At 38.4% G+C, this 144,179-nt stretch overlaps 1 protein-coding gene across 3 annotated transcripts; it reads right to left on the reverse strand.

The window, feature by feature from the left end:
* Positions 1-29,806: 29,806 nt before the first annotated feature.
* AGTR1 (angiotensin II receptor type 1) lies at positions 29,807-82,697 on the reverse strand. 3 transcript variants are annotated; one of them, XM_060411544.1, is made up of 5 exons: positions 82,504-82,697; positions 71,941-72,022; positions 48,495-50,377; positions 42,801-47,162; positions 29,807-31,829 (listed from the first exon to the last, which is right to left on the reverse strand). In XM_060411544.1, the coding sequence occupies exon 5, from the start codon at positions 31,781-31,783 to the stop codon at positions 30,704-30,706; it is 1,080 nt and encodes a 359-aa protein (XP_060267527.1). In that variant the 5' UTR covers positions 31,784-31,829; positions 42,801-47,162; positions 48,495-50,377; positions 71,941-72,022; positions 82,504-82,697; the 3' UTR covers positions 29,807-30,703.
* Positions 82,698-144,179: the final 61,482 nt, after the last annotated feature.

A 144,179-nucleotide genomic window follows, 5' to 3' on the forward strand; every position in this document is an offset into this window, starting at 1 on the left:
TTAAAAGGACTTATATAGTCAAGAAATAACACAGAAGAAAAAAGACCTGTAAAATCAACCCCAAACAATTAAGAAAATGGCAATAGGGACATATGTATCAATAATTACTTTAAATTTAAATGGTTTTAAATGCTCCAACCAAAAGACACAGACTGGCTGAATGGATACAAAAACAAGACCTGTATATATGCTGTCTACAAGAAACCCACTTCAGACCTAAAGATACAAATAGACTGAAAGTTAGAGGATGGAAAAGTATATTCCATGCAAATGGGAAGCAAAAGAAAGCTGGAGTAGCAATCCTCACATCAGACAAAACAGACATGAAAATAAAGAAGATTACAAGAGATAAGGAAGAAAACTACATAACAATCAAGGGATCAAACCAAGAAGAAGTCACAACAATTGTAAATATCTATACATCCAACATAGGAGCACCACAATACACAAGCCAAACACTAACAGACATAAAAGGAGAAATTGACAGTAACACAATAAGAGTGGAAGAATTTAACACCACACTCACACCAAAGGACAGATCATCAAAACAGAAAATTAATAAGGAAACACAAGTCTTAAATGATACATTAGATGAGATGGATCTCATTGATAACTTCAGGACATTCCATCCAAAGGCAGAAGAATACACCTTCTTCTCAAGTGCACATGGAACATTCTCCAGGACAGACCACATCTAGGGTCACAAATCAACCCTCAGTAAATTTAAGAAAACTGAAATCATATCAAGCATCTTCTCCCACCGCAATGCTATGAGACTAGATATCAATTACAAGAAAAAACCTGTAAGAAACACAAACACATGGAGATTAAACAACACGTTTCCAAATAACCAACAGGTTACTGAAGAAACCAAAAGGGAAATAAAAAAATTTCTAGAAACAAATGACAATGAAAACACGACAACTCAAAACCTATGGGATGCAGCAAAAGCAGTTCTAAGAGGGAAATTTATAGCAATGCAATCCTACCCATGAAACAAGAAAAACATCTAATAGACAAAACCTAACTTTACACCTTACACAACTGGAAAAAGAAGAACAAAAAAACACCAAAATGAGTAGAAGGAAAGATATCACAAAGAGCTGAGCAGAAATAAATAAAAAAGAAATGAAACAAACAATAGTAAAGATTAATAAATCTAAAAGCTGGTTCTTTGAGAAGATAAACAAAATTGACAAACCTTTAGCCAGACTCACAAAGAAAAAAAAGAGAAGAATCAAATCAACAAAATTAGAAATGAAAAAGGAGAGGTTACAAAAGACAATGCAGAAATACAAAAGATTATGAGACTATTATGAACAACTATATGGCAATAAAGTGGACAACCTGGTAGAAATGGACAGATCCTTAGTAAAGCTCAATCTCCCAAGACTGAACCAGGAAGAAACAGAAATTATGAACAACCAGATTACAAGCACTGAAACTGAAGCTGTGATCAAAAGTCTCCCAGAAAACAAAATCCCAGGACCAGATAGCTTCACAGAAGAATTCTATCAAACATTTAAAGAGGAGCTAATGCCTATCCTTCTAAAACTCTCGAAAAATTGCAGAGGAAGGAATACTTCCAAACTCATTCTATGATGCCACCTCACCCTGATACCAAAACCAGACAAAGACAACACACAAAAAGAAAACTAAAGGCCAGTATCACTTACGAACATAGATGCAAAAATCCTCAACAAAATTTTAGCAAACAGAATTCAGCAACACATCAAAAAGCTCATACACCACGATGAAGTTGGGTTTATTCCAGGGATGCAAGGATTCTTCAATATATGCAAATCAATCAATGGGATACACCATATTAACAAACTGAAAGATAAAAACCACATGATCATCTCAGTAGATGCAGAAAAAGCCTCTGACAAAATTCAGCACCCATTTATGATTAAAACTCTTCAAAAACTGGGCATGGAAGGAACCTACCTCAACATAGTAGAGGCCATATTGATAAGTCTACAGCAAACATTATTCTTAATGGTGAAAAACTGAAAGCATTCCCCCTAAGATCAGGAGCAAGACAAGGGTGTCCACTTTCACCACTATTAGTCAACATAGTTCTGGAAGTCCTAGCTACAGCAATCAGAGAAGGAAAAGAAATAAAAGGAATCCAGATTGGAAAAGAAGACGTAAAGTTCTCACTGTTTGCAGGTGACATGATACAGTACATAAAAAGCCCTTAAGGTATTATCAGAAAATTACTAGAGCTAATCAGTGAATTTAGCAAAGTTGCAGGATGCTAAATCAATACACAAAAATCACTTGCATTTCTATATACTAACAATGAAAAATCAGAAAGAGAAATTAAGGAATCAATCCCATTCACCGTTGCAGCAAAACAAATTAATTATCTAGGAATAAAGCATCTGCCTGCAATGCAGGAGATCCGGGTTTGATCCCTGGGTCAGGAAGAGCCACTGGAGAAGGAAATGGCAACCCACTCCAGTAGTCTTGCCTGGAAAATCCCATGGATGGAGAAGCCTCATGGGCTACAGTCCATGGTGTAGCAAAGAGTCGGACACGACTGAGCAACTTCACTTAAACTTACCTAAGGAGACAAAAAAACTGTACACAGAAAATTATGAGAGACTAATGAAAGAAATCAAATATGGTATAAACAAATGGGGAGATATTCCATGATTTGGGTAGGAAGAATCAATATTGTGAAAATGACTATACTACCAAACGCAATCTACAGATTTAATATGATCGCTATCAAATTCCCAGTGGCATTTTTCACAGAACTAGAACAAAAAATGTCACAATTCATATGGAAACACAATAGACCTCGAATAGCCAAAGCAATCTTGAGAAAGAAGAATGGAGTTGTAGGGATCAACCTTCCTGACTTCACATTATACTACAAAGCTACAGTCATCAGGACAGTATGGTACTTGCACAAAAACAGAAATATAGACCAATGGAATAAGATAGAGCACCCAGAAATAAACCCATGCACCTATGGGTACCCAATTTTTGACAAAGGAGGCAAGAATATACAATGAGGCAAAGGCAGCCTCTTCAATAAATGGTACTTGGAAAACTGGACAGCTACATGTAAAAGAATGAAATTAGAACACATCCTAACACCATACACAAAGGTAAAGTCAAAATGGATTAAAGACCTAAATGTAAGACCAGAAACTATAAAAATCTTAGAGGAAAACATAGGCAGAGCAGCCAATGACATGAATCAAATCAAGATCATCTATAACCCACCTCCTAGAATAATGGAAATAAAAACAAAAGTAAACAAGTGGGACCTGATTAAACTTAAAAGCTTTTGCACAGCAAAGGAAACTATAAGCAAAGTGAAAAGACAACCCTTAGAATGGGAGAAAATAATAGCAAATGAAACATCTGACAAAGGATTAATTTCCAAAATATATAAGCAGCTCATACAACACACTACCAGAAAAACAACCCAATCAAAAAGTGGGAAAAAGACCTAAACCTACAGTTCTCCAAAGAAGGCATACAGATGGCCAACAAATGCATGAAAAGATGCTCAACATTGCTCATTTTTAGAGAAATGCAAATCAAAACTACAATGAGATATCACTTCACACTGGTCAGAATGGCCATTATCAAAAGGTATACAAACAATAAATGCTGGAGAGGGTATGGTGAAAGGGAACCCTCTTGCACTGTTGGTGGAAATGTAAATTGATACAGCCACTATGGATGACAATATGGAGATTCCTTAAAAAACTAGGAATAAAAATCACCATATGACCCAGCAATCCCACCCCTAAGCGTATACCCTGTGGAAACCAAAATTGAAAGAGACACATGTATCCCATTGTTCACGGCAGCACTGTTTACAATAGCTAGAACATGGAAGCGATGTAGATGTCCATCGACAGATGAATGGATACAGAGGTTGTGATACATATACACAATGGAATATTACTCAGCCATAAGAAGGAACCCATTTTGAGTCAGTTCTAATGAGATGGATAAACCTAGAACCTATTACACAGAGTGAAGTAAGTCAGAAAGAAAAAGATAAATATCATATTCTAATGCATATATATGGAATCTAGAAAAATGGTACTGAAAATTTATTTACAGAGCAGGAGTGGAGAAACAGACATAGAGAATAGACTTATGGGCATGGGGAGAGGGGAGCAGAGGGTAAGATATATGGAAAGAGCAACATAGAAACTTACATTACCATGTGTAAAATAGATAGCCAATGGGAATTTACTGTACATCTCAGGAAACTCAAACAAGGGCTCTGTTTCAACCTAGAGGGGTGTGATGGGAAGGGAGATGGGAGGCTGGTTCAAAAGGGAGGGCATAGATGTATACCTATGGGTGATTCATGTTGAGGTTTGACAGAAACCAACAAAATTCTGTGAAGCAATTATCCTTCATTAAAAAAAAAAAAAGATAGCTTGGTGAGCCTCCCAAACTCACTGATGTTGCTAGTATCCTATGAAGGTAAGAGACATAGAAACTTATGTCGTGTCCATGAGTCAGTTCAGTTGCTCAGTCATGTTCAACTCTTTGTGACCCTGTGGACTTCAGCATACCAGACTTCCCTGTCCATCACCAACACCTGGAGCTTGCTCAAACTCATGTCCGTAGAGTCAGTGATGCCATACAACCATCTCATCCTCGCTCATTCCCTTCTCCTCCTGCCTTCAATCTTTCCCAGCATCAGGGTCTTTTCAAACGAGTCAGTTCTTTGCATTAGGAGGTCAAAGTATTGTTGCTTTAGCTTTAGCATCAGTCCTTGCAATGAACATTCAGGACTGGTTTCCTTTAGGATTGACTGGTCTGATCTTCTTGAAGTCCAAGGGACTCTCAAGAATCTTCCCCAACACCACAGTTCAAAAGCCTCCTTGGCACTCATCTTTCTTTATGGTCCAACTCTCACATCGATACATGACTACTGGAAAAACCATAGTTTTGACTAGATGGACCTCTTTTGGCAAAGTAGTGTCTCTGCTTTTTAATATGCTGTCTAGGTTGGTCATAGCTTTTCTTCAAGGAGCAAGTGTCTTTTAATTTCATGGCTGCAGCCACCATCTGCAGCAATTTTGGAGCCCCAGAAAATAATGTCTCTCACTGTTTCATTGGAAACAGTGAGACATGTCATGATCTTAGTTTTTTGAATGTTGAGTTTTAACTTTTTCATTCTCCTCTTTCACTTTCATCGAGAGGCTCTTTAGTTCCTCTTTGCTTTCTGTCATAAGGGTGGTGTCATCTGCATATCTGAGGTTATTGATATTTCTCCTGGTAATCTTGATTCCAGCCTGTGCTACATCTAGCCCGGCATTTCACATGATGTACTCTGCATATAAATTAAATAACTGGGATGACAATATACAGCCTTGATATACTCCTTTCCCAATTTGGAACCAGTCCATTGTTCCATGTCCAATTCTAACTTTTGTACTGTTTATCGGATTTTTCACATTTGTGTAGAAGCACAAATCTTTTCTTTGAATCTAGAAAAGTGGAAATCTTGTCTCTGAGTCAGTTTCCTTAGCATATTTAGGAGGTCAGTTTTATTTGTTCACTATCTGTTCATCTCATTCATTATGTTAACAAAGTCTTGCATGCTAAGTGGCTTCAGTTTTGTCCATCTCTTTGAGATGCTATGGAATGTAGCCCGCCAGGCTCCTCTGTCCATCGGATTCTCCAGGCATGAATACTGGAGTGGATTACCATGCCCTCCTCCAGGGGATCTTCCTGACCCAGGGATGGAACCAGTGTCTCTTACGTCACCTGCATTGGCAGGTGGGTTCTTTACCACTAGCGCCATTAGTGAAATCCAACGAAGCCTTATAATAACCTATAATAATTACTGCAGAGTCTGCAATTACTGCCCACTTTTGTGTTTGCCATATCCTCTGCTTGTAATGCTTTTCTCCTAGATATTACTGTGGCTGACTTCTCTTTAACTTGTTGAAGGTCACCATCACAACAAGGTCTTCTCTGATTTTACCTGATTTTCAACTGAATCCCTGTCCCCTTCTCTAAACCTGAAAATCATTGTCCTTTCCCTGTTTTATTTTTATCTTCAGTTCAGTTCAGTTCAGTCGCTCAGTCGTGTCCGACTCTTTGCAACCCCATGAATTGCAGCACGCCAGGCCTCCCTGTCCATCACCAACTCCTGGAGTTCACTCAGACTCAAGTCTATCGAGTCTGTGGTGCCATCCAGCCATCTCATCCTGGGTCATCCCCTTCTAGTCCTGCCCTCAATCCCTCCCAGCATCAGAGTCTTTTTCAATGAGTCAACTCTTCGTATGAGGTGGCCAAAGTACTGGAGCTTCATCTTCAGCATCATTCCCTCCAAAGAAATCCCAGGGTTGATCTCCTTTAGGATGGACTGGTTGGATCTCCTTGCAGTCCAAGGAACTCTCAAGAGTCTTCCCCAACACCACAATACAAAAGCATGAATTCTTTGATGCTCACTTTCTTCACAGTCCAACTCTCACATCCATACATGACCACAGGAAAAACCATAGCCTTGACTACATGGACCTTTGTTGGCAAAGTAATGTCTCTGCTTTTTAATATGCTATCTAGGTTGGTCATAACTTTCCTTCCAAGGAGTAAGCGTCTTTTAATGTCATGGCTGCAGTCACCATCTGCAGTGATTTTGGAGCCCCCCAAAATAAAGTCTGACACTGTTTCCCCATCTATTTGCCATGAAGTGATGGGACCGGATGCCATGATCTTCGTTTTCTGAATGTTGAGCTTTAAGCCAACTTTTTCACTCTCAACTTTCACTTTCATCAAGAGGCTCTTTAGTTCCTCTTCACTTTCTGCCATAAGGGTGGTGTCATCTGCATATCTGAGATTATTGATATTTCTCCCAGCAATCTTGATTCCAGCTTATGATTCATCCAGCCCAGCGTTTCTCTTACACACTCACTTACCATCTTTATTTTCTATGTATTTTGTTTCCCTTAACTATCCCATTTATTACATTTTTCCTTCTTCTAGAATGTAATTTCTATAACTGCAGAGGTTAATTTTTTGGCATTTCTTAATTGCTATATATCCAAAAATTTTAAGAGTGCCAAGTTGCTCAAAAATATTCGTCAAATGAATCTTAAATTTGTGTCTAATTGTGAATCTAACTTCACTTTGTCATTGACATTAGCAAAGAGAGAGGAACGGTTAAAGTCCTTTTCGCTAAGTCACTTCAGTCGTGTCTGACTCTATGCAACCCCATAGACGGCAGCCCACCAGACTCCCCTATCCCTGGGATTCTCCAGGCAAGAACACTGGAGTGGGTTGCCATTTCCTTCTCCAATGCATGAAAGTGAAAGGTGAAAGTGAAGTCGCTCAGTTATGTCCGACTTAGCAACCCCATGGACTGCAGCCTACCAGGCTCCTCCATCCATGGGATTTTCCAGGCAAGAGTACTGGAGTGGGGTGCCACTGATCCTTCTTTTCATCATCCTTGAGCTTTGTTTGCATATATCAGTCACCCAGCACATTGAACTAGGCTTCTGAAGATGTTTTTATTGTTTTTAACTTCAGTATCAAATTAACTTGAAGAATCAAATTGAAGTAGCACTTGGAACACAGGAGAACAATATTTAGGCTAACAAAATGCACAAATTCACAATATTAGAACTGTCTACAGAACTTTCCAAGATTTTATATGTTGTGGTATGATGTCATGCAAAATGAAAGCACTGATTCACGCACCACCCAGTTTTGTTATCAAGAGCAGCTCATCTTTATGACTCTTTCAGCCCTAGACTACTTTGCTAAGTGTTGATGCTGAGCTATGGCTGGAGATGCAGGTGGCTATGCAAGGTCTTTCTTAGCATGTATTTCACACATGCGTTTTTATGGACCCAGACAACTTAGCTGATGTCCTATCTGCTCATTTGCATCTTCCCTTAGCAATGAATTGCTGATCTATGAGCCAGAAATGACTCAGATAATAGCTGGAACTATTATCTTCTTAATTTGCTTGGAAGAGGGATTAGTCCTATTGTTAATAATTCTGAAACACCAATTAGAAAGCAACATTTTGTTTGAAGACATAAATGTTCAAAGTTTCAGTCTGGCCACCGACTTTGAGTCCACTGAACATCTGGCTTAAGAGTGTAAGGAAAAAGACGACTTTAAAAAATAATTAATCTTCATTTCTTTTATTTCAGTTTTTCTCATGAGCTTGAGTCTTACTTAGCAGAGCCAAGTCAAATCCTAGGTCTTACTATGAGACATGAGAATAAATGATAAAGAAGCAGAAACTTGAAAGCGAATCTTTAGTTTATGGCGCCTGTGCCTTTGGCTTCCCTCCAATTAGTTGGGGTCTTTGTAGGTTTCTGCTGAATTTTCTGTAATAAGTGGGGCCTGACATTTCCTTAGCCTATCTAGGAGGTCAGTTTTATTTCTTGCACAGACTATTTATCTCATTTATTATATTAACAAACCATCAGGATGAGAAACAAACTGGTTTGGACAGAGGCAGCTTTCCTAATTCATGTTAGCATATGAGGCAAGATTGCAACATCAACCCTCTTTACAAAAAACAAAAAGCAAAACACAGAAGGTCCAAACCAACCACCCAAGCGAACAAAAAGTCCACTTTTATGAATTTTGCAGACTCTCTAGGTTGTCAGAAGGATTTTTGCTCATCATGCATTATAGACATTCAAGTTTCAGTAGGATTTACCTTCTTGTTCTTTTATTTTATGGAGAACCAGATCTTGTAGAAATGGCTGTACATTATTTGAAAGAAAACAGATTGGAAATAGAGGCCAGCACTGAGCCCTGAAACATGAAATCCTGAGCCTGAATGGTGACTTAAAAATTCATCCTCTCAGATAACCTTACTTGATAAAATAGGCTGGTGAGAATCTCATGTATGATATGCCATGTTTCTAATATTAAAGGTCTTTTCCTTTACTTTCCTAAACATGTTTTTCAAATTGGTTTCAAGTTGATTCAGCTGCCTCAAGTGGAGAACAGCAAAAGCATAACTGCCCTGAATATGACAGATAGCTAGCAGCTGTTGTTGAAAAACTGACACTGCATTGGAACTGTCTCAACAGAAAAGTTGTGCTTTGCAAAGGCAACATGCTCTGAAATATTTGTGTCTGTGATCAGCTTTTGCATGAGGTCTCTCCTGATGGTAACCCTGAGAAGGTGCATTTGCCACCTTCAGTTTTTGAATCACGAATCTTTCCAAGAAAGCAAAGTAAACCAAGAGATGTTACGTAAGTTTATCAATTCAGGCTCAACATTTTCTACAGGAATTTCATAGATATTTTTGTTTCCTATACCGTCGTTTTCCTATATCACAACAGACTCTATCTACGTACATTTGAATTCACTTTATGATTTTTGGCCCGATGAATGTGTCATTTTCATGTAGGTAGATAATATGGCAATATCTAATGTTAAGTGGGTCTTTGGGAAGGAAATGGAATTTACAAAAATAATCTAATCCATTTAGATATTTTTCAGCTCATCTTGGTGATCTTTTAATCCAAGCTTTTTCTTAAATACTGTATTTGCAATTTAAGCACTGCCACACGCTGCCACCGCTGTTACAAAGATACATTAGATTGATAGAATGATGCTGCATTCCTTATGACTGGAGAAAATAATGACTTCCTCTGTTCTCGCTAATCATGTTTTTATGGTTTGTTTTCCAAAATACTGCATACTTGACCTTAAAAGGGGATAAAGACTGCACATTTCATTTAACGAGTAATAAAAAGTTGGGTTCTCATTTTACATTTAAACCTATGGGGAATACATTTTACTATAAGATATTTTCATTATGATCCCCAGGTCTCAGACAATTCTGGCTGACTCTGGCTGCTTAAGGACTGTGTATCTCAATAATTGAAAATAGATGCAGTGGACTTTGACCTATTTTACTTTCTGTGTCTCCAAGTTGAAAACTACTTTTTAGTCTTCCATGAGATTTTAAGAAGCCACTATTTCAAGTAAAAGGAAAAAACAAAAGAAAACTCATGCTTCATTTTTTTTTCCAGTTCTTCACTGTTACCTTTTCATGGTCCTACCTAGAAATTTAGATTTCATTCTAAATCCTAGAATGAAAGGTGAAAATGTTACTGTCTGTTGCACTTTGTTTAAAAGGCAGAGCATATCAAATATACTCTCTAAGAAAATTATATTATTTGAACAGTTTTTTGCTTTAATATTTAGATTTAAGAAAACTGGTTTTCTCCAGACCTTCAGATTTTACATGAGGTAATTTGTTTGTCCAACATTATTCATGTAAATGAGAACAGCCTCAAACAGAACACTGACAATAGTTAAAATAAAACTGTTTTGAACATAATAAAAAGCTGAAATACTCCATTCCTTTGGAAATGAAATGACATTGTAGATATGAAAAAAAAATAGTTTGAAAGGTTTCCTTTATTTGGTTAGGAACCTGACCTCCCCTGAATTTGGCTATCTTAGACTTTACTCCTAAGTTGTGAGGTTAAGGGATAGAATAGATTAAAAGAAAAAATAAAATAGATTTTCAGAATTTCTACCTGTCAATTTGGGCCAGAGATTTTTAAATAAAAGTGAATTATTATTTGTGTACTGAAATGTCTAAAGCACTTCAGTAATGTTCGTTAACTCAATAGACTGCAAAATTTATATTGTGGTAGTGGTAGTTTAGTTACTAAGCTGTGTCTGACTCCAGGGACTGTGGCCACTCAGGATGCTCTGTCCATGGCATTTCTTAGGCAAGAATACTTGAGTGGGTTGTCATTTCCTTCTCCAGGGGATCCTCCAAACCCAGGGATCAAGCCCAGGTCTCCTGCACTGCAAGTGGTTTCTTTACCAGTTGAGCCATCAGGGAAACCTGGAAAATTTAGATATGGCTATGATAACCCATATGGGCTTCCCAGATGGTTCAGTGGTAAAGAATCTGCCTGCCACTGCAAGAGGCGGAGGACACACTGGTTTGATACCTAGGTCAGGAAGATCCCCTGGAGGAGGAAATGGCAACCCACTCTAGTATTCCTGCCTGGATAATCTCATGGACAGAGGAGCCTGGCAGGCTACAGTCCATAGGGTTGCAAAGGGTTGGACACAGCTGGGTGACTGAGCCACACACACTTGAAAACCCATACAATTTTTGCCTTAGTTATTGAAGATGGTACAATATTCATCTTTAGAAGTCTTTGGAAATTTCAAGTAATATATTTTAGAAAACGTTTCAGGGAATCTGTATGCTTTATTTTATTCTGACTAGCAACAAATGAGAAGTAATTTGACAAGTATATTTATTTTCTTCCTGGACTGATTGTAGAGAAATGCTGAAAGTTTCTGTTATTCTCATTATGCTTCTCTTAGCTTTAGTAGAGTATTGAATCCATGTTCTGTTGTCTCTTTTCAGAATAAATTATTAGCTTTAATGAAACAAAATATTCATAATTCACCTAATTCATTTAATGATCATTCACAAATTTGATGTTTCTATTGCTTTCTAACACAATATAGAAGACATGCTTCATTTATCATTGATTTGATGAATGTCAACTTATTTTCAAAATATCTAAGTATATCAGCCTTAAAAATTTAATCAGAAGTTAGTGACTAAATTATGACTCAGCCTATACATAATTCAGGAAATATGCTGTCACTTTCTAAGAAAGTTTTCAGATTTATTTTTTTCAGTCTTCACAGTCGACACTCATGACTTCCCAGGTGGTCCAGCAGTTAAATTTCAGCACTACCACTTGAAGGGGCGCAAGTTAGATCGTTGGTTAGGGAACTACGATCCCACAGGCAGCACAGGGTGGCACTCCCCAGAGAAGCTCACAGATGACACTCATAACCACAGAAGCCTCATTCCATAAAGGAGGGCGAGCCACAAAGTCTGTCTAGATGTTTGTGTGTGTATAGGAGGGACAGCCTTGGTGGATGGGGAGTTGTTGCAGGGTGTCCACTATGTGCTGAGCATGCTAAGTAATTGCACAAGTCTCATTTTTGTGATGTGAACTTGTATGTTGGGAAAGTACATCACACCTTGACTAGCTCACGCCGAGTTTCTCAGCTCTAACTGTTGGTTTCCTTATTGTTGCTTATAGTGAAATGACAGAGTAGGAAAGCCATGCAGCAGATTTAGGTATAGGGTCTTGGAGATGTTATGGATTTTAGAGCTCATATAATCCAATTCTCTAATTTTACGGAGAAGGAAACTGGGACTCAGGAAGGTTAAGCAACTTTCTCAAAATACCACAGTCACCAAGTTATGGGCTTGTCAGTCTTCTGGATCATTTTCATGCATTCCAAGTGTTAATTTGGTGACGTGTGGATAGACTTTCTTAGGCCGAGGATCTTTGGATTAAATGGATTCCTTTATTTAATTTTTATCCATCTTTGCTTCCTTTGCCATCTTGTTTCATTTCCTCTGGTGACATGTAGATCTTACAAATATCCTGCGGTAGCTTTGTTGGGATTGGGGATTCTGAGAAACCAAACCAGAAATTTGACACTATGGGGCTCGAGTAAAAGTAAATCATGACTTACCATGTATACCAGGGAGCTCAGCCACAAAACTGATGCAAAAATAGCCTAAACCTGCACTTCCCATGTATTTCAAAATGCATTCTTTTGTGCCTTCATTTCCTGTTAAACTTTTATCAACATTTATTTTATTCAAGCCAGAGCTTGAAGAATCAAAACCATAGGAAAGGATCAGAGCATGTGTTCCTCAATTTCCTTGAGCTGTGGTATGAATCCTTTGACACTGGTGAATCTATTCATAGAAACATGTAACCTTCTGAAAAAAAGAAATCACCCAGTATCCAATCCGGTCAGTGAAACATTCATTCCTTGTGTGTGTGTGATAAGATATTATTTCCATAAGCTGATACTTTCTTTGTACTGGCATTGGGATACTATTACTCAACAAGTTACCTTGAATTCGTTGTGAAAATAATCTCCTCCAGACAATTTAACAACTATTTTGTAATTTTTTACTTAATAACTGTAAATATTGAAATATCTTAAGATAGCACCATATTTATTATAATAAATGAAAGCACCTTCCTGACTCCCAGCTTTCATCTTCATGAAGTTCTTTTCTCAGTGATTGTTTCTGGCATGTTTGTGCCATTATGGGTTAATGTGTTTCCACCTTTATATTACATAAGAAGTGGGCTGCTTTTTAAAGTGTGTATGGGTATACTTAGAGCTGGTTTTGGTTGACACAACTTAATTAGAAGTATAAATTATTACATGACTTCCATTCTTCACTGGGAGCTACAGTTAAAATGCTGGCACAGGCTAATTAATAGGCTCGATCCTGCCTTGTCAGTGAGGCTAGTCCATGAAGGATTTGATGCTTTCTTTTCTGAAACAAACAAAAACAGCTTTGGAACTGTCAGGAGATAACAGCAGCTCTTGAAGGCTAATCATTACCAGCTTTTGTCATGTGGTTGTAATTGTTGCATGAATTCTGCTTCAATCAGGAAAAAATATGCTTAAGTGCCAGTAAAAGTTTTTATGCTGCTATGAAATTTTGCAATTTATGGCTTTGTACAGATCAGCTTGGGTTACTAGGCAACACCGAATGTATCATTCACTCAAATTATTCCTTAACCCCCTGCATTGCTACAAACTCTAGCAAAAAAAAAAAAAAAAAAAGAACCACCAATAACTGTTATAAACTATGATAACAGGGTTAAATCTGATGACAAATGTGAAATGGAAGTTGTGATACTAAAAGAAAAAAGCAGTATTTAAAAACTACATTGGATGGAAAGCAATCTGAATATTTAGAGTTGTTTACCTCAGGAAAGAAAAAAAAAAGTAGTTTCAAATGAATTTAATGATCATGTAGTTCTCTGATTGGCCATTAAGCAGGCCAGGTTTTTGGCACTTAAGCAATCATATTTGTGATGCTGGTTTTAATTAAGAAGTACACTGTAGGATATTCAATGACCAGGGAAGTGTGGTATTGCTGCTTGCTTGCTGTGCACCCATATGCATCTGAGAGAATATAAAACCCCGAGATATAATAACTCTTTCTCCATCTTTAAATAGACAGTCTGCCTGAGATTGTGCACTGCTGCAGAGACTGAGTCTTAGAATCTGCATGAAGTCTGAGCATTGTCATTTAATAGGCAAGAACTTGTTCCTCAAAGCAGTACCAAATTAAGAGGCAGGGACAGAGCCATAGACACTTCTGGGGTGTTTGATGACTCAGAAGGATACTAGGGAAACCCTAGAATCAGTGTGGGAGCGGCTGTAGTAACCTTGGTTTGTGGTTTGGAAGTGCTTCCTGGTTTGAATGCTTTTAGTGTTTTAAGTTTCTGTTATAATTATTCTCAAGCAGCCAAAATGATATCTCACAGTCATCATGTCAAAAGTAACAAAAAATGAGTTTTGAGCAGAAGCTCCCCAAATTTCATTTTAGCCCAATGTTTGTATGTAGGAAATGCTTCCGGGGTGAAAGCATGTGGCTTACATACCTCGGAAGCAGGAGACTGGAATTCAAACTCTGACTGAACTCTGACTCCCGTGCTGGATTGTCACTTTAAAGTTTGAGGAGCACTACTTCAGATTCCTCCCTGCTGGGAGGCGAGGCCCTTTGCTTTGCTGGTTCAGTGCTTTGCTGGTTCAGTTGCTGGGAGTCATGACCCTGGGGGCATGTGGAAGTTGTCACTATGAAGAACTAACCAGGACAAGCTGCTACTGAGCTGGGTTTGGCTTATGAGAGCTGCTTCCACATGGAACTCGGTTTCTCTTTCCAGGGTGTGTGCTAAGTCACTTCAGTCATATCCAACTCTTTGTGACCCCACGGACTGTAGACTGCTGGCTCCCATGTCCATGGGATTCTCCAGGCAAGAACACTGGAGTGGGTTGCCATGCCCTCCTCCAGGGGACCTTCTCCACCCAGGCATCAACCCAAGTCTCCTATGTCTCCTGCCTTGCAAGTGAATTCTTTACTGCTGAGCTACTAGAAAGCCCTTCTCTTTCCTGCTGCTGAAGCTGATGCTAAGTCGCTTCAGTCATGTCTGACTCTGTGCGACCCCATAGATGGCAGCCCACCAGGCTCCCCCATCCCTGGGATTCTCCAGGCAAGAACATTGGAGTGGGTTACCATTTCCTTCTCCAATGCATGAAAGTGAAAAGTGAAAGTGAAGTTGCTCAGTCTGACTCTTCGCGACCTCATGGACTGCAGCCTACCAGGCTCCTCCATCCATGGGATTTTCCAGGCAAGAGTACTGGAGTGGGGTGCCATTGCCTTCTTCTCTCTTTCCTAATTACCTGCAAACCAACCTTCTCTTGTCTCCATTCCCAGATCCGCTGGGGTTGACATATCATTTTCTTTAATTACCTTCTTCTATTATCAGAGCTGATCAATGGTACAACTTTAAGAGTCCTAGAAACGTCTTCTGCTTCAAAGTTCTCTTTCCTCAGATGATATTTAAGAGTTGGCATTCTGCTTCTGAAATTCCATTCCTTGTAAGGCATTGTCCTGTGTAAAAGCAAAAAGCCTCTGGAAGGCTAGGTTCACCTTCCAGGGCTATGGTGTCATCAGTGAGGAGGTTACAGAAAATCACTTCCAATAACTTCTCTTTTCTTATAATTGATAACAAAAGAAACTTTATTAGAGACTTTCTGATAGAACTGACTCTTAACTTGATAAGGGGCAAGGGAAGAAAAATTTATAGAAGTAAGGTATTTTTAAGTAACAGGATAACCAAGAAGGTTATGAAAAGAATGTATAATTCAAGGGAACAAAATGTAAGGTTATATTGACAACATCACTAATTTTTATGTTTTCATGTAGTAAACAGAGAAAATTATTACTTAGAATGTGTACTTATAGTTTTTAGTTACATAGTAATTTTTATTTTAAAATACAGATGATCTTTAAAATTTTTCAAATAACTGTGGAATATGGGAACTTCTTAAAAACTAATCCCAATGATATATTAAATGGAGATAAAGAGAAAAAAGTTTGAAAAGGTGGTACCACTTAAAAATTCATTGGAAGAACTCCATGAGTGTGTCTTCATGAGGGAATGCCCACATAGATCATGGGGACCCTTCTATACACAAAGAAGTGGATAGTCCCTGGTACATAGGAACAGCAGGAAGTGACATATCAGATTGTCAGAAAAGCACGAGGATTGATGGAGCATGAATCCTGAGTAAATCAATTATGGAATCCTCCATTCCATGAGAAATTTTTCTGCTTTCTACCATTAGGACTGGCACTACTACTATTTGAGGACCATTGGACTGTCAGTAACTGGGTAAACAATTCTTTATCTTAGTGGTGTGTACTGAAATTTCTCTAATGAAATATTCTGAGAGTCTGCTTTGGGGAGAAGATGGGTCCCTCAGGCATGGCTAATATTCAGCACTGGGGAGCTTGTGACATGAATGACTAGGTTGTTTTCACTCAGAAAATAAGAGAAACTGGATTTGCTTCTTCCAAGGGAATTGGTAATGAAAGAAGAAAGAGTGCAGAGAAAGAAGGGATGATGTGTGAGATGGGGTGAAGATGGTGACTGCATGGGGTCTAGGGTTAAAGGTCCAAAGTGATGGGGGCTCTTTTGATTTAAGGGTATCCCTTAGTTTTTATAGATATGTGTGTGTGTGTGTGTGTGTGTGTGTGTGTGTGTGTGTGTGTGTGTAAGTAATTGGAGCTGTTTCACCTTTGTGTCCCATAGAACAGGGATATTCTAGTTTGGAATAGTGAGATGTTGTCTAATGTGAACTAGGGGAAGCAGATGGCTATAATTATAATGAAAATTTCTAAGACTTCTGCAGAAAATTCTAGACATCTTAGACTTTCTCAGGGAATCTGAGTTGATCTCATCTAAGATTTTAATGGACCTACAGGTCCCACTGACATCACAACTATATCACTATACTATTGTATGACTCACATCACAGTACTGGATACCCTCACGTCACCACCTCCATTGAATTGTCATGCTTTCGGCTTTTATAGAACATTACAGGAACAATATAAGAATCACACCTAAGTGAAAAATGTTGTTTAGAAATGATCTGTGAGGTTGCTCTACATCTCCATCCACCAATTATTTGTGAGAAATTCCTTTAGGAATTCAGCATCAAGAAGACTCTGCTCCATTTCAGAGCCTTGTCACTTGTCACTTCAATGAAAATTGCTGGAGATGTTGTGATGTTTGTCCCCAGAAGGTCAGAACTCAATATTTTTCTCAGTCACAACTACTCTGTCAAACCTTCATTATCAGTGGGTTTTGCTTCTTCCTTTTTGCTGTCTTTGTTTCTGATTTCTAGTTTTGTCCTGTTTTAAAGTCTTCATTAGAAGCTGCTTAAATCCTCTAAGGAAATATTTAGAGTAAAAATAATTCACCCTGATTTTGTTCAATAAAAATTTTGTTAGAATCACATCAAATGCTAGAAATACTATAGAGTGTCTTGGGGGAGCCACCAACTGCACCACCCTGCCCAGTTGTTTCATTTCTGCATTTAGTGTCTTCTCTGTGGCTCAACTGCTCAGTGGAACCCACACTTTCATTTTGTTTTCCATGGCAGTAAGGATGTAACCATTTGGCTTTACATCATGCTACAAGCTGGCCTTTGGTCCTAATATTCATGAGTGAATTTAAAATATACAGCTTGGGGACTTCCTTGGTGGTACAATGAATAAGAAATTGTCTGCCAGTGCAGGGGACATGGGTTCAGTACCTGGCCCAGGAAGATCCCATATGCCTCAGAGTAACTAAGCCTGGGTGCCACAGCTACTAAGCCTGCACGCTAAAGCCCACGAGCTGCAACTACTGAAGCTCATGAACCTAGTGCCTGCTGCACAACAGAAGACACCAAAGCCCATGCACTGCAACGAAGAGTAGCGCCCTGCTCGCCGCAACTAGAGAAAACCAGCCTGCAGCAAAAGACTCAGTGAGTGCATCCAATTAAATAAATAAATTAAAAAAATAAAATATACAACTTGTTCCGCCTTAATAGATTTGCCTGTTTATCCCCCACCAAACGACACTGGTCTTTTTCATACAATTTTCCATGAAATATATTGTTTGGATGACATTCACATGCAGTGACATTTGAGAAGGTGAATAGGAGCACAGAAAAGTGGTGGAGTTATATTTCATGGATAATAAAAGTCAGGAGACCAATACTTTCAGATGGATACCATGCACAGCCGGTAATTAATTCACACTGCTGAAATGGTGCTCTTCCCTTCCTTCTGGACCCCAGGGATTCTCAGCTTTGACCCTAGTGACATTTTGAACTAGATAATTTTTTGTTTGTTTGTTTATTTTGCTATATGGGACTATCTTGTGCATTAAAGAATGGTTAGCAGCTTCCCTGGTCTCTAAACAGTGTATGGCAGTAGCACTTTCCTCCCCTAAGTTATGACATTCAAATCTGTCCCCAGACATTGCCATGTTTCTCTAGGGAGTGTATCACTCCCAGTTGAGAATCACTAATCTACCTCTTTGCTCAACTTTTCTATCATGATATGCTATATTAATACTTTCTTCATTACTACATTTTTTGGATATTTGCAAGTTCTGTCTCTTTATTTATTGAAGCACAGTTGATTGATTTACAGTTGATTTACAGTTTCAGATGCACAGCATAGAGATCAGTGTTTTTACAGATTATTCACTATTAAAAGCTATTTCAACATAATGGCTGTAATTCCCTGTGCTCAGTCACTCACTCGTGTCCGACTCTTTGTAGCCCCATGGACTGTAGCCCGCCAGGCTCCTTTGTCCATGGGATTCTCCAGGCAAGAACACTGGAATAGGTTGCCATTTCCTACTCTAAGGGTTCTTCCTGATCAGGGATTGAACCTGAGTCTCCTGCATTGGCAGGCGGCTTCTCTGGGAAGCCCATGTGTGTGTATACACACACAGTATCTTCTTTATCCATTCAACTGTTGATAGACACTTAGGTTGCTTCCATCATAAATGTTATAAATGTTGCTGCTATGAACATTGGAGTGCCTGTATCTTTTTGAATTACTGTTTTCATTTTTTTCCAGATACATTCCCAAGTGTGGAATTGCTGGGTCACATGGTAGTTCTATCTTCAGGTTTTTGAGGAACTTGCATACTATTTTTGTGTAGTGACTGCATCAATTTACATTCCCACCAATAGTGTACAAAGGTTTCCTTTTCTTTACATCAACATTTGTTATTTGTAGACTTTCTGATGGTAACCATTCTAACAAATGTGAAGTGATATCTCACTGTGGTTTTGCTGTAAATTTGTCTAATAATTAGTGATGTTGAACATATTTTAATGTTCCTGTTAGCCAACTGTATGTCTTCTTTGGAAAAATGATTATTTAGGTCTTCTGCCCACTTTTGATTGTTTTTTTTTTTAATTGAGTTTTATGAGCTGTTTATATACTTTAGATATTAACCACATGTCTTTCAATTCATTTGCAAATATTTTCTCCCATCCTGTTGGTTGTTTTTTTGTTCTTTTGATGGTTTCCTTTTCTGTGCAAAAGGTTTAATGTCTAATTAGGTCTCATTTATTTATTTCTGCTTTTATTTCTTTTGCCTTATGGGCAGATCCAAAAAATAGCACCACGATTTATGTCTGCTTGTCTTGTCTTCTAGGGGTTTAATGGTTTCAGGTCTCACATTTAGGTCATTCATCCATTTTGATCTTATTTTTGTATGTAGTGTGAGGAATGTTCTAATCTCATTATTCTACATGTAGCTGTCCAGTTTTCTCAGTACCACTTATTGAAGAAACTGTTGTTTTTCCATCATGTATTCTTGCCTCCTTTGTCATAGATTAATGACTATAAGTTACTGGATTTATTCTTGGACCCTGTTCGTTTCACTGATCTGTGTGCCTGTTTTTGTGCCAATACATTTCTATTTGATTACTGTAGCTTTGCAGTATAGTCTGAAAATAGGGAGTGTGATACTTCCAGCTTTGTTTGTTTTTCTTTTTCTCAAGATTTCTTTGGCAATTAAGTGTCTCTTGAAGGTGTATGGAAATTTTAGGATTACTTATATTAGTTCTGTGAAAAATGTTGTGGTATTTTGATAAGGATTACATTAAGTCTATAGATTGACTTGAGTAGTATGGTCATTTTAATAATATTAACTCTTCCAATCTGAGAGCCTGGGATATCTTTCCATTTCTTTGAATTGTCTTGTTTCCTTTATCAGTGTTTTATAGTTCTCAGATAGGCCTTTCACCTTCTTGGTTAGGTTTATTCCTAAGTATTTTAATTTTTTGATGTGATTTAAATGGGATTGTTTTTACCCTATTTTTATGCTATTTCATTGTTAGTGTAAAGAGAGGCAAAAATTTCTGTATGCTAGTCTTGTATCCTGTTATCTTCCTGAATTCATTTACTAGTTTTAATTGTTTTTGTGTGTAGTATTTAGGGTTTTCTATGTAGAATATCATGTTGTCTGCATATAAACACAATTTTACCTCTTTCTTTTCAATTTGGATATCTTTTATTTCTTTTTCTTGTCTGATTGTTGTGTGTAGGACTTCGATACTATGTTGAATAGAAGTCATGAGAGTGAGTATTCTTGTCTTGTTTCTGAATAAAGTGAGAAGGCTTTTAGCTTTTCATTATTCAGTATTATATTGGTTATGGGTTTGTCTACAATGACCTTAATTGTGTTGAAATATGTTAGCTATACTTTGATAAGAGTTTTTATCATGAATGGATGTTGAATTTCATCAAGTGTTTCTCGTACAGCAATAAAGATGACCATATGGGTTTTGTCTTTCCTTTTGTTAATATAATGTATCATGTTGATTGATTTGCATATATTATACAATCCTGTGACCCTGGAATGAATCCAACTTGATCATGGTCTATGATCTTTTTTGTGTATTGTTCTATTTAGTTTTATAAAGTTTTGTTGAAGATTTTTGCATCTTATATTCATCAAAGATATTGGCCTCTAATTTTCTTTTACTTTTTTTTGTTTTTGTTTGGTCTAATTTTGGTATGTGGGTAATGGTGGCCATGTAGAATGAATCTGGGAGTATTTAATCCTCTTCAGTTTTTTGAATAGCTGAAAAGGGTATTTATTAACTCTTCTTTATATCTTTAGTAGAATTTCCCTGTGAAGCCATCCAGTCCTGGACTTCCATTTGCTAGGGTTTTTTTTTTTTTTTTTTAAATTGCAAATTCGGTTTCACTACCAATGATCAGTCTATTCAGATTATCTCTTTCTCTTTGATTCAGTCTTGGCAAGTTACATGATTTTAGAAATAAGTATGTTTCTTTTAGGTTTTTATAATATCCTCATAATTTTTTTGTGTCTCTGTGGTATCATTTGTTATCTCTCCTCTTTCATTACTTATTTAAAAATTTTTTTAAATTAAAAAAATTAAACTTTTTGCTTTATACTGGAGTATAGTTGATTAACAATGTTGTGTTAGTTTCAGGTGTAAAACAGAGTGATTCATTAACACATATATATGTATATGTTCTTTTTCAAATTCTTTTCCCAGTTAAGTTGTTACAGAATATTGAGCAGAGTTCCCTGTGCTATTCAGTTTCTAGTTTTCAATGAGAGTTATTTAACATGTAGATTTATTTTTGATATGTTCATGGGGGGAGATGAGTTCCATGTCCTACTGCCCATCTTGATTCATCTCCTCTATTACTACTTTCTGATTCACATTGGCTGTTGGAATTTTCATCATGTCCCATGGTCATCCTCTGAGCCTATGGCTGAATCACCTTGTTTTTAAGTGTTTTCTGTGTGAACACTCCTTTATACCTGTTCTGCATCTCGAAGCAAAGGTGAAGGAGTGAGTATCCTTTTCCTGAACTGTTACAGCTCTCTTCTTAGCTTTCACTGTTCTAAATAGTATCCACCATGAGGTGGTTTTCAATAATACTGCTAGAACTGTCCTCAAGACTCATGGCTGTGGTCTTACTGCCTTTATTCTTCTGGTTTTTGGACACAGTTGAGATAAATTACACTTCTGTTTTCATTATTCCAGGTATATTCTTCATCTAAATTTATTGCCAAATCTAAACTGTATAACTTAAAAGGAAATCTCTCAGAATGTAATTTCTCCAGAATGTTTTCTCAAAAGAACATCATTCCATTAAGTTGTAAGAAGATAAAATTTGACATTAAAAATTAATTTAGGAATTCCCTTCCCCCTTCCATTTAGTAAATGCTGTCTGAATTCTTGGCTACAACAAGGACTAGAGCATTGAACTAATTACTGTGGCAATTAGCAATCATAGCCTGTTCATTTGCTAGACTTAATATAAGCTCATCCAAAATCAAATTACAATAAATGTAAAATCTAGTATTATGCTGTATAAGATCAATTAGTGCTTTTCATTAATGAGCCAAACTTTCAAGGACAAATATTATTGGAATTCTAACTTAAGACCTGGTAAGTATGTTTAAAGCAAAGCAAAATAATACACATGTTGATTTTGTGTAGACTTGGGCAATATTTTGGAAGGTACCCATATGATTCATATTTTTTGATGCTATTTTCTTGGAAGGAGACAACATAGTTTAACAAATAAGAACACAGATTTTGGAGTCAAAGTGACTGGGTTCAGATTTCAGCTCTGGCCTTTGCTAGTCATGTTACCTTGGATCAAATATACAAAATCTCTTAGCCTGTTTTGTCTCATTGGATAATAATAGAACTGATAAGACTCGTTGTTGTGAGGATTACACATATAATGCAGATAAGCAGAGAACTATGTCTTATATTAAGAATTTGATAAATTGTGGCTATAATGATTTTGGTGAAGATTGGATATTAGTGAATTATTTTGACAAGAAGCTCATCCCCAACCAGCTTGAGAAAAAAGGGGAAGTCTGGAGGCTAGTGCTGGCTCCTGGCACAGAAAGTCAGTTCTTGAATGATATCGTAAAGGCTTGGTTCCTCTCCAGTTCTTGGTCCATTCTTTCATGATTTTGCTCTCATACGTTGCCTTTGTTCTTATCTTCCCTGTGAAAACATCAGAAAATTTCTGCCTTGCCTTTTTAGTAATCAGATGCTACATCTGCTTCTCACATCTACTTAATAAGTTCTGTATGATGAGAAGTATCAATAACCTCAGATATGCAGATGACACCACCCTTACGGCAAAAAGTGAAGAAGAACTAAAGAGCCTCTTGAAGAAAGTGAAAGAGGAAAGTGAAAAAGTTGGCTTAAAACTCAACGTTCAGAAAACTAAGATCATGGCATCTGGTCTCATCAATTCATGACAAATAGATGGGGAAACAATGAAAAAAATCAATTCGGTTCAGTTCAGTCACTCTGTTGTCAAGACTCTTTGCGACCCCATGACTGCAGCTCACCCGGCCTCCTATCCATCGCCAGCTCCCGGAGTTTACTCAAACTCATGTGCACTGAGTGGGTGATGCCATCCAGCCGTCTCATCCTCTGTCATCCCCTTCTCCTCCTGCCTTCAACCAATCCCAGCATCAGGGTCTTTTCAAATGAGTCAGTTCTTCGCATCAAGTGGCCAAAGTATTGGAGTTTCAGCTTCAGCATCAGTCCTTCCAATGAATATTCAGGACTGATTTCCTATAGGATGAACTGGTTGGATCTCCTTGCAGTCCAAGGGACGCTCAAGAGTCTTCTCCAACACCACAGTTCAAAAGCATCAGTTCTTCAGTGCTCAGCTTTCTTTATAGTCCAACTCTCACATCCATAAATGACTACTGGAAAAACCATAGCTTTGACTAGATGGACCTTTGTTGGCAAAGCAATTTCTCTGCTTTTTAATATGCTATCTAGATTTGTCATAGCTTTTCTTCCAAGGAGTAAGCGTCTCTTACTTTCATGGTTTGTCACCATTTGCAGTGATTTTGGAGCCCCCCAAAATAAAGTCTGCCACTGTTTCCCCATCTATTTGCCATTAAGTGATGGGACCAGATGCCATGATCTTAATTTTATGAATGTTGAGCTTTAAGTCAACTTTTTCACTCTCTTCTTTCACTTTCATCAAGAGGCTTTTTAGTTCTTCTTCGCTTTCTGCCATAACGGTGGTGTCATCTGCATATCTGAGGTTATTGATATTCCTCCCGGTAATCTTGATTCCAGCTTGTGCTTCTTTCAGCCCGGTGTTTCTCATGATATACTCTGCAGGATAAATTAAATAAGCAGGATAATAATATACAGCCTTAACATGCTCCTTTCCCTATTTGAACCAGTCTGTTGTTCTATGTCCAAAACTGGAACTGGACATTGAAACAATGACAGACTTTATTTTTTTGGGCTCCAAAATCACTGCAGATGGTGACTGAAGCCATGAAATTAAAAGACACTTGCTCCTTGGAAGAAAAGCTATGACCAATCTAGACAGCATATTAAAAAGCAGAGACATTTCTTTGCCAACAAAGGTCCATCTAGTCAAGGCTATGGTTTTTCCAGTAGTCATGTATGGATGTGAGAATTGGACTATAAACAAAGCTGAGCACTGAAAAACTGATGCTTTTGAACTGTGGTGTTGCAGAAGACTCTTGAGAGTCCCTTGGACTGCAAGGAGATCCAACCAGTCCATCCTAAAGGAAATCAGTCCTGAATATTCATTGGAAGGACTGATGTTGAAGCTGAAACTCCAATACTTTGGGCACCTGGTATGAAGAACTGACTCATTTGAAAAGACCCTGATGCTGGGAATGGTTGAAGGCAGGACAAGAAGGGGACAATAGAGAATGTGATGGTTGGATGGCGTCACCAAGTCAATGGATATGAGTTTGAGTAAACTCTGGGAATTGGTGATGGACAGGGAAGCCTGGCATGCTGCTGTCCATGGGGTCACAAAGAGCTGGACAAGACTGAGTGATTGAACTGAACTGAACTGAACTGAACTGGGGTGTTCAGCCAGGATTGCTATTTCTTCTATTGGTCAGTTTTTCAAAAAAGCTTTGTAAGACATGAAAAGAATCAAGAAATAGGCCCAGGGGCATATATGGCTCATCATCATTTTGATATTTGAAGCAAAACAATCATAACAGCAAACTGGCTTTTAATAGTTTCAAAATTAACATCGTTTATTTATCAAATTTAACTCTTGGGCACATAGATAAATATTTTCCTATCATGCTATTTAAAGGGCAAATCTCAGGGTGTTTAAATCCTCAGAGAGTTATTATGCAAAGTTTCTTTATATGAATTACTTAGAATTAAATATTTTTAAACTAAATTCTCTCATTCTAAGGTTGTTTTGTTTTGTTTTGTTTTGTTTTTTTTTTGGTGGTGAGAGAAAGACAGTAATCTAATTCTGCCTCTTTCTCATAGTGAAAATTCAGTTATCTTATTTCTCAAGTAAGGTGGGTGGGCTTGTTGAATGAAGGCCTTTTCTGTTTTATTTGGACAGGGTAGGATGCAGTGTTCACAAGGTCTGTGAGATCTGGAGAACATCCAGGTCATGGAGAGAAGGCAGGGTCCAGGTAGCATGTACACCATATATTTGAGCAGGAGGTTTAAGGTGCTCATTTTCTCTTTTTACTTATATTTAATGGTTCACTTAATACTTATGATTTCTTGGGCAAGAGAAGAGGGTTTTACCAGTGTGACACCTCAGGGGAAGATTTCCATTTATAATAATTTACACTAGTAGGTACTGTAGTACCCTTGCTGCTGCTGCTGCTGCTAAGTCACTTCAGTCGTGTCTGACTCTGTGCGATCCCATAGATGGCAGCCCACCAGGCTCCCCCATCCCTGGGATTCTCCAGGCAAGAACACTGGAGTGGTTTGCCATTTCCCTCTCCAATGCATGAAAGTGGAAAGTTAAAGTGAAGTCGCTCAGTCATGTCCAACTCTCAGCGACCCTTAGTCCCAGCTAAATTTGAGTCATCTATCAGCACACCTCTTCCCCTCTAACACACTACTGGGTGTCCTGCTCCTCACCTTTTCATAAGAACACTTGTGAAAAAAAGACAATCCACATGGTCCCTTATTAAAAATAGAGATCAAGATATTTGGGGCCTAGACTGGTATCTTCTTGCTGGTCAGTGGGTGATGTATTGACCATAACAGAAAGGAGATTCGTATTGGTGAAGTAGGAAGGAACACATGTAGATCTCAGCTCCAGAATATTATATTCTGCCCTAATTAGAGACATGAATGCTGGTTCTAAGTATAAGGTGGGCAGAGAGAGAGCTGAGCATATAGCACAGATAGAATCAGGGACTCAGGTCTCTCTAGAACTTCACTCTCAGTAGAGACTAGATTTATCCAGAGTGGCAACATTGTTGCTCTTAGATCTCAAGCTTACATCACACAACTTCTCTCTCAGTAACTTTCAACCGGAGTTGGACCAACTCTTCATCAGTGTCTTTAAAAAGTCCTTAGGGAAAAGGCTGTGAATAGTTCATTTCAAGCTTTATTGATGAACTATGGCCTGGAGATAGAGTTCGGTAGGAAAATGGACATATTCTTGGGTGAGTTGGGAAATTCCCGTGATAAGGGGGGAGGGACAGATAGTTGTACAGATATTGTACAGATAGTTCCACAGTGTCCTCTACAGAACTCCATCAACAAGAGTGGCTGTAGTTATGGATGTCATATTTTAACTGATTTAGTCACATTGTTAAATTTGGAGAGTCTGGCTTTCTGATCATCGGCTCCAATATTCCACCTCTTCCATTTCCCTTTACATTCATTTTCAGTCTTATCAAAACCAACAGTGGATAATTCAGAGGACTTTTTCCTTCCCCAAATGCAGCCTGCACTATATAAAATTTGTTGAATTTTGCCCCATACCACTTTCTGCTGTTTATCACTTGCTTCCCTTCCTGATATTTAGATTCTTTCTTCCTCTGGTTGGTCTGGATCCAGTGAGTCCACCATGGTTCTAGTGACTTAAGCATCTGTATGCAGCTCTCCTGGAGGTGTGCACCCTGACTTTTGAGGCAGTTTGTGGCTGCACCCAGGCCTCCGCTGCTTTTTAATTTTTTCATATCTCATCTGCCCTTGATTTATTTTATTCACTGCTCTCAGGGAAATCATCCTTTACACCAGTGTTCAAAATCCCCTGGGACTCAATTTCTTCACTCATTTCACTTCACTTTTGTGACCTGTCTGAATCTATTTTCTCTTCTTTGGAGCCTTTCTGTGGATTGGCAGTCAAGCTACTTCTCACTTGGCCTCCTTTCATACTCCTTATAACAGCTGGTTGAAATGTTTACTGTGCATTTTAAGCTGTATGTTACATAACTCTAGTCCCCTAGTACAGAGTAGGTAACCACACAAAATTTATTGAATCTATGAATTAATCAATTATTGGCTGAAAAAATGAATTTATCATGGGGGAAACTAGGATTGAAATGTAAATAGGAATATACAAATACATATATTGCACTTGAGTTCCATTGAGCACCTAGATCCTCATGGTGAATATTCCTTTCTTATTAATTCACAAAATATCCCAAGAAATAATGAATCCACCTAACCTCTAAATATGTTAATAAATAATAAACCATGGCATACCATCTTAAGATTTAGGTAAGTCATTTCAACTTCAAAATTAAGTTGGTCTCACTGAAAAAGCAAGATTAATCATGAAGTTACCAATAGCTATTTCACAAAATGGGGTGGGGAAAATCACTGTATAATTTGATGAAATAAAAGTGAAAACAAGGCCTGAAACTTATTTACACCAGTTAATCAATACAGGAGATAGAGGATATCTGAGTACAATTATTAATATCTACCAGAAATCTTATCAGCTATGACTTATAAAATGTTCTAGCAAGTTTGAAGTACTGGTAATCATTTGACTTAAATGACTATTGAATAAAAAATGAACTGTTACATAGCAGATGTAGAGGGAGCTCAAATAGGGTAAGTTTATGCTATAATTTGGAAAAGGCAGTGGCACCCCACTCCAGTACTCTTGCCTGGAAAATCCCATGGACGGAGGAGCCTGGTGGGCTGCAGTCCATGGGGTCGTGAAGAGTCGGACACAACTGAGCGAACTTCATTTTCACTTTTCACTTTCATGCATTGGAGAAGGAAATGGCAACCCACCCCAGCGTTCTTGCCTGGAGAATCCCAGGGACGGCAGAGCCTGGTGGGCTGCCGTCTATGGGATCGCACAGAGTCGGACACAACTGAAGTGACTTAGCAGCAGCAACAGCATGCTATAATTTGAGACCAGCTAGAATTTATTTTTCAGAAGTGATTCTTTGTGAAAATAGTACAGGATGTTTGGAGGTAGCGGCTGGTATTATATATCTGTGAAATCTAAAAAATCATATAAAAGGAAAACGAGGCACATGTAACCACAGTTATTCACTAAATAACTGTATCCTTGGGAATGTGAACATAATATGATGCTTCATGAATCCTGCCCAACCCCTAAGCCCTCTCTAAATGCTCCCCCCACCACACCTCCCATCAACTCCTTTATTTATCACACTAGTCTTTGGCCACTGTGGATGGAGTCAGATGAGTATCTCCACCTGCTCTGTGCAGATTCTCCAGAATGACAATGGCCTCTAGGATGAGGCAGCTGCTAAGGGCAGGAGAAACATTACAGCACTTTCTTCAATACAGTCGCATCCCTGCTTTTGCACATGGCACTTGAATCCTTCCAGTAAAATTTTTTTTTTCTGCTGAAATCTATTAAACATTCCTTGCTGCTGAGGCTATGGTGAGATATGGTAGCATTGAAAGCAATTATGTTTTCTGGAAAATATTTGGCAAAAGGTATGTTAAGAATACAGGGGCTTCCCTGGTTGCTCAGAGGTTAAAGTGTCTGCCTCCAGTGCGGGAGACCCGGGTTCGATCCCTGGGTTGGGAAGATCCCCTGGAGAAGGCAATGGTAACCCACTCCAGTATTCTTGCCTGGAGAATCCCATGGACGGAGAAGCCTGGTAGGCTACAGTCCATGGGGTCGCAAAGAGTCGGACACGACTGCGTGACTTCACTATTCACTATGTTAAGAATATTAAAAATGTTCATATCTGTATAATCATTTATACCACTTCTAGGAGTGTATCAGAAAGGATTTATCAGATTCATGTATTTGAATGTTTATGTACAATATAATTTATGATACTGAAAAATCAGAAAAAAATAAATGCTCAAAAATTTGAATACTAGCAAACTGATGTGTCTGTATTTTGTAATGTTATACAGTTACTTATTTATTTTTACATTTGTTTGGCAGTACCCAGTCTTAGTCTTGGCACACAGGCTCTTTAGTTACAGCTTGTGGGATCTAGTTCCCTGACCAGGGGTTAAACCTAGGTCCCCTACATTGGGAGCATGGAGTCTTAGCCCTGGACCACATTGTAGGGAAGTCTCCTACAATAAAGATTCAATAACTGTTTTTCTAAATCAAGTATTAAATTGTTTTAGGAAAAAATTTTAATGGTGTAGCAAGCTTCTATGCTATGTCATTAAAGGGAAAATTTGCATACAAAATACATTATGATTTCAGTATCATGATTTAAACATGTATGTGTATATAATGAATACAAGAAAAGTATAACAAGGTACCCAAATGTTAAATTGGTAATTTTTGAGCAGGAGAACTAAATATGACTTTTTTTTTTTTTACTGCTTTCTTATATAGTCTCTATTTCTTACAATTATCATGTATGTGAATAGAAAAACCATATTAAAATTTTGTGTAAAATAATGTATTATTTTAGTGTTATAAGGAACGAGTTTTTCTTTGTTGCATGACAAACTTTGGAAAGCTCAAAATGGTGTATTTATTCCATGTTGTGCAGTGGAAGAAAGTGTGTTCTTCGTATTTTCAATAGCAGGATATTAAATTAAAACCAACAGTATTAAACTATCAGTTGTATCAAGATTTAAATGAAAATACATTTGTACTTATTCACAGTTGTCCTGTTTAAAAAAAAACATTTATTTTAAGTAATGAAGATTAAATACATTGAATAACATTATTTTATGTGAATATGACTTTGCTAAATTTTAATAAGATAACAGCAGTTTAGAGAGATACATATACAGGTTGAATATATACTTTTTAAAACAGTAAGGCATATTTTATGATATATAATCTTTTCACCACAAAATATATATACTTCTTAGATCTGAAATAAAACTAACACGACTACCTGGGACTGGAATAACACCTTTACAAGTAATTTAATTTTTATACATGACTACAGTAACATCATTACACAAATAAGCCACTCAGCTGGCATATTTTGGCAATGGGAATCTATAGGACACGGGTTGGATTTCACAAAAGCGTCTGGAACCTGACAACTACTGCTTAGCGAGTCTTTGTATGAAATGTACAGTAGCAGGTACACGTGGGCCACAGTTGCTAATAGCTAAATAAGCACGAAAGCTTTGCTGCCCTTTGGAAATTGGGCATGGCAGTCTTAAGCTCTGCTCTCCTGTTGCTCCTCTTGAGGTTTAACATATTCTAAGTACTTTCATGTGGAAATCAAATATAACAGAACAAGAGCAGACTAGGGAGAGGACATTTCTCCCAGTAAAATTTTCCAAATCAACACTTTCATCCAGTTTCTGACATCAGTTCTTTGAGTGGGCATCATCTATCTAATGCAAAACATGGCAGAATGTGGCTTTGCTTTGTTGAGTTGCAAAGGAAAAGAACTTTTGTTCAGAGCTGTAGACAAGTCAGTTCAGTCCACATAATCTATTTTATCCTTTAATGCAGCCATGCTCATTTGGTAGTGAGGTGTTGTGCAAGAATGTTTTTCTTGCTGCTTCTTTAAGGTGACTTCACAGACAGATTTCAGGTGTGTCACTCAACCTCAGTGCATGGGGCAGGCTTCTTGGTAGAGGAGTTTCCATTTTCTGAGGGGCGGTAGGAGAGTGTGCTCATTTTTGTTGACAGGTTTGAGTGGGATTTGGCCTTCGGGGGAATGTATTTCAGAAGCTGCAGAAAATATTTTTTAAATTTTTTCCCTAGAAAGCCATAAAAGAGAGGATTCAGGCAATTGTTAAAATAAGCCAAGCAAATAGTGATGGGCATGGCAGTGTCAACAATATCTTCAATTTTACAGTCACGAATGAGGCCCAACTGAATTAACACATCCATAAAAGTGAATATCTGGTGGGGAACCCAGGAGAAGAAAAAGAAAAGCACGATTGCCAAAATTATCTTGAAAATATCATCTTTCCTTGGTTTGTTCTTCTGAATTTCATAAGCCTTCTTGAGGGTCTTCCAAATAAGAGTGTAGCTTGTAAGAATGATCAGAAAAGGAAACAAGAATCCCAGTATATTCTTGGTGAGGCCCAGCCCTACCGGGAGGGTAGAATTTTGGGATTCATAATGGAAAGCGCAAACTGTGATATTGGTATTCTCGATGAAAAATACATTGCGGTGGATTATAGTTGGCAAACTGGCCAAACCTGCCAGCAGCCAAATAATGATGCAGGTGACTTTGGCCACAAGCATTGTGCGCCGGAGGCGGGACTTCATTGGGTGAACAATAGCCAGGTAGCGGTCAATGCTTAGACATGTGAGTAGAAACACACTGGCGTAGAGGTTGAAACTGACACTGCCGGAAGCTATCTTACATAGGTAATTGCCGAAGGGCCAGCGGTATTCCATAGCAGTGTAGACAGCCCACAGCGGCAAAGTCAGTAAAAAGCATAAGTCAGCCAGAGCTAAATTCAAAAGAAAAACACTGGCCACAGTCTTCAGTTTCATGTAAAAGTAAATGACAATCACCACCAAGCTGTTTCCAAATAGGCCCACCACAAAGATAATACTGTATAAAGTAGGGATCATGATAAATATGTAATTGTGCCTTCCAGCTTTGGGACAGTCATCTTGGATTCTTTTAATACCATCTTCGGTGGAAGAGTTGAGGATCATTTTGATCTCTTGGCTGAGTCAGTCTCAGACACTATGCCAAATGCACCTAGAAAAAATAAAAATGAAAAAGGTGAAAAAAAAAAAGAAATTTCCAGTTGTAAACAAATAGTTTTGTTTCTTATTCATAAATACAGTACTTCAACTTTAGTTTTAGGAAAAAAAAATCAGATCATATTTTCTGGAGAAAAGCTGTGAGCAGAAATCTTAAAATCCAAGATTGCACATTAAAATCTTTAAAATCTTAAAATCTTTAGGTTAAAACCTAAATCTTAAAAATCTAAGATTGCTCATTTAAATTAAGTTTCAGAACACATTGCTTTTCTAGGGAATGATGAATATCCCCCAGATCAGTGGAAGTGGGTTCCTAGGTGAATATTCACATAGGTCCTTTGCCTTTTTCTCTAAGAGTAAATCCTAGATTAAAAAACATAATGTAAATCTCAGAAAGTACTACTGAATTAAATTAGTTATTCAGAAAGACGAGCTTTTCCTTAGGTATGCAAGGCTAATTGTCTTAAACCTCAGAAATGTGACAAAGCTGTACCTTATTCTTTGAACCATTTCTTTCATCTCACAATCTTGGGAATAGAAATTATTAGCATCCTCTCTTAAGTGGTTGGAATTGCTGTCTCTAGGTTACTGAGGAACTGATTTAAGAGGGGATAAAAGGGAAGGCTGAAGGCTTTGGGGAACAGCATTTTTTGTATAGTTTTCCAGGTCATTACATGCAATCACCACTTATTCTTTTTTTTAATATAAATTTATTTTAATTGGAGGCTAATTACTTTACAATATTGTATTGGTTTTGCCGTACATCAACATGAATCTGCGACAGGTGTACACATGTTCCCCATCCTGAACCCCTCTTCCACCTCCCTCCCCATACCATCCCTCTGGATCATCCCAGTGCACTAGCCCCGAGCACCCTGTATCATTCTTTAACTTCCAACTCAGTGTAGCAAAAGAGCCTGAATCTCCTAACTTTTGTGCCCACAAGCCATTTCTAGAGTTTAATCTCAATTAACCATTTGCTTAATAAAGGGTGTAAAATGAATAGATTAGGTCAGGATTGCCAATAAAATGTGTTTTGTCGGGGTTCAAGGCAGCAGCAGCAGTTCTTTAGGATTTTAGGAAGAATCGGATGCTCTGAAATGAGCTCCATAATGATCTCTGCAAATATTTGCTCCAACATTTTACATAATCAACAATCAAGCTTTTCATTGATGTGATTTAGAAAAGCATCATAGTCTGCCCTAGACAAGAGTCTATCTAAAAACCCTTGGAGGGGAGCTGAAGGTGCTGTGACGGTCACAAGGCAGGATGGGGCACAGGTATGCTCTGAGGTGAAAGGCAGCCCTAGGCATCAGCAAGGTTGGCCAGGTAGGGGAGGGATGTTGGGTAAAGACCCCATTGCTCCACCAGGAGTGTGTCCCTAGATGAGCATGGGTCCCTAGATCTGCTTCCTCTTGTAGCAAAGAGTCTGGGGTAAGAAGAGGAATGGGAATAAGGCTTTTATAGTCTGCCCTGCTTATTTAACTTCTATGCAGAGTACATCATGAGAAACACTGGGCTGGAAGAAGTGCTAGCTGGAATCAAGATTGCTGGGAGAAATATCAATAACCTCAGATATGCAGATAACACCACCCTTATGACAGAAAGTGAAGAGGAACTAAAAAGCCTCTTGAAAAATAAAAATAAAAAAATTAAAAGCCTCTTGATGAAAGTGAAAGAGGAGAGTGAAAAAGTTGGCTTAAAGCTCAACATTCAGAAAATGAAGATCGTGCCATCCGGTCCCATCTCTTCATGGGAAATAGATGGGGAAACAGTGGAAACAGTGTCAGACTTCATTTTTTTGGGCTCCAAAATCACTGCAGATGGTGACTGAAGCCATGAAATTAAGATGCTTACTCCTTGGAAGGAAAGTTATGACCAACCTAGATAGCATATTCAAAAGCAGAGACATTACTTTGCCAACAAAGGTCCATCTAGTCAAGGCTATGGTTTTTCCTGTGGTCATGTATGGATGTGAGAGTTGGACTGTGAAGAAGGCTGAGTGCCGAAGAATTGATGCTTTTGAACTGTGGTGTTGGAGAAGACTCTTGACAGCTCCTTGGACTGCAAGGAGATCCAACCAGTCCATTCTGAAGGAGATCAGCTCTGGGATTTCTTTGGAAGGAATGATGCTAAAGCTGAAACTCCAGTACTATGGCCACCTCATGCGAAGAGTTGACTCATTGGAAAAGACTCTGATGCTGGGAGGGATTGGGGGCAGGAGGAGAAGGGGATGACAGAGGATGAGATGGCTGAATGGCATCACCAACTTGATGGACGTGAGTCTGAGTGAACTCCGGGAGTTGGTGATGGACAGGGAGGTCTGGCGTGCTGCAATTCATGGGGTCACAAAGAGTCAGACATGACTGAGAGACTGAACTGGACTGAACTGCGTCTGCCCAGGAGAGCTGCACGTAGTGTCTGGGAGAGCTGGCTGAACACATGCACCTAAGGTAGTAGTGAAATGGTGCTCCGAGAAGGATGAGTCTCAATTAGCCAGATTATAAAATATAACACTGGGAAAAAGAGGTTCTTAAGTCGTCTCTTTGGAGAAGGCGATGGCATCCCACTCCAGTACTCTTGCCTGGAAAATCCCAGGGATGGGGGAGCCTGATGGGCTGCCGTCTATGGGGTCGCACAGAGTCGGACATGACTGAAGCGACTTAGCAGCAGCAGCAGCAGCAGCAAGTGGTCTCTTTGCCTCCCCCAAGGGGCGCAGTTATTCTCCCTACCTGAGGTTTTTGGCTCTACACCCTCTTTATCTTCTCCTTTTGTAGTCAGAGCTGTATGAACTAAATCCCTTTCTTATCTTCTCATTCACGGGGGTCTCAGCAAATGTCACATGCTCTGTGGGGCCTTCCTAACTTGCCTGGGCAATAGGCTGTTCCATTTTTTTGTGCTCTTTTGGCACTTTGGATGTAGGTTTTGACCTATATATTATAATGGCATGTTGACTTATCTGTCTTCTCCACCAGTTTGTAAGTGATTTGAGGATAAGGCCTGTTTGGAATAATCTTGTTCACTAGTGTAAACCCTCATACCTTCCAGAAGGCAGATGATAAATGTCTGATGAATAAGAAAACAAGTGGACACATGAATGGGTGAATATTATATAACTTAAAGCTGTAAGTGGAAAGTATTGAGACTAATTTCTAGGGGGCTAATGAAATCAATTTACATTCTGCTCCCAAAGAATCTGATAGAAAATGCTCAGTGTCAACCTGAGCCTCACTTTTGATAATAAGCTAAAACCTAAACCCAACGCAATTTAAATTGACAAAATAAACCCTTGGTACTTTTAGAAATCTGTGGTTTACAAGACAAAAGAAGATGAAAAGAAGGAATAATTTAATAGAAACTAGGGCTAGGTTATGAGGGAAGTTTGACCTATTTCTTTTTCACCCAGAAGGATTTCTCTACACTTTCCTGATTTTGTTTTTAAAAAAGTCATAGTTACTAAAATTATGCCAATTTAGAAGTATATATTCATTTAGGTAAACAAATATTCTCTGTTAAAAAGTAAATGCTTCATAAATGGCTAGCAGTTATTTACACCTTAATGTGGATTAATTATTTGTTCTTCTAATATCTAGTTGAGATAAGTTGGATTTTGCCTTAGGAAAAATTGAAAATGTCAAGGTTTTAGAATCTCAAAGATTAAAAGTGTCCTGGGTTGAACTCCATAACTCTGTAACTGAAAATAGGGAGAGTTAAATATTTGTTTCAATTTGGGCATAAGGGCACTAAAAGGAAGGAATACATTTGGGTGCCCTGAGTTGGGTGCCCAAGAGCAGGGAGGAAATTCTCTTTCTTCTCTTCATCTTACTTTGAGGGCACATAACTCAGGTTGGTTCCATTAATTTTTGTCTAGGGGGGTAGCATTTTATTGAGTAGGCCTGAATTGTAACCATCATTTATGAAAGAATTCCTGTGGAAAATTTTGTATTTGAAAGCATCAGTTTATAAACATGGATTTGTAGTCCAATTCTTTCACATTTTGAGGTCAGCCTTTTCATAAATTTCCATCGATCTATATTGGCTAATATAAAAGGTTGCTCTGAACAACTAGAGAAATATCTCTGGAAATTTGAGTGAGGTATCTATTGTTTTAATGAGTATATTACTTGAGAAACTCTGAGCATAGCACTGAATATACTAATTGGAAGAACATTTTATATAAATGTTTATGTAAGTAATGACCAAGACTTCCTACCTAGTAAGGAGAGAGGGAGAGGAACTTCAGTGATGAAAACATTAGGAACAAGCATAAGGAGGCAGAAATGCAAACCGTGCATTTATCAGGCAGTTATCCATTCATCCCATATTCACTCAACACCTATTATGTGTTGGGGTAAGGAATGCAAAGCGAATAACAGCAGTCTTTCTGCTCCTCCTGATAATTTGAGTCTAGCTGGGGGATTAGGAGTCTTAAAGCCAGAATTATCTCCAATGTGTTGAATCCTTATACCATACTTAGGCATGTGAAATGTTCTGTATTTATTACTGACCCTGCCTAGTGGTGAGGATTTCCGATAATGATCAGGGATGCTTCCCAGAGATGGCCCGTAGGCTTTGGAGGATGTATGAAAATCAGAGTGGTTAGCACTTAAAGGCAGGCATCTGGCCAGCTAAGGTAGACTAGAGATTTTATCATCGCTTGAACTTCTTTACAAGCGTCTGCAGCTTCATCTATGGGAACCTGCTCCTGTAAATTTATAGATACTGCAAACCCTTCTGGGTATGGATGGTGTATGAATGTGTACTGGATGGAAGGGTGACCCAGGCCTTACAGGTGTGTAAAAAATATTGTTCTCTTAGTCTGCACTGTTGCCACTCGTACCTTCCCTAGAGGAAGCTGGTTCTGAGAAAGAGAGAAGAATGAAACTCCTATGATTGGAGTAGCCTTCAATTGATAATAATTAAATGGAAAAGACTAGGCTGCTTCTCTTATTTTATTTTATTTTATAATGACATTTAATCCACTGGCATTTTATTTTATTTTTATTTTTTAACCATTTTTCATTTATTTATTATTATTATTTTTATTTTTTAATTAATTTATTTTTAAAATTATTTTTCAATTAAATGGAAAAGACTAGGCTGCTTCTCTCTGAAGCTTGAAAGGATGCTCTTTTGGTGAGCAGCTGAAGGAGGAAGAGATGTGGTCTTCAAACTTTTGAGTCCTAGAAAGCAGCTAATTTTTTGGTTTCATTCTGCTGCTTCTCCCAGTAGGGTTACAGGCAGATAGGTTATTGAGTGAAAACATAGGAGGGGCCATCTCTCTTTATTCCTGGGTCTTGCTGTAGCTTTTACTTAGGCTCTGTGATTTACATGAACTCTACAACATCATTTCCTCTTAGGGGAAAGAAAATGGAATTCAAAGTCAAAATGCTCATAAATGAATCTTCCTTTACCACTTACAGATACGTGTAGCTCTGAGTAAGTCATCCCATTTCTCTGAATATAAGTCTCAGTTTCCTCATCTATAAGAAATGGAAGCAATGCCTTCTATTGCACTAAATTGTTGTTGTAATTAAATAAGATAACTTAAAAGTACTGGCTCTATCTCTCAAGCAGTAAGTATTTAATAAGTGTGTTTTATGTGGATCTTACTATATTATTTTGAATGCAAAGCAAGGGCTGGTTCAGCCATAAGTCGAAAAAGCATGAGAGATTAAAAAAAAAAAAAAGTTTATCACTGGTAAGCTCTTTTTCTTGCCATTCAAAGGTTAAAAACACCAAGCTGTTCTCTCAAAGTATGAGTAAAAAATAATCTTAAGCAGCTGAATACATTTTCCGTGAGTCAGGTGGGAACTCTCAGTCTGCTGCAAACACAAGGCTGGCTCACGGTGGCCACACCACATTTATCTACTGGTTGTTTAGTAGGAATTACCTTGCAGTCCTTGACAGCTTCCCTGGTTCTTAAAAACAAACCTGAGAAAGATTTTCTTTTTATCTTTTTTTTTTTTTAAATTCTAAGAATATTTCCCCCAAGACTTTCAATTAGAATATTTTTTTGACTTTTCAAGAACAGCTTTGTATTTTTTTCTTAATTTTTATTGAAGTATATTTCCTTCACAATGTTTTGTTAGTTTCTACTGTATAGCGAAGTGAATCAGCTTTACATATACATGTATCCTCTCTTTTATGGATTTTCTTCCCATTTAGGTCACCACAGAGCACTGAGTAGAGTTCCCTATATAGTAGATTTTCATTTGTTATCTATTTTCTATATAGTATCAATAGTGTATATATGTCAAGGCCAGTCTCCCAATTCTTCCCACCCCGCCCTTCCCCTTGGTATCTATAGGTCTGTTCTTTATGTCTGTGTCTCTACTTCTGCTTTGCAAACAAGACCATCATACCATTCTTCTAGATTCCACATACGTGACTTAATATATAATATTCACTTTTCTCTTTCTGACTTACTTCACTCTGTATGACAGTCTCTAGGTCCACCACATTTCTAAAAATTGATTAGAATATTAATGCCTCCTTAAGCTTTTATTCAAGCCCAAACCAATCTAATTAAATTGTCCATTAGAAGCTCCTTTTTAAATGAGTTTGCAATCTGAAGAAAAAAAAAAAACACTCTGAAGTTTCCTATGATAATAAAGAGAGAACTAAAAGACCAAGTAATTATATTTTAGGATAATCTATCAAAGTATCTTTCTTAAATATCAGAAAGAGTAGGTCAGTGTTTGCAAGTTTCTTGTCGTGATGGAGAGCTCAAGAAACCATCCTGTTCAAAAGGCATTCTCTTTATTGATCCTATCTTATAATTCAGTCATTAGAAAGCAACTGATTTTGCTCCTGTGTGTTCTTCCCCCAGTAATGAGTGAGGCATCCTACAGGGAAAAACTCTTAAGTCAGTATCTGTTTGTGAATTCATTGAATCATAGAAGCCGGCACTAAAATTCTTAGAGTTTCTACTTGTTTCTTTTTCAAATCCACTTGTTCTTATATCTTAACCTTCTGTTCTTATTTTATGGGGTCCTTACCTCCTTAAACATTTTGCATATCTGTGTTAAGAGCACCTATTCAATTGCTTTACTGTTTGTAGTTCTCCAGATGTAAATTCTATTTGTTTCATCTACAGACATGAAAGCATTTGCCTTCATTTTAGGCTTTGTAGTCTTTGACTGTGAGTCCATCTCTAGTGAAAATTAGCTTCTTTAGGAGGTCTGAGTGTCTGGATGGTGGTGGTGGGTGAAATTTCTGCTTGGACATACGACTCTCAGTTGATCTGGAAAAGTTCTTAGAGCCAGTTCTCAGCCTAGTTTTCTACCCCTTACTTTGCAGTTACTGCATATTAGGCCCTCGGTGCTGTGCTATACTTAGTCACTCAGTTGTGTTATGTCTGACTCTTTGCGACCCACAGTTTGCAGCCCATCAGGATCCTCTGTCTGTGGGGATTCTCCAGGCAAGAATACTGCAGTGGGTTGCTAGTCCTTCCTCCAGGGGATCTTCCCAACCCAGGGATTGAATCCAGGTCTCTTCTTTACCATCTGAGTCACCCCAAAATACTGGAGTGGGTAGCCTATCCCTTCTCCAGAGAATTTTTCCTACCCAGGAACCTGGGGTTTCCTGCATTGCACACAGATTCTTTACCAACTCAGCTACCAGGGAAGCCATTAGGCCCTCTACCCATTTTCAAATTTTTACTGGTCTACAAAAGTTATTTTAGTCTTAGATCATAATGGGTAGTAGTTTTCCAGTTCCTGGCTTTAACCAGGAAACCCAGTTTCAGTTGCCTTCAGTACATGAGTCTAGTGGTCTTTATTTCCATTCTGGTAAAGTCATTAGAACTTTATGTCAACTGTGTATCTGGTGTTGGTCTGTCCCTGGCCCATGTGGTCTTAATTCTTCTTCGGTGCTCTAATGTGATATTTAATGTAGAGAAAAAAGGTTAATATCCATGATTGCTTAATCCATTGTCCTCAACTTTACTGGAAGTTGCTCAATACATTATTTGGTGAAAATAGTTAAGTTGCTTGGATCCAATAAGCTTTAGACTATAGTCTTGTCCTTCTTGCTCCACCCTCTCCATTGTGCCCTTTGATGAAGCATCCAGGTATTTCTGGATGACATTCTCCTTTATGCTGGGGATCCTCGAAGCCATGTAGAAGAAAGCATGGCAGAAAGTTTATATTATAAGGCACGTGACCTACTCTCAAGTCAGACACACAGGAGAATGCCATGCTTTTGGTTGATAGTCCCAGCCTGACTCCTTCTCTGTTACTTTCCTTGGAGATGATTTCATTTGCCTCTGCAATTCCCAGATGAATCTTCTCTTAATACAAAAATATGTAGTAAAAGTATTAATGCCATATTAATTAAATACTTCAGATTTAATCTTCTCAAACTTAATGAATACAAGTGTTGTATGTCTAAGTGGTTAAGTAATGGTTTCTGACCCTCTTACTAAATCAATATCATCCACCATGGCCTGCTCTCAGAAGAAATGAAAGCAGTGCAAACTACTTTCTTATTTCTGTTCATACCAAGTGTAACCAACTCTGGTGACAGTGGTTAAATGTTCTGTCATCCTCAACCAGTCCTAACCTTTGCTTTGTCCAAAATAGTGCAAGAAGCTAGAGAACTCAGCTATGAAAGGAAATTCAGAAGTTCTTTCCAAGTTAGGGTATAAATTTCAAGGAAAATATAATGTTAATACTAAATTTTTGCTTCTTGGAAATTATTCAATACTTTAATATCTAATAATGTAACACTAGTCTACAACTAAATTTCTCTCCACTTAAGAAGCTCCTGGTTATCAGGAGCTTAAACAAGTTGGTTGTGATGAATATCCCAAGCTCCCCAAACAACTCTCTTCATTCCTATGGTATTTCCTCCCACTCTTGTCTGTCCTAAACTCTTGAGTATTTCTGTTGTATGAGGTCTTTTTTTTTCTTTTAATTTCAAAAAGAAAATATAGGGATGAAAGATATGTGATTAAGTCTAATCAGGTGCTTAATAATCTTCCTTTAACTAGTTGGTGTTAATGAAAAATATTCTTCTTATGTTAAATACAGAAGGTCATGGAAGATTTTCTAGTGAGTATAGAAAGAGTAGTACTCCAGAGACTAGGAGAAAAGGAAAATAGCACCTAATTTGGAAGAAATCTTGTACATAAATGAACTCCTGTTCTTTAATACTCCCAAATTCCTCAAACTTATGGACTCACAGAATTTCCCCCAGGGAATCATAATCACATTTCAGAAGATCAGTATCTCAGCCATCAAGGAGGAGGCAACATCATTTTAATGCTATGGCTTTTGGAGACTGTTTACAAGCCTCTTTTTCGACAGATGAAAGAGGCAGTTCCTAGGTGGGCATCTCAGTCAACAACAGCTTCTTTATCCAACTTTGTGAACAAAACCCCAGACTTTATATGTGAAGCCATTCCACATTTGCATCTTTAAGACTTTAAATCAGGAGCAGAAACTCTTTACTTCATTTCAAATTCCACTTTAAGGGGTATGAGGAAAGTTATCGGGAAGGAAAGGATGCACTAATTAATTTATATCCCTAAGAAATGATGATAATATTATAGATTTTCCATGTATTATGAGTTTTATGCTAGAGATTGTTGGCCACATGACAATTCATTGCAGATTAAAGTTTTTAATATTATACAAATCACATAGCCATAAATTTTAATGAAGCTAGGAGGATTAAATATTCAGTATATTGTATATGTTCCCCCAAAGTGCCCAATTTCCTGATTGCAGCAGGAATATTCTTTGAATGATAGTCTACAAATTGGTCCTGCACAATGTGTAAGGAGGCCTGGATTCTAATTTTGGCTTTTCAAATCATTGGCTAGGTGACCTTGAATGAGTCACTTAGCTTCTCCAGACCTCTCTATTGTCATGCTTCAAAAAACCTGAAACACTGAAATTTCATAATCTTTTTTCTGAATAGGTATGCATCTTTTGAAGACAAAGGCAATAATGGCCTGACAAGTAGAAATTACCTGATAAATCATAAAATCAGCCAACTATTTATCTGTTGATATAGGGATTATTAGTGTCACAGTGATTTAATAACATTGTATAACTAGATCTAAGAACTCTTTTTTTTTTATTAAAAATGAAATGAAAAGAATTTTGCCTTTTATTGAAGATAAATAAGCTCTACTTAAGATCACTGAGTTAAGCTGACTGACTGGAAAAGACCCTGATGCTGGGAAAGATTGAGGACAGGAGGAGAAGGGGGTGACAGAGGATGAGATGGTTGCATGGCATCACTGACTCAATGGATATGAGTTTGAGCAAACTCCAGGAGATAGTGAAGGACAAGGAAGCCTGGCGTGTTTCAGTCTTGGGGTTGCAAAGAGTTGGACATGACAGAGTGACTAAATTGCATAAGTTCATTATGTTATAGTGATAGTGTGTTCTTCCCATTTTTTTAAAAAAATTAATTATCTACCCAAAGAAATGTTTCCTCAGCAGGGCATTTGGATATCTGGTTGTGACTCTAGGTTGATGAAGTCAAGATTATAAGTTTGGACATGATCTAGACAGAGGATGAGATGGTTGGAAAGCATCACTGATTCAATGGACATAGACTTGGGCAAACACTGGGAGATGGTGAGGGACAGGGAGGCCTGGCATACTCCAGTCCATGGGGTCTCAAATAGTCAGACACGACTTAGCAACTGAACAACAACAACAACATGATCTTGACTAGTTATTTTTACTCCATTTATGATCAAAGATTGTGAACCTCTCATGCACCCCTGTGTTATTCACTGGCAGTTCCAGTTGCCAGGGTAAAGACAGATTGGTTCGTGGTTGCAAGACAAAATTAAAAGCATACTTTGCTGTTAGGGAGTCAAGATAACATCAATATGAAAAAAGTGGTACAATGTGTTATTATTAAAATAACTTATTTGAAACGAACCTACTCTCAAATTCTTTGTGAGGAAAATACAACTTTTTAAAGTTTAGCAAATGCTTACAGTAGTTTGGGCCTTCCCTGGTGGCTCGGACAGTAAAGAACATGTCTGCAGTGCAGGAGACCTGAGTTTGATCGTTGGATTGGTAAGATCCCCTGGAGAAGAGAATGGCAACCCACTCCAGTATTCTTGCTTGGAGAATTCCATGGACAGAGGACTCTGGCAGTCTGCCATCCATGGGGCTGCAAAGAGTCGGACACGACTAAGTGACTAACACTTTCACTTTCTTACAGTGGTTCAGTTGCCTAGGTAAAACAGAGGTGGGGTCAGAGTATTATAAAGGAACCTCACAGTAATATACTAAGTAGTATAATACTTCAAAGTATTATATTAGTTAATGCTTTGAAGAGTTAAATGGACTTTTGTGCTAAGAGAATGAGCTGAAGAATTGATGGTTTTGAACTGTGGTGATGGAGAAGAGTTTTGAGAGTCCCTTGGATGTAAGGAGATCAAACCAGTCAATCCTAAGGGAAATCAGTCCTGAGTATTCATTGGAAAGACTGATGCTAAGCTGAAGCTCCAATACTTTGGACACCTAATGCGAAGAGCTGACTCATTAGAAAAGACGCTGATACTTGGAGAGATTGAAGGCAGGAAGAGAAAGGGATGACAGAAGATGAGATGGCTGGATGGCATCACCAGCTCTATGGACATAAGTTTGAGCAAACTCTGGGAGATGGTGAAGGACAGGGGAGTCTGACATGCTGCAATCCATGGGGTCACAAAGTGACCCCAAAGATGTGACTGAGTGACTAAATAACAACAAAGGGTAATGTTCATTAGATTTTGATTTTATCACAGGTTTTTTTCCTCAAATACAGTTCAGTTTGCTATGCTTAATTTACTTTTTTACATTAATATGTTGTAGAGATGGAAAGACAGCAGAGTGGTTTGGCAGAGAAAGCACTGGACTAGAGTATAGTTCAAGGGCTTGTTTTGTCCCTAAAATCAGTATTCTAAGCATGAGTCACTCAGTTGTGTCTGACTCTGCAACTCCATGGACTGTAGCCCACCAGGATCTTCTGTCCATAGGATTTTTTTTTTTTTAGGCAAGAATACTGGAGTGTGTAGCCATTCTCTTCTGTAGCAGATTTCCTTGACCTAGGCATTGGACTCATGGCTCCTGCACTGCAGACAGATTCTTTACTGTTTGAACCACTACATAAGTAATTTAGTTTCTTACTTTATTATCTCTTAAATATTATAAAATATTTTGTATAAGAATACCAACACCAGTTCTCACTTCTGTTTCATAGGTTGTTAAATTTAAAAAGTTAGGTCTTTGGAAGATATGAAGGTACTTTGAAAACACAGCCTTTCTATATAATGCAAGGATAAGTGAAATGAATTTAATGAAAGAAAACTGATAACTTCAAAAGATTAATGGATTTTTTTTCATTCAGAAGTTCAACAGAAATATTTTTCATTATTATAATCTAATGCTTTTGCTTCAATGATTATAGCATGGTACTTGATTAATGCTGAGAGAAAGGTAAAATGATATTGCATAGTATCTGTGTTTATGTTGTAGTGGCAAATATCTGGGTAAAGAGTGAGGCCCTCAGGCTCAGTCTGACCAACAGATGTATTTTCTTTGGCTCCCCACAAAGGGTTTATAACTTCTGGGATTTGAATGTTCTGTGGTTCACTAATCCCCATCATTCTCTAGTTTCTGATTCTTTCGGCTAGTGCTGTTCAAAAGAAAAATGTTAGCTACATATGCAATTAAAACTTTTCTAGTAGCCACATTAAAAATAATAATATTTAACCCAGTATATCCAAAATATTGTCATTTCAACATGTATTCAATCCAGAAATTATTGAGATCTTTTACTTTATTTTTCACCAAGTTTCCAAAATCCAGTATAGTTTTTTTTTTTTTTTTTCCCCAGCATATTCTAGTTCAAATGTGGCTAGCCACACTTCAAGTCTCAGAGACTGCTTGGGCCTGGCCACCAAACTGGACAGTACAGCACAGGTGCTTCTCTCACATAAGTCACTTACCTAAGCTTTCTAGCAATGGTTCTGAAAACGCAGTCTCTGGAACAGCAGCAGCACCATCACCTGGGAATTTCTTTGGAATGCAAATCTTAGGCCCCATCTAATATCTACTGAATCAGAAACTCTGTGGGTGGTATCCAATAAGCTATTTTAATGAGCCCTCCAGGCGATTCTGGCATACACTTTTAAAAACCCTTAGAAAACTGGAAATAGAACTGCCATATGACCCAACAATCCCACTGCTGGGCATACACACCGAGGAATCCAGAATTGAAAGAGACACGGGTACCCCAAAGTTCATTGCGGCACTGTTTACAATAGCTAGGGCATGGAAGCAACCTAGATGCCCACTGGCAGGTGAATGGATAAGAAAGATTTGGTACATATACACAATGGACTATGACTCAGCTACTAAAAAGAATGCATTTGAATCAGTTCTAATGAGGTGGATGAAACTGGAGCCTATGATACAGAGTGAAGTAAGTCGGAAAGAAAAACACCAATACAGTATAATAACACATATATATGGAACTTAGAAAGATGGTAATGATGACCCTATATGTGAGACAGCAAAAGAGACAACAAAAAAGGACTCTGTGGGAGAAGGCGAGGGTGGGATGATTTGCGAGAACAGCACTGAAACATGTATATTACCATATGGGAAATAGATTGCCAGTCCAGGTTCAATGCATGAGACAGGGTGCTCAGGGCTGGTGTACTGGGACAATCCTGAGGGATGGGATGGGGAGGGAGGTGGGGGTTCAGGATGTACACCCATGGTTGATTCATGTGAATGTATGGCAAAAACAACTACAATATTGTAAAGTAATTAGCTTCCAATTAAAATAAATTAATTAATTTACAAAAAAAAAAACCAAACAACAACACAAAAACCAAAACACTGCCATACTGGCATCTTCATTTGCAGCCTTTGCTGACAGGCTCTGTGCCTTTCATGATTCACTGCTGTTGTCTGGTCTCACTAAGTTGTGCTTGACTCTTTGCGACTCTATGAGCCTGTAATCCATAGCACTCCAGGCTCCTTTGTCCATGAAATTTCCCAGGCAAGAATACCGGATTGGGTTTCCATTTCCTTCTCCAGGGGATCTTCCTGACCCGGGGATTGAACCCGTGTCTCCTGCATCTCCTGCATCGGCAGGTGGATTCTTTACCACTGAACCACCTGGGAAGCCCTTCGTGATTCATAGGCAAAATCAAATCCAACACACAATGAAAGTACCATCAGCTAAATATTTTCGTTTGACCCTTTCAAGGTGTTAAAACCTGAAGAAATAGAACAACTTCTTAAATGCAGCTTGAGAATTACTCATTAAGCTGTGTATTTCTTTTAAACATTTAAGACTAGCGTAGCTTAAGTGCAGCCCAACAGGAGGTCATCTAGTCAAATAACTCTTGTACCTACTCCTAGGAATTTCTTTAACTGGATTGAGTGATACCCATTTCTGTACTCTCATTAGAATGAAGATCTACCTGGGGGAGGAGACACACTGACTCAGGTGAGAGTCAGAGTTAAGGTAGTAGAGGATCGTGGGGCTGGGAGTCAAAAGGTCAGAATCAAGGACACAATTTCCCTCTCATGAGCTATGGAGCTTTTACTTTTGTACTTAACCTGTGACTCATCTTATTCATCTGGAAAATGATGATAATGATAATAATAAATGATAATGATAATAAATGATAATATTATAATAAATGATAAATAACAATAATGTTAATGAAGCAAAAAATACCTGTCCATTCTGGCTCACCTTACTGTTGTGAGAAACTAATGAGGTCATGTATGTGGAGTTGCTATGAGATCCTGTAGCTTTAAGACTTTCATTAGCTTTATTAAAATCACACTGTGGTGTAAGTGACTAATTTTTCCTCTGCAAGCAAATATGGTAAGAAGGATTAGAAAACTATGTGTGACTCTGAAAATAGAAGAAGCTAAGGGATCAGAAAGAGGTGGAAAGACTCAGAGAGGGAGTCTAAAAAGGCACTGCTGACAAGCTTTTGAACAGTTGTCCCAGTTCTCATCATTCTCTTGAATACCTATATAATTATTTTAATTTTAATTAAATTTATTTATTTTTTATTGAAGGATAATTGCTTTACAGTATTGTCTTGGTTTCTGCCAAACATCAACATGAATCAGCCATAGGTGAATACTATATAATTTTAAAATATAAATTACAATGATACTACACCACTGATTTCAATAGAAAAGTTTAGACCATTCCATCTCCCATTATTTACCTCTCCATTCATTTCTATGTGGGGCTACTTGTGTTTTCTCATTAATCAGCCTGTGATAAGGGGCATGGATGCTGGGCCAATAAAAGGTAAACAACACTTTGCCAACTGAAAAATACAATGAGATACCGGTGACTGCTGCTTCCTGTGAAAACTTTATTAGCAATAAATGAGTTACCAGATGTCACACATCAGATTTGAAATTAAAATATATTCCCAGTATTTGTGTGCAGTCTGAGCAGGAGGAAAAAATGAACTCTTTCCAAGAGTTGCATAAGATAATGTACTTCTTTGCCTTGGATAGTTTGTTTCTCCTATAAACATAGAATAAATGCATCCCTTGGTTTGTAAAGGGGAATAATAGCATTTTTGCACACAAAAGCTATGCAGTGAGGTTGCACATAACTCATCCAGCAGCAACTCTTTAAGGATAAGGTGAATGTTCTCAAACATTCTATGGCACACCGAGACCACCATCTTGTTTTTAACTTGGCCATAGCAATTCCTATCTTTTCTTGCCTTCACCTTCAGCAAGCAATTTCTGCTTTTATTACCAACAATAAAGCTGTTCAGCTCAGCAACTGTCAACATCAACTCCATTCTTACTGAACTTTCTGTAACAACAATCCTGTTAGTGCTTCCCTTTTTTCATAAGATATAAAACCTCTCCTCTTGTTTTTCTAGCTAGCTAAGCTGACTCTGTTCTGTTTCTCGAAGCTACAAGCCTCCAATTGGAAAGCACTCGTGGTTAAGGAGGAAACCTCACAGTAGGATATGGGGCAGCATGGTTTCACTTGAGCCAGCAGAAATTTCGTATGATAAGCCAGTGTGGTAGAAATGTCTAACACACTCTAGTTTTTATAAATAAATATTTTTGGCAGAAGAAGGCCCATGTTCCTTCACAGTTTCAAAATCTCCACAGTTATTTGGTTCCAACTGAAGACCATGACTGTTTCAAACTGTTTATTCCCTTTCTTTCCTAATTTATTTTTGTTCTTATCTCTTGTAAGACTGGTGAAGCCTATAAATCAAATTAAGAGGGTGAATGTAAATTATCATTCTCAAGCCTCCTCTTGGAGAAATATTTACATAGAATTTCTTTACACATAGAAAATTCCCAAAGCACTTAAACATTTATTTCTGGATCATTTACTACTCATCAGATGCTAGAGATGCTGAATCCACTGCCCTTTGACCTTTGCATAAAGGAAACCAGCACATGTTTGAGATACTTATATATGTCAGTGGGGAAAATATCTGTTTAAACCTTTCAACTGTGTAACTTCAGCACAAAGTGACACACAAGTGTTCAGACAAACTTACTCAACGTATAACCATTTTCTACTCTTTGTTTCCTCTGGTATCTGATTCACATAGAGGAGTTACAATACTAGTGGCTTACCATTAACAATAGTAATGTTTATGATATTGAATGCTTACTGTATTTCAAGTATTGTGCTGCTGCTGCTAGGTCGCTTCAGTCGTGTCCGACTCTCTGCGACCCCGTAGACAGCAGCCCACTGGGCTCCCCCGTCCCTGGGATTCTCCAGGCAAGAATACTGGAGTGGGTTGCCGTTTCCTTCTCCAAGTATTGGGCTACTTTCTTTCATCTCTGTAAGAGTCCTCTTTTGAATGAAATTGTGTCTCTGCCTGTTTCACAACAAATTCATGGGACTTCCCAGGTGGCTCGGTGGTAAAGAATCTGCCTGCCAGTGCAGGAGACACAAGAGATGCAGGTTTTAGTCCCTGGGTTGGGAAGATCTCCTGGAGGAGGAAATGGCAATCCAGTCTAGTATTCTTGCCTGGAGAATCCCATGGACAGAGGAGCCTGGTGGCTACAGTCCATGGGGTTGCCAAGAGTGAGACACAACTGAGCAACTGAGCACATGCTCACACCAAATTCATAGGCTGAAGTCTGAATCTCCAATGTGACTATATTTGGAGACAGGGCATTTGAAGAGGTAATTAAGGTTAAATGAGGTCATGAGGTTGGAGCCCTAATCCAGTATGACTGGTGTCCTTGTAAGGGGGAGACACACCAGACAGGAATGCGCTTGCACAGAGGAGAAGTCATGTGAACACAGTGAGAAGATGACTGTCTTCAAGTGATAAAGAAAGGTGTCACCAGAAACCAGCCCTGCTGGTACTCTGACCTTGACCTTCCCAAACTGTGAGAAAATAAATTTCTGTTGTCATTTTGTTGTGGCAGAACTGGCAAACTAATACAAGGCTTATGAGGGAAGGCACCATTATTCCCGCTCTTGAGATGAAAAAAGTGAGGCTTAGAACGCAGATCCTTATATTTTTGGCATTTTAAAGTTTCAAGGCTCAGTTCTTTTTGTTTTGGTAAAGTCATCTCTTCACACTCTGGTTTGGCGCTTCTTAATCAGGGGTAATTTTGCCCTCTGGAGACATTTCTCAATGTCTGGAAACATTTTTGGTTCTCATAACAGGGTGAGCAAGAGAAGGGGGTATTAATAGCACCTAGAGAGTAGAGACCAAAGATATTGCTCAGCATCTTACAAGGCACAGGACAGACTCCCACAGTCTGGTCGAAGATGTCAATAGTGCTGTTATTGAGAAGCTTTTCTAGTTTGGATGTTTCTTTTCCCGTTTCAATTCCTGATAACCTGTAGCTCGCATCTTTCATGGGATGAGTTAATTATACAGTATATTTTATTGGTGGTTTTGTTTCATGTATTATATTTATATCTTCCCAGGAAAACTACTTTTGAGATTCCTCAAAAGATAAAATTCTGTCAGGTGGCCTTCAAATGTTCAAGGTTATGTTGAATACTTATTCAGTTCAGTTCAGTTCAGTTCAGTTCAGTCGCTCAGTCATGTCCAACTCTTGCGACCCCATGAACTGCAGCATGCCAGGCCTCCCTGTCCATCACCAACTCCCGGAGTTCACTCAAACTCACATCCGTCGAGTCAGTGATGCCATTCAGCCATCTCATCCTCTGTCGTCCCCTTCTCCTCCTGCCCCTAGTTCCTCCCAGCATCAGAGTCTTTTCCAATGAGTCAACTCTTCTCATGAGGTGGCCAAAGTACTGGAGTTTCAGCTTTAGCATCATTCCTTCCAAAGGAATCCCAGGGCTGATCTCCTTCAGAATGGACTGGTTGGATCTCCTTGCAGTCCAAGGGACTCTCAAGAGTCTTCTTCAACACCACAGTTCAAAAGCATCAATTCTTTGGTGCTCAGCTTTCTTCACAGTCCAACTCTTATTAGAGGGTCCAAAGTTGTGAGCTGACTAAATATCTGTTATGTCAGATCTTTCTAGAAATTATCCTCTTTGAGCATTTTCCAGAATTCTAGGATTCTGTACAAGAACAACGGAAGAGAGAATTTGAACTTAGATTCATCATAGGGTCTTCAAGGGATTTGATGGTTCCTATAGTAACCCCAGTTGCCTCTAGAGGGAAGCAATTCCGGAAGTCAAGCCCTGCCCTCTGGTGGCATCACTGCCATAGGCAACTGCTGTGTCAATCTGAATCATTAGTGTCCCAACTGATTTTACAATATTTGAATGTAATTTCATCTTTGATTGGATATTAGGCTTTTTTTTTCTCTGTGGATCAATGCACTGAATGTAGCCTGTCATTAAGGCTCTCAGAATTAAATCAAGTAAAGTAAGAGAGGATAAACATACTTAGTTACAAACAATAATCTCTTGAAGTCTGTGAACCAGAGTTTCAATTACTTAGTTTGAGTCTCTGTTCTGTATCTCCTCTGCCCAACTGCTTTTTATGATCCATAAGGGCAATGAGTAGTTGTTTTTGTAGCTGAAGAACATTTCTGGAAAAAAGAGTTTCTAAATGAAACTCTATTAACAATATTAATAGAATTCTATGACCAAAATTTTAATTGTTGCATTGGTTCCTGTGGACTTTCCCTACAAATTTCTTATAGACTAGTCCTGCAAGAAAAGCACCATTATGTTTGAAATACCAGCTAAATCTGAGGAAATTATACTTCTTCTTTTCCCCATTAAGAAGTCTGTTCTCTCACTAGGAAAACACCACTGTACTTCTTATCACAGAATGCAGCCTTTTCTGTATACTGATGCCAAATGGGTAACATTTTAGTGGGGTATTTGAAGTTGTGATACGTAACTCCATGGGAGACAAGCAAGGTCATTCAGAAGGTCTTTTCATTGAGAACATCAGAGCTTTCAAAAGACGCAGGCAGCCTTTCCTGGATAATTGGGGTAAAACCGAAATAAAGCAAAACACCATAAAGAACAAAGATAGGTGATCAGATGGAAACACTTAGAACTAGGAGGTAAAAGATACAGTAAATGCTGATGCTGAATCTTATAAATATATAAAACCAATAGCATTGAGTAAAAAGTGACATAATTCAAGAAGTTGAAGAGCAGAAATCAGCTGATTGCAGGGCTTAGCAGAGGGAAAAAAGGACTGAGAACTAACACTAGCCTGGAACTGAGAGATGGAGGACTTCGTGGCTTTTTCTTTGCTGTTCTAGAAATTGAGACCTTAGGCAAATCATTAAACCGTCACTGGACTTTGCTCTGATAAATGGGAATGAGATGACAAAACTCCTACCTTCCCTTGTAGGAACGTTGTGATATTCTATATTTAAAATAGTTTCCTCAAAAGATAGTTTGTTACAACCCATTCACATGAATAGACTATATATCATAAAAACAAGTTTAATATATGGCTGAAGTGGAAAGCTAATCTTATGTCAAGCAGTAAATATTCAGCACTGAGAATCTGAAAAGGGAACATTAATGTTAGCAGTGTCTGCTGGCTGGCAGGCATCATGCAAAACAAACTATAGGCTTTGCAGTCACAAAGGTCAGTTAAGATCCTGGCTCAGGCTCTGACTAATCTTGTAACTGGTTAATTTACTCATTCTCTTTGAGCCTTAGTCTCCTCACCTTTTAAAACAGGATAAAAATTTGCTGTTAATATGAAGGTTAAATGAAACTTGGAGGGGGAGAGATTGCTAAACATTCAGTAAATGTCATCTATTATTACTGTCATTTTATATGTTTTCAATATATATTCATATGTCCCCATCAAATACTAGGTAAATTACCCCATAAAATTATACTTTATATATATAATTATACATATGTATATGTATATCCAAGAAACAGATTGGAATAATGTTAGAGTTCTGTCAGTACAGTACAGTATGGTGATACCACTTGCTATTCGGTAAAGCAATGGAAAAGATCCAGGAAGGATCCATTTCTAAAATAAGTGAAAGAATAAACATCTATAGTTCAGATAATTTTAAGTTTACTTTAAGCTGGGAGGGGAAAAATATCACACTATAGACCTTTGGTTGATGAATCATACCTAATTAAATGGCAAAAATTTCCAAGTGCAGGATTCAGACAAAAAACTTTCTTTGCCAATAGCTCCCCTAGTATTCATATAAGTCTCTTCCTTGAATTATTTGATTTAACATGTGGTAATTGTTTTTTTTTTTAAATATGACTTCACAAGATTCACTGTCTAATAATTATAAAACGTTATATTGTTTCTGGTAATAACATTTCTGATATTACTCTATTACTGTATAAAATAATGGAAAAACAAATTAGGCTGAATATTTTTGTACTCAGAATAGAGCAGGCAGATTTGTGAAGTTCATTAGAACTTTGTGAACATAACATAATATGATAATAATTTTGGATATGAAGAGGTTCTAATCCAGAGAAAATATGTTTAGAAATCAATCTATTTCAGTATGCATTGTAATATGCATGCCAACCATCAGCTTAAAGCCATTTTCTAGATAAATTACATGGTTCATGTTATACCAGCAAATTAAGATGTTCTCTACATAAAAAGTCATTCTGTAACTATGGACTTTTGATTTAGCTTTGGAGTGTAGCTTTATCTTAGTGTGGATCAGGAAGTCACAGAAATTTGTGCTATAGGAGTAAATTTAGGGGTCAAATTTATTGCTTTTCTTCTTGAGAGAAATATAGGAATATATATCTATGCCCTTAGAAACACCAGGGAAAGCAGAGACACAATAGTGGAGTAGGAGGACTTGAGCTTATCTCCTCTTATGAAAACATCAAAATCACAACGAATTGCTAAAGAACCATCCATAAAAATAATGCCAAGCAAGATATTCTACATCCAAAGACAAAGAAGAAGCCACAGTGAAAGAGTAGGAGGGGAGCATTTGTGATGCAATCAAATCCCATACCTGCCAGGTGGGCCACCCATAAACTGTATGTTTGCCCTTTATCCCTGTAAACATACACAATTACTATATTCTAAATGGGGTCTTCATTGTCAGACTTCCCAAGAAGGTCTATTTTAACCTATAATGTAGTTGAATCTATAATCTATAATGCTCTACCGTCTTGTGCTTTCATTGAAACAACTTGAATTAGAGATTTATAACATTTTATTGCTGGAATGGGCCCTGGAAATTACATGCTCTGAGGTTCACATGTTTAAATACTTACAGGCACTGGGAGTAACAGAGATGGGTGAAGCAGGCATGGTGGTGGACCTTTCCCCTTTCTCAGAGGATGTGGGGATGGGGAATCTTGATTGTGTCAGTTGTGACTGGGGGAGATACAGGCTGAGTTTTTTTTAAGGCAAGCTGGAAATTTCAAACTTTAGATGGAATGTCTTATTTTGAAATGTTTTCAACTAAAGTAAATGGAAAAAAAAGTAACACTGCATGGAACTAAACAGAACTCTTTAGCAGATCAAATTTAGTTCTAGGAGTGCCAGTTTACAATTTAGGATCCAAATTTACAAATAAGAAAACAGATTTGAAGCCCCAGCGACATGCTGCAGACCCCCATTCCAGTGTTTTTATAATAAGGGATTTCCACATGCAACAACAACCCACGACAGGATTTTCAGGTAGCAGGAAGACACCTGCTACCCATCAGAGATATGATGGGATGAGGTTATTACCCACCCCTGCTTTCATGAGAGGGCTGCCCTGGTGGCTCAATGGTAAAGAATCTGCCTGCCAATGCAGAAGACTCAGTTTTGATCCCTGGGTCGGGAAGATGCCCTAGGGAAGGGAATGGCAACCCACTCCAGATTTCTTGCCTGGAGAATCCTATGGACAAAGAAGCACTAAACAGCAACAACTCTCATGAGACTGCTCTGGTGCAGAGTCTGAGAACTTGTGCAGAATGGCAGCCAGGACTGTGTCTCCTTGATTATTTGATCTTGATAGCAATTTATCTTTCCTTTTTCCTTTTTATATTTTGGAGAATATACGGTTATGTTTTCTAGAGCTGTGTTGCATTTCACTAAAGTGATGTCTCCATGTAGGTGAATATAGCACACAGTCTGTGAAATTTGGTTACTGCATGTTATTTTAACTTTTATTCAAAAATATCATCTAGTGCCCAAAAGATGGTCAGTAGTGAAAGCACCCGATGTCATTTCATAGAGCCATAAGGACCAAATGGTCCTGGTTATATAATTGGTGATGAGGTTAAATTTTAAAATATTTTTAGTAAGTACTGAAAGATATTTATTTTTGAAAACTTCCTTGTCAAATGTTTTTGAAGTGAAATGTGATATTCCAAGCATGAAATTATCTACACATTTGTGTTTCAAGGCTGCGTTTGTGTTTCTGACACTATTTTCTAAATTCATTTACTGTGGTTTAGGAACACACACACACACAAGTACCTAGAGAGACTATATGTGCTATTGATAAGGTGAGTACATTGAGGGAGTTACACATAATTAATACTGGAGGAATATGGAGTATGTCTGATGAATAGTAACATTTGGCTAGCATATACATTTCTTGGGATCATGAAACTGAAAATGTTAGTCACTCAGTCATCTTCAACTGTTTGCAGCACCATGGACTGTAGCCCGCCAGGCTCCTCTGTCCATGGGATTCTCCAGGCAAGAATCCTGGAAGGGGTTTCCATTCCCTTCTCCAGGAGATCTTCCCAATCCAGGGTCTCATGCATCACAGGCAGATTCTGAGCCACCAGAGAAGTCTTAGCCCTAGTAAAACTTTTTAGACAAGTAAATTTGTGTTTTAGCTTGGTTGGAGAAATAGTTGAATTCTCATGAGCATATTCTGAATTCTGTAAAAAGGCAACATGCACATTTTGGTTAACTGTTTCATGATCTGGAAGAACACAGTTCATGATTTTATACACAGTGCCTTGGATGGGAAGAGTGGAGAGCTACAAAAGTACTAACTTCCATTTTAATTTCATTTTGGGTGAAGAGAACAAATTTCATGCTTTTTCAAGCTGTAGAGTTTTCTAGTGAGATAGAAAATCAAGATAAGAAATAGTGGACCAATAATGTAAACTCTTAGAATTCAGAAAATGCCATGTTGAGGACTTCTAGCTGCTACTTTGTTGAGATATCTGTGCTACAGTGGAGTGTCAGTCCATCTGACAATGGTGCCATTTGCTTCAGGAGCCAGAGACAGGCTGCAGGGAATCAGAGATGGGAAAGGGCCAACTGGAGCCCTTCAGGAAGTCTGTTGTCTTCAGATGGTAAACTCCTCTTAAAGGGAGTATTCACCTGGGAATTTCAGTATTAAGCAAGTATGAAGTATTAGGCTGCTCGGATCAAACTCATGATACAGGCAAGAATATGGTGCAGGCAGTGGAAGGAACGTGGTCAAACAAAGTTTGAGTTTTCAGCTCCAGAAATTCTATTTCAGACTTTTTAATATTGTGTATGTTGCTTCAATATGTTCAAACATTCCTCCGGCTTCTTGAACATATGGAATGTAGTTATATAGTCATCCAATGTCCTTGTAAATGAATTTTATCATCTGTGTCATTACTAGGTCTGTTTCTATTAATTGACTTTTTTTTATTTTTATGGATTTTTGTTTTCATGCTTCTTTGCATGCCTGATAACTTTTGAATGGATACTAAACACCGTGAACTTTGTTTTTACTTTGTTGGATATTGGATGTTCTTGTATTCCTACATAAATTCTCCAACTACGTTCTGGGAAGCAGTTAAATTGTAGTTTGATTCCTTCAGATCTGGCTTTTAAGCTTGTTTGTTAGATGGGACCAGAGCAACATTTCTGTATGTTAGTTGCTTTTCAGTCATGTCCTACTCTTTGCCACCCCACGGACTGTAGTCCGCCAGGCTTGTCAGTACATGGGATTCTCCAGGCAAGAATACTGTAGTGGATTTCCATGCCCTCCTCCAGGGGATCTTCCCAATCCAGGAATTGAATGTGAGTCTCCTGCATTGCAGGCAGACTCTTTACCATCTGAACCACAAGGGAAGCCTAGAGCAGCATTTAGTCTAATTTTTTCCTATTCCTGAAACAAAACCCTTCTGAGTATGCCACCTGATGCCCCATGAGTTTTGAGTTCTGCCCCTCTGGCTAGTGGGAATTTCTGGTTCTGTATCATCTCTGGGGTTGTTGCCTCTAATCCTTTCGGGAGATTACTCATTCACATGCACCGCAGCACAGAGGGGACCTTTCAGATCTCCATGCTCTTTCTTTGTAAGGCTCTCCAGTGTCTGGTACTCTGCTCTGTGAGCTCTAGCTCCTTGCCTCTCTGGACACCAGCTCCATCCCCTTAACTCTGGGGGACTTGGGAGCTCCTTCTGGAGTATCCTTTTCTGAGTTATGGCCTGGCACTTTCTCCAGGCAGTGATCTGGGGCTTACTCCATTTGTCTCCTCACCCTCAGAGAATACTGCCCTTTGACGGCTGATGTCCACTGTCTTGAAAATCATTGTTTCATATATATAAAGTATATATCTATGAAGGTGAAGGTGAAGTCGCTCCAACTCTTTGCGACCCCGTGGACTGTAACCTACTAGGCTTCTCCGTCCATGGGATTCTCTAGGCAAGAATACTGGAGTGGATTGCCATTTCCTTCTCCAGGGGATCTTCCCGACCCAGGGATTGAACCCAGGTCTCCCACATTGGAGGCAGATGCTTTAACCTCTGAGCCACCAGGGAAGCCCATATATCTATATGACTATATAATATTTCAGTAGCTGTTTTAGGTGATAAAGTAAACCCCTCTCACTCCATCTTGGCTTGAGTTTGACCTACTTTTTGTGTGTTTTATTTTGGAAGAACTATGTAGCCTCCTCTTCTTTGTCTATTTATGAAATAAGGGTAAAAATATAATGACTAATCATATAGCAGAACATATAGGGGAGAACATGTTATAGTCTATAAGATTAGGCAAAGGGGCAGCCGTACATTGAGGGTGGACTCTAGAAAAGGACCCATGCGGGGTGACCCTCACAGGATCTCCTGAGCACTCCTCTCTTGCTGGAACAGGGATATGTGCCTTTTTGGTTGCCCACATATCAACTAAAAACCCCATCCTTCAACTTGTGGACTTGTTGATGAAGGGTCTCCAGGCCAAAGGCAACTTGACTCCTCTCAGAACCAATGGGGCAAAAGCAAATTTAGCTGAAACACTTTGCCAAATCTATCCTGCCACATAACTGTAGTACCTCAATAGAGTATATGTGATTTATAGTTTAAAAAAGTAGTTTTCTTATTTACACCTTCATTTGAAATAGATCACCATATTCACCAAACTCCTGTGAAGCAGAACGCATAATACTATTAGTTGCAAATATCTGCCCCAAATTATAAGCATATAGAATTCATTCAGCTTACAGTTAATGGATAAACATTTGAAAATACACATTTTTTTAAAAGAAAGGTATCTTTCTTCTGAAATATTACAATTCCAACTTATTAAAGTAGTAACATAAGTGATTACTCAAAATTCTCCAAGCCAGGCTTCAACAGTACATGAACTGTAAACTTCCAGATGTTCAAGCTGGATTTAGAAAAGGCAGAGGAACCAGAGATCAAATTGCCAACATCTGTTGGGTCACTGAAAAAGCAAGAGAGTTCCAGAAAAACATCTACTTCTGCTTTATTGACTACACCAAAGCCTTCGACTCTGAATCACAACAAACTGGAAAATTCTTCAAGAAAGGGGAATACCAAACCACCTTATCTGCCTCCTGAGAAATCTGTATGCGGGTCAACAAGCAACAGTTAGAACTGGACATGGAATAGTAGACTGGTTCCAAATTAGGAAAGGAGTAGGTCAAGGCTATATATTGTCACCCAGCTTATATAACTTATATTCAGAGTACATCATGCAAAATCCCAGGCTGATGAAGTACAAGCTGGAATCAAGATTGTTGGGAGAAATATCAATAACCCCACATACGCAGATGACACCACCCTTACAGCAGAAAGTAAAGAACTAAAGAGCCTCTTGTTGAAAGTGAAAGAGGACAGTGAAAAAGTTGGCTTAAAACTCAACATTCAGAAAACTAAGATCATGGCATCCGGTCCCATCACTCTATGACAAATAGATGGGGAAACAATAGAAACAGTGGCAGACTTTATTTTTTTGGGCTCCAAAATCACTGCTGATGGTGACTGAAGCTATGAAATTAAAAGACGCTTGCTTCTTGGAGGAAAATCTATGGCCAACCTAGACAGCATATTAAAAAGCAGAGATATTGCTTTGCCAACAAAGGTCCATCTAGTCAAAGGTATGATTTTTCCAGTAGTCATGTGTGGATGTGAGAGTTGGACTATAAAGAAGGCTGAGCACCGAATTGATTCTTTTGAACTGTGGTGCTGGAGAAGACTCTTGAGAGTCCCTTGGACTGCAAGGAGATCCAACCAGTCAATCCTAAAGGAAATCAGTCCTGAATATTCACTGGAAGGACTGATGCTGAAGCTGAAACTCCAATACTTTGGCCACCTGATGTGAATAACTGACTCATTTGAAAAGACCCTGATGCTGGGAAAGATTGAAGGCAGGAGGAAAAGGGGTTGACAGAGGATGAGATGGTTGGATGGCATCACTGACTCAATGGACAGGAGTTTGAGCAAGCTCTGGGAGATGGTGATGGACAGGGAAGCCTGGCATGCTGCAGTCCATGGGGTCGCAAAGAGTCGGACACGATTGAGCAACTGAACTGAACTGAATGTGAGTGGAAATATAATAAAATCATATGGCTTTTTTTAACTGCATGTTTATTTAGGCCGAACCAGTATGAAGCAGCTAGATTAATTACTTTTGTACTGTTAAGTACTGTACATAGTTAATTATTTAATCTAAGTCTTGTCTGAGCCAAACCTGTAAATTACTGTTCATGCAGGGCAATGATAATTTATGTACTCCCTCTGTACTACAGCCTGTTAATATATTATTTTTGATTTGAAATTAGATGTTAAAAGTTTGCAAGAGGCCTTTCAAGACTACTCCATGACATAAGTTCTAAAATTATGGATTTCAAAATTAAGGTTGACAACATGGTATGATAGGAACTTATTTAGACGATGGATTTTATCTGGAAAATATTTTTCCCACATTTTACTCTGATCCGTTGACTCTTATGGTTTCAGCTTGTGCTTTTTATTCTGCCTGATTTTATGATGTGGATGTTGCTTTGGATGCTTAGTAGTTTTTCGGCATGTACAAAACTTGATCTCACGCACCCTCCAAGTGTGGCTAATCAGATTTTTAATGGTAGTTACAAATGCCTAATGAATTTAAGTGCTAGCAAGGTGCTCACCATCACCATGAACTCACCAAACTAAACAGATGACATTGAATCCATTCTTGATTTGGGAGAATGACATTCTAACATGTATTCTATCATGTGAAATGAATCGCCAGTCTATGTCTGATGCAGGATGCAGCATGCTTGGGGCTGGTGCATGGGGATGACCCAGAAAGATGTTATGGGGAGGGGAGGTGGGAGGGGGGTTCATGTTTGGGAAAGCATGTAAGAATTAAAGATTTTTAAAAAAAATGTAAGATCAACTTTACATTACTTGAGTAACAAGTAATATTTGTACATAGTCGAATGAAAGAGAACTTTAAAAGTCTTATAAAGTAAAAAATTAAATTTTGAGATGCTAATAAAGTAAAAAGAAGAAAAAGATGAAAAAAATCAGTAAAACACAAAGTTTAATTAAAACAAATAAGAGATAGAGTATGCTTGCTGCTCCCCATGTGGTCCTGCAATGCCAGCATTAGCATCACCTGGGAGCTTTCTAGTAAAGCAGTCTCAGGCCCCACTCCACCTACTGAGTCAGAACTTGAATTTTGCAAGATTCTCCAGGTGATTTGTATACTCATTCATGTTGGAGATGGACTGGTCTAGAGAGACATTTAGTAATCACCAAAGCCTGTGCAGGGACCCAATAGTTAGCCCCTCATATAGACAAAACCACCCCAATCACTGAGCCCCAGCCTAGTGGAGAGAACTGGGGAAAGGACAGACCAGCAGTGGCTGAGTGAGTCTCTTGCATTTTCAGAGGGAGTCCTTGGAGTTTAGAGGAAGAAGAATCTCACGGAGGCAAAACTGTGTGCCAAGGTAAATAAAATATATTTTACATAAAGCTACTATCTGCTAGCTCCATACCTATAACAAGTGAATTGGATATTAAACTTTCAGAAGAAAAACAATATAGATTCGGACTTCTTGGTGGGACTTTGATGGGAGGATCCTTACTTGTTTGGGGAGAACTAAGAGCATCTAAAAGGATGGGAAGTGCTCCATCTTTCCTTGTTACACATTATTACCTTTTTTTCAATATGTATGAAATATGTGAATTTTGCAACGTGAGTAGTTTTAACTAGCAACTGTCTTTCCTCTTAACATGCAAGCACTTGATGTACCATTTCCTTTCCTGGCAGAGGTTTTCAAGCTGTTCAACCACTAGAGGTCTGTATTACCTATTAAAAAAAAATCATACTCAACTGGTTGTCCTTCAGTTCTCAATTCCAACACCTATTTCTGCGTTTTAAGATTTAAAATCTTCTAAAAACACAACACCAGGGAATAAAAATCACAACACTTTAGGAAATGAAGGAGAAAAGCTAGTAGGAACCCTTCCATTCAGAAGGGTGCCAGGTCTTTCCCCGTCTGACCAGGAGACAACTGAGTACACCCGCATACTCAGAAACACAGAATCCACAGCCAGTTACAAATCCGGGGAACATGTTTATTTTCTGGAAAACAGGTTTTCCCCCAATATATTTTAAGATCTCTGTCTTCATTTTAAATATAAAGCATTTGTTTTCTTCTCCAAAGCAATTCAGTTCTCAGCATAGTTCAAGCTGCACCCCACCCCCTGATAGTTCTTAGAACACCAATTTTACTACTTTTATGAGGGTTTTTAAATAAGAATTTCTTTTCTTGGTGACCCAATGTTAGACTAAAATTAATGCTCTTTCACGCTTAATTTATAAGACTTTGCTGCAGTTTTATAAACAAATGCATGAGTCTTGGGCTAGCCTGGTTGGAGCTATATTAATGATATAGCGAGCGGTCTTGACTGCAAGTTGAGTCTCCCAAGTTTTCGCTGGGTTCCATGTTTGCCAGGGATTTTTCACTAGCATAGCCCATTTTGGGCCTGCCTTCTGCCAGCAGCAGCACTGACTAAGCCTTCCAGAAATCAGAAATGAGCTGTCCTGTTTACAGGACACCCAGTTAATAGTGATGAAACCTTTCCATAGCATTATAGGGTGGGCCTCCTAAAACACTACACGCTCATATATTCACACACTTAAATGGAATGGTATAAAACACTACAGAGGTAAGGAACTGTAATTTACTGAGTATGTATTGCACCAAGGGTTTGGGATTTAGAGGCTGGATTTTCATAGATTCTAATTACTCCTGCATTTCGAGTAAGTGGGTACATTTGTTGCCAGGCAAGGTGTAATGCTATAAGCCTTGCCTTCTTAAAAGGCATTATGGCATAATGTTCCTGGCCTGGAAAGCCTCCAGAAGCATAAGCGGGTCTTGTGTGGCTTCTCTCTCAGTCTGTCACTTTATTAAAACACAACAATTTGCAAGTGTTATTTAGCAGATCAGCTGGGTTCATTTCAAAGGCTAATATTTAACAGAGGGGAAAATAACTTATCCTAATCCAGTTGAAAAGTGTTTTCTATGTATTCTCAGGCAATCTGCCTAGTGTTTTCTATAGATCTCAAAGCTAGGATTCAAGGACAGTTTTGTAATGTCTTATACTGCGTATCTCGGAGAAGGCAATGGCACCCCACTCCAGTACTCTTGCCTGGAAAATCCCATGGACAGAGGAGCCTGGTAGGCTACAGTCCATGGGGTCGCTAAGAGTTGGACATGACTGAGCGACTTCACTTTCACTTTTCACTTTCATGCATTGGAGAAGGAAATGGCAACCCACTTCAGTGTTCTTGCCTGGAGCATCCCAGGGACAGGGGAGCCAGGTAGGCTGCTGTCTATGGGGTCGCACAGAGTCGGACACGACTGAAGCGACCTAGCAGCAGCAGCAGCAGCAGTAGCAGCAGCATACTGTGTAACTATGTAATCCAAATGATCAGTTCTACAGCAGAAGGAAACTAATTCACAGTGCAATAAGTTATACTACAGACCACATAATTTAAAGTGGTTAAGTTTTTCATTTCCTGTTGAATTTCTGCGTACGGCTGGTGGCATATGAATTAACAATTTTCTCACTGAAATGTGACAGGAAAATATCTGCTTTACCCAATCCTGAACATTACTTTCAGACCTCCTGACTCTTCTATTATTATTCAAAATTATGCTAGCTTATGCTTGCATCTAATAATGTATAAATATATTAATTACATATTAGCACAGTGTTTACTTGTACTAATGCTAATTTGCTTCAGTCATGCCTGACTGTTTGTGACCCTATGGACTATAACCCACCAGGCTCCTCTGTCCATGGGATTCTCCAGGCAAGAATACTGGAGTGGGTTGCCATGCCCTCCTCCTCCAGGGGATCTTCCCCACCCAGGGATCCAACCTGCATCTCCTGTGTCTTCTGCATTGGCAGGCGGGTTTTTTTGGTTGTTGTTGTTGTTTGTTTGTTTTGTTTGTTTTTTTTTTTTTTACCACTGAGCCCCCTGGAAGCCCTCACTTGTGTGTGTGTGTGTATATATACACACTTGTATACATTCACTTGTATTCACACTTGTATACACACATTTATATATATATAAATCCTAATAGTGTAGCAGTTAATTAAAAACAGAGAAAGGAAGATCTCAGGCTTCGGAGAATTTGATGAGTTACATCTGGGGGAGAAATGAAAACTAGGATGTTGGAGTTAGTCCCAGATACCAGTTCTGGTCTTGGTATTGGTTAGTGATATGATGGACCCCTTAGACTCACTGTGAAAAATTGAAGTCAATGAGAAAACCTAACTTGTAGCTTTGTTTTTGTGAATTAAGTAAGAAAATGGAGATGAAGTGACTGACCCAGTGCCTGACCAAGTAAGCATCCAGTTTTAAAGATGTTAACTAATGCATTCTTTTTGTGTCTGCATTAAAAAACCCAGTAATATAATATAACAGCAATAATCCTAGTTATTTTCAAGTGTTGTGAGAAGGCAATAAGACCCAGTATATGAAACAGTATCAGGCTCTTCCCAAAGTGATCTCCCAAAAGGTTTCACCCATGAAACTAGACTGTAGGTTGGGAGAGTTTTAAAGATGATTCATTCTTGAATTTTTAATTTTTTTTGAGTGAGAATATTGTTACCATTTTGATTACTTTATAAATCTCACTTATTTTTTTCTGCTCAGAATGATGACTTAAGTTTGCAACTCTACTAGACTAAGAAGATATAATGTTACCCCGAAATAAGATCTAACTACAGACAAACTATTTGCAGGGCAGTTAAAAAGATGAAGTTAAGGATAGGTTCTACCTCAGGGAATTGAAAGAAAAAAATGTGATGCTTCAAATACTATTTTCAACCCTTATATTGCCTTACCCCCCATGATTGAGATAAGTTTGTTTTGCCTAAAATACTGTATAGTGTCTCCTTTCAGGAGAAAAATCTGTGGGAGAGGAATTTGAAGGAAGCTGTGACCAACTAGCTTTTTATTAGGGACAGAATGCTGATTAAATTTCAGGCATTATTTTAACTCAACTTGTCTTCCCAATACTATTTGGGTTTAGTGTGAACACTGAGGTATTTTGCAACAACCGCTGGCGAGAGCAAAGACCAACTACTGACATAGAACTAAAAGGTTTTACTCAGAGGAGGACTAGACTTTGGCAGTTTGGCCTTTATGCATCAATTTCCAAGGACACACTTGAGTTTCAAAAGAGAGATGCGCTTCCTGAAATCACAGGCCCTCGCCTGGACAAGTCAGTGTCAATTCAAACCAACTTTCATGTTTTTGTGTGAGAAAAGGAAAGCTCCTCATTTAAAGTTGCATGTTGTATGTTCCCAGAATGTCCTAGTTCTTTTGCAAGGGCTGATTTTATGAGATGTCAATGATATGAGGGGTCCTGGGAAATAAATTCCTATATCATTGTAAATAATTGTTTATACCATCAGCAGCCCTGGGACCTGGAATTATGTCAGAAGTTCTTCTGGGGTTATATTTCATTTAGAGAGCCAGTCACACTTAAGGACTGAGTCCCTTATCTTTTGTCAACTCAGCACAACCTTGTTTCCAGAAGCCTCCTTCTATTACCACCACTTTGGAAATAAAATCTGCCTTTCCACTTCAAACTGCATGCCCTATAACTCCTCATGCACAGGAGAAATGTACAAAAATATTTTACTATAGCATTGTGAACTATAGCTATTGGGTATTGTTTTTCTAGAATAAAGGAAATCATATTGTTCCCCCTCATTCTGTCCATAATCGCTTCTCATTTCTCACTTGAAGGAAGTCTCTAAAGGAGGCCTGTAAGGCACAGGCCTATTTGGGGGAAGCATGACATCACAGATGATTTGGTCCTTGGCCCTATCGGCTGGAAATAGTAACTAAGTCCTTTGTCTAAGCTGGTAAGAGAGGAGCTGCAGAAAATCAAATTAGCAGGAGAGAAACTATTCGTCTTCATTTTCTTGTTTCCAGCCTGCAAATACAGATTGTTAAATATGCCTGTTCTCTAATCCTCATTAGGAAATCTTGAAGAATAGCAGGACAGGAAAAAAGGCATGAGGGTTATGAGAAAACACCACCACTAAAAAAGAATACAAAGTCAGAATCGTTCCTTCTCATTCAGACTGTCTTACGTGTTTAGAGATGGTAGAATTTGAGGTTTTCCATTAAATTATTTTATTTCAGTTATATGTGGATGGGTGCCACGTATACAATCCCAAACATATCATTTTATTTCGAATTTTCTTTTTCCTGGACTTGAAGAGAAAATAATTTAAATGGAATACCCAATGTATGAAATCATTTTGCATTCCGTGGTAGCCCCAGGAACTGTTAAATTCACCGGTATATGTCAGAAGGCAAAACCTTCACTAACAATAATCTAATGGTGATGCCATGCACCACTAAATCTCTGTTATGGGGGGTTTTATTTTCAGGCCCACAGACATGGGATTACAGGTCAGTGATAGGCAAAGTATTCTTGAGATACACCAAAGGCGCCAAACGTATCAGTGGGTGGTCCAGGAGGAACTGACATCAATTGGAGGTTTTTAATGATTAGAGTTCTAGTAGTAGTCACTGATGATGATGGCTACTGAACCAGTCACGGGATTGAATCATGTACCTGACTTCTCTTCAAAAATCTCTCCTGTGAAAATATTTCACTACATTTCAAAGCAGCTTCAGTCATGAAACCTTTTCAGTTTAAAATGTTCATTTATTCCCCTCTTCTAGCATCCATTCTAAATTATGTCTCTAGTCTATCTGTCAGTTGATACCCTTCAATTTTTGCTTTATGGATACTGGTCTGTTTGCTGTGTCTTAAATATGCCATTGCATTGCTGCCTCAGGGCCTTTGCACTTGCTCTGCTCTCTCCATAGATCCATCTTCCTCTACACAGTTCCTTTGTTCTTACTAAGGAGGCTTTCCCTAAATTCCTTTTAGAACTGCACCCTTCTCCCTCACTGCGTCTATACTCTATTTCCATTCTTCATGTCATCTAACATACTCTATACTTTAACTTTCTTTTCCTGTCCACATGCACTGGAATGTTCTGTGAGGGTCAGGACTTTTGTCTGCTTTGCTCACACTTTGTCCTTCATGTTGGGGATAGTAACTGGCATGTAGGTGTCCAAAGAAAATACTTATTGAGTAAATAACAGCAGAATCTGTTGTAAACTGCAGCCCTAAATAGGAATAACTTGTGTTTAATATAATTTTCATTCAGAAGACTTTACTCTCATGATATTTCTTTGATTTTCGTATTTTTGAAGTCAGAAGAAAGAAGCTTTAGGGTTACCCCACACCTGCTCAGCAATAAACTTCTGGGTCACAATAGTTGCAAGCTGAAATGCAATCAGGATTTAGACAGTTAAATATAGGTGTGAAGCATCATTAAGGAGTGATAGGGCCTCTGACAAATAGTTGAGTTCATGTACTATTCTCCCTAAAGGCATTCAGAGTTGAAAAAAAAAAAAATTAGGCATAGCCCTGTCAGAAGAGAACCTGTGGTTTTAAAGGTCAATAGGACCATGAAGACATTTCTAAGTCATACTGTTTTTTCTATCTCTTTCCAACTATTCACTCAGGCTTGGGTATGTGCCTGATTCCACTTTAGGACAGGAATATTCAACTGATAAAATCTAATTACATTTGCTTCCCAACTAAATTGCATGTCACCTTCCCCTCTTGTGATGGAAATGGCCCCTCTTGGGTCCTCAGCGTCTGATTATTGCAAACCTAATTGATTTGCGACATTTCATTAATAAAGTTAACTAAAACTAATTATACATATTGAAAAGAAGTTTCCTGTGAAATGAATTATTCTATTTAGCTTAAGGGTTCTTAATTGTTAGAATGAATTGTTGAGGAGGATTGAAGCATTATTTTCTCTTGAGATCTTTATATATATATAAAATACATATATATGTACATATAAATATGGATTGGTGGATGTTTATACCATAGTAAGTAAAAAAAGGAAGAAAATGGTTAAAAATGAAGGTTAAAGATAACAAAACATCCTCCTCAGAAGATAAAAATCACAAAATAGGTTGTGCATAGATCTCTTCATTTTAAGATGTTAAATTGGGATCTGTTACATTTATCATACAAAGGAAGCTAAAATCAATTTTTAAATCATTTGACATGTATTATTTTATTCATAGCATAAATTTCTCTTCACTGAACTGGTTCATATTGTATTTCTTACTCTTTAATTCAGATGCCATGTGTCTAATTCACCAATCTAATTAAATCAAAATTCTAGCATAAATCCAGAGGGAGCCTATACTATTTCAATTGCCCCAAACCAAGCAGATGCATTGTGGGTCAGTACTTTTCACAGGGTCATTTTCAACATTCCCTATTTGTTCAGTTATATGTAGATAAATATGTTCTACATAAAATGAAGATTAGCGTTCATTAATGGTTTGCTGCTAAGTCACTCCAGTCATGTCCGACTCTGTGCGACCCCATAGACGGCAGCCCACCAGGCTCCGCTGTCCCTGGGATTCTCCAGACAAGAACGTTGGAATGGGTTGCCATTTCCTTCTCCAATGCATGAAAGTGAAAAATGAAAGTGAAGTCGCTCAGTCGTGTCCAACTGTTAGCGACCCCATGGACTGTAGCCTACCAGGCTCCTCCGTCCATGGAATTTTCCAGGCAAGAGTACTGGAGTGGGTTGCCATTGCCTTCTTTGCATTAATGGTTTAGAGTTGAATAAACCATGGCTGGGCCATTACTGTTACAGAATAACCTTCTGTATCACGTAAGAAGCTGTTCTCACCAATGACTTGAATTTACATTGCTTTTACACTGCCAAAGCAGGTGCCAAAGGATTTCCTTCTTTGCATTAAGTAAGACACTGAGTTGTTTTATCCTCTTGCTCTGTATACTGACTGCGCTGGACAGACCATGAGGCAGCAAAATGGCCATCCTGTTCTTCCCCCTTAGCCTGAAGCATCACTGAGGAGTCAAGGTTCAGACACTAGGTCAAAAGATAGCCTTTATCCACTGTCTGGTTTTATCTACAGTGGCTTTGTTTGCTTTTTATGGTGGCCAGTGCTGTGTGCAGAAGTATTTTGGCTTTGCCTTGGTAAAAGGAGAAGGAAGGCTGCTTCCGATGGGACTTTGGACTTGCGATGTGACATTGTTCCTCTTGTCCCAGGGACACCCTGGGAGAGTCCAATATTTCGTTTCAAATCTGGAAAGGTGCCAAAGACCTAATTCTAGATAACTGGTTATCATCTGCCAAGTTTGTTCTGTACTATTACATTTCCGAGATATTTTAGCTGTTCCCTGAATTAAAAAAATGACTCATATATCTAAATCATTTTCAGAGTCTTAAAAGGAATGACTAGCTAGTTGAAGGGAGAGGATGACAGCACTTCTAGTACTGGTGAAAAGTGCTTCCTGCCAGCAAAACCAGACCATGAAATTAAGAGGCCAATTCTCTGAGCTCTTTTAATTATTAAAAATATTAATAGAACCAGTTTAAATTAGAATCTCCTATATAGTTGTATGCTGTGCATATCTAGCTATATTATTTAAACCTAGGATGAATATTACTGTGAATAAACTATATGGATAATAGGTTATTTACAGTAAACCTGTTATTCTATAAAGAAAAGATTTTTTTGGTTTATTTAAAAAAAAAACAAAACTCCACAGACAGCTAACATTTACTCTGCCTTTTTTTCATTGGTAAGATTTGGATTCATATTTAACAATTCAAAACTGGGCCTACACCTCTATTATTTATGCTTTCACTGAAACATGATACTATTAAATGTGTGAAGGAATATTGACTGGGTAGTTATGTCTTTTTCATAGCTAGTTATATAGCTATTTCAAATTCTTGATGCTTCAATGACTCAAAGATAAATTTGCTTTTAATTTCTTGCCTTATGTAACATATAACCATCAGGAACCAAATTTAATTGAACTACTAGATATAAGTGACTGGAAAATAATTGAAACTGATATTAAATGATGGGATCACAGTAGAGGAACAATGGTTAATAAGAAGTTTAAGTATACATTATAAAAGGGGGTGATTATATTAATTAAAATTATAAACAAGCTATTATTCTTTTTTATACAATAAGTTGGAAATCCAGAGACTATTAATATAATACACATTTCCATAAATGAAATAGAAATAAATGATCTAATAGTTATTTTGTTTGGTTCTTCAGTTGCTTAAAAAAAATAAAGCTTTAGTAAAATCGGTATGATTGAGACCCATCTATCATTGTAGGAAAAATAAAATCTTACAGAATATAAAGAACAAAGAAAAAATACTGGCCTTTAAAAATGACCCTACATCTTTTCTAGTTTTGCTTACTTGGAGACTTCAGTGATTCAGTAAAAAAGCCAACAGCCGTATATTAGGTCAACATAACTATGTGTACAATTTTTCACAATTTTTAAGGAAACAAAAACCTCTAAAAACAAAAATCTCTAAAAATTTTATAAGAATACATAAAATATTTAAATAAATATTTAAGTAAAACAGTTAATTCCACATATCTTAATATGCAATTAAATAGGAAAGAGGAAAGGGGCTTGTGAGAGCCATATACCAGATAACCTACAGCTAAGAAAATTAGCATTTAAAAAATATTTTTAAATTTCAAAAGACATATAAAAGAGCCCAAAACTTTCTTACCAAGGAGCAATGGAAGTCTACGGCATTATTAATAATTTCTTTATAATAGCACTGTCAAGTAGAACTTTCCATAATGATAGAAATGTTCTATATCTGTGCTATTCAGTACAGTAGCCGCAAACTACATGTGTCTATTGAGAACTTGAAATGTGGCTAGTATCATGGAGGAACTCAGTTTTTAATTGCATTTATAATTAATGTAAACAGCTACACGGGGCAGATAATTACCATAGATTTTAAGCTCCTGAATATTTTTATTCTTTTATATCTATTAACCATATTTTCCCATTTATCATAAGTAGGTTTCAGCCTAAGTATTTTTGTTTCTACAACATAAAACAAGCTCTGAAATGCTGTTTACACATTACTGGTTTAAATCGATAAAAGATCAAAGTTCTGTAGTTGTAAGTCGATGAAAGTTTTAAAGTGACAATACAAAGTTCAGAAGGCCCTTGGAAAACACTTTTTGTATTTCAATATAATGACCATGGGTTGGGACGGGCCTTGAAGATTCTTCCAAAGGCAAAGTTGCTAGTTAGTGGAAGAATTGTATGATGTTAGTTCTTCAGTGGAAAATAACTTCTTAGAATTAAGCATGTTTTTGCTCATTCATCTGAAACTTAAAGGTCTGAAAAAGTTTAACAGTGTATAGGATGTTTTTGTTCAGTGTTTTCTTATTTGTAAGCAAAATGTCGTAGTTATTTGGAAAGTTTTACTACAAATGTATGAATGTTAATCAGAAACTTAGGGGCTTCCAAAATACAGGAGCAGAGGCTGATCTAAGGACCATTTCCAGGAGGAACGCCCCTGTATTATTATCCTGATTCTTCTACTTTAAGCCTGAGGGGGTGAATATGTAAAGAGCTCCCTCTGTTCAGTACTCTTAGGATGTAAAAGAAAGCTTCTAGTTTTGGTGTCTTCCTAACTTGGATAAATATTTTAATATATTTTCCCAGAGCTGGATTTTTGCTGAAAATGTGCATAGCCCAGCTTCCAAAATTTCAACTACATCTCACACACACAAAAACCCCTGAAGATTTCCAGTGGCAGAACTCTGAAGAACGTTACTATTTTTGTCTTCCAAGATTAAAGTAGTCCTAAATAGTTTTCTAACACCACTGTGGACTGCCTTCCAGCAAGTGTTTCCTACTTGTCAATCAAAAAGACTAGTTACCTCCAACATATGTCTGCCCACCGACCACCTGTCTTATCTACCTTCTACTTTAATAAAATCCAGCCGTGACACATTCAGAAAGGGACAAGCTACTCTTTTCATTTTCCTTAGAGGAACTAGAGAATGTCTCCCCTGTTAATTTGGAAGCTGAGAGTTTGTTCTTTGAGCTGAGTTTATGTTAGGAGAAAAAAATCCTGCTAGCTGGGTAAATCAAGGAGTCTTTTTATGAAAAATATCATACAGTCAGTGTGATAGGAGTTGAACAGACAGAGCACCCCCCTAGTTGCTCTGTGAGGTTCTGAGTGGAATGCCCCGCTGTGTGACTCCATAGGGCTTAGGTCTACCAGGGGTTAAACTGCTGTGGCATTAAAGGCTACCTCTGTACCCAGTTTCGGAGACCTTTTTCCTATACCTTATTGGAGTAAGGGAGACTTTTCTAAGAAGGAAACCCTGAGACATTTGGGTTTTCTGAACGTGAATAGGTGGCTTCAGGGTTTATAGTCTTTAGACATATGCCTCAAGAAGTGAGATCTCAGGATCACAGAGCACCAGTTGCCCATTTGGTGGCTGATGAGAGAGCGTGATCATTTCCCTCCTGTCCCTCCTAAAGCCCTACATCGCGTAGAAAGCACTGCTCAGAACAGTCACCTATGACCACGAGGAGATCCCTGCCAAGGGGTTGCAAATCTCTCACATGGTGTATCATCAATACATGAATATCTTGGTAATTCTGACATTGTTTACACTTAAAATCATGTGAGGGGGACTTCACTGGTGGTCCAGTGTAAGATTTCACCTTCCATTGCAGAGGATATAGGCTTAATCCCTAGCTGGGGCGCAGAGATCCCAAATGCTTTGGGCCAAAAAGCCAAATGATGAAATGGAAGCAATCTTGTAACAAATTCAATAAAGACTTTAAAAATGGTCCACATAAAAAAATATTAAAAAAATAAATTCATATTATTAATAATATGTGTGTTCTTTATATATTGGAAGGAATGGGCTCAGAATGTCATTCTTTTCTACAGCTTCTGTTTCTGTCACCTGACAATAGTGTGTGTGGCTTTTTGTGCTACCTTCACGGTTGACACATTAGAGAAAATTACTAACAGATACAATGTTATAGGTGTAAGCCAGTTACCTGGATGCAGACCTTCTGGAATGGCTTCAATGACTTAGTCAGATAAAATCTGTCATTTTAGATCAGCTTATCATACATCAATCTGTAAGGAAAAAAAAACAAAAACATTAAGTGATTCACTGAAAAAGGTCAGATTTTTATTTTCTAATTTATAAAATAAGCATTAACACTACATCTTCAGAATGTTTTTGAATGGAATGAAGTCATCTGTCAACATCAATAACATATTTTTCCTTATACAGACTTAGGCTCTACTGGGTGACCGTCTGTCAAGGGACCTCATCCTCTTCCTGATTATAGTCAACATCTTCCCTCATACCCTTGTAGATGAATGCTAGAGAAAGCGAAAAAGAATTTTTGGGTCAACAATAATGCAATTTCTAAGGCATTTCTGTAGATATAACTACTAAATATAAGAAACATCCTTATAGATTAGATTTTTACTTGTAAATTAACAAACTTTGATATATGATTATTAGAGTATAACTGCTATACAACATTATGTTAGTTTCTGCTGTACAATGGAGTGAGGAATTTATATGTATACATATATCCCCCTCACTCTTGGACCTCCTGCTCACCACCCCTGCCTCCATCCGACCCATCCAGGTCACCACTGAGCAATGAGATGGGCTCCCTATGCTTTATAGCATGGTAGTGTGATTCTGTTTTACACATGGTAGGTAGTGTGATATATAATTCTTTTCATATAAAGCTTCAGTTCAGTTCAGTCACTCAGTCATGTCCAACGCTTTGCGACCCCATGAACGGCAGCACACCAGGCCTCCCTGTCCATCACCAACTCCCGGAGTCCACCCAAACCCATGCCCATTGAGTCGGTGATGCCTTCCAACCATCTCATCCTCTATCATCCCCTTCTCCTCCTGCCCTCAGTCTTTCCCAGCATCAGGGTCTTTTCAAATGAGTCAGCTCTTCACATCATGTGGCCAGAGGATTGGAGTTTCAACTTCAACATCAGTCCTTCCAATGAACACCTAGGACTGATCTCCTTTAGGAAGGACTAGTTGGATCTCCTTGCAGTCCAAGGGACTCTCAAGAGTCTTCTCCAACACTGCAGTTCAAAAGCATCCATTCTTCGGTGCTCAGCTTTCTTTACAGTCCAACTCTCACATCCATACGTGACCACTGGAAAAACCATAGCCTTGACTGGATGGACCTTTGTTGGCAAAGTAATGTCTCTGCTTTTTAATATGCTGTCTAGGTTGGTCATAACTTTTCTTCCAAGGAGTAAGTGTCTTTTAATTTCATGGCTGCAATCACCATCTGCAGTGATTTTGGAGCCCCCCCCCCCAAAAAAGTCAGCCATTGTTTCCGCTGTTTCCCCATCTATTTGCCATGAAGTGATGGGACTGGATGCCATGATGTTAGTTTTCTGAATGTTGAGCTTTAAGCCAACTTTTTCACTCTCCTCTTTCACTTTCATCAAGAGGCTTTTTAGTTCCTCTTCACTTTCTGCCATAAGGGTGGTGTCATCTGCATATCTGAGGTCATTGATATTTCTCCTGGCAATCTTGACTCCAGCTTGTGCTTCCTCCAGCCCAGCGCTTCTCATGATGTACTCTACAAGCGTTATTGTGCCATAATTTTTAAAAGAAATCGCCTTAAAAGTTTTTTTCTGTTTTAATTTTTCATAGAAGTAATATATGTATGTGGTACAAGTGCCTAGTTATGGAAATGTAGAATGTAAAAGTACACATCTCTTAATTCTCTAATTGTCTCTCCAGATCTACTTCCCAGAGATATTTACTAGTAATAGTTTTTTATGTACCCTTTACTTTAGAACTTGAAAAAAAGTGCACCCATGCATATAAATGTGTATATCCATGGCTTCTCGTTTTATGCATTATATGTTCTGTACTTTGCTTTCCTTTAAGAAAAAAAAAAAAACAGTAATATGGCTCATAGAACTTTCTACATCAGATACACAAATCTATCTCACTCATTTTGATAGCTATTTAGTATTCTATTCATTGCCCTGAAATATGATAATTGATATAATCAGCCCCTAGTGGGCTTTGGGGGCTTTCCAGGTGGCTCAGAGGTGAAGAATTTGTCTGCCAATGCAGAAGACTCAGGAGACGCAGGTTCAAGCTCTGGGTGGAGAAGGTCACCTGGAGGAGGAAATGACAACCCATTCCAATATTCTTGCCTGGGAAATCCCACGGACAGAGGAGCGTGGTAGGCTATAGTCCATGGGGTTACAGAGTCAGACTAAGTGACTCAGCACACATGATGGGCCTTAAGGGTTTTTTTTTTTTTCCTTCTATTTCCCTTTTTTTGGATGTAAAAAAGTCTCAATGATCATATTTATATATATGCATTTTTGTCCTTGTATGATTATACTGGTAGAATAAATTCCAAACATAATTGTCAATATAAATTGTTTATACACACTAGGTTTTTGGAAGATACTTACAAAATGTCCTCCATAATGGCTATATGGATTTAAGATACCAAAAAATCTGACTTGTATAAAATTTTGCATTTTTTTCTCAGTCTGATAAGTGAAAGATATATATTTGTTTTGGTTTACCTCTTTTTTGCTTATGAATGAGGTTGAGCTTCTTTCTGTTTTCTTATTTTTGCAGTTATTTTTCTACTAGTTTGCCTAGTTATGGCCTTCACTCATTTTTCCATTGGGTTCATTGTTTCTCATTTTAAAAAGCTCATGTCGAAAACTGGCATTTTACATGTAATGTGTGGCAAATAGCTTTCCTCTTTTGTGTTTGTTTCTGGTGCTTTTTACTACACAACCATTTTAAAATTTTTATGTAGCCAAATTCATCAATATTTTTCATTATGGTTTGGGGATTTTTTAATGTAAGAAATTGTTTCAAGTTAATGAATTACTCAAGAAGATTGTGTAAAGGTTTTTTTTTTTTTTTCCTAGCAACAATGTATACGAGTTTTCAAGTTTTACTATCACATTGTGGTACAGGAGCATTTTGGCATTAGAAGAATATATTTTTAACTTACTTTTTGGTGGTTTTTTGTCATAGCAAAAATTTTCCCATGAGATATTTTTTCCTATAAAATGCCACTCTGGTGTAAAATCTGTGAACTCTTATAGGGCTCTAGTGTACCTTAGGGAAAAAAATAGAGACAAGGTTGACTTGCCAGGATCATTCTCAGAGGGTTAATGGTGGTTGTTTATGATCTGAAATCTAGAGTGAGTTAGAAGGAAAGGAAAAGAAATTCCAAGATAAACAAAAAGTACGAATGGAGGCTCATGATAGGAAAGTCTGAAAGCACATGCCAAAAAAGAGGAAAGAAAAGTCACGTTTGATCTTAGCCTTGATCTTAATAATCCTCAAAAGCTTTAAAGATTTGTTATATATTTTGCCTAGTGTTTCTTATCTGTTGGTGCAAATATGCAGGCATTTAAAAAATCTCTAAGTGATTTGGCTCCCAAATCAGTGCTAGTGTAACTGAAGTGTTTTCATTAGAACACCAATGACCCAAATAAGACATTAATGGCACCTTGACAGGAATCTATCAAAGACACACGCACACACTCTCTCTCTCTCTCTCTCATTGGATTTATGTTTTATACATTGCTGTATTCACTTGTAATTATCTTTCCTTGCCACTGGATATTTGAAAATATATACATATAAAATACACAATGACTGTATAATATTCCATCATATGGCTTAATGTAATGGGAATTTAAAAGAATAGATTTGTATTTCTCGCAAAAATCCACTCTGTTAACCCAGTATATCAAATGCTAGAACAGTCAGGAAATTATTACATAGGAATCACATCAGATTATTTTCCATTCCTGATAAAGTGGCAGCAATTAACTGTGTGAAGGTTAAGTGCTGGAAGACATCATGGTACAAAGCATTTTTTGTGAGATGACATCATTTGAATGAAAGGAGAATTCGATGATTAAACCTGGGTTAATGGAACGTTCTTGTTCTAGCAGCATACCACGCTATTTACAAGCATGTAAGATGCATCTGAATTGCATAACAAGATGAGTTTGGGTCCAAAAGTGAAGAAAAGCATATATGATGATGAAATTGTAAATGGATGAAGTTTAGAAGAAATGCTGTAAGATTTTTCTTTCTTTTTTTTTTCTTCAGTTTATTTAGAAAAAAAAAAAAAAAAACCCTAGTGTTGATTAAATTCAGCCACAGGCACAACTATTTGGGGTTAGTGAGATGACCAGGACTGTTAAGAGTCACAAGAGAATCACTGGTACTTTATCATTGATCAGCACTAAGAAACTCTGCCTGCTAGTATGCAGGATGTCTCCTGGGCACAAGTTCCTTTTTGAGCATTCACCACTTGGCTTTATGGCATCCCTGGGTTGATTTTTGCCCTCATCTATAACTGACAAGGGAGACACTGTACTATTAGTGCTGCCGAAAGTTCTAGATCTAAGCAGCTGATAACATTCTGTCTCCCAAGGATGTCCCTTTATCACGGAGAAAATCGTGGCTGCTTAGTTCTGTTGACATGCCTCTCCTCTCAAACATGATCACAGGGAGCCCAGACTCACCTCGGTCTTTTGACCCACATCAATGAGCCTCTGTCAAAACAACGGACATTTGACCCAATCCAACTGACAGCTCTCAGAGAGTCTATATGCACTGGGAAAAATGTTTCAGAGACTCATCATTTGAGAAGTCACTGGCTTAAAATAAGGTACCCTTGTTTGCAGACTGACTGATTAGTATTATATTCAACTAGAGTTTTAGAAACTGTGCTTATAGATAAATGTGTTTATATTAAAACTATGCTTATAGATAAATATGTATTTATATTAAAAGGTGAAAGAGTGATGTATAATTTGAGTTGGAAAGATAAACACTTTATATATGTAGGATATGGGTTGTTCAACTCAGGAACTTTTTTAAAAAGTTCATCAGAACAGAAAGGTAAAATAGATAAATTTCAGGTAAGTTTTGGGAAACTAGAGATATCAAATTTTAAGTTTTAAATTATGAACTATCATAGTTTTCTTACTTGTTTCCCAACTAAAGAAGGAATTCCTAGAATTTCTCATTATTGAAGTTAAAGGTAAGATGATAGGAAAATGTTATAGATTTTGCTTTTTTCTATGAGGAAAACAGAACTTGATTTCCAATTATAACTTTCTAATAATTACCCAATAATTAATTGGTCCAATAATTAACTGGTCTTAAAAAGCAGGCAGCCTAATGTAGAGCAGACAGTGTGGGTAGCAACAAAGAGCACAAAATCAAATTTGTGTTCAAATCTTGACTCTAACAGTTACCAAAATTGGGTACGCTACTTATCACATTATTACTCAGTATCCCAATCTATAAAATGGGGATGAGGCAGTGACTATTATAGAGGGATGTCATGAGGATTAAATAAAACACAGTGTTGAAAGGCTGAACATTGTTTGGCGCATTCAGCCAGTCAGTTCAGTCGCTGTCGTTCAGTCCTGTCGGACTCTTTGCGAGCCCACGAATTGCAGCACGCCAGGCCTCCCTGTCCATCACCAACTCCCGGAGTTCAACCAATAAATGTTAGTTTTGTTACAAATGTTATTTTATTAAAAAGTCAAGAAAATAGCCTCTAGGTAATCATTTGAGCAAGCCGGAGGTACTGTCACTTGTGCTTTTCTAGCTTTAAAGTCCTTTCGAATCATGTGAAGATCTTGCTAAAATGCAGATTCTGATTCAGTCGGTCCAGGTGGGGTCTGAGAGTCTGAATTTCTAATAAGCTCCCAAGTGATACTCGTGATGCTAGTCTGGGGACCTTGACACCTGAGGTAAATGTGGTGGTTCTCAATAGGGAAGAAATGGGGAAAGGAGAAACAGGGGAAGTGCAGACAATACGTACGGATTTAAAACACTTCCCAGGTGATTTTCATATGCTTGCCTTACCTGCTCTGTGATGCCTGAAGAACCACTGCTTTGATATTTCAACCTTTTATTCTTTTCATAGCTCTTTTTCTTATTCTTTACCTTGCTCTTGCCTTATTTTTTAAAATTTATTTATTTTAATTGGAGCTCCCTTGCCTTAGACTTTTAAAGCTTTAGATTTAAAGCAATTGTATTAATGCTTAGTTATTCCATTAGTAAGACTAAAGCAACACTTTTAAGTCACTTTATTGTAATAGGAAAGGTTTCTAACATTTCCTCAATATAAGGATCTGAAAATATATTTAATGTTTTCCACAAATTAAGCCAAAATCAGACAAACAGGCAAGAAAGTGACTTTAATAACAGAAGACAAGGCAGTTGGGTGTGGTGCATACTATCAAAGGAGTTAAAACCGCATGGGGAAAGGAAAGTTGTGGTGGTTATTATGGAAGGGGCCAGAATCAAACATGAAACCACATTAGATATTCCACCCAGTCTGAAAGGTAGAAGGAAGAGAGGGTTGCTTTTAAATGGCTTCCTACCCCAGCGGCATTGAGATGACTGGCGAGACCTATATCTAATATGTACTTAGCTTGACCAACATCTCTCTAGGACAAAGACCATTTTTATACTTTGGTGTGTCCTCAGGACCTAAGGTCTCTCAGATCCATTGCATTCCCTCAGTAAGTATCTTCTGCAATTGTTGATATATTTCATACATGTAATTTTTCCTTTTCCAAGGCAGATAAGAGGAGCTTTGATTAAAATAAGAAATAACTAAAGAAAACTTATAGAGGAAATTAGTAATCATTAACTCTCTTTAAAAGTACAGAATTATATCCATATAACTTTTATTACAGTATATTGTTATAATTATTCTATTAAAAAAGTACAGAACCAAATGTGTATATGTCAGTATTCTTACTCTGAAGTTAACTATGTAGCCAAAGTACTTTAAGTCATTGATCTAAATGAGATTTTAACATCACCTGATGAAGAACAAAGCAGCTTTGGTTATATGAAGAGAATAAGAAATCCCATAAAACTTGACCCAAACTGAATGGTTATTAATGCTATGATTTTAAATATTAAGGGCATGTAGAATTGGTACTTAGACTATGAAAAATAAAGCATACCTATTTCTTACCCATTTTTCCAATTTGTGTTAGAAAAGTAAATGGGCAACACAGTTTAAAATATTCTTGACTATAGGAAGGAAAATCAAATGATAACTGGAAGATTCTAGACACTTACTTCTAGTGTGTGTGTGTATATATATATATATATATATATATATATATAAATATTCTTTGTTAGTAAAATATTTTGAAAGAAATTTTGGTTTTCATAGTCAAGGAAATTTTTTCCCACAGTGATCATCTGCTATGAAGAGAAAGGATCAAAATCAGAAAACTTTTAATGTTAATACAACCACAGCTAAGATTCACTTGTCATGTTATGATTGTTCTAAACATATATTTTGTTTTCTAATTGTCAAGTTTGTCATTAAAATAACCAGCAAACAAAGCATCTGGCAAATTTATAACTCTGTAGATTTTTTTTTTTGCTGTGATGTATTATAGATGTATTTTAGAGCTTTAATAGGATAATAGTAGTAATTTGCCAAATCATTTGCCTATTACCTTAAATCCATAGAGATACTTCTAGATTTAAGATGGCTTTGTATATTAAGCCATTGAAAAGCTGATTTTTCATAGCTGAAATTCCTATTGTGATTAAAAATAAAAAATGTAAAACGATACCTAAATTTAGTGTACTGTTTTAATAGACACTAATGAGAAAAGAAACAAACCGTGTTATCCAATGACTTCAGACAATTTTGAAAGAGAAAATTTATAATCATTTTGAAGAAAATAATAGTACTTTCCAGTAGTGATGGGTTAAGAAGCTGGTTTTTCCAATTTGCTAGATAACAGGGGTAAGTGTTTGGTTACATTTTTTATACTTGGACATTTTGTTGCTCTGGCTCTGTATTTTTTTATTGCCACAGTCTGTCTTCAAAACAGCTTTTAATTTTTTATAACACTTGGATGTACTTCAAACTTCTAACTAAAATTTTTAATTTTTCAGACTGCTCTGAGAGGCTCTGGCATTGCTCAGTCATGACTGAGCAGGAAGAGGACTAAGTAAACTAGTGAGCTTGGGGCAAAAGACCGGGAGCCTGCATCAGGCAGCCAAAACATCCAAGTGTGATGGGTCTGGATCTTGGTCCCTGTATCAAATTTGAAAACAAAATACAGCAACTGTCAGCTGCATTAAAAGGACACTGTGAAAGCACAGATAAAACTATAAGAGACGTGAATCATGCATTTTAACTGTGAGTTTCAAACTCCTTTTCGAATGTGTGAATGTGTAACTCAGTCGTGTCCAACTCTTTGAGACCCCATGGACCGTATGTAGCCTGCCAGGGTCCTCTGTCCATGGAATTCTCTATGCAAGAATACTGGAGTGGGTTGCCATGCCCTTCTCCAGGGGATCTTCCTGACCCAGGGATGGAACCTAGGTCCCCTGCATAGCAGGCAGATTCTTTACTATTTGAGCTATCTGAGAAGCTCTCAAGTATTTTACCTGGGCTTTGGGTAAGCAGCAAATTTTCTTTCATTATTTTTCATCTAGCTCAGGACAAGAATTAATCATAGTAACAACAACAACAGTAATCAGCAGCAGCAGCAGAATAACCCCAAATTATATACCAGCACACACACACAACTCTTACTAAAAGTAGGAAAAGAAAAAACAAAGAAGAAACCTGAACAATTCACAAAGTCACAGTTTGAGCACTAAAGCAGAGTAAGAGGGGGATAGCAGAGATTTGAGCTCAAAACTCCTGGGATGCAGAGCATTGCCAAAGCAAGAGTGACTGGGAGACCCTTTATAAAACTTGTCTCCCTTTGGCTTCAGTGGAAGAAAACCAGCTTTCTTTTGGGTTGGATGATGGGACAGTTGATTCAGTTTAAGATCAAAGAAGAATCGAGCTAGAAATTGAGGCCTCATGATGGACACAAAAAACAAAGAAATTAGGAAGAAAAAAAAGGGAGCTGTAATAGAGTAGATAATGGACTAGATACTACTAATCATGAAAACTTTAGCAAAGTGTTGAGATCCAGCAACTTGGGGCCACTCCCTGATCCTTCAGCCAGGCTGTAGAAACTTCCAACTGTAATCTAGGGGATGGACACTTGGACCCAATGATTTTCCAGAGCAGATAATTTACCAGGAGAGCTATTTAGACAGTTTTGAGGAGCACAAACATGGGCTAAAAGGGTAATTGTTTTAGACTTTATTTTTTAAAGCAATAACTAGGAAACAAAAGGAATCAAGGAATTTTATCACTAGAGGGACCTGAGGTTTGAGTTGTGAAGTAACTCTAACAGCACATGGCCAGTTATGTGGAAGTCTCCATTCCCAGCTCTCTGTGCTTCCTTGCCCCTGCACTGTCTTCCAGATGGGTGTTGGAATCCATCAGTCTCCAGAGAGATTATCCATGTGGTGGGGCCTTGAGAGCTAGGGAAACACTAGCAGGCAACAAGGGAAACAGGCAGTTTCCTTTAAAGAAGACATATAAAGGTGTTACAGCTTATGCTAAGGAGAATAAACCTTGGAGACCCAGGGTGGTATAACTACCAAGAGAATCATGTTGGGGATGACAGCAACTTGAAGAGGAGATAGAGGTTGTTCAAAAAAGTTATAAAACAGAGCGGCGGGGTGCCAGATTTCCTCCCTGCCTCACTGTTACTCTCATCTAGGAACGACACTAGAAGTAGCCAGGTGGAAAATGTGATCCCAAGGGAAAGTGAGCACCCAAACTTTCACCAAGAAGACAGGGCTCCAGAGGGCCACTCGTGGGTGTTTGATTCTTAATTAAGCCAACAGCAAAGAAAGATCAGGTAAAGAGGCCCGCAATGTGCTCAATAGCTCAGGGCAGGAGACTCTTCTGGAGACAAAGCATCTGGCGTTGTGGGTAGATCAGGCTGGACATTTAACAGAACTGGAGAATGGGGTGCTAGGTAGAGGGGTGTATGAAGGGAAGGCGTCAGCAAGAGGTTCTGCTCGGTCTTGGAAGCAGAAGAACTTCTTCTAAAATCCCCCTCAGTGACAAACATGCTCTGGCCAGGGCTGTGGGGATTGGCGTGTGCGGAAAAGCTCCGTTTTCCTTCTCCCCAGTTAATTCGATGCGGACTCAGCATCCCGGGCCAAGGACCCAGCGTTATCATTTGAAGAGGGGAGGTGGGGAGGTGAACCTTGCAGGTGCCTGGCAGAGTGTGGGGAAGATCAAGTACTCGTTTAAACTGGCACAACTTTTAAAGGTACTTCCACCTCGAGGAGTAATATGCACAGATCACAGTTTAAAGACGCGAGTTAGCTAAAAAGCCTCGGGAAGAAAGTTTCCTTGGTTGCATCCCATCTCTGCAGATGCCTCACTTGTGATCCACAGAGTTTGGTCAAATCAGAATGAAACGTCGGGGGGGCATGCGGCAAACAAGATCAGACTGCTTCTTCCCACATCTGATTTGGGGAAGGTCCTCCACCTTCCAGTGGGTGCCGGGGAACCTTAGCTCGCTCTAGCCACCGTCTCCAAGAGCCTCCCGGCACCGCGCCCGCAGCTGACACCTTGGCACGAAACTGACACCCCCGCCCCAGCCCCCAAGCTGGCGGGGCAGTCCGCGCCACTCACCCGCGCTCACTCGGGACGCTGCGCCGGCATTGGGCCGAGCTGGCGGCAACGGTTCAGGGTGCGCCCTCACTCCCGGGGCTCGCTTGGGTTCCTCCTCATGGATCGCCGTCTCGGGTAGGTAGGCAGAGCTGCTAATTGCGCGTCTGCCCGGGCGCTCAGTCGCCTCAGGCCCTTGGCTGACTGGCGCTGGAATCGTCCTCTCTGAGGCAGCTCCAAATTTATAGCGAGGGGCGTTGCTGCTTCGAGGGTTCCAGGGGCGAGGCTGTGTTTTGCACTCTCTCCTCCTCCGCCCCGCCCGGGAGACCCTCTCGGCCCAACCCCCTTTCCTCTCCAGATGCTGACGGAAGAGGGATGATGCCACAGCCATCCCCGGTGTCACTTACTAGATCTGCGAGTACCTGGCACTGAACCCGGCATCGGGGGAGGGAGTGGAGAAAGGGGGGAGAGCCGAGGGTGCAGGACCAGCCATTTACACCAAGATCCGGGTTACTCCACTTTTTTTCTTTTAAAACTTGGGAAACTTTTAAGGATGAATTAGGGAACTTCTTTTTCTTCCCTGGATGTAGCTCAAACTTTGATAATACCATTGTTGATCAAAGATCGCTGCCGTAGATTGTAATTTCAGAGTTGTTACAAAGTGAAAGGGTGGACATTCATTTCCTTCTACTGGGGTATGTTGTTGGAGTTACATTTTAAAATATGTAAAAATTTTAAAAAATGATTAAATATTTAAGGAATAACTAATATAAATTCTTTATCGATTCTTCCGAAGAAGATGATCACTTTGCAACTCACGCTATAGGTCGGTATCACCATTATACCAAAACAAGATGAGACATGAGGAGAAAATCTCCCTGATGAATGTAGATAAAAATCCTCAGCAAAATATTAGCAAATAGATCTAGTTCAGTTCAGTTCAGTCGCTCAGTCGTGTCCGACTCTTTGCAATCCCATGAATCGCAGCTCGCCAGGCCTCCCTGTCCATCACCAACTCCCAGAGTTCACTCAGACTAGCTTCCATCGAGTCAGTGATGCCATCCAGCCATCTCATCCTCAGTCGTCCCGTTCTCCTCCTGTCCCCAATCCCTCCCAGCATCAAAGTCTTTTCCAATAGATCTAGTAACATATTAAAAGGATTATACACCATGTCCAAGTGAGATTTATCCGAGGAATGCAAGGTTGCTGGTAAGTCGCTTCAGTCCTGTCGGACTCTGTGCGACCCCATAGAGGGCAGCCCTCCAGGCTCCCCCGTCCCTGGGATTCTCCAGGCAAGAGTACTGGAGTGGGTTGCCATTTCCTTCTCCAATGCATGAAAGTGAAAAGTGAAAGTGAAGTCGCTCAGTCGTGTCTGACCCTCGGCGACCCCATGGACTGCAGCCTTCCAGGCTACTCCGTCCAGGGGTTTTCCAGGCAAGAATACTGGAGTGGGGTGCCATTGCCTTCTCCGGAATGCAAGGTTAGTTTATCAAAAATCAGTTGTTATAATATACCATATCAATAGAATAAAGGATAAAAGCCACAAGATAATCCTAATAAATTAAAAAGCATTTGACAAAATCTAACACTTTTTATGATAAAATCATTCAGCAAACTAGAATAGAAAATAATTTCTTCAGACTATGAAATCTATCTGTGAAAACTCACTAACATCATACTTAATGTTGAAAATAATGTTTTTGCATCTAAGATCAGGAAAACTGCAAAGTTCTTTGCTTTCCACATATCTATCAAACATTGTTCGAGAGGTTCCAGCTAGGGCAATTAGGCAAGAAAAAGAAATGAAAGGCATCCAGATTAGAAAGGAAATGAAACAATTTTTATGTGCAGATAGCATGGTCTTGTATTTAGAAAATCTTAAGGAATCAATTAAAAAGCTGTTAGTGCTAATAAACAAGTTCAGAAAGGCTTCATGATGCAAGAGCAGTATACAAAATCAGTTGTATTTCTGTATGTCAGCAATGAGCAATCAAAGAATACAATTAAGAAAAAACTGCATTCACCATAGATCAAAAATATTAAACTTTAGGAATAAATTTAATGAAAGGATGCAAACATTATATGCTAAAAACAGAAAATAATGTTGAAAGAAATTAAATTAGACCTAAATAAATGGAATGACATTCCATGTTCATGGGTTGGAAGACAATATTGTTAAAATAGAAATAATCTCCAAGTAATATACAGAGTAAACACAACTATATAAAAATCTGAACAAGTTGTCTTTGAAGAGATTAACAGGGTGATCCTAAAATTTAGGAAAGCACAAGGGACTCAGAATAATCAAAATAATCTTGAGAATGAACCAAGTTGGAGGACTATAACTTGTCTCATAATATCACAGACATTTGGAATCATTTACCCTAAGACTTTTTGTAGAAAAGCCAAAAGTAGGTGACAAATTCCAGAGTCTGTGAGTGATATTGGGAAATGTTCCTGTGATTATTGTTTTAAGAATCAGGGGAGCTTTATGTTTTCAAATGTATTTAGTGCTATAAATCATTAGCCATAGTCACACCTGTACTAAATTCCACCTCGATTTTAGAAATTATCATAGTTTTGAGAACTGGAAGTTTGTTACAGTCAGTTGTTTTGGGTGAAACTTCTCAAAAGGGTGGGGTTGACTCACTGGAATGTTATATCATCAGACACAAGCAGATGAAAAGAAGATTCCAAGAAATTAATGGCATCATTATTACTGTGCTGAATCAGCTGAGAAATAGGATGGTTTAAACACCCAACACTTATGCTGAACCCAGCTTTGCTGCTTGTTAGCCTTGTGCACAGATTTACGCTCTGATATGGATTTTTAAAATATATAGAGTAATAATATTCTCAAAATTCTTGTTAGGATTAAGAGAAAGTGTATATATAAAAGCTTCAGATATTGTGCCTGGTACATAGTAAAGTGCTTAATAAATTGGCAGTCATTTTCAGTGAGTAACCGGCTGTTTTCCATGCCCTTCAGGGTCGTATTGACGCATTTTTGACGCTCTAAAAAAGAGAGAGAAACCTCTTGATATCCTTCTGATGATAAATTTGTTTCTGGTATTTAAAATTTGAAATTTTGCATAAGTGAAATCTTCTCATACAGTGGACGAAGGAGTAGGCTTTCCCCCCCTCTTTCTTCTCTCTGTATGCCATGTGAGGCAGAATCAGTGAACCATCAGCACGAGGCTGGAAGTGGGAACACAAAAGGAAAGGGCAGTGGGCTGTTGAAATGCTAGATGAGCAAAAGCAGAATGCAGAGCCTCACTGCTGCTGAGGCCAGAGCTAGGTTCATGTCAGATGACAGATCTTTCAAGAAAGACTCAGTTTGGAGTAAAAATGCAACAGGACATGGAAAGAACTGCCGTGCCCAATAAACATGAAAAAGTGTTTACTCTTCAAAGCAATAAAAATGAAATTTAAAGCAAAACGGTGCAGTTTTTCACCTATAAAAGCATCAGAGATTAAAGAAAAAAGATGACACCAGAATTCAACTTTTACAAGGTAGTAGGTAAGTTGGTACTCTTGGAAGGATAATGTATATTACATATATATATATATATATATATACACACACACATATATATACACACACACACGTGTGTGTGTATGTGTGTGTGTATATATATATATATATACAACAATCCTACAGCATTTATATATATACACAATGCTGTAGGATTGTTGTATAGGCTTCCCTAGTGGCTCAGACAGTAAAGAATCTGCCTGCAATGCAGGAGACCTGGGTTCGATCCCTGGGTTTGATTCCTGGGTTGGGAAGAACCTCTGGAGAAGGAAATGGCAACCCACTCCAGGATTGTTGCCTGGAGAATCCCATGGACAGAGGAGCCTGGTGGGCTACAGCCCATGGATTTGCAAAGAGTTGAGCAAAGAATTGGGCATGACTGAAGTGACTTTGCATGTCTGCATGCATCCAAATTAAGTAAAATACACACCCACACATACACACACACACACACACACATATATATATATACATGCATATTCATGGGAAAAAATCAATGTATAGTCACTAAAATATGTTCAGTGGTTTATTCCGAATGAAGAATACAGTAATTATGGATGCTTTAAAATTGTATTTTCTTTTTATGTTTGTCTATATTGCTAAAATTTTACATTGCAATTAAATTACCATAAAAAGTTAGTAGAATGAACAAGAAGCACAGGGACAGTTTGGAGATCAAGGAACATTGAGGGGCACCTCTCTTGGGGACAGTTTTTGCTGACACTAAACTTGAATGCCCTATGGCTTCAACTCTGTGAGTATGCCTATACCTGTACTGTTTATGAATATATAAATTAGCATGACTTTATGGGATGACATGTTAACTTGGAATTCAGAGACCTGGAGCCCACTCTCCATTATCTCTAGAGACATCAGTGGAGCTAGGCCAAGCCAGCTGACATCTACAGCTCTCCTTAAAATAAAGGTTTTCCAATATCCTATTTACTAGCTGTGTGAACTTGGGCAAGTTATTTAAGTTCCTATCTTTTAACTTACTTACCAACAAAATTTATTAATAGCACCTAATTCATTTAGATGAGGATTAAATTAATTAATGTGAAACAAATAGAACAGTGCATGCTCTGTTGTTAGTACTCAATACATATTAGCTTAAAAAAAAGTTAGCTCTAATAATTCTACATATGCATGTTGTCCAAATATTCAAATACAGTCACTAGTCTAAGAAATCCTTTTAATAAGACAGGGATTTATCTTACTCAATATACTTTACCAAATTGATATCCCTGCCTTAGTTTTACAGGAATATAAAAAGATGAACATGACAACCAAACAGCATTGTTAGCATTCTTGACTGGGGAATGTCAGTAGCCTCATTAAATATAACTGAATTTTACAATACCATGTATTTTAATGAGGATCTGTATCTCAGGAGTCTTATTTCAGTTGTCCATATAGTATACTGAATAAACTAATATGTAGAGTGAATGAACAACTGCTTTACCCCTCTTATTTTCTAAGTTTTATAAATCTGACTGCTTTAAAAAAATAGTTCTAAACTTCATAGATCATGTCTATGGATTCCATAGATCATAAACAGGTTTTCTGTTTTCTTACCACCCCATTTGTAAAGATGGAGAACGAATATTTTCAAGGTTCTGTAATTCACCAGAGCTTAAGGATATTATTCAATGAATATTATCCAATAATACTGGAAAATGTGATAACATTTGTAGAGGCTTGGAAGACTCTAAAAGAATAAAATATGTTTAATAAAGTTAATTTTGCTCTAACTATGAGTTAAATTTTTAAAGTTATTTAAGTGCTTATGAGGAAAGAGGAGAAAGGTAGTAGGCACAAAGCTATTCTTAATGTTAGAATTGAAGTCAGAGGTAGTAAATGAAGATGGATCAATTTTGTATAGAATTAATTTCCAAAAAAGCAAGGTTGTTATATTCACCAATTAAGTGTTGCTATATAATAGGAAAGAATGAATCATTTTATTTGCTACACAAATATAATTCCCAACTGGATAGGTGTAATATATGACTATTTCTTGTATATGAACATCATTGTTAATAAACATTGAATAAATCCATCATACTTTGTATAGAGGGACTGACATACTAAGAGTTGAATCGATTTCCTAGAATTTAACTGTAAGAGAAGGAAGTTTTATATGGCAAATGCTAAAAAATGGAGATGCTTAGAAATGAAGTATCTGGAGAAAGCGAGGTTGGTATTTATGATGGCAAAGAGGATATATTAATATTTTGACCCATATAAAAGCTCAACAGACTTTCAGATATAAAAATTCTAGAAAAATGTATGACATTTGCCAAACTGTGTTTGAATTTAACATTCTGAGGAAAGATACAGAGAGGAGGCTGTCCCAATTTAACTTTAATTCCCATTGTCTTCAAAATCCAAATATTTTCCACTATATTTCTTATTTTGTTCAATTCTGGTGAGTGGCTCCTTCTTTCCTGTCAAATAGTGTGTTCACACAATCATGTTGTCAGTTCTGTACTCACTACAGAGGTCACGATAACAAACTGTCCTCTGTGGCTGATGCTTCTCTGGCACACGGCTACCTTGAGAACACCCTGCTGGCTCACAGCACACTTCTGCCCTGTTGTTGAGCTGCATGATTCCTGGTCCAAGCAGGAGGTTCCTCCCTAATCAGTGAAAAGCCCATGTTTGACAGAGGGTGATACTTATAGGTGATCTGAGCTCCATTGATCAGAGAGACCTCCTAATGAATACAGCTTTTCCTGGCCCAGTTAGAATTTTCAGCTTGACCCTGCAGTCCAAATATTTCCTAACACATAGGCAAATTATATTCAAAAAGTAAAACTTGATACACTCACATGTAACCCCTGGATTGCTAGCTGCTGTTGTCTTGTCAGGATTCCGTCTCCACTAATTTTCATGCTGGAGTCATTCACAAAGAAGTCCATATTTAGCTGACTTGAAAACCACTTATTAGCAGGGCTTGAGCGAATTGTTTTTTGGGAGATGAAGTATGAATATTGATTGAAGTAATGCCATTGGCTTTCATATGCATTACTTGGAGTTTGGTGGTGGAGGCTTGGTTGGGTTGAAGATATCTTCTGATAGCAAGTTTTTAAAATAAGTACTGTCTTTTCTAGTATAGCAGTCAAATGTTAATTTATACTTATCCTTTTAGGTTTATTTTAATTGAAAACAATTTTTCCATCTGACTATTGGTATAATTGGTATATAAAATTGGTATAATTTTATATAGACAAATTCAGGGTTTTTTGGCTGACTCTGCTTATACTAACACTTTTTGTTTGCTTTGTATTTCATAATCTTTCTGCATGAACTCATGCTGGTAGTTGCTCATTAAATTGTTCTTGCCTAAGTACTTCCTGATCAATTCTATTATTATTTGTTCTTTTCTTTCCTTGTATTGATGTGAACTGCTTGGTAATTTCCTGGATCTCCCCTTTGGCACATCTTAAAGATGAGAGTAGTTTTAATTATTTTCTTGAATCTTTCTGCAGCTCATCCATCCTTCTCTATTTTCTGCATCGTTTATGACTTAAAGGTCTAGAGAATATAGATGTATTATTCATATAAAGCAAATATCTTATTGTAAGAATAATATTCTCAAATATTTCTTAGCAAAGATATTTGTATTTCACTAAAATATGATTTGAAGATTCTAAAATAAGGAAAAATTTAGAGATTAAAATAAGCATTAACAGCTAAATATGTCTTTATTGGCAGGTCATTTAGCTTTTCCTGAATGAACAAAATATAAAATTAAAATTTTAAAAGTTTATAACTTAAATATGCAAATAACATTATTTTGTTCATATTATTTATACATGAGCAATATATATTGTCTCTAAATATATTTTACTGTGTATTTTTTTCTGATATTGCTTGTTACAGTTAACTGTAAAACCACTTAAACCAGTTTTTAGCCTTTAGTCACAGAAGAGACAAAACTAATTAATCAAAGCACCAATAATGACTGCTGAATTAGGCATGGGGACATCAGAAAGACATAGCCCCTGAATATGAGATATACACAATCCAGCGAAGTAAGAAGCAGAGGTGTATAATACTGTGTTTAAATGACAGAGATAAGCTCAGAGAATACAAAGAAGGCCAGCATTAATTCTGATATCTACAAGTTGGAAAGTTTCCACACCAGAGGAGGTATTTTAGCCATTCCATGAAAGTTAGGGTATTCTAAAGAGAGATCACAACATGTGCAGATGGCACTATGACAGTGCGCCTTTTCTAAAATGGGTAGGGGGAGATGCAATGGTACTTAGTATAATCTTGATCTCTTCTGCTGGATTGGAATGCCTCAGCAAGCTGAGACCGTCCTGGTCTTATTCACTGCTATTCCCATAGTCTGGCACAACATTTGACACGCAGTATATGCTCAATAAATATTTGTTGATGGAATGAATGGAGGATTGTGAAAGTCCAGGTGCAAGTGTTTGGATTCATCCTGTGGTAGTAAGAGTTGAGGGGGTCATTGAGTAGGCAGTCCCTATAATTCCATTAGTTGTGTAAGAAGATGAAAAGTGACTCTGGTGGAAATGTAGAAGATAAATCCAAATGGGGCCAGCCTACAAGCTCACTGATTTTGAAATCCCAGAGAAGAAATGAAGAGGACTTAGCATGATGACTTTGTGGATGGCGGGACAAGCTTCTGAGATGCAGGGGAAAGGATTCATTGACTAGTTGAAAATGAAGGGTGAGAGAGAGGTAGAAAGGAAAGGATGAGATTTCTGGGTTGGGAGAATGAGTGGAAAGCTGTGCTATTAACTGAGATCAGGAATATGAAAAGGCAACATATTTTCAGAGGAAGGATGAGTTCAATTTTGGGTGTACCCAGCTTGCTTTCTTGAAGGGCATCCAGGTAAAGCAAGACCTGGCCCTGGATTTGTAGTTTTGGAAGTCATGAGTATGGAGAAGATGCCCAAGGGCATGGGAGGAATGAGTTTATGAGAAAGGATGTGAAGAGAAAAGAGGCACAGAATAAAGGATGCATCTTGAGGAACACACATCTAAGGGATAGATAGAGGGGGAAGAGTTAGCAGACGAGGGTGTTCACATTGATTGAACACAAATTGTAGGACAGATGCTGTTATTAGGTACCCTGAGTATGTTTTGTGTGATCTTCACAACAGCTCTGGGAGGCCCTTATTGGAGAAGGAGCTTTACCAGGAAAGGCATCTTGACATATTGTCTGGAGGGAGTTTAAGTAGGTATATGCAAACTTTTCCTCTAAAGGGCCAGATGGTAAATATTTTAGGCTTTTTGAACTATACTGCCTATGCAATAACTACCCAACTCTGCCTATGAGGCTGAAAGAAGACACTGTTGTTCCCTTGGTAAGTAGTGTCTGACTTTTTGTGACTTCATGGACTGCAGTATGCCAGGCTTCCCTGTCCTTCACTATCTCCTGAAATTTGCTCAGATTCACATCCATGGAATTGGTAATGCCATCCAACCATCTCATCCTCTGTTGCCCCCTTCTCCTCAGGCCCTCAGTCTTTCCCAGCATCAAAGTCTTTTCCCAGTGACTCGGCTCTTTGCGTCAGGTGGCCAAAATATTGGAGCTTCAGCTTCAGCATCAGTCCTTTTAATGAATATTCAAGGTTGATTTCCTTTAGGATTGACTAGTTTGATCTCCTTGCTGTTCAAGGGACTCTTAAGAGTCTTCTTCAGCACAATTTGAAACCATCAATTCTTCAGTATTTAGCCTTTTTATGGTCCAGCTCTCACATCTATACATGACTACTGGAGAAACTATAGCTTTGACTGTCTGTACCTTTGTTGGCAAAGTGATATCTCTGCTTTTTAATATGCTGTCTATGTTTGTCATAGCTTTCCTTCCAAGGAGCAAACATCTTTTAATTTCATGGCTGCATTAAAAAAAAAGTAGCTATAGAGAAGCAAATAGAGATGACTATGTGCTAATAAAACTTCATGGACACCATCATTCAAATTTCATATAGTTTTTCTGTGTCAAAAATATTCTTTTTTGACTTTTTAAACTGTTTAAAAATGTGAAAACTAATTCTAAGTTCATGGGCTTTATTAAAAACAAGAGCAGGCTGTGGTTTTCCATCCCTTGTTTTAAAGAAAAAGAGAGTGTTAAGTGTCAGATGTAGACATATGAGCCCTAAAAATATCACTGAGTGTATCAAACAGGAGGTAGTTAATGACCCAGTAGGGATGGTGTTAATAGGGTGAAGGGGAAAAATCCTACTGTAATAGGATGGGGAATAATTAGAAGGTCAGTAGAGTAAGTATAGGAATTTTTAAAAAACAAATTTGGCAAGGATGAAAAGATAGAGTTAAGGTGATTCTTTAAGGGAAAGGCAATGCCTAGAGAAGTTTTTTGTTCTGTTTCCTTATTTTAGTTTTTAGGGAATTTGATCATTTTTTGAGTATAAAGGAGCCAGATTAAAAAGAAAAGGAGATTATTGATTTAGTAGAGACAAAATTATTGGCAGAACAACATCATGTGGAAGATAGGAAGACATAAAGTTCTGTGCAGGGGGAAGATTACCTTTGGTTGAGATTTGGACTAAGTCATCATACCCTTCTCTGTGATCCCTGTTCTGAATGGTGTTTTTAAAACGGCTTTTATGATGGCTAAGCGAAATTCTATTTGATCCTTAAAGTAATCCTCCATGACAGATAAATCTGGTGTTACCCTTCACATTTTACAAGTGAAGAACCAAAGGATCAAGAGTTAAATGTATCCAGAGACATCTAGCTAACAGATGACAGATTAGAACCTAGTCAGGCCAATTCCTGTTCCAGTTCTCTTTCCATTGTATTCTGTTTCCTTTCCTACTTCTAAATAAATTTGCAACACTTAAGAGAGGTTAGTGGGCTTTCCAGATGGTGCTGGTGGTAAAGAACCCGTCTGCCAGTGCAGGAGACCAAGAGATGCAGGTTTAATCCTTGGATCAAGAAGATCCCCTGGAGGAGAGCATGGCAACTCACTCCAGTATTCTTGTCTGGAGAATCCCATGGACAGAGGAGCCATGGGCTACAGTCCATGGGGTCGCCAAGACTAGGACACTACTGAAGTGACTTAGCATGCATGAAAGAGAGTTTACTGGTGATATTTTAAGTAAGATTTGAATGAAACATTTATTTACTGGTATTTAGAGAGCTTTTGACTAGGGGCTTATGTTAAAATGCAGTGATATCCCTGTAGTTTTCTATTCTGGAACTCTGAAATAAATGAATATTGATTTCTTTTATAATTAGAGTTTAATTTTTGGATTCTAATTGTTTAGATCTTTTAGGGACTGTGAGTTATAACTCTGAGCTATATAACTGTGTTTAGGTAATTCCTATATATACACACAGGGGTCTGATCTATTGATATCCAGAGTACAGTTAACTCAGCATGGCCATCCCTCAGTTCTTTCTAGCCATGAGACAGAGAGCAGGCAAATGGATAATTACTGAGTGTTAAAAAAATTTGCCAAAAGCATAGGGATGTTTGTAAACATTTGAAAAATAATGGAGAGAGTTTGTTTAACATATCCTGAAATAATTTTAATATTCACTATATCAAAAGTACAATTTTCTTTTTACTTTCAAAATAATTGAGGAATGTTGTTGAGACATTATGAGATAATGTTGTGAGACATTATCTAAAAATAGTGAGGGAGAAGAAGCAGTCATGTTTAAAAACTAAGTTCTATCTGCAGTTTGAATTTCGCGAGGGCCTACATAGGTCCAAAGCAGTTTGGAGACTAGGCTGTCTCACTTGACAAAAAGTAACTGTTTTTCCTTTGGCTAGTCCCTTCCCCCACTCCTCACCAATGGGACAACCTTACTTCAGTTCTATCAGTCCTTTATGTATGCTAACCAGAAAGAGCAAGAAGGCTACAGGGAAAGTCATTTAAAAGGAAAGATGAACAAGCATAACAACAGTTCATGCATTTGGAAACATTTTAGGTCATGAGGATAATATGTTGGGAAAAGGAGTTTGACAGAGAGGAGTGTCTTTGTGTAGCTTCAATACACATTTTCATTTCAAAATAGAAAAAAAAAGTTAAAGAAAAATGGCAGGAAAGGCTAATACTCAAACCTACCAAGTTATTATTTAAATATTTGATATAAGTGGTATCTCTGACATGCTTATATATGAAAGAAAAATAATGCCAAGATATAATAGAACTTTTCTAAATTTCAAGAAGTAGAAATCAAATATATTATATTAAGACTGGATTATCCTTTGACTAAATTATTTACTGGCTCTAATTAGGATTCTGTGTTAAGTTACATTTACTTTCATCAGGCCCCTTCCCTCCTGTCCTAGACTTGCTCTCTTTTCACTTCTCTGGTTGCATCCCTGAGAATATCACTTTCTCATCACTAACCTTGACCCTTACCTTGATAAATCCCTGAGCCAAAAGTCACCCAGAATCCAACTTTATATATATTTTTGCACACTAACATCATTTTAATTATTATTTAAAGGTGTTTCCATACCCTAATTCTTTTCTTCTGAGATCAAATCATGCAGTTATATTTTCTATGCTCTATTGGCTTCCAAAAGCAGATGCTTGGCACATGTGTTCTAGGACAAATTGTCTTCATCAATAGAGAAACACCTAAGATGTCTTTTCCAAAGAGGTTTCATAGACAAAATGTTTTGGCTTTTCCTTCTAACTTATTATATTTGGTGAGTGTTATAATTAAAGATTAGGAACCAAAGAAAATTATTTCAGAGCTCAGAGTTCCTGGAAAGGAACGATTTAATTACCAAGAAGCTACTCATTTTAAAATTCAAAATTTTCAGGTTAAGGAAACTCAGGTAATAATTTTAAAAACTTTTTATTGTGAAATATCATGCACATATAGAAAAATACACAGAATAAATGTACACTGTGGTAAATAATTCTAAAGCAAACATCCATGTAAACACTGCCTATTATAGAAGGGATTGCATCCTCCCCAAATTCGTGTGTTGAAAGTCTAAACCCAAGTGTATTTGGAGACAGGGCCTGTAAGGAAGTGATAAAGGTTAAGAGAGCTCATGAGAGAGGACCTTAATCTTTGCTGGGCTTGCATCCTATGAGAAAGGAAGAGACACAAGAGAACTCTCTCCTACTCCTCAAGTGTGCAGAGGAAAGGTCATATGAGGACGCGATGAGAAGCCAGTCATCTGAAAGCCAGGGAACAAGGCCTCAATTACTTCCCAATGGCTCAGTGGTAAAGAATCTGCCTGCCAATGCAGGAGAGGCCGGAGATGCAATTTTGACCCCTGGGTTGGGAAGATCCCCTAAAGTAGAAATGGCAGGCCACTCCAGTATTCTTGCCTAGAGACCCCCATGGACAGAAGAGCCTGGTGAGCTATAGTCCGTGGGGTCACAAAAAGTTGGAAACAACTGAGCACGCACACACTGCACTTTGCAATGTTGAAGGTTCACTCTGTGTGTGTGTGTGCAAGGCCTCAGTTAATAATGCACCTGGATCTTGTACTTCCAGCCTCCAGAACGTGAGAAAATAAATGCTGATTAAGCCACTGAGGCTGTGGTATTTAGTTATGGCAGCCCTAGCAGACTAATATACCATCCAAAGCAAAAATTAGAACAGGGCCAGAATCTCAGAGGCCCCCATGTGTCTCTTTTTTGTCACATTCCTTTTAGAGGTCACCACTATGCCTACCTTCATGGCAATCATTTCCTTGCTTTTCTTTATACTTTTTCCACATATGGCTGTATTTATAAACAACATAGATTTTAAGCTTCGTGTAGATGGACCCTACTCTTAATGTCATATGCCTGAAGTAACTTAGCTTGCATGCACTGTTAATGTATTTGTCTATGTCTTGCTACTTTTGCTCAACATTATGTTGGTAAGAAGTTTCTGTGTTGCTATGGTTAGCCCTAGTCTGTTCATTTTCATTATGATAGAGTATTTCATTGTATAAATATACCTACCACATGAATTTTATTGTGGGTAGATATTTGGGTTGACCTTTTGGCCATCGTGGGTATTGCTGGAAAGAACACCCCTCTCCACGGTTTCACTTATATACACATTTCCCTGGAGAAGAATAGCTGGGTTACCAGAGTCTGTTAAGATAATAATTTTCAAGTGTATATTATTTTAGAAGTATAGCTTCATTCTTCTGTTCTTTACCTCAAAAGACAGGATCATTCCTTATTGCAGAGAAAAAGTCTCCATAGTAGAATCATAGGCTTTAATTGGCCATCTTGTAATAGCGTCATAGCAACCGTTGTCTTGGGAAATACATTTAAATGTTTTTGTTTAAATTTTTTAATTTTTTACTTTTCTTGCTGTTATTACTTGGTGAGCCCAAAGAGCATACTTTTTAACTGACTACTGCTCTTAAATCTAAAGGCCACTTGGCTCTTCTGGTGTGTTGATTAATCTTCATCTGTTCTCCCACACCATCTAAACCCATTCTTTCTTCTTCTCTATCCTGAGTATATCTATCCCTCAGTGTATTGACGCCTACTGAGGGCATTACTTCATGTTCTTTCTGGCTGTGGCTTTGAACTATAGAAGACTGGATTTGAATTCTGGTTCTGGGGTCTTGTTGGCTTTGGCTAATACGCAGCAGATCTGAGGGGTGAAAAGTTGGAGTATTTTTCCCTGGCTTCTTCTCAGCTTTGACATTGAGCCACTAGAACTATTTCCTCGCCTGCATGTGTCTAGTTCCTTCTGGGAGGTTCATTTTTCTGGCCTCCTGTTTTCATTGAGTTCCAGGACCACCATTTCATTCCCTGGTCTCTTTAGTGCTAGGGGTGGTAATGACTTCTCACTATTGCTTGTCTCTAAGCTCATTACTGTACTGTATTTGTTTTCTTAACCCTACCTAGCCTTCTGTAGACTTTTTGAAGATCTTTACTAATCCTCTTCGGGTAAATTCTCTTTCTTACTGGGACCCTGCCTGATACTTGGATTTTAAATTTCTATTAAGTAGAAAGAGTCCCTTGAACTGCAAGGAGATCAGATCAGTCAATCCTAAAGGAAATCAGTCCTGAATATTCACTGGAAGGACTGATGCTGAAGCTGAAGCTCCAATATTTTGGCCACCTGATGTGAAGAACTGACTCATTGGAAAGGACTCAGATACTGGGAAAGATTGAAGGTGGGAGGAGAAGGGGATGACAGGATGAGATGGTTAGATGGCATCACTGACTAAATGGACATAAGTTTGAGCAAGCTCTGGGAGTTGGTGGTGGACAGGGAAGCTTGGTGTGCTTCAGCCCATGGGGTCACAAAGAATCAGACACGACTGAGTGACTAAACTAAACTGAAGTAGAAATTTTAAGTGTTTTTCAAGTACAATGTCCGTCCAAATTTACCAAATAGTTATTACATTTTATTTTAGGTTTAAGAAGAAAATTTTTGCTAAAAATGAAAACCCCAATCCAAATATGGAAGGAGGTACTAGTGTAATTGAGTATCAAGTGATGTACCTGAAACTGAATTGAAATAAGCAGTATATGAATTAATTCAGGATCATATGTGCCTTTTCTGCAAGCTGATGGCTAGTCAAATTTTTCTTGGTTTTCTAAATCTCTAATATTCAAGGGTTTCTTATTTACCTCACTTTTTTTAAGACTAAGTTTAGGAAGCTCTTCTTTAAGATCAGCTAAGCTATTCTTCATTTTATTTGACCTCCTTTTGTTCTGGTCTCTGAAGAGAGTGCATCATACTCATAAAGTGTGGTAACATGGCTGGATCTTTGATAGAATCAGGAATTTCAGCATTTTTACTGGCTAGAGTTTATACTGGCTTTCTAATGGAACAGTAGGTAAAGAATCCACCTGCAATGCAGGAGACTCAGGAGATGCAAATTTGATACATGAGTTGGGAAGATTCCCTGAAGAAGGAAATGACAAACTACTCCAGTATTCTTGTCTGAAAAATCCTGTGGACAGAGGAGCCTGGCAGTCTATTGTCGAAAGTGTTGCAAAGAGTCAGACACAACTGAGCAATTAAGCACACAGAGGTTATACCTTTATTTTCTAACACCTGATCTTGGAAAAAGAAAATAGGTACAAACATTCCAAAATTTCTGTTCTATTGTGCTCAGTATAGTGCATAATCCTAGCTTAGATTTTAGAGGCATTGTTGGTATTCATGTCTCTAAGCTAGGCACAGATTCCTAATCTACACTAAGCAAACACCTATGCTTGCTAATCTATTTTTATCTTGGGTATTCTGATTTTATCAAACTCCAGTGCTAATGACTAAAGGAATTATTTAAAAGAAAAGTTGTTGCTTAATTTGACTATAATATGAAAAAACCATCTTTTTCTAGCACCATTTATATTATTTCTGAATATAAAAGCATGAACTGTTTAAGCACAAACACCCAAACACCCAACTGCTCCACACCTATAGAAAGAAGAAAACCAAAAATAAAAAGCTGCATATTCAGTTCAGTTCCATTCAGCTCGGTTGTGTCTGACTTTTTGTGACCCCATAGACTGCAGCACACCAGGCTTCCCTGTCTATCACCAACAGCTGGAGCTTGCTCAAACTCATGTCCATAGAATTGGTGATGCCATCCAACCATCTCATCCTCTGTTGTCCCCTTCTCCTCCTGCCTTCAATCTTGCCCAGCATCAGGGTCTTTTCTAATCAGTCAGTTCTTCACACCAGGTGGCCAAAGCTACATATTCAGTTGACACCAAATATACTATATTACTCTTGGATAGGTAAGTGGTAAAGATTTTATTTGTTGAAATATTTCAGTTGGGTCCTTGTGAATACTTGAACCTTGTCTGTATCCAAAATAGTATAAGAAATCTTGGTCTTGGTGTATTATTTCTAAAGAAAACAATGGTATAATATTGCTAATGTTCTCCCTAGCACTCAGAACAATGATTTCCACAATATAGATGCTCAATAAAGATCACATGTTGTTCTCGAGAAAGCCAAATGTCATCCATTCACTGAAGAGATTCATTCTGATTCCTCATACCTGCCAAATATTTACTATCATATGAGCCTCATTTGGTATTCTAACAGTTCTGTTGCTTATAGCTCTAGTGTTTTGCATGCAGTGTGAAACAAATTCTAAAGATGAACTCCTTTGGAAAATGCTGTGTTTGAGGCTAATTCCCAACCACCAAGATGCTATTTGTATTGCTTAATAGCCTCTGAAATCAGTGTGAGACTAATGTACAGTTAATAATTTTACAACTGTCCTCTCCTAACATAAAACATATGGCTTTTAAATAAAGAGAACAAGTTTAAATATAATTTGCATCAACACATTACAGTAACATTTGCACCTAGGGAAAAGGAAAAGAGTGTAATGGGTTTTAATGCATATTGCAGTCCAAGTAGACACTCAGCATTGCTTTGACCTTGCATTGTCTTTATAGTTTTCAAAATTAATTATTTTCCCTTTCTTTCTACTAACTTTTAATTACTTAAGGTTCTTAAATAAGTGTAATTTCTGAAGACGTAGAATGAATCTATTGTTGTTATTGTTTGTGTGCATACACACACGTGGATTCATATTAATTTTTAAAGTTTTATAGTTAATGATTCTGGCTTCTGATCCTTGGGTGTATTTTAATTGAATGGCATTCAAGACTTGGAAAAATACCAGATGAAACCAATTAATATCATGGAAAAAACCAGTGCTAAAGTAGGATGCCAAAGTGGAAATAGAGTATAAGTAACATTAATAATAGAAGGAGCAGGTTTAGCAGTACCCAACCAACTGATTAAAGTTCTTGGGTGCTTTAAAACTGTGTAACAAGAGAGTTTGCATATAAAAACATTGATCACAATCTGCAACCTAGAGAGAGCTAAATGCATTATTAGCAATATTCATCTTCACTCTCTTAGGGAAATAATATCCCACCTAGGTGATATGTTGTAATTCACCCATATATTCTTTAAAGCTTCCCTGTTGAATAAAATTTGTATAGATTTTTGTTTTTCCTCACTACAGACTCAGGAAAGCACAAGGGAAGTGTCCTCCGGTAAAGACATACCGGTTTATTATATTTTTAAAACTGTAGAGATCTGTACAGAACTCACAGTGTCCTTCCTTGTGTAAGTGAGGACATTGAAGTCTAGAGCAGTGAAGGAACTCATTTAGATTAATTTGCTACTGATAAAACCAGGACCAGAACACAAATCTCCTAACTCCCTATCCAGTGCTCTATTATTTACCACACATGAAATAATGAATTTAAACTGAAAAGAATTGTGATAACTTAGGAAAAACCCACTGTCTTAGGAGTCTTAACTCCTCAATTGATACTCATATGCATTACTACAGGACAAATGTCTTTCACACACATACAAAATTAAGCACTAAAAATAACAAATAAATTCTGAATATTTTAAAGGAAACTGTGTGATCTGATGAGAAAACAAGAATTTTTACTATTGCCATACATTTTCACAGGTTGATAATTTTGCCGTTTTATAGAAAGTAGAGGAGAGAAGAAAGAATACAGGAAAAGACTGGAGTTCCTGTCCTGGAATTTATCATGTCTCCGCCATTTGATTTTGGAAAGATTAACTTTTCTGAGTCTCACTAATTTCAGCTCGACAATGGATATATTTTTTCTTGGTTTTGGTGAGAAGATCCTGTTCTCACAGGATTTTGTAAGCTGCAAAGCATTACATAATGCAAGGTGATATCATTACATGGTAGAACTTAGTACTTAAAAATGATGAACTACAATGTCTGTTTCTGCCACTTATTGGGAATTGACCTCTCTAGGCCCCATTTTCCTCATCTGAAGAAGAAATCTAATAACAGTGCTCATCTCAAGGATTTTGTGAAGATTAAATGGATTAATTTACATGAAAGTACCATAGCACCAGGGGCGTCCCAGGTGGCACTAGTGGTAAAGAACCTGTCTGCCAATTCGGGAGACAAGAACATACAGGTTCAATCCCTGGGTCAGGAAGATCTCTTGAAGGGGGGCATGGCAACCCACTCTAGTATTCTTGCCTGGAAAATCCCATGGACAGAGGAGCCTGGTTGTCTACAATCCATAGGGTGGCAAAGAATTGGGTCAGGAAGCAACAGTAAGAACTGGCCATGGAAAACAGACTGGTTCCAGATAGGAAAAGGAAGTTGTCAAGGCTATGTATTATCACCCTGCTTATTTAACTTATATGCAGAGTACATCATGAGAAACGCTGGGCTGGAGGAAGCACAAGCTGGAATCAAGATTGCTAAGAGAAATATCAATAACCTCAGATATGCAGATGACAGCACCATTATGGCAGAAAGAGAAGAAGAACTAAAGAGCCTGCTAATGAAAGTGAAATAGGAGAGTGAAAAAGCTGGCTTAAAGCTCAACATTCAGAAAATTAAGATTATGGCATCTGGTCCCATCACTTCATGGCAAATAGATGGGGAAACAGTGGAAACAGTGGCTGACTTTATATTTTGGGGCTCCAAAATCACTGCAGGTGGTGATTACAGCCATGAAATTAAAAGATGCTTACTCCTTGAAAGGAAAGTTATGACCAACCTAGAAAGCATATTAAAAAAGCAGAGACATTACTTTGTCAACAAAGGTCCGTCTAGTCAAGGCTATGGTTTTTCCAGTAGTCATGTATGGATGTAAATGTTGGACTATAAAGAAAGCTGAGCACTGAAGAATTGATGTTTTTTAACTGTGGTGTTGGAGAAGACTCTTCAGAGTCCCTTGGACTGAAAGGAGATCCAACCAGTCCATCCTGAAGGAGATCAGTCCTGGGTGTTCATTGGAAGTACTGATGTTGAAGCTGAAGCTCCAATACTTTGGCCACATGATGTGAAGAGCTGACTCATTTGAAAAGACCCTGATGCTGACAAAGATTGAGGGCAGGAGGAGAAGGGGCCAACAGAGGATGAGATGGTTGGATGATATCACCAACTCAATGGACATGAGTCTGGGTAAATTCCAGGAGTTGATGATGGACAGGAGGCCTAGTGTGCTGTGGTTCATGGGATCGCAAAGAGTTAGACACGACTGAGTGACTCAACTGAACCAAACCGAACTGGAACACCTTAGCACAGCATAGAACAGCACACCATGGTATCAATGTGTTCAGTCTCTCAGTCATGTCTGACTCTTTAAGACCCCATGAATCACAACACACCAGGACTCCCTGTCCATCACCAACTCCCAGAGTTCACTCAAATTCATGTCCATTGAGTCGGTGATGCCATCCAGCCATCTCATCCTATGTTGGCCCCTTCTCCTCCTGACCTCAATCCCTCCCTGCATCAGGATCTTTTCCAGTGAGTCAACTCTTCGCATGAGGTGGCCAAAGTATTGGAGTTTCAGCCTCAACATCAGTCCTTCCAATGAATACGCAGGACTGATCTCCTTTAGAATGGACTGGTTGGATCTCCTTGCAGTCCAAGGGACTCTCAAGAGTCTTCTCCAACACCACAGTTCAAAAGCATCAATTCTTCGGTGCTCAGCTTTCTTCACAGTCCAACTCTCACATCCATTCTTGACCATTGGAAAAACCGTAGCCTTGACTAGATGGACCTTTGCTGGCAAAGTAATATCTCTGCTTTTCAATATACTCTCTAGGTTGGTCATAACTTTCCTTCTAAGGAGTAAGCGTCTTTTAATTCATGGCTGCAGTCACAATCTGCAGTGATTTTGGAGCCCCAAAAATAAAGTCTGATACTGTTTCTACTGTTGAGGCCAGGGGCGGCAGCTGGGAGGAGCCACCCATGCCCAAGTCCAGGGCTGGCGGCTGGGAGGAGCAACTGGAGGAGCGGTGGCTGCGCAGGCACAGGAGGGCCTAGAGGAGCTATCCCATGTTGAAGGTCAGGAACGGCAGCGGTAAGGAGATACCCCTTGTCCAAGGTAAGGAGCAGCAGCTATGCTTTGCTGGAGCAGCCGTGAAGACATACCCCACGCCCAAGGTAAGAGAAACCCAAGTAAGATGGTAGGTGTTGCAAGAGGGCATCAGAGGGCAGACACACTGAAACCATACTCACGGAAAACTAGTCAATCTAATCACACTAGGACCACAACTTTGTCTAACTCAGTGAAACCAACCATGCCTGCAGGGCAACACAAGATGGGTGGGTCATGGTGGAGGGGTCTGACAGAATGTGGTCCACTGGAGAAGGGAATGGCAAGCCACTTCAGTATTCTTGCCTTGAGAACCCCATGAACAATATGAAAAGGCAAAATGATAGGATACCGAAAGAGGAACTCCCCAGGTCATTAGGTGCCCAATATGCTACTGGAGATCAGTGGAGAAATAACTCCAGAGAGAATGAAGGGATGGAGCCAAAGCAAAAACAATACCCAGTTGTGGATGTGACTGGTGATAGAAGCAAGATCCGATGCTGTCAAGAGCAATATTGCATAGGAACCTGGAATGTCAGGTCCATGAATCAAGGCAAATTGGAAGTGGTCAAACAAGAGATGGCAAGGGTGAACGTTGACATTCTAGGAATCAGCGAACTAAAATGGACTGGAATGGGTGAATTTAACTCAGATGACCATTATATCTACTACTGTGGGTAGGAATCTCTCAGAAGAAATGGAGTAGCCATCATGGTCAACAAAAGAGTCTGAAATGCAGCACTTGGATGCAGTCTTAAAAACGACAGAATGAGCTCTGTTCATCTCCAAGGCAAACCATTTAATATCACAGTTATCCAAGTCTATGCCCCAACCAGTAACACTGAAGAAACTGAAGTTGAATGGTTCTATGAAGACCTACAAGACCTTTTAGAACTAACACCCAAAAAAGATGTTCTTTTCATTATAGGGGACTGGAATGCAAACGTAGGAAGTCAAGAAACACCTGGAGTAACAGGCAAATTTGGCCTTGGAATGCGGAATGAAGCAGGGCAAAGACTAATAGAGTTTTGCCAAGAAAATGCACTGGTCATAGCAAACAACCTCTTCCAACAACACAAGAGAAGACTCTACACATGGACATCACCAGATGGTCAACACCAAAATCAGACTGATTATATTCTTTGCAGCCAAAGATGGAGAAGCTCTATACAGTCAACAAAAACAAGACCAGGAGCTGACTGTGGCTCAGATCATGAACTCTTTATTATCAAATTCAGACTCAAATTGAAGAAAATAGGGAAAACCGCTAGACCATTCAGGTATGACCTAAATCAAATCCCTTATGATTATACAGTAGAAGTGAGAAATAGATTTAAGGGCCTAGATCTGATAGATAGAGTGCCTGATGAACTATGGAATGAGGTTTGTGACATTGTACAGGAGGCAGGGATCAAGACCATCCCCATGGAAAGAAATGCAAAAAAGCAAAATGGCTGTCTGGGAAGGCCTTACAAATAGCTGTGAAAAGAAAAGAGGTGAAAAACAAAAAAGAAAAGGAGAGATATAAGCATCTGAATGCAGAGTTCCAAAGAATAGCAAGAAGAGATAAGAAAGCCTTCTTCAGTGATCAATGCAAAGTAATAGAGGAAAAGAACAGAATGGAAAAGACTAGAGATCTCTTTAAGAAAATTAGAGATACCAAGGGAACATTTCATGCAAAGATGGGCTCGATAAAGGACAGAAATGGTCTGGACCTAACAGAAGCAGAAGATATTAAGAAGAGGTGGCAAGAATACATGGAAGAACTGTACAAAAAAGATCTTCCCCACCCAGATAATCATGATGATGTGATCACTAATCTAGAGCCAGACATCTTGGAATGTGAAGTCAAGTGGGCCTTAGAAAGCATCACTACAAACAAAGCTAGTGGAGGTGATGGAATTCCACTTGAGCTATTTCAAATCCTGAAATAAGATGCTGTGAAAGTGCTGCACTCTATATGCCAGCAAATCTGGAAAACTCAGCAGTGGCCACAGGACTAGAAAAGGTCAGTTTTCATTCCAATTCCAAAGAAAGGCAATGCCAAAGAATGCTCAAACTACCGCACAATTGCACTCATCTCACATGCTAGTAAAGTAATGCTCAAAATTCTCCAAGCCAGGCTTCAGCAATACGTGAACCGTGAACTCCCTGATGTTCAAGCTGGTTTGAGAAAAGGCAGAGGAACCAGAGATCAAATTGCCAGGATCCGCTGGATCATGGAAAAAGCAAGGGAGTTCTAGAAAAACATCTATTTCTGTTTTATTGACTATGCCAAAGCCTTTGACTGTGTGGATCACAATAAACTGTGGAAAATTCTGAAAGAGATGGGAATACAGACCACCTGACCTGCCTCTTGAGAAATCTGTATGCAGGTCAGGAAGCAACAGTGAGAACTGGACATGGAACAAACAGACTGGTTCCAAATAGAAAAAGGAGTCGGTCAAGGCTGTATATTGTCACCCTGCTTATTGAACTTCTATGCAGAGTACATCATGAGAAACGCTGGGCTGGAAGAAGTACAAGCTGGAATCAAGATTGCCGGGAGAAATATCAATAACCTCAGATATGCAGATGACACCACCCTTATGGCAGAAAGTGAAGAGGAGCTTAAAAGCCTCTTGATGAAAGTGAAAGAGGAGAGTGAAAAAGTTGGCTTAAAGATCAACATTCAGAAAACAAAGATCATGGCATCCGGTCCCATCACTTCATGGGAAATAGATGGGAAACAGTAGAAACAGTGTCAGACTTTATTTTGGGGGGGCTCCAAAATCACTGCAGATGATGAATGTAGCCGTGAAATTAAAAGATGCTTACTCCTTGGAAGAAAATTTATGACCAACCTAGATAGTATATTCAAAAGCAGAGATGTTACTTTGCCGACTAAGGTCCATCTAGTCAAGGCTATGATTTTTCCTGTGGTCATGTATGGATGTGAGAGTTGGACTGTGAAAAACGCTGAGCGCTTAAGAATTGATGCTTTTGAACTGTGGTGTTGGAGAAGACTCTTGTGAGTCCTTTGGACTGCAAGGAGATCCAACCTGTCCATTCTGAAAGAGATCAACCCTAGGATTTCTTTGGAAGGAATGATGCTAAAGCTGAAACTAGTACTTTGGCCACCTCATGCGAAGAGTTGACTCATTGGAAAAGACTCTGATGCTGGGAGGGATTGGGGGCAGGAGGAGAAGGGGACGACTGAGGATGAGATGGCTGGATGGCATCACGGACTCGATGGATGTGAGTCTGAGTGAACTCCGGGAGATGGTGATGGACAGGGAGGCCTGGTGTGCTGCGATTCATGGGATTGCAAAGTGTCGGACACGACTGAGTGACTGAACTGAACTGAACTGTTTCTATTGTTTTCCCATATATTTCCCATGAAATGATGTGGCCAGATGCCATGATCTTAGTTTTCTGAATTTTGAACTTTAAGCCAACTTTTTCACTCCCTTCTTTCCCTTTCATCAAGAGGCTTTTTAGTTCTTTTTCACTCTATTTCTAATGATATCAGTATGGTCTTATGTTATAAAATTGATATTTGTTGCATTGCACAATTCATAGTATGATACAGTAGCAATAATTATTGAGAAAGGAAAATATTATTCTAAAATATTTCATCCAGCCTGTGTGGCTGAATCCCTTCACTGTTCACCTAAAACTATTACAACATTGTTAATTGTCTCAACCTCAATATAAAATAAATAGCTAAAAAAAAATAGCTCATCCATTAAAATGTATGAAATACCGGTCAAAAATCAACAAAGAGGAAGTTCCTTGAATAGATTCACATGGAGTCATTCAAGGATGAAGATGGCTATTTAAAAATCAGTCTAGTAAGTATCCTTAGTTAGAATTCTTCTCATTTCTTGGCTCAACTGACCATTATAACCTTATTTGTCTTTATGATGATTCTTCATTATTCCCAGCTGTGGGCCATGTCTCAGAATCAAACCAAAAAAAAAAAAAAAAAAAAAACAGACAGATTTTGGCCTTAGTCTAGTCTTTAGAGAGAGCAATTAAACATGTAATGATTAGTAAAGTAGTTTGTACTTTGCATGTGAACAAGACGAAAATAAGAATCAATAAGTATCAGGTAAATGGGGTTTTAAATAGACTGGTAAGATTTTTGACACTGGGTAAATTCCTCTCCAAAGCTTAACACTGTAAGTTAGTAAAACATTTTCTCTGTATAAAACGTATTTTGAAAAGAGAAAAAGAAATTCAGTTTGCAGAAAGAAACTATCAGGAACTCAGTTTGTAAAATTTTTGAGTTGATAGGGGTATAGGTTCTTTAATTTGGAGGAAAGTACATAATTGAGTGAGATCTTTTTTAGTGAACATTAATGAAAATGTGATCTACCATATAATTTTAGAGAAATTTAAATTGCCTCATTATCATTCATTGATTTTGAAAGAACCCATTGTTGGGCAGACAAGGGGAAGTGATCCTCTGAGGCCCCATCTGGCTCTGACGAGGAGCATTTATTATAGGAAACTCATGGCAAGGGGACTCTTGCAGGGGTATTGCCCAGCACTCTGAGGGAGCACACAGAGACCTCACAGTATCATACACCACTGCTGGCCACCAAGAAAGAGAACTCGGGCTGGGGATGCATAAGTTAAACAATTAGGGAAGACTAGCCCTCACCCTGCCATGATGAGGAGTTGAATGAACATTCCTCACGGATGATGAGGGGACTTCATATCCTCTTTTCATTCATTCATAGGATAGTTTTATCATGTTAGCTAGAAGCATGACTTTGTTATCATTATTTTGGTCACTCAGTCATGTCTCATTCTTTGGCAGCCTCATGGACTGTAGCCCTCCAGGCTCCTCTGTCCATGGGATTTCCCACAGGGTACTGGAGTGGGTTTCCATTTTCTTCTCCAGGGGATCTTCTTGACCCAGGGATTGAACCCACATCTCCTGCTTGGCAGAAAGAGTCTTTACCTCTGAACCACCTGACTTCCTGATACTATTTTTATTTGGATGCTAAATGCAGTTTAAAGGCATGTATAAATGCCTCTCAATTTCTTTCACTATATGCATCCAATTGGGATAGACAAGAGATGTTTTTGAAAAATTTGGAGGATGGAAAAGAAGCAGGCCTCCATATTGTTTTTACACTCAGGTCAATGCAGGTGCTATTATACAGCTCACTCATGTTGTCAGTTTGCTGGTATGGGACAGCAATCAGCAACTGCTGCTGCTTCATCTTCCTCTGAATCCTCTTTCAGCTTCCTCCACTTCTGGGCGAGATGTGTGTTTAGTTCCATGATGCAGAGAACCAGCTTTTTTGGTAAGACACCCATGTCATCCAAGTCAGAGTTAGTGAGAATCTGACTGGGTTGCCACCTAGCTGTGAGCTTCAGTTTGATCTTGTGGGTGACAGCCCTCTCTGTAACCCATGAGAGGGTAACTCTCTCCTTGATTTTATATACATCTTCTTAATTGCTTACCCAGTAGACTTCAAGCTGCAACATCAGATGTGAAGACAAAAACTTTACAAAAAGTTTTATGCCAACTCCTAAAAATACATAAGGGAAAATTCTATAATAATTCATAATATGACTGTGCTTCTGCTTCTCTTATTGAACTCATATTAATATAGCATTTGGAACCTAGAATATGTTTTTCTTTGAAAGAACTCCGTTCTATATAAGAGTCATTGAAATGGCTTAATTGCAGGGAGGATGAGATGTGGCACAAATAATTTATTAAGAATGCTAAAGAGAATGAGAAATAAATTTGAGTGAGCACTGGAAAATACTTTTTAGAAAGAGCAATATATTCTTGCCTTCTTTGTCGAAGATAAGGTGTCCATAGGTGTGTGGATTTATCTCTGGGCTTTCTATTTTGTTCCATTGATCTATATTTCTGTCTTTGTGCCAGTACCATACTGTCTTGATGATTGTGTCTTTGTAGTAGAGCCTGAAGTCAGGTAGGTTGATTCCTCCAGTTCCATTCTTCTTTCTCAAGACTGCTTTGGCTATTCAAGGTTTTTTGTATTTCCATATAAATTGTGAAATTATTTGTTCTAGCTCTGTGAAAAATACCACTGGTAGCTTGATAGGGATTGCATTGAATCTGTAGATTGCTTTGGGTAGTATACTCATTTTTACTATATTGATTCTTCCGATCCATGAACATGGTATATTTCTCCATCTATTACTGTCCTCTTTGATTTCTTTCATCAGTGTTTTATAATTTTCTATATATAGGTCTTTAGTTTCTGTAGGTAGATATATTCCTAAGTATTTTATTCTTTTTGTTGCAATGGTGAATGGAATTGTTTCCTTAATTTCTTTTCTACTTTCTCATTATTAATGTATAGGAATGCAAGGGATTTCTGTGTGTTGATTTTATATCCTGCAACTTACATATTCATTGATTAGCTCTAGTAATTTTCTGGTGGAGTCTTTAGGGTTTTCCATGTAGAGGATCATGTCATCTGCAAACAGTGAGAGTTTTACTTCTTCTTTTCCAATTTGGATTATACTATTAGTGGGAATGCAAACTAGTACAGCCACTATGGAGAACAGTGTGGAGATTCCTTAAAAAATTGCAAAGAGAACTGCCTTATGACCCAGAAATCCCAATGCTGGGCATACACACTGAGGAAACCAGAACTGAGAGAGACACGTGTACCCCAATGTTCACCACAGCACTGTTTATAATAGCCAGGACATAGAAACAACCTAGATGTCCACCAGCAGATGAACGGATAAGAAAGCTGTGGTACATGTACACAATGGAGTATTACTCAGCCATTAAAAAGAATACATTTGAATCATTTCTAATGAGGTGGATGAAACTGGAGCCTATTATACAGAGTGAAGTAAGCCAGAAAGAAAAACACCAATACAGTATACTAACACATATATATGGAATTTAGAAAGATGGTAATGATAACCCTGTATGCGAGACAGCAAAAGAGACACAAATGTTTAGAACAGACTTTTGGACTCTGTGGGAGAGGGAGAGGGTGGGATGATTTGGGAGAATGACATTGAAACATGTATACTATCATGTAAGAAATGAATCACCAGTCTATGTTCGATACAGGATACAGGATGCTTGGGGCTGGTGCACGGGGATGATCCAGAGAGATGATATGGGGTGGGAGGTGGGAGGGGGGTTCAGGATTGGGAACTCATGTACACCTGTGGCTGATTCATGTCAATGTATGGCAAAACCAATACAGTATTGTAAAACAAAACAAAGTTAAAAAAAATAAATAAAGAAAGAAACTTAATATCAGTTAAAAAAAAAAAAGAAAGAGCAATATATAAGCTATACCTGAACATGTACTTAGACATGTAAAATCAAGGGGGTTTAACATTTTAATAGAATGAGTGTCACTAGTAAAGCCACAGATTAGTTGCCACTTTCTAACATTTTTCACTATATATCTAGTCATCAAAACCAGTGGGCATTGTCTTTGATTCCTTCTTCTCCATCAAAAATAACAAGATAGTCAAGTTTATAGTAGGAGGGGACTTAAAAAAACCCAAGTCAAAGAGAATAGGTATAGGAAGGCCAACAACGAGCCGTCAGTGCAGTCAATCACCCTCCATATCTAATAAGCCATTGAGCTCAATTGATTAAACCTTTTCAAATTCTCTTGAACCTGTATCCTGTTGGTCTTCTGTCACTATCTTCGTTTTAGCCTAGCTTCATCTTTTGACTGGGATATTGCAATAGCTCCTGTACTGGGATGAATAATGTTTTCCCCCTGCCACATTTATGCTCAGAATGTGAGAATGTCAGCTTATTTGGAAATAGGACCCTTTGTGTTAATTAGTAAGTTAATAAGTAAGTTAATTCATACTTGCTTATAATTCCAGTGGCTGGTGTTCTAATAAGAAGACGGTGATTTGGACACAGACACAGAGAGGAGAATGCCAAGTGAATGTAGGGACACACAGAAAGAATGTCAGGTGAAGATGGGCAGAGAATGAAGTGATGCATTTACAAGCCGTGAGACTTACAGGATTGCTGGCAACCTCCAGAAGCTAGGAAGAGACACGGAAAGGAGGGGTTCCCCTCTTTTAAAACATTTAAAATATTAAATTTAAAAAACAGTGTTTTTTTTTTAATCATAATGCATAGGAGTTAGTCAAGCAATGAGTGACCATTTTCCTTCCACTGGAATTTAGGCCACAAGGGAGCAGGGATTTTACTTGTTGGTTCATTGACATTTGCCCAGGACATAAGACTTTACCTGCCACACAGTGTACACTCAGTTAGTATTTGTGGAATAATATTCATGAGGCTGTTTTGACTATCTTAACGAGATTGTCAAGATTGTTAAACTGTCAAAAATTTTAAGAGAGAAATTTGATTATTTTTTGTAATATTTTAAGGATCTTAAAGACTTAGTCTGCTTCTTTCTGTTTAATAACTTTTCTGGAGTTTTAAGACGTTTCCTTGTTTTTGACTGCTTTAATTATAGGGATAAACATGAAGCATGCCATTTCATAGAGTGTCGATTGAAATGAACTCTCTTTTCATGAATGAGGTATTTAAAATCATAATAATGTTGTTTTATGTTACTTTATAAAGTGGAGTCATTGTTTTCAATCATTTTCTCTTTTATCCCCCATGTGTGGGCATATATCTATGTACATACACATCTGTGTGTGTGTGTTTGTATGTATGTGTGCATGTATATGTATGTATGCCAGGAATGGAGAGGCTATATAAAACCAATAATTATTTTATAGTTAACACAAATTTTTGCTAAGTCATTTTTTCATCTTAACTTTGCTGTATTTGATTTCAGGAACTTAATTATATGTACCTGGTTAGTGCTTAAAATTTAAAGAATAAACAATTATAAAAGCCCTTCACAGAAAAAAGTATAAAACATGGAGGGTTTCTTTCATTTAAAAAAGTTACTTAACTAATTTTTTTGTTTTGTTTTTGAGATGTTCTGTGTGAAATTAATTCATATCATTTTACTCTCCACATTAATACGTATTTATACATTTGGCAAGTAGTGTTTTCTTAGAAGTAGCATGTCACCATAAGCAAGTTATCAGTAAAACTGAGCCGCCTACACTGCTAGTCATTTACTTAATTTATTAAAAAATGCATAAGTTCCTAAAATTTGTGTATAAAATTTCAGATACTTGAATGCTGGACAGTTTCTCAGATCATTTCTTGTCCTGCAGTAATAAAAACCTGCCTTGGCCAGGCAAAATAAAGGCAGAAAATTCCAGAAATAAAGGCTAATTATCAAAAAATTCTCCCTTATTGTTTTCTTAGAATTCTCTCCTGCATTGTCATCACTCCAGTCATGTAGACCATATGTCACTTCTTAAAGCAGAGTGACTGGAGATATTCAAATGTTTTGTCTTATCTGTCCATCTGTCCATCCACCCAGCCATCCATCCATCAGTCCATCTTGCTTGCTCATTCATTAGCTGCAAATATTTACTGGGTATCTGCCATATGCCATACACTGCTTCTACCTACCTTTATTATAAATGTATCAGTTCAGTTCAGTTTAGTCGCTCAGTCGTGTCTGACTCTTTGCGACCCCATGAACCACAGCATGCCAGGCCTCCCTGTAAAGGCTAATTTTCTCCATGCTGTAAGCATGGGAGGTGAATAGTTCAGAATCTTTGGCTACACTTGCTGTCTGGCTCTGAACTATCTTACTTGTATGTACCCAGCATGACTTTTGCTCTGCACAGCATTTTCAAGTACACAATATTTTATACTGAATAAGGATAAGAAAATTCTAATAGTTTATAGATGGAAAAATAATATAAAAATAAAATATAAAAATCCTAGGTTAAAAATGTGAGATAAGCATACCATGTTGTATCACAAGTTAAAAATTGGAATAAAATAGTAATAATAAAGCTTTTTTTTTTTTTTGCCATGTGGTTGCCATGGGGAAAGAACATTAAAAGAAGTTGAGAATATTGGCAAGTGATAGTTGAAGAATAAAAATATTGAGGCTAAATTTGAGAGGAAAATGGTGAAGCATGAAGGGATTGGTGGCTTAGAATAAAGTGGAGGGTTTGTGGGACTGGAGAAACCAGAAATGTAAGGAGCAGGAAAAGGAGGAACTGCAGCAGGTAGCTGGTAGGAATGAAGTTTGTGGTTCAAAAGGAGGATGCTTTCATTTAGTTTTGGAGGTGCCTATTTCAAGTCCCAGGGTGGCTGTGAGTGAACTGGACATCTGGGTCACTGCCAGTGAGGAGACCAAGGAGAAGGGTCAAAGTATTGAGTAGTGTGTATGGATGTTGATGTCACCCAGGATGACATCAGATCTAGGGGTGGAGAAATACAACAAGAAAAGGTGCCCTAATGTCTTCCCAGAGTTATGGTGGTGCTGAGGATGTTGCCAGTGAGGGAAAGCCTCAGAGAGGCAGATGTTTGCTGCCCAAGTTGGAGAGAGGAGTAGAGGTCTAGAGGTGGCACTGGGAAGTGAGCTGACTCTGTTTCCCATTGTGAAGCCACAGAGACCATGGTGTCTCATGAGAAAAGCCAGTTTCTACACAGGGAGGTGGGAGATGTAATGTTCAGTCAAGAATCTGAGGACAGTTGACACTCTGTTTATAATTCCAGAGATGTTTCACCGGTGGAGCAGGGAGATCTGGGGGGAAGAGTGGATCTGTGGGGGTGAGAGCTCAGTGCAGGATGGGGTTCAGCAAAGGAAAGACGTGAGACATGAAAGTTTTCACTGCTCCCACCAAGTGTTCCCAGCCGTCTCCTGGTGTCTGATGAGAGGAGAGGAGGACCAGGCCTCTCAGGAGGGATCAGCTGCTTCTGAGATGAGCCACTTGTCCTGGGAACTCTGGGTACAGATGAAGCTGGTCTCAGGATCTTCACTGCTTTTATGTCTAGTAGTTAAAGTGATTTGAGTTTTACACTAATGACTTGCATGTTTTACTTAAGGGGTATTGTGGTGATAAAGCAAAGTGCATGCGAGACAGAGTAGCTAATTCCAGACCCTTTGATTTGTATGATCGAATTTCCACCACATGCTGTATTTCTTAAAAAGGCAAATTTGACTTTTCCGGTTAATGGTGGACTAGAGTTAAGTCCTGTGAATGGAAAATGACAGATAAGCACTGAGAGGGCAGTGATTCCCCTGTGTGAGCAATTTCATCCCCAGGGTAGACAAAGTGTGAGCAAGTGAAAGGTGATGTGAGAGAGAGGTAACAGTACAGGGTTGGTGTTGAAATTTAGAGGAAGAGCAAGTGCCCCAGACTGTGAGGGGGATAAGTGAAAGTGTTTGCCTGGGAGTTTCTTCCTGAGTTGTTTGAGCTGAGGATGTCTAGGCAAGGGGCTCTGCAGCCAATCCTCTTGATCAGATGTAGACTAAGTGGGAATAAAACCTTTTCTGGACACCAGTGTCTTACCGACAAATGCTACTGTAGCTCTGAGACCATAAGAGATGAGGGATGCAGGCATTCAGGCACTGTCCCACTTCCCCAGGTAGAGTAAGGGACTAGGGCATTGCCTCGGAAGTAGAATGTGTGTAGTATCATTCAGGTGAAATACCACCAGATGCCTGGGAATATTAGGAAGAGCAGAAGTCACACCAGGAATAGAAGTCAAGTAAGACGGTTGGCAGCTAGACTGTGAGTCTAGTCCTGGGGTCTGAACTTCATGTGCTTTACAAGGAAGATACCAGGTGTTACAACAGTGTTGTACCTTATATACTCATGGAGTTGACAAGACTCTGCTGGATTTCCGAAAATGGAGCAGAGCACAGAATACCTTTCCATTATTCTCAAGCAATGATGTAGTAACTTTAGTCTCCAAAAAGCCCAAAAGAGCTTCTGATGCTAGTGACTCCTTCCTATGAAATCCCTGGACATCTCAAATAGTTTTAACCCACTTCTGCTATCAAGAGAAAGAGCAGTGTTCTTATGGAGAGTTAAGAATCTGTCAAGATCTTTGCTAGGTAATTTAGCAAGTCAGTGGGTAAATAAACCACTGCTATCTCAGGGCAAGGAAGAAATTATGGATAATATAAAACTCTTTTCCAAGCTGATTTGAAATGAAAGATTGTATCATAAAATAATTTCAACTCTTTCCCAGGAAAAGCATAGAGATTATTTTTTTTTACATTATAGTAAAATCATTAAACTTTGTTTCTATTGAATTCAAAAAATAAGAAACAAAAGAATTAATGGAATATATGTGTATATGGGTGGCATCACTGAGTCAATGGACATGAGTTTGAGCAAGTTTCAGGAGGTGGTGAAAGACAGGGAACCCTGGCATGCTGCAGTCCTTGGGGTCACAAGGAATCGGATATGACTGAACAACTGAACAACAACAACAATGTATTAAAAGTACAGAAATGAGAATACTTTTAGAAATTAGGAGTGTGAAAGTTTCCCCTTGAAAATTTGAAGAAAGACTCAATATGTTCAAGTACTCTTCTCCAACACTGATTATATATTTCCAGAATAGATGGACTGTGTCTTAATTTTTGTAGCACCCAATAACAGTGATCATTAATCAATATTTATTAGTTAAATCAAATTGAATTAAAGAGAAGTATAGTGGCAAGTTCAATTAAATATAGCAGATCATATATTATTGTACCTAATATTGTGGAGATATCAAAAACACATTGTCACATTCAGAAGGAAACCTGTTAGTCAGTTCCTATGCTGAAATTATATTTCTCTGTTCTTCTGTGTTTATGATGTTATAACATACTCTTAGGGCTTGCCAAAAGAGAAGAACTCAGGCTGAAATGCTTTTGGTAGCTTTGATACCGATGGTACGATTTTCAAATTATTCCTGGTAAATGGTGAAAGTGGGGAATGAGCAGGGGAAAATGGGGGACCAAGCAGGGAGAGAGGAAAGTAGAATCTGGTTAGAGTAATAAATTGAGCTCCCTTCACAAACTTCCTGTTTAGAATACCAGAAATAGGGTTGGTCCAGACCCATAAAAACCATCTGGGATTTCGCTTTTCTTAGTCTTTTAGGTTGACTTCTCAGGAAGTACAAGAATGCTCAAATAATAAATGATGAGGAAAGAAAAACTTGAGCCCTTACCTGAATGCATTTACATAGTTTGAGACAGAATTTACTAAAAAGGACCATCTAACTACTTGTCTGTTTATTTTTAGATTTCAGATATAGAGAGCAGAGTTAATCATAGCCCTCAATTCATGTTGTAATATCCACATTAGTTGGTCCCTGCAAGCCCTCTTTCTATTTATCGTTTATTTATTCATTCTCCTTTAAACCTATTTTCCCACCAAGGAAGTAATTCCAATGTGTTTGATATGCTTCATCTTATTTGTATTTTTGTAATTGTGTGGACTTGTTGATATGCATGTATATTTAATTTATATTAATGGTGTCTTAGATTGGTCTCTTCGGAAGCAGAGCCAGAGACAGTAATTTTCATTCCTGTGATTTACTGGGGGAACATTTTCAGAAGGGGAATGAGGGAAGTAGGGATGGGTCAGGAGAAGAGCAAAGCAAGAATATGGCTTCAGAGACTAGTTTCAGTCTGATTTCACAAGGAAGCTCTTAAGTACCAGTTACCCAACTTGTGGTTCACCTTGAAGTTGGGTGGGTGGTGGTTTAGTTGCTAAGTCATGTTTGACTGTCTGTGACACATGGGCCATAGCCCACCAGGCTCCTCTGTCCATGAGATTACCCAGGCAAGAACACTGGAGTGGGTTTCCAGTATTCTTTGTTCCAGTATTCCATTTCCTTCTCAAGGGGATCTTCCAAACCCAGGGATTGAACCCAAGCCCCTGGTTGGCAAGTGGATTCTTTACCACTCAGCCACCTGGGAAGCTGGGGAGGAGGTGGTTTTTGCATACCTGATTTTCTACTCCAGGTGGTTGGGGGTTGTACTGGTTTCCAGGACTAAGAAGCTCCCAGAAGAGGGCAGCTGTGAGCCATTAGCAGCTAGCACACACAACAACTCAAAGAAGGTTGCCCCAGACAAAGGGAATCGAGGCCACCAGTCATCAGTAGGCTCCATGACAGGCTTCCTCTTACCTCCCTTAGAAACATTTGCTTTTACCCTAGTTTTACTCTTTCCAGACACAGCTTTTCCAGGATTCTGTTTGATTACAACCTGAAAACTTACAAGAGCATTTTTGGTACAGCAGCCCTGATGCTGTAGTGGATCCCCAGGCTATAACTAATTCTCCTCATTTGCATCCTCTCTCACTCATCCTAGAGCCCCTTCCCTTTGGTTGCCCCTTCTCCTGGACTGGATGTAAGTTTAAGAATATCCTTCTGTGGAACCTCCCCTACTGGGAATCAAGGTCTCTAGTCCCACAGCCTTGGAAGTTGTGTGGATAGGATGCGCAGATTCCCCAAGCGGTTCCCTGGGAATGATGGTTTGCAGTCCACTCCTACTCTGGCCTTTTGGTTTCTGGGCCCACGTATTTAGCAGTCAAGGACACAGCATCATATAATGGCTTTGGTTTAATGTGCATGTCGCATCCTGAAAGGTAGTACCTCATCCTTACAGGAAGTCATATTCAAGCTGACCCTCAGCTGAGCCTTCAAGAGCCTATGTTCTTGCTGATCAGTCAGACTGGCAATTCCTGGATTGTGCAGTACGTCATAGGATTATTGAATCACCTTCTCATTTATTCATCACAGCATTTTCTTTACTTTAAAATGAATCTTTTGGTTGAAAATACTATGTGGGATTCCATGAAGGTAGAGCAGATATTTTATAATGCCTTAGATGGTAGTGCTTGCCAAGGCACTGTGGCTTGGAAGGCACCTGCATCTATAATACATATTATTCTTGGTCATTGTGAAACCAGGGTACACAAGGCTCAATGTAATCGTTTCCTGTGAGGGATGGCACCTCGATAGGGAGCTCAGGGTTGGACTCTTTGGCTGGCAGGTCATTTGGGTAGCAACTAGGTCAACTTGGAAGATGGTAAGACTAAGCTGTTGGAAGCAGCCAGCACCTCCAACTTTGCCACTATAGCTACTCTCTTCTTGAGATAAATGTACAAACGCTAGGATAGCCGTGAACAGAGGCTGACTGACAACTATGGACTGAGCCCTCTTGGTTTGTTTAGCACCTCTTTTATAGTGGATTGTCTTTGGTGGGTGTTAATTTCAATAAAAAAATATCTTCATGCTTTATGGTCATTCTGATCTATATTCCCTTTCCTCAGTGTATGGATACCTGAGTATGTGGCACCCCTTTCAAGGGAAAATTTGAGGAATCACTGCTACACATATTTGCTTGGTGTTCCATATTTCTATCTTATAGAATATTGCCTTTCCTTCAGTTGATAGTTTTTATGTTTGAGAATTAGTCATATAATTCATGTGTGTATGTGTGAGCACAGTCGTGTCTGACACTTTGTGATCCCATGGACTATAGCTCACCAAACTTCTCTATCCATGAAATTGTTCAGCCAAGAATATTGGAACCAGTTGCCATTTCCTCTTCCAGGGGATCTTCCCAACTCAGGGATCAAACCCACATCTGTTGCATCTCCTACATTTGCCATCCCACTGTGACACCAGGGAATTCCTAATCTAATTCATACTAATACGCTAAAAATCTATTTTTTTAATGAAAAAAAGGAAACTCTTAAATTTCAACAATAAGAAAACCAATCTGACTAGAAAATGGGCTAAAAACTGTAATAGATACCTTACCCCAAAAGAAATTCAGTTGGCGATAGGCATATGAGAAAATGTTCCACGTCATATGTCATCATGGGAATGAAAATTAAGACAACATTGTGATCCCACTACATACTTTTTAGAATGGGCAAAAAATTGGGACAGTGACAACACCAAGTGCTGGTGAGGATATAGAGCAGTAGAAGCTCATTTATTGCTTGTGGGAATGTAAAATGGTACAGTCACTTTGGTGGTTTCTTACAAAACTAACCATACTCTTACATAAGATCTAGCAATGATAATACTTGGATTTTCCCAAAGAATTTGAAAACTTATGTCCACACAGAAACCTGCATACAGATGTTTATAGCAGCTTTATTCATAATTGCCCCAAAGCAACCAAGATATCCTTCAGTAGGTGAGTGGAGAAATAAAATGTCGCATCAAGACAATGGAATATTTTTCAGGGCCAAAAAGGAAATGAGCTATTAAACCATGAAAAGACATAAGGGAACTTTAAATGCATATTAGCAAATGAAATAAGTTAGTCTGAAAAGTCTGCATAGTGTGTGATTCCAAGGATATAACATTCTGAAAAAGGCAAAACTGTGGAGTTGGTAAAAAGATCAGTGGTGCCAGTGTTTGGAGAGGGGAAGGGAAGAGACACATAGAGGAAGCATTTCCAGGGCGGTGAAAGTACTCTGCATAGTGCCATTATGATGGATATGTGTTATTATAAACTTGTCCAAACACATAGAATGTACAATACTAAGAGAGAATCCTAGTGTCAGTTATGGACTTTGGGTGACTATAATGTGGCAAGGTAGGTTCATCAGTTGTAGTCAGTGTACTTACTCTGGTGGATGATGTCAATAATGGCAGAGGCTGCACATGTGCGGGAGAAGGGAATATGTGGAAATCTCTGTACCTTCCTCTCAGTTCTGCTGTGAACCTTAAACTGCTGTAAAATGGTAAAGTCTTATTATAAAAAACTGGACTGTAACCAGCATTTGTTAACAAGTACAAAATTGGAAAAATGGATTCCAGAGGAAAAGTCCAAGGAATTCACAATCCAATTAAGGAATCAATATCTATACACATGGAAAAGTTACTGAAGTCTGTTGAGTAGATTGCCTATTACATTTCATCATAAAAGAATTTTCTGAATATTTTGAGCTCACTCGATATTGTTGTGGTCAGAGAAATGAGATTTCAAAATCTGCTTTTGCAAGATTAATGCTGGGCCTAGCACAATATTCTGTGTATAAAATAAGAATCCTTTGCAGACTCAACTCCTCTGACAAAATGTAAATTATTTTCTTCTGCAATTTATGCAGCTTTAATTAGAAGAGCCACATATAATCACTTTCTAGGAATTGAACAAATGCAAAAATCCTGAAATTGAATGGTTTAAAAAAGAGGAAATAAGAAATGAACCTCTCCTTTTAACAAGTAAATATTATACAATCAGCATGGAAAATCCCATGGAAATGCAAACTAAATTTTCTCTGTCTTAGGGGTATGCTTCCCCAATATTAGTCATATCTCTTTTGGTTCCCAGGAGATGCTCTTTCCGGGAAAATATCTAGAGGAATCTATAGGAGGTAATTTTCATTTGGTTTAAATGATGCACCAGGGATTTCTTAAATCTAAGCTTAAATAGATTAAATTTACTTTTATTTACACTCTCTTCAAATAACTTTCTTTAAATCATCATCCTTTTAAATAAAAATTTTCAGTCACCCCAAGTTCTCCCTTAATCACAAAAAGCTCAATAAAATGCTTGCAAGTAAAGAAAGTTTTCTTAGTTTTGATGATTAATTTTGTGAAAGGTAGGTAAATCTTAGCTTTTTCAGTGTGCTTCTTTTCCTTTATACAGCTTTAACAATTGACCAGATGCCACAGTCATATATACATATGTACATGTAGTAAATATAAATATTTTAATATCAGATATTTTAAAATTATATGTATTATGGGTTTATAACATATAAAACATACATACATATATATATATATTTCATGAGCTTCCTTAGTGGCTCAGTGGTAAAGAATCCTGGGTTGGGAAGATCCCTGGGTTGGGAAGATCCTCTGGAGAAGGGAATGTCAACCTACTCTGTATTCTTGCCTAGGAAATCCCATTGACAGAGGAGCCTGACAGTCTACAGTCCATAGAGTCGCAAATAGTCAAACATAACTTAGTGACTAACCAGCAATAAAAATGTGTGTGTGTGTGTGTGTGTGTGTGTGTGTGTGTGTGTGTGTGTGTGTGTGTGTATTAGGCTTTCTTCTATAACTAGGGGTGGTAGAAAGAACTTTCCATATCTTCATCCTTGAAATTATATGTACTTAAAAAAATTGTAATTTATGCAATTAACTTCCAGTCTAAGAATAAACAATAAAAGAAATACAATTCCTAGAAACAGTGTCCTTAAATGTCATCAAGAAAAGGGAGTTAAAACATGCTTTGCTGCTGCTGCTAAGTCACTTCAGTTGTGTCCAACTCTGTGTGACCCCATAGATGGCAGCCCACAAGGCTCTGCCTTCCCTGGGATTCTCCAGGCAAGAACACTGGAGTGGGTTGCCATTTCCTTCTCCAATGCAGGAAAGTGAAAAGTGAAAGTGAAGTTGCTCAGTCGTGTCCGACCCTCAGCGACCCCATGGACTGCAGCCTTCTAGGCTCCTCTGTCCATAGGATTTTCCAGGCAAGAGTACTGGAGTGGGGTGCCATTGCCTTCTCTAAAACATGCTTTAGTAATATCGAAATAATTGTAATCTCCCTTGCACATGTTGCTCTGTCTTACCTGGTGAACTTGGTCATGTTTTACTATCTTACGTATCTCCTTTTCTGCAGGTTCCCTTTTGCCCACTACTTTCTAATTGTTTAAGCCCAATTTAATTGCCATCTTATCCAAGAGAGCCTCTCCAATACCCACACTGGGCTGACTTCCATGTTTGAGTTCTTGGCATGTGGTTTTCTCCATCAAATCATGGACTCTGGACCCTCAGGGACTATATATCTAGTGAGGTGCCCTTCATGGGATTCTGCCAACAAGATGGAATTTTTGAGTTAGTTTCCTGTGTAATGAAATTCATTGTTTTAAATAAGTCCTAAGGATTTTTTTCAGAGTTGTGCAAATATTGTTCACGACATGATAGACATTATTGGGAATGTCAATATGATTTAAAAATACAGTGGGCACCAACCATAAGTGATATAGAAGCTAAAGAAAACACCACTAGTGTCCCCATGATTTGTTTCTCCCATTGAGAATTATGCTTTGTGAAATTTAGTAACCTAAAAAGTCTGTTTGTTTTTTCCTATGCGGTGTTTATGGAATCCTGTGTTTCACACAGATATTTTTCTGGGTTAGATAAATTCCATAAAAATTCATCCACGGAAGCACAAAACATTTGACCTTCATTTCGTTTCACTCTTCTAATCAATTGAAGGTACCACTAGCCTCAGTCCCACGTATTTCAATGTTCATCCTACCCCTTCTCCCGCCCCTTCCCCTCAAATAGCCCTCAGAGGAGGAACAATTATTTGAGAAAATAAAATCAACTAATAAGCTCTATTAAAAGAGAAACCAAGTAGCCAGCCATATTAAAGATGTGTGGGGTTTGTGTGTCTAGGTGAAACAACAATAAATATTTATTGTGATGCTTTTTTTTTTATGAGCATTTCAGGGCCCATCTGTGGTATTAATGGCTTATCAGGCAAACCTATGCATTAAGAGAAACTGTTTTCATTTAGAGAAATGAAAGCAGAGGCAAAGGAAAATGATGCAAGGTTCACCTTGTAAAAGTCACAAATTAGATACGAAGCACTGCCACAGGCAAATTTGAATTCAATAGAATAAAGCTGGCAGCCATGAACATAAAGTAATAGGCTTATCAAATGAGGTTTTGTATTTTTTTTAATAATGTACCTTTTATGGGGACCAGTGTAAAACTAGTCAGTAACATAAAATATAATTTACAAAGAAAAATTCAATGAGAGATTCTCTTTCTAAATTGAAAAGCAATTTGTCTCAAATTTGCACCAAACGAAGGATGCAGAAAAGTTTGTAAATAGGCTCCCTTTCCTCGTAATGCCTTATGACCATCCACAGCATCTCTTATTTTTCTTCCATGTATCATCCTCCAACCCTGCCTCAAAAAAAGGATGAAGAGGAAGAAAGATCAGGTCAGCGTTTAGGTTATAAAACCACATGGATTTAGCTTAAAAAATAGTTATTATTTTAATCACTGGTGTCATTCTGTAGGTCCATTTGTTGTTTGTTTAGTCACTAAGTTGTGTCTGACTCTTTGAGACCCCATATACTGTAGCGCACCAGGTCCATGGGATTTCCCAGGCGAGGAAACTGGAGTGGGTTGCCATTTTCTCTTCCAGGGGATCTTTCCCACATAAGGATCAAAGCTGCATCTCCTGCATTGTCAAGTGGGTTCTTTACTGCTGAGTCACCTGGGAAATCTGTAGGTGCCTTTACCCAACATTTACTGAACACTCATTATATTTCAGGTCCTATTCTAGATGCCTTTGCATGTATTACCTCATTTAATCCTTACAAAAATTCTAGCAAAAGTCAGGATTAGATCTTTTAAGTTAACAATTTGTATATATTAAGATACAAATACTGCATGCCATAAAGGCTTTATGTTGAGCTAGTGTTATTGATCTAGGGAATCAGACCTGGTGTGTATATCAGGATCCTGTTTCTCTTGTGCTTATGCCAAATTTAGAAATCTGTAGAAGTGCATGTGATTTTTTAAATTTTATTTTCTTATTTGCAAGGTTGTGTTGCTATTACTCATTCAGTGAGTAATTAGCTGCACACATCAGGATTCCTTCCCTTCATGTTTGTCCACATCTTCCAGTGGCTAACAGATCCTGTTTATGATCCTCCATGGATCAGATTAACTTAAAATAAACAAAGTCCTAGTTACATAGGAACCCAGCATATAGTCGTAAATCTTGTCTTATGTAGTACCACCCTTCTAGGAGCTTTAGAGTGTAGAAACATGACAAATGTGTGCATTGTAAAGTTGACATATTTATAAACAGAGAATCCTAAAATACTGTGATGCGTAGAAGTGGAATTATGTGCAAGCTAAGGAGTATGCTTACTCCTTGGAAGGAAAGTTATGACCAACCTAGATAGCATATTCAAAAGCAAAGATATTACTTTGCCAACGATGTTGTGGGGAGGGAGGTGGGAGGGGGTTTCATGTTTGGGATCGCATGTATACCCATTTGGGATTCATGTCAATGTATGGCAAAACCAATACAGTATTGTAAAGTAAAATAAAGTAAAAATAAAAATTAAAAAAAAAAAAGTCCATTTGGTCAAGGCTATGATTTGTCCAGTGGTCATGTATGGATGTGAGAGTTGGACTGTGAAGAAAGCTGAGTGCCAAACAGTTGATGCTTTTGAACTGTGGTGTTGGAGAAGACCCTTGAGAGTCCCTTGGACTGCAAGGAGATCCAGCCAGTCCATCCTAAAGGAAATCAGACCTGGGTGTTCATTGGAAGTAATGATGCTAAGGCTGAAACTCCAATACTTTGGCCACCTCATGCAAAGAGTTGACTCATTGGAAGAGACTCTGATGCTGGGAGAGATTGGGGGCAGGAGGAGAAGGGGACGACAGAGGATGAGATGGCTGGATGGCATCACCGACTCTATGGACATGAGTTTGGGTGAACTCTGGGAGTTGGTGATGGACAGAGAGGCCTGGTGTGCTGCAATTCATGGGGTCGTAAAGAGTTGGACATGACTGAGCAGCTGAACTGAACTGAAGGAAGTACATGTCAGGAATGGAGCCCATTGGCAGAATAATCCTTCACTGAACATTAGGGGTTGGGTTTCTAAAGACTAATACAACTTGATCAAGGACAAAGGGCCAGGAGAAAGAGTAAGTGGAGAAAATTTGTATTATAAGCAGAAGGTTTAGTGTTACACACACAGGAAAGCATGGACCTACCTGGTCCATTTGCTAAATTGCACATAGGTTGTTATTGCTGAAACATAAAGTGCAGTTGGTAGGGGATGGTCTTTATGAGTATAATCCTTGCTGCTGTAATAAGTAAATCTTCAAATTTCAGCAAGTTAACTGAATACAAGTTTATTTCTTATCCATTTGAGGGATCAGTAAATGTATTTACTGATCCCTCAAATGGATAAGAAATAAACTTGTATTCTGAATCAAGGATCCAGGCTTTTTTCATATTGTGGTTCTGCCAGCCCATAGACTTTTTCTTCTCTTGTATCCAGATGGCAAAAGATGAAAGAGGGAGGGAGGAAAAGACACATACTTCTTCAAATAGTTTAGCTCTGAAGGACATATCTTACTTCTGTTGACAGTCCATTGGCAAGAACTAGTTGCACTGGCTTCACCTAGATGCATGGAGACCAGAAAATGTAGTCTCTGGTTGGGTAGCCACTTCTTAACAATAGTTTAGATTGTGGAATGAAGGAGCACCCAGTGTGGTGGACAGGCAGTTTTCTCATCCGTGAAGAACAACTTGTTGCTTTAACCTCTCACCAATCAACTTAATTAAAGGCTGAAGTTAGAGTTGAAGAGGTATGGTAGCTGGTAGAGGGAGCGCTGATGGTAGAAGGATAATTATTCTTTCTATCCTTCCCGAAGCCCCTAATCCTTCCAGAGCGGGCGGGGATCCACTGAAGGACCATATTTGTGCATCTTCTGAACCAGTCTTCCCTTCAATGGATCCACAGCTGCTCTGGAAAAATTTGGGGCTTCAGGAAGGGTGCAAAGGACAAGTTTGTTCCTCTAATTTGTTCCTCTAACAAGGTTATAACCTGTGATTAATTTGAGTCCAGTTTAATTGAGATGTCAAAGAGTTAATGTTCATTTTACTTCATTGATGGAGATCTCAGATTGTTTTATTTAGGAGCAGTGTTTATTGTGAAACCACCTGTCACACAACGATTTCCTGAAATTTCAGCTGTAAATCAAATGTTTAAGTTTCGAGTTCATATGAAAAGCTTACGTTTATGCGTGCACTGAATCACTCATTTTATTCAACAACTTTTCTTGAACACATTACATACTGGGCATGGTGCTTGACATGGAGTAGAACTGTAAGTATACCTCTGGGTGGGTGGAATTTAGAAGAGTATTTCTCAACTTTTTCTGTATAAGTGGACATGAGGGCTACCACATAGTCACAGTCAACAACAATGGCTCTTTGTGGCACTGATTTTCAACCTACAAGATGTGCAGTTCTCTCCCACTCCTGCCTGCCAGGGGAAGCAATGCCAAATCTCCAGCGATGGATGTCTCTATATGTAGCGTAACAAAGAACTATGAGTGGTTCTGTGACATTCTTTGGCAGGCCATGCCCCTATCTTATGTCCAATTGATAAATACAGCTACTACCTCAATAAAACTGAACATGTTCCACATGAGTAAGCCCGAGAACTCAATAGTTAGGAAGCAGGGACTCAAGGAAGGAGAAAAGGCAATAGGAAATAGTGTTGTAACAGAGACTGCTATATCCTAACTGTTTTAAAAATATTACATCCTGACTCTAGCTAACCATCCAACTTTGCAATAGCTACCTAATTACCAAAGACAACTTTGGACAGATATTATCTCTGTGTATTTTTCACCTGAAATTAAAAGGAAAAATATAGTAGTATGCAAATTTAAGATACAAAAATACAAAGAAAAAGTTGGAGAACTTGATGTTCTTATGCAGTTTAACAATGTTGATGCGATAGAGCTACTCTTGAATAAAAAGGCCCAATTACAATGGATGTTGGGAATGTTCAGTGAAATAGGTCCCTGGTGCATCTCAGGTCTTTTAAAAAGTGTGCATTATGTAATCTATAAGAACTGCTTGCGCAAAATCAAGTACCTGGTTGGCATATATTTTGCCACATAAAACTCTCTCACGTTTTTTTAGATGAATTAATAACCTCTACAGTTTCTAGCTTCCTAAGAGGCAGAGTCTCTGTCTTGAATGTTTATAGAAGGAAACAATTTGCTGCTATTGTGGATAGATATCAATTGCCAACTCGGGTTCCATGAGCCTGGAATAGTATTTTTACCTTCTGTCACTTCGGGGTCAGTTTCTTATTATGAATGAGAAGCTGCCTTTGCCCTTCAACAAAATGAGATAAAACTAGAATAACCTTCCTGATTCCACTGCCTGCCTTCCTAGCCTAGTATTTCAGCTTTGAAGAGTTTATTTTTGGATGTCATTAAATATAGCTAGTGATCCTTTAAATGAAATGGATTAAATGGCAAATGGCTTCCCATCTTCCACCCTTCAGTTAAGTCACCTGAAAAAATTCATAATTCAAAATATGATTTATAAAGTAACCCTAGCTCATCTCTATTTCTATTATTTCTTGGGGAAAAAAATTTCATTGATGATAATGCTGCAGTCTATGCTGATGTGAGCATCTTTCATCAGTATCTTCTTATGGCAGAAGAGAAATTAGTCTCTTCAGTGTGTCTGTCTTCAGGTTTGGAAGTTGCCATGGCTTTCAAGATTTACTGAGAAAGGAGAAATATGATTACCCCCAAAGATATATTGTATCCATGGAAAGTTTATTCTGTTTAAGAATTTTCATAGATGTGTGATGTTTTGAGCTATGTATTTGTTAATTATGATAATCTTTTATAAATAGTTTTATCTGCAAAAACTAGGAATATACTGTAGTTTTATCTATTATATATAGCTTAAGTGATTGTATATACACATGGTTGTATATACTCACATGGTTGTGAGTCAGTATATATAAGTTATATGTGTGTATATAGTTATAGATACAGCTGATAAAATTATTTGAACATTATTGAAAACTAAAAGTCTTTTTTTAAAGCTAAAGAAAGATATCACACATATCCCTTCTTTTGTTATTTCAAAACTGAAGTCTTTTCTTTTGTGAGGAGATTCAGAATTGATTGAACACATGCAGAATTATGGACCTAATTGTCATTTGTCATTAAGGGGAAATTGGGTAAATCATTTGGAAGGTTTTTTTGTCTCTCTTTTTTTTTTAGCAGAACTAATTTGTTTATTTGTGAAATTAGTTGGATTTAATGAATATGTATTGAACATCATCTATATGTGAAGAAGCCAAGTATTGAAGATAGGTATATGTATGAAATAAGAAATCTCTGGGTTCCCAGTCCTTCAAAAAGTATCAGTTTAGGACCAGGCTTAATTATGGGGCTTCCATGATTTGTAGTCAAAGTTATAGTTTTTCCCATAGTCATGTACAGATGTGAGAGCTGGACCATAAAGAAGGCAGAGCACTGAAGAATTGATGCTTTCAAACTGTGGTACTGGAGAAGACTCTTCAGGGTCCCTTGGGCAGCAAGGAGATCAAACCAGTCAATCCAAAAGGAAATCAATTCAGTTCAGTTGTTCAGTTGCATCCGACTCTTTGCAACCCCATGGAATGCAGCATGACAAGTTTCCCTGTCTATCACCAACTCTCAGAGCTTACTCAAACTCATGTCCATTGAGTCAGTGATGCCATTCAACCATCTCATCCTCTGTCATCCCCTTCTCTTCCAACCTTCAATATTTCCCAGCATTAGGGTCTTTTCAAATGAGTCAGTTATTCACATCAGGTGGCCAAAGTATTGGAGTTTCATCTTCAGCATCAGTCCTTCCAATGAATATTCAGGACTGATTTCCTTTAAGATTGACTGGTTGACTGGTTTCCTTTAGGGTTGATCTCCTTGAAGTCTAAGAGACTCTCAAGAGTCCTCTCCAACACCATTGTTCAAAAGCATCAGTTCTTTGGCACTCAGCTTTCTTTAAGTCCAACTCTCACATCCATCCATGACTATTGAAAAAACCAGAGCTTTGACTAGATGGACCTTTGCTTTTCAATATGCTGTCTAGGTTGGTTAGAACTTTTTTCTTCCAAGGAGCAAGCATCTTTTAATTTCATGGCTGCAGTCACCATCTGCAGTGATTTAAGAGCCCAAGAAAATAAAGTCTCTCACTGTTTCCATTGTTTCCCCATCTATTTGCCATGAAGTGATGGGACCAGATGCCATGATCTTTGTGTTTTGAATGTTGAGTTTTAAGCCAACTTTTTCACTTTCCTCTTTTACTTTCATCAAGAGACTCTTTAGTTCCTCTTCACTTTTTTGCCATAAGGGTGGTATCATCTGCATATCTGAGGTTATTAATATTTCACCCAGTAATCTTGATTCCAGCTTGTGCTTTATCCATCCCGAAATTTCCTATGATGTACTCTGCATATAAGTTAAATAAGCAAGGTGACAATATACAACCTTGGCATACTCCTTTCCCAATTTGGAACCAGTCTGTTGTTCCATGCAGTTCTAACTGTTGCTTCTTGACCTATATACAGATTTCTCAGGAGGCAGGTCAGGTGGTAAACAGTGAATATTCACTGGAATGACTGATGCTGAAGCTGAAGCTCCAATATTTTGACAAAGAGCTGTATTGGACTTATTGGAAAAGACCCTGATGTTGGGAAAGATTGAGGGCAGGGGAAGGGAGTGACAGATGATGAGATTGTTGGATGGCATCACTAACCCAATGGGCATGAGTTTGAGCAAACTCCAGGAGATGGTGAAGGACAGGGAAGCCTGGCGTGCTGCAGTCCATGGTGTCATAAAGAATCAGACAAGACTTAGCAACTGAACAACAATTTGTATGAAAATATATCAGAATCTAAGATACCATGGTGATTTTCCTCATATTTTTTCTCTCATTATCGGAACTGCTTTAATAGCATAGGATGTATAGAAATCAACCTGACGGGGGAGCCTGGTGGGCTGCCGTCTCTGGGGTCACACAGAGTCGGACACGACTGAAGCGACTTAGCAGCAGCAGCAGCAGCAGCACATATTAGGAAGTCAAGGACAATAACATGGAAACTGATTTTTTTTTTTCACATCAAGTAGACTTACCATATGCTTTCCACTAAGAGATTATATGTCAAAATATTTTTAGGTTAACCTTCTTTAAGTTTCCTCAGTTACACAAGAAGATGAGCAGAATAGAAGTGCAGGCAGGGAATCTGTGGAAAAGTGTGGTTTGGTATTATGATGAATAAGACAATTCCATGTCTAATTATGCTTTAGAAATGATCATTGACTAGGGGAGAAATAGGTGAATATTTACAATGCAGGCAATCAGCTCGAGAAATACTGATTTATACAAGTATGTGATAGCCATCCTCTGTCTCACCCTTGCTGGCAATGAGGATTATCATTTTGTTTATCCTTTGCAGATCAGTAAAAATCAGTAGAATACTGTGGCCCACAGGAACAGAGGAGAGGAGGGCTGGTGGTTTGAAACAGATTTTCATGGAATCCAATAATAGGAGTGTAAAAACAAAAAAACTTTATGGAGACTCATTTGGTGAGAGAAATCAAGACAAAAATTCTTTTTAGCTCAGCAATTCCACTACTAGGACCTTATCCTAATGGAAAAAAAAAAGTATGTACAAAGATGATTATTCATCATAAGGCTTTCGTAATAATGAAAAACCACCCCAAACAGGGAATTATTTACCCAGAGGGAATAAGTCAAGTCAAAGGTAACTGAAACTAGTGATGGAGGCTGGGTGTAGGACAATAGGGATTAGTGGTGAATTGCTGGTGGTTTGGTTTAGTCGCTAAGTTATGTTTGACTCTTGTGATCCTGTGGGCCTGTCAGGCTCCTCTGTCCATGGGATTCTCCAGGCAAGAATACTGAAGTGGGTTGCCATTTCCTTCTCCAGGGGATCTTCCCAAGTGGCGAGTTGGGAATGTGGCAAATCATGCAGGCAGCTCTAGCAGAGGGGTGTTGGCTCAGGCTTGCCAGAATTTTTGACCTTCCAAGATAAATTGAAAATGCATATTTTTTTGTAAGCTGTCTTCCAACTTTTAAAATTGAATGCAGGCAGAATCAAAGTAGTTGTAGGCCCTGAGTCATCAGCTGCCAGTCTACAGCATTTTAGCAACTTCCCTGGTGGCTAAGAGGTTAAAGTGTCTGCATCCAATGTGGGAGACCCAGGTTCGATCCCTGGGTTGGGAAGATCCCCTGGAGAAGGAAATGGTAACCCACTCCAGTATTCTTGCCTGGAGAATCCCATGGACGGAAGTCCACGGGGTCGCAAAGAGTCGGACACAACTGAGCAACTTCACTTCACTTTTATATGAAAATCTATGGTGGAACAAAATGCCATTAGTAAAAAATGATGCTATAATTGTATCTTTATTGACCTATAAAGATGCTCCAGAAGTTACAAAGTAGCATAGGTAGTACAGTCACGATTTTTGCGCATACACAGAACATATATTTGTTGCGTTTATATGCAGAGGGGAAAGGCTTACATTACGTCCACTTAAATCATCATGTCTCTCTCTGGGTGAGGAATTCAGGGACTTTCGGATTTTTGTATTTTGTAATTTTTCTTCTTTAAGTATACATTGTATAATAAAATTTCATTTAAAAGTGTAAAATATGTTTGATTCTACAATGGAGGATACAATACAAAGTACAGCAGAGCAGAATGAGAAAAACCTGAGAATGGCAATGAATTTAATAAGAAACTAGTAATGTACTACTGAGCGCCGAAGAATTGATGCTCTTGGACTGTCGTGTTGGAGAAGACTCTTGAGAGTCCCTTGGACTGCAAGGAGATCCAACCAGTCCATTCTGAAGGAGATCAGCCCTGGGATTTCTTTGGAAGGAATGATGCTGAAGTTGAAACTCCAGTACTTTGGCCATCTCATGCGAAGAGTTGACTCATTGGAAAAGACTCTGATGCTGGGAGGGATTGGGGGCAGGAGGAGAAGGGGACGACCGAGGATGAGATGGCTGGATGACATCACTGACTCGATAGACTTGAGTCTGAATGAATTCCGGGAGTTGGTGATGGACAGGGGGTCCTGGCGTGCTGCGATTCATGGGGTCGCAAAGAGTCGGACATGACTGAGCGACTGAACTGAAGACTGTGCAGGGAAAAAAGTTAGTGCATTCAAAAATCAATTTGATAAATTTGTTTTATATTGCTAGCAGGTTTATTTTCTAAAAGGGTACCAGAGTTACAAAGATAAATAAGATGGTGTCTCCTCCCTCTAGGAGTCCACAGTCTAATGAGGATCTCCTAGTGTTACCTTTTAATTGTGTAACTTAAAAATGTAATCACAGAATAAAATAAGGACACAAGAACAAAGCAATTTAGAAAGTGGAAAAATTGCAATTTAAAAAATTTTGTGGGCTGTTTTAGAATGTCAGGATAAAAGTCTAAAAAGCCTTATCACTATAGAATTATACTTGATTTTAACCAGGAAAATGTTATAATTTAGAACTATTTTAAAATACAAGGGAGATTTGAATACTAATGATATTACCAGGAAATTCTGCATGGAAAATTTGCAGCGATGTATGTCTTTTGTTTTTTTTGGGATTACAAACATAATTAGGTAAATGGCATGTTCCAAATACAATGGTCACTGTCTAAAGTAAGTTTGTCTTGGACAAAAATCTAAAGTTTAGTTGCCAAAAATGCTCTTCATCATTAAAGGTGTTAAAGAGTCACAGCCCCAAAGATAACACTTTCAGGAGACTTTGGTGTATTTTTTTTTTTTTTACTGTAATGAAAAATACTGAAGAGATTTAAGAAGTTAAAGTTTCACCTTGTTAAAATTTTAACCCTTGCTTTATAAAAGCATCATGTAGAACCTCACACGAAGCATTAAAGACAACTAAAATATATAAATGGAGCAATCACTTGCAAAGTGAAACATGAATTGACAATGATGAAGTGTGCAAATGACATACAATCATGGTGAGGGATGCTAGGCGTAAAGGTCGCCAGAGATATGAGGGACCTTGCTGACTAGAAAGAGCCTATGTAAATAAGTGCTATCTGTAATTCAGTAGATAGAAATGTAAGGTAATAATCCTAGACACTAAGTTCAAAACGAATGTGCTGTCAGTAGCCATGTGCTGCAAAACATTTAGGAGACAAAGAACCTCTGGGTATTAGTAGACAAGCACATAGAAGTTTCTGCACAGGTTTTCATAGCAATAACCCCCATGAACAATTCCACGAGGCACAAATGAAAGCACCAGTTTAAGTAGAGAGAATTATAAAAGGATTTTTTAAAATGTCACTGGGATTATGTTGAGAAAGCCGCATATGCTTTCTTTTACTTTAGAGGCAGAAACATGATAAAGCTTAGAAAAACACTATAATACCAAAATGATAAAAACCTAAGGTTTACTGAGAAAAGGAAATACACAAAAAAGTACGAATCACAATCAAGGCTCAAAGAAAGGGTTTGGGTCACAAATTAGTACTTTTCTAGTGCTATCTCTTTTAAAAATCACATTTGCCAATTTCTGTTATTTTTATAAATATCCTTTCTTCAGTGTTTTATCATACTGACTTTTTGAACATTGGACTCTCACCATGCAAAACTAAATTGACAGAATAAAGAGGCTCTTAAAAGTTCATCCTTAAAGACTCTACCTGGTGGTGCTGAACTTTCATATTTATCATCCTGTTGCGGGATATTGCATGTTTCCTATTAATTTCATCAGGCTGTGTTCCCCAGGCATGCTGGACTCTGTGGAATGAGATCCTGGCCTTTGCTTCAGCTCACTGGGTATAGGTCTGGGTAAGAACACTTGCTGAATCCAGCCAGCCAGGCTTCGGGGCCCAGATGTTTTCCTTCCCTCTGACTCTTGCTATCACTTCCTCTTCCTTCAAAACCAACTGCTTCCTTCATTTGAAGACCAAGGTGTAACCGCTGTGTCACAGACGATACCATGCAGGTTTAGAACAGAATAAGAACAGGGTACTTATTCCGTGAGAAATTGCCTATATTTTATACAAATTTGAATTATGGCAGTTTGAAATATGACAAAATATTAATGAAATCTTGACTGTTATTTCAAATTAGAGAATTGACTGTCATCACTGTGGTAACTTTTCTCACACCTTTCTCACAACCCCAACATTCAGGAGGAACTCGAGGTCCTACTTGCATAGTTTCCCCCTATGCTCCAAATTAAACAAAAACAGAACCAACAAAATCGAGACTTGTATAATTTCAATGCTGACAGGCCCAGTAAATGCAAACTAGGCCATTTCTTCTATACCTGGTAAACAAATGACAACTTACCATATGACGGTTTTCCAGAGACTGGGACTTCTTAGAGGGAAGGCTTTGTTTACTATTTTACTCTTCTTTTAACCTTCATGGTGATTATATTTGATATCTTAAGAAATATTGTCTAACAGTGTCATGAGCACTCACCAAGTGGTGGAGAGGGGACTTGTGCTGAACAACTCACCTGAGTACCAGTAACTCTAGAACCAAAGTCAGAAGAAAGGAAACTACTGCCACACTTGTTTAGGAAGGAGGACTCTGTGAAATATCCATGGTAATGTTGAGAAAATTTAAAAAGCAGCAATAAGCAAAATACATTCTCAAGACTGTACATTTACCCCCCATTCTTGTTATTCAGTCTCTTAAGTCATGTCTGACTCTCTGTGATTCGATGGACTGCAGCATGCCAGCCTCCTCTGTCTTCTACCATCTCCTGGAATTCGCTCAAACTGATGTCTGTTGAGTCTGTGATGCCATCCAACCATCTTATTCTCTGCCACCCCCTTCTCCTTTTGCCTTTTGACTCTTTACATCAGGGGGCCAAAATTTTGGAGCTTTCCCAACAGTCTTTCCTGTGAGTATTCAGGGTTGATTTCCTTTGAAATTGATTGATTTGATCTCCTTGTAATCCAAGAGACTCTCAAGAGTCTTCTCCAGCACCACAACTCTTCAGCACTCAGCCTTCTTTATGGTCCAACTCTCTCATCCATACATGACAACTGGGAAAGCTGTAGCTTTGACTATATGGGCATTTGTCAGGAAAGTGACATCTCTCCTTTTTAATACTCTGTCTAGGTTTGTCATAGCTTTCCTTCTGAGGAGTAAGCATCTTTTAATTTGATGGTGATAGTCAACATCTGCAGTGATTTTTGAAGCCCAAGAAAATAAAATATGTTACTGCTTCTACTTTTTCCTCTTATATTTGCCATGAAGTGATGGGACCTGATGCCATATTTTCCATTTATTTCTTTTTTTTAAATTAATTTTTTGGAGTGTAGTTGTTTTGCAATATTGCATTTGTTTCTGCTGTACAGCAAGGCAAATCAGTCTTATGTATACATATATACTTTCCCTTTTGGACTTTTTTTTTCCCATTCAGGTCACCATAGTGCATTCAGTAGAGTTCCCTTTCTATATATTAGTTATCTATTTTATACATATTATGGGGGTTGCACAGGGTTGGACAGGACTGAGCAACTCAACAACAAAAACACATACTATCTATAGTGTATATGTGTCAATCCCAATCTCCCAATTTCTTGCACTCCACCCTTTCCCTCTTGCTGTCCATGCATTTGTTCTCTATGTCTATGTCTCTATCTCTGTTTTGCAAATATGATCATCCATACCACTGTGGCTCAGCTGGTAAATAATCCACCTGCAATGCGGGAGACCTGGGTTAGATCCCTGGTTTGGGAAGATCCCCTTGAGAAGGAAAAGGCTACCCACTCCACCTGGAGAATTACATGGACTGTATAGTGCATGGGGTCACAGAGTTGGACATGACTGAGCAACTTTGACTTTCATACCATTTTTCTAGATTCCACTTGCACGAGTTAAGATACAGTATTTGTTTCTCTCTTTCTGACTTACTTCAGTCTGTATGACAGTCTCTAGGTTCATCCACGTCTCTGCGAAAGACCTAATTTCATTCCTTTTTATGGCTAGGTAATACTCCATTGTATTTATGGGAAAATTAATCATGAATAAGGCAATTATGGAAGGACCTTCAGGAATGCATGCCTTCATTGCACAAAATCAGTCACCCTCTAGCCCTAGGATTGCCAGGGGAAGTAACTAATTGTAGCCCTTTCGGTTCACTGTACCCTGACTTCTGTGCAGGCTGGGAGCAGCCCTACTGCCTGGAGCCTCAACTTCCTTTAATAACCCAGGCAAGACAAGCCAGAAAAGCATCAGCACTGGAAAATCTGCCTGCAGCTCCACTTGTTCCAAGGCTGCATGGCGTCACAAGAGCAAACTTAGTTCAGTTTCTGCAGGAAGAGGAGATAAATCAATATCCTTAACTGTGTTCTTTAAAGACTTCCTTTGTTTTAATATTTATTTATTTGGCTGCATCATTTATAGTGTGGCATGTGGGATCTTTTGTTTTGGTGCACGGGCTCAGTTATTGTACCGTGTCTTGAAGCATGTGAGATCTTAGTTCCCCCACCAGGGACTGAATCCCCATCCTCTGCATTGCAAGGTGCATTCTTAACCACTGAACCACCAGGAAAGGCCCCAAGATTTATTTTCTTTAGGTCGACTTGTTCATGTAAAAAATTTTGTTGGGGGTGCAGGAGTGGTTTATGTAATAATAGATCACTGTTGTAAAGCCTGGATATATTTTCTGGTCTAAAGCCTGAGCAAAATTAGGGACATGGGCCTCATCTATTATATTAGCATCCCAAGTTTCTTATATTGTGCCTGGTTGGTGCTTGATAAATACATTAAAATGATGAAAAATATGAAATACATTTTGTGGTCTTGCCTAGCTGCCTAAACAATATTCGTAACATTTCATCTATAGTAAAATACATTCTGATCTCCCAAACACTAAGTTACAAATGCGCTGTTGGAACTTATTCTGTTGATTTAAAATGAAGTTGGTTTGTAAACAATAAATTGAGAAATGTTGCTGCAAATGGATTATTTGTGTTCACAATTACAAAAAACAAATATGCCATATCTTTGAGGCAGCAAAATCCCTTTCTAGTCAAGCTATAACTGTGTTTTTAACATCCCCCATCTTCAAGAAATGAATCCATTCTTTTCAGCTATAATCATCTTGGCTCAAAAGACCTAGGTGTTTTGTTTTTATCTCTCTGCAAAGGCCCTGTGATTCATCATAAGAAATGGAAACTGGCCAAGAGAAATTGTGCAAAAGTTACTCAGGAAAAGGAGCCACATATCTAATTGTGGATTTTCCAGCTGATGCTCTTTCTATAAGTTAATTGTGTTGTTTTAAAGTCACCAAGGCAAACAGAACACAACAGACAAACAAAAACTATAACATTCTACCTGGGACATTTTGTGCATAATAGTTTTGTACTTTCAATTCCAATGCCTGTGTATTCATGTCAATACTGGAAAATAAAACCCAGAGAGCCTGTGAAATTTCAGCCGTTGGAAAGATGTATGCATCACTGTCACGCTGTGTCTTGGCCTCACATTGGTTCAGAAAGATAAATACATCTAATGATTATTGAACCACCTAATGACCCACTGGATCCAAAAGAAATTTTTATAGGTCACGTTCAAAGAGTTCTGAAAAGCAAAATTATAATTTGAGTACAAAGTCAAGATCTGCTGGTTTTAACAAAAGATCACTAAAGACAGAAGGCATCTCGCAAGCTGGTGAATATTTGTGGCTTAAATTAAATTTCTGAATTGTCATGTTTCTTTTTTTTTTTTCCATAGAAAATCCAGATAGAACTTTAAAAATTTACAAAAGGAATTCATATACAGCAAGAGTGTAAGCTAACATGGAAGATGTTAATAGTGCTATTAGTCGGTGTGATTTCTGTCATTATCAGCCATTATTCTAAGAATGGTAAGTGGCAGATAAAGAGCTCAGCTGAAATTTCCATCTTTTTTGTAGTCAGCATGTAAAATACATATCCTCTGTCTCTAAATTGTCACCCTTTGTCACAAATTTCTCATTATGTTTGCTTAGACTTATGAAATGGAAAATATTTTATTTAAAGGAAATAAAGCCAAGAAACATTGAGTAAAAACCCTGTGATTTTTTTCTAGAATGTGTATTTAAAAAATCTTTAGCATTGGTCATAGACTATGAACGAGTTGATAGAAGCTGGTGGCTCAGATGGTAAAGAATCTGTCCACAGTGTGGGAAAGACAGGTTCAATTCCTAGGTTGGGAAAATTCCCTGGAGAAGGAAATGGCTACCCACTCCAATATTCTTTCCTGGAGAATTCCATGGACAAAGGAGCCTGGTGGGCTACAGTCCATGGGCTGCAAGGAGTTGGACACAGTTGAGTGTTTAACCCTTTCTTTCCTGGCAATTAAAAAGAAGAAAAGAAAGAGAGAAAGACAAAAGCTGAACTGTGACTAATGCATTCTAGAGAGGAGCTCTAGTTTTTTTTTTTTTTTTTTAAATTAGAAGCAATTTTGAAAGCCTCATTTGAAAGGGGCCTCACTGAAGCAGTTCAGAAAGCTTTGAAATCATGTATAAGTGGCTTACTTCGATCAAGAGTTATACTGGTTAACCTTTGGTGATTATATGTGCATTTATGTGTGGCTATAATACCACATATAAAAAGTTGTTAATACTTCGATGTCATATTAAAGGATCAAAATGCATATAGAATATAATAGAATTTTGGTCTGGTCTAAAGGTCAGAAGAAAGAAAAAGAAGTGAGAAAAAGATAGAGTTATATTGTTCTTTTTATGAGAGAATAAAGCAATATTAATTTAATTCCAGGATACTGCATTACAATCTTTGTCACTGAATTTTAAAAATTCTTCTTGTGGGGCTATTTCTTACATGCTTAATGTTGGGGCAGTATCTTGACAACCAAAAGCCAGGAGAGAGTATGTTGCAGAATTCCAATTTATGTTGAACTTCCCTTTATGCAGAATTCAAACAGTTTGTAAAATGCCTAGCAGATATACTTGAAAGACATGTATTGTACAGTGAGAATGGCTGTACATAGCAATAATCCACAAATTACTAGATCTTCAAATGATTTTTGAAGTATCATCAGGAAAAAATTAAATTTTGTTCCCTAGTTGCTTTATGCAAAACATATTTTGACTGGACTTGAATTCTTAAGAGTTTTGACTATGTATATAACATGTGTGAAATCTCTTTCAGCATATCAAATATTGTTAACTATCTTCTGCCATTCTGAATGTGTTAGAACTGATGGCATCTTATTATGATCTCTAAAAATGCTATTTAAAGGCAAAAATGTTTCATGTTTGGGTTGGCTTTTATAATACAGAGGGCATTCTTGCAAATATTATTTTTAATATTTTTATGAGAAACAAGCACCTTTACTTACTAGAAGCACCTTAAACAAGTAACTGTAGTTAGACACCCACCCTTTAAGCCAACACACTAAAACATTGCATCAGTAGTGTGTGCAGTTTCTAATACATGCTTTTTAATCATTCTTCTTGCTTCTTCAAGCAAAAACAACTTACACTCATTGGCATTAAATGACAGAAATCACAGTGAGTGATTCTGGTTGAAGTCTTTTGTTAATACCTCATTTTATTAAAAAAATTCCCTGTTCTAGGTTATAATGTGTACTGCAGTTGAAAGACACAAATGGTACCAGAGAGCATATGCTTTTTTAATTTCCTTAAAAATAAAAAGCTAGGGAATTAAATGCTTGCTAATGAAGTGTTACATTTCTTAGTTTTCTGCAACTCATTTTAATTGAAAAAAAAATCCCTTAAAGTGTCTCCCATTTTCCTATTCTCAGAAGAGAAATAAGAATGATCTATAAAAGAACATGCAGTTCAATGACTGAAAAAAAAGAACTGGAGCAAAAAGAGGCATTTAAAAAATCTTGTATTCCTTTTATATACGGGGAAGAGGTACAAGGTTCAGGTACTCATAGATTCATTTTTAACAGACTTTTCATACATTCAAATAGCTATTTCAGTAGAATAATTTTAGTAGTTTATGGGAGTGACAGTTGAACGATTGAGGCTCACCTTACCCTCGGCAACACTGAACTAAATTACTTGTTCTCCAAACAGAGCCCTCTATACATCTTTTTCTTCCTTAAAATGCTGATTAAAACAGCAAGAGGCTGATGATATACACGTTGTGTTGACACAGGGACAACACAATGGAATAATGGAAATGTGCAAAATCATAGTGGGGCTCTGGAACCAGGTTGGATTGTAAGTTCCAAGAAGACTTCCTGAGGCTTGTGCTATCCACAGGGGACTGTGAGAGGCCTGGGGAAATCTTGAAATGAGAGCCTGAGGGAAGCAGAGCATATTTGTGTGTGTAAGGGACCACAGATAACCTGGGACACCTAATTTCTCCTCTATGCTCTGCCCTTGACTGAAGACAGCAATGGTGCTACTCATAAGGATCTGTGTTATAACAGTATCCTTGGTTTTGAGCTTTATTCAGTTCAGTTCAGTTCAGTTGCTCAGTGGTGTCTGACTTTTTGTGACCCCATGGACTGTAGCACACTAGGCTTCCCTGTCCATCACCAACTCCTGGAGCTTGCTCAAACTCATGTCCATCGAATTGGTGATGCCATCCAACCATCTCATCCTCTGTTGTCCCCTTCTCCTCCTGTCTTCAATCTTTCCCAGCATCAGGGTCTTTTTTAAGGAGTCAATTCTTCCCATCAGATAGCCAAAGTTTTGGAGTTTCAGCTTCAGCTTCAGTCCTTCCAATGAATATTAAAGACTGATTTCCTTTAGGATTGACTGGTTTGATTTCCTTGCAGTCCAAGGGACTCTCAAGAGTCTTCTCCAACACCCCAGTTCAAAAGCATCAATTCTTTGGCACTCAGCTTTCTTTATAGTAGGGCTTCCCTGGCGACTCAGATGGTAAAGCATCTGCCAGCAATGCAGGAGACCTGGGTTTGATCACTGGGTCAGGAAGATCCTCTGGAGAAGAAAATGGCAACTCATTCCAGTACTCTTGCTTGGAAAATTCCTTGGATGGAGGCATCTGATGGGGTACAGTCCACGGGGTCGCAAAGAGCTGGACATAACTGACTGACTTCACTTTCCTGTATAGTCCAACTCTCACATTCATACATGACTACTGGAAAAACCATAGATTTGGCTAGATGGACCTTTGTTGGCAAAGTAATGCCTCTATTTTTTAATATGCTGTCTAGATTGGTCATAGCTCTTCTTCCAAGGAGCAAGCATCTTTTAATTTCATGGCTGCAGTCACCATCTGCAGCGATTTTGGAGCCCAAGAAAATAAAGTCTCTCACTGTTTTCATTGTTTCCTCATCTATTTGCCATGAAGTGATGGGACCAGATGCCATGATCTTAGTGTTTTGAATGTTGAGATTTAAGCCAGCTTTTTCACTCTCCTCTTTCATTTTCATCAGGAAATTATTCAGTTCCTCTTCACTTTCTGGCATAAGGGTGGTATCATCTGCATTACAGAGGTTATTGATATTTCTCCCAGCAATCTTGATTCCAGCTTGTGCTTCATCCAGCCTGGCATTTCGCATGATGTACTCTGCATATAAGTTAAATAAGCAGGATGACAATATACAGCCTTGTCATACTCCTTTCCCAATTTAGAACCAGTCTGTTGTTCCATGTCTGGTTCTAACTGCTGCTTCTTGACCTGCATACAGATTTCTCAGGAGCCAGGTAAGGTGGTCTGGTATTCCCATCTCTTTAAGAATTTTCCACAGTTTATTGTGATCTGCACTGTCAAAGGCTATGGTGAAATCAATAAAGCATAAGTAGATTTTTTTTTCTGAAATTCTCTTGCTTTTTCCATGATCCAGTGGATGTTGGCAATTTGATCTCTGGTTCTTCTGCCTTTTCTAAATCTTGCTTGAACATCTGGAAGTTTATAGTTCATGTACTGTTGAAGCCTGGTTTGGAGAATTTTGAGCATTACTTTACTAGTGTGTGGGATTAGTGTAATTGTGTGGTAGTTTTAACATTCTTTGTCATTGCCTCTCTTTGGGGTTGGAATGAAAACTGACCTTTCCCAGCTTTATTAGCTATGGAATAAATGCATAATCCCAGAGAGGTAGTAGTTGTTGTTCTGTTGCTACATGGTGTCTGACTCTTTGTGATCCCATGGGCTGTAGCGTGCCAGGCTCCTCTGTCCTCCACTGTCTCCCAGAATTTGCTCAAACTCATGACCATTGAGTCAGTGATGCCATCCAACCATCTCATCCTCCACCGCCCTCTTCTCCTCCTGCCCTGAATCTTTCCCAGCATCAGATCTTTTCAGTGAGTTGGCTCTTTGTATCAAGTGACCAAAGTATTGGAGCTTCAGCTTCAGCATCAGTCCTTCCAATGAATATTCAGGGTTGATTTCCTTTAGGATTGACTGGTTTGATTTTCTTGCTGTCCAAGGGACTCTCAATAGTCTTCTCCAGCCCCATAGTTCAAAAGCATTAACTCTTCAGTGCTCAGCCTTCTTTATGGTCCAACTCTCACATCTGTACAGGACTGCTGGAAAAACTATAGCTTTAACTTTACAGACCTTTGTTAGCAAAGTGATGTCTCTGCTTTTTACTACTCTGTTTAGCTTTGTCATAGCTTTCCTTAGGAAAAGCAAACATCTTTTAGTTTCATTGCTGCAGTCACTGTCTGCAGTGATTTTGGAGTTCAAGACATGGTCTCTGCAGCCTCCTGCAAAGCAGAAGAGGGCAAAGATGATAGGGACTACAGAAGAAAGAGGAGGGGAGGCGTGCCTGAAGGTAACACAGGCAAGGAGGAAGAAGGAGTTAGAAGGAGAAAGGGGAAGAGGAGGTGGAGGAAGAAAAGGAGAAATAGAGTGGGAGAAGGCTGATGTTTCTGTCTTTTCAAGTGGAGCATGCTCACTTAGAATCTATACAATGGGCAAATACTACATGTGTTCACACCTCTGTGTATGTGAGGGTACGCTGAGACCCCACAAAAGCACATGTACTGTCATTGCTGACCCTCTGTTTCCTCTCCCAGAGTTCCGAGTGGGTTCCTGACCTCAAGGGGGCAGGGGCCTCAATGGCACAATGTATTGGATTCTATATTCCCCAAGGAGACTGTGGATAGGTCTGTCAGGCCTATGGGACTTTGCCACATGTTCAGGCTGAGAAAATGTCTTTTCTTACTACCCCAAAACCCTCTGCAATTGGTTATCCAGTCTCCAAAATTCCGAGCATGCCTATAACATATTTTTAACTTTGTTATAAAGGAAATTTCAGTACCTGAGATATCTTGGTATGCAACCATCTGACACAGCTGATTTACTTACCTAGTCCCTGCCTCTTCCTGGAAGGATGCTGTATCTCTTAGCTGGAATAGGGAAAATGATAGTATCTGCTTCAGAAACATGAAAATTAATGGAGGCTATATCTGAATGAACTTATCTTTTTGATAGGAATGTACTCTTCTAGAAAACATGAGCTATTTATAGCATTCAACTTTCACACATTTCCCCAGAGTACAAATATTTCTTTGCTCATTTACTGTGGACCTATTTTGCCATGGGATTCAAAGCAGCAGTATGTGCATGGGACTGTCACTTTTTGAAAATGGATCATTAGTTGAGCAGAAGATAAAGTAAGAGGTTAATAGTCCTATAATAAATTAATTTTTATTTTCATGAATCAGTTCAATGATGAATTCTTTTTAAAAGTCAAGGTGACTGATCGTTGATTTATTTGACACAGATGAGGGAAAAGATGAAATTGGAAGTTAAAATATGTAGTTAGGTACCACATGTGGATGAAGATCAATTCCAATAATGGTGGAGACAGAAAAATATTGATAATCAGAACTTATAGTTCTCATACATCTCCTTCCAACCTCAGAGCTAAATTCTGAGACTTTTTTGGGAACATGTTACAAACTGGACAAATTCAACCAGAAGCCTTATTGCATGGGAGCAGGGCCTTCTCCTTTGGAAAGCACTTGCCCTGAAGAGAAAGGTACCTGGATCAAGACATTGAATGAGACAGAAAGTCTTTTTCAGTAGGACACTGTAATTGTCCCACGGCTTTATTTTCTGGCTCAAATATCCCTATCTGTGACCCATGGTTGAGTCTTAAACCAATTAGAGAACTAGTGACCTGAAAGCTTTGTAAGTTGTTGGAACACAAATAGCATAACTTTAGAGATGCCTCTAATATAGTAAAGCAGAAAGGGGGCCAGGTACCTTGTGAGCCCTAAACTGCTTCAGGATGCTGCTTACCTGAATACCGGAGCATCAGTTGGAAAATTTGGCTCCTGGTAAAAGATGGAAGAACATTTTCACAGCTTGTTAGAGACTGTGGTGCCTTGTAGGAGTACTCTTGTTTTTGAGTTAACTCTTGGAGACTCCCACAAGTATTTGATGGGGATTTTGTAGGGTACTGAAGGTTTTGAATTTTCTTTCAAAGGCCAGAGCCAGTGACATGTGAGTTACAATTTTTTGCTGTGATTCTATTCTTTTATGAATCCCTGTAATACTGAGTTTAAGCAAAACTATATTTTGGGGTAAGATGAGCTGGAAATGTTGGCCTGGCTTGAAGTTTTCGTGGGCTTACAACAACAATATTGGCTGGCGGGCATTTTGGATGACCCTCATGGTAGGGAAGAGACTCCTGGTTTAAATCTCAGAAACTGTCAGAATGACTTAGCACTTTGGGGATCTAGACTGAGAGTTATGGTCTTGCCAATGGAAACTGGGATATAAAACAACTCTAGGCTCACAGTTTTAAAAGCTTGCACCATAACCAATACTCTAGAAGCTTTCCTGAAGTGGGCCTGAAAAGTGCTTCTGTAATGTAGAGCCAGTTGCCACATCAACCATACTCACTTGGTAGCACACAAATCTGGCATTCTTGTGAAACCCCTTGTTAGTGTACACCTCTGCAAAGTTTATTTAGAGTACTCCTTGAAATCCCAGCACTCTCTGTTTTCTGGAATGCAAACTCAGAAATA

Source organism: Ovis aries, chromosome 1 (assembly GCF_016772045.2).
Source record: "Ovis aries strain OAR_USU_Benz2616 breed Rambouillet chromosome 1, ARS-UI_Ramb_v3.0, whole genome shotgun sequence".
Taxonomy (NCBI): domain Eukaryota; kingdom Metazoa; phylum Chordata; class Mammalia; order Artiodactyla; family Bovidae; genus Ovis; species Ovis aries.

Excerpts from the sequence above, each read along its gene's own strand:
- AGTR1 (XM_060411544.1), bottom strand. The coding sequence starts at position 31,783 with ATGATCCTCAACTCTTCCACCGAAGATGGTATTAAAAGAATCCAAGAT.